At 35.5% G+C, this 106,475-nt stretch overlaps 4 protein-coding genes across 5 annotated transcripts; 3 read left to right on the top strand and 1 right to left on the bottom strand.

The window, feature by feature from the left end:
* Positions 1-7,995: 7,995 nt before the first annotated feature.
* Positions 7,996-20,605, top strand: LOC100377145 (HUWE1-associated protein modifying stress responses-like). The gene is made up of 4 exons (XM_002740380.3): positions 7,996-8,330; positions 8,500-8,583; positions 15,966-16,247; positions 20,050-20,605. Exons 1-4 carry the CDS (start codon positions 8,135-8,137, stop codon positions 20,265-20,267), a joined length of 780 nt encoding a protein of 259 aa, XP_002740426.1. The 5' UTR covers positions 7,996-8,134; the 3' UTR covers positions 20,268-20,605.
* A 5,064-nt stretch (positions 20,606-25,669) lies between these two features.
* On the bottom strand, positions 25,670-44,075 carry LOC100376994 (splicing factor U2AF 50 kDa subunit-like). 2 transcript variants are annotated; one of them, XM_085502231.1, is made up of 12 exons: positions 43,909-44,075; positions 41,388-41,541; positions 33,299-33,414; positions 32,600-32,736; positions 31,901-32,017; positions 30,857-30,995; positions 30,525-30,604; positions 27,895-28,017; positions 27,705-27,794; positions 27,296-27,431; positions 26,626-26,729; positions 25,670-26,366 (listed from the first exon to the last, which is right to left on the bottom strand). In XM_085502231.1, exons 1-12 carry the CDS (start codon positions 43,952-43,954, stop codon positions 26,235-26,237), a joined length of 1,374 nt encoding a protein of 457 aa, XP_085358357.1. In that variant the 5' UTR covers positions 43,955-44,075; the 3' UTR covers positions 25,670-26,234. The 2 variants fall into 2 exon arrangements, with proteins under 2 accessions (XP_085358357.1, XP_006823727.1); XM_006823664.3 differs by having other exon boundaries at positions 32,600-32,742; positions 43,909-44,074.
* A 39-nt stretch (positions 44,076-44,114) lies between these two features.
* On the top strand, positions 44,115-77,393 carry LOC100378340 (exportin-6-like). Its single transcript, XM_006823663.3, has 25 exons — positions 44,115-44,262; positions 49,032-49,125; positions 50,054-50,166; positions 50,665-50,862; positions 51,365-51,524; positions 51,897-52,043; positions 53,146-53,599; positions 53,759-53,885; positions 54,264-54,373; positions 54,634-54,742; positions 58,245-58,337; positions 58,517-58,589; positions 61,095-61,254; positions 62,859-62,951; positions 63,145-63,295; positions 65,370-65,516; positions 65,919-66,105; positions 66,349-66,504; positions 66,644-66,758; positions 66,887-66,946; positions 68,837-68,948; positions 69,136-69,291; positions 73,291-73,389; positions 74,034-74,264; positions 75,299-77,393. Exons 1-25 carry the CDS (start codon positions 44,260-44,262, stop codon positions 75,398-75,400), a joined length of 3,450 nt encoding a protein of 1,149 aa, XP_006823726.1. The 5' UTR covers positions 44,115-44,259; the 3' UTR covers positions 75,401-77,393.
* Positions 77,394-87,494: 10,101 nt separating this feature from the next.
* On the top strand, positions 87,495-91,490 carry LOC102806308 (L-xylulose reductase-like). The gene is made up of 8 exons (XM_085502908.1): positions 87,495-87,618; positions 88,519-88,616; positions 88,820-88,974; positions 89,613-89,655; positions 89,836-89,935; positions 90,128-90,192; positions 90,609-90,726; positions 90,873-91,490. The coding sequence occupies exons 1-8, from the start codon at positions 87,567-87,569 to the stop codon at positions 90,980-90,982; spliced, it is 741 nt and encodes a 246-aa protein (XP_085359034.1). The 5' UTR covers positions 87,495-87,566; the 3' UTR covers positions 90,983-91,490.
* The last annotated feature ends 14,985 nt before the right edge of the window (positions 91,491-106,475 follow it).

Below are 106,475 nucleotides of genomic sequence, written 5' to 3'. Positions count from 1 at the left end.
GCCACGCCTGATATTTTTTATTTTAACTTCTAGATTGGAGACATTGTCAAGCTAATTTATTTGATTCAGAATTTATGAATGTCCTAAACATGATTGCTTCCAAATTCCAAAACCGCCTTCATCGTAGATTGTGTATCCTAGCTATAGTGAGATGTGGGCCTGCTGGCGCGATGACTGGGGTATTTCGACACTAATATCACTTGGCTGTTGCATGCGCGTGTTCCAACATGTTTACTAGCTGACCAAACTAATGTAGTACATTCTAATTATGTGAAAAAAACAAACTGCAATTTTTACAAACTTACAGAAAACAGATTCCTGTCAAGCTCATTTGAGGGATGATTTTATTCTGGAAGCATCGATTAAAAAAATATTTCTGAATCATTCTTGCTGTAAGAATTAATGTGAGCTATTACAATTTCAGTTTGAACTATTTGGAGTTGTATACATTTTCTCACCTCTACATTAAGTGCCAACATCCAAAATGCAGAAATGATGGTTGTTTGTTGAATGACTCAAATTGAAGTTTTCAAACTATTTTATAACTGGCTTAGGGATGTTTAGCACCAGAACTTAAGCACTTATGGAGATAATTTGATTCAAAGTATACATATATATATATATATTTTATTCTGGACAATATCAGTACATGCGGATTTCCATTATTTTAATTTATTAATCTGGAATCATATTCAGTGAAATTGTTTTTTGATGTAAGGGTATTAAAAATTGAAATTTATTTGTTATCTTTTGTTTTTTTAATTTGATTTTCTGGCATTGCATTTTTGAGTACTTCTGACATTTTTTTTAATTACTGTAAAATACTGTATTTTAGCCGGAATTAATTTTCGCTGAAAAGCATTTTTGGTGCTTTGTATGGAATTTATTTTCACTGATTTTTGACAAGTTGAATGTAAAATATAGGAAAAAAGGTATATTCACAGGATTTTATTTTCACTGAATCATTTCTTCAGCGAAAATTAATTCCAAAATTAAATCTACAGTACTTTTTAATTAACTTTTATATTTTAATTGCTTCCACATTTATCATATACTGCCTATGCAATAATATCAGTTCAAAAATCATTAATGAAGCTCAAATTAATACTGCTGGATGTCTCTGGAGGAACTCGTCAAATTGTTGCAAGACTTGTCGCTTTGCTGTCCAATATTTTTTGTTTGTCATTTAGATAAACTCCAGGGTTCCCACTATGCTGCCATAGCACACAGATTTGTATGAAAGTAACAATTAGAATGTTGAGTGCTTGATTTGTCCTCCACATATGTCTTCATAATTCTAAGTCTTATATTTAGTTTTGGTCTTGTATTTAGTTTTAGTCATTCGGTCTTATTTTTATTCAAGTTCTGATTATTTTAAGATAGCCACTGAAAGTATGATGTGACATCACTACTAATTACAATGCTCAAAGAAATACCTAGGTTATGAAAAGTTTTATCCATCTTCAAAATTACTGTAAAACGTGTCTTTTCAGCCTGAACTTTTTTTAGCTAATCTGTAGTTTCACTAATTCCAGATGTAGCTAATTTAAAATATATTCTCACAATGAGATTGTTGACACTAGCTAAATTAAGATAGTTAATTTATGCATTTTGCCAAATTCTGTACCGGTAAAATGGCATGTATCTATTTCAATGTGTGTACGATTGGTTAATTTTAATCCTAATCATTTTACATAAGCTGACGTATATGTCATTGTCAACAGATTTGACATGCATTATTGTTTATAGTACCCAAAGAGCTGTGGTTCCTAATGTGGTTAATAAATAAATTTATATTGTTTACAAATTTTAAACATTTGCACAGTCTAGCCATATTAAGTTCACTAAGATGTGCTGCCAATATATATTACAATAAATTTCTTTTCATGTTTACAACAATTGTCAATATATAAAATGTATACAGTCTTTATAATTGGATTTATTGCCTGAAAATGAAAAAAAATGAATATTTTAATGAGTTTATATTATCCGAGACAATATATTGCACACTGTATAATGTTCAGATTTAATTTTTGTTTTTTTATGAAATGTTTTAGTATTCAGTTTAATTGCAGTTTTGTGAATAATATCAATTGATTCTGCAAAAATTACATAAATTGAGGCTGTACAATTATTTATCAACATGTTGTAGGATGTGTTCAGTTGCAATGACCACTCACCATCAACAGTGTTTATAATAACAGAATGATTCCATCAGCAGAAGAAATGTTCAATTCCAGGAACATTATGATTGTCTATTGGTTTTCTTTCATTTCACTCACAATTTTGTAAATTTGAATGTTTATCAACAAGCATGAATTGTAAGTTGGATTAATTTTATTTTCTCACTGAATTAAAAAGACATTGCAAAATTAATACATTATTTGTTTAAATAAAAACAGTAGTGACCCCCCCAAGGGATTGAGGGTTCAACACAAAGGTTATCGATATTATTGATATATACTATTCCTATCAACAAGCATAATCTCATTAAATTGTGGGTCTATGCCCATTTACTTTATTTTGATCTCTTTCACTCTGTACAGATGCCATTCTGTCGTGGATTGAACCCTTAGTTTACATAGTTATTGTCTTTTCATTCACTTGAAGTTTATTCAGTCCATGTTAGGTTAATAAGTTTAATGTTTTATTTTCTGTTATTGGATTATAATCATGTGATCAATCAATATGAATGATAGGAATTATTCATGTTACAAAATTTGTCCATTAAAAATGAAGTATTTGATAAACATCTTAAAATTTATTTGGTTAACCATTAATCAATGGTTAAAAGTTCTGCCTCAAGAGACAGACACTGTCTATAATTGTTCTTTTGAAAACACTTTAGGTATTTTATTGGCATGTAACATTCAAGTGATCAATTATTTTGTATTACTTGTGGGGGTTGACACAATTATTTATAACAAGAGTGTATGTTGGTGTTTAGATATGAATTGAAATACTGTGGAGGACTTTATTTTCGCTGGAATTAATTTTCGCTGAAAAGACTTTTTGGGCATTTTGTATGGAATCTATTTTCACTGATTTTTTATGAGTTTAATAGGAAAAAAAGTATATTCGCTGGATTTTATTTTCACGGAATCATCCCTTCAGCGAAAATAGCGAAAATAGCGAAAATAAAGTATTGTACAGTAGACAAACTTGCATTTCTGGAAATTACCTAATTGCAAATACATGTTGTAAGTGATTCTGTGAAAGATCTGGTTAGTGTTCATCTGAGGACCGTTTCTACTTGCATCTTTGTTTACTCGCAAAGCGTCTACGAGTATTACGTGATTTTCTAGTTTTCGGTAAAATTCGTGCTCATTCTTATTTACACAATCAAACACTCCCAGGTTTTCATTTTGTGATGCCATTGCTTAAAATTTGTTCTGTTGATGTATGCACTCAGGAGTTAATGAAATCTGATGTACATAGACATCAAAGTTGCATACCCATACTTTATAAATCATTGATTTGTAGTGCAATTTATTTCAATTTATATTTCATAATTTTCATGCAAGCAGTATTTTCAATTGATAGCATTTTTGCTTTCTGTTCAGTGAAAAAAAAAGTAAAAATACTTTTACACTATTTCTTTAACTTGAGAAATGCATGTGCATTGTCTCGTTTCAGTTCACATTCATTCAATGTATTGTAGCTCTCCAATACACGGGTTCGTGGGGGGGGGGGGATATTTACATCAAGCTTGTGGACGATGTTAAAAAACATGAAAAGCAAATCATTTCTCCCGAGAAATCATCAAGAATGTATAAGAATTGTCTTTTGGGCAAAAATCTATTGCCACCTTGTTATGCTGGTAAAAAGTGGGGAGACAATAAAAGTTCACACACCTCTAAAGTGAAAGAAAAGCATGTTTGTAATTGTGTCAAGTATTAGAGGTCATAACCTGTAAGATAGAGTTCAGCAGAGAGATGGGTGTGATAACTTAAACAATTGTGTTTGGGAGGCATGATTGTTGACCCGTGTACTGTCGGCAGGTCTTTTTTAGTCACTTAAAATAGGATTGTGTTTTCGGCACAAATAACATAGTAGCACCACAGGTTGTCTCGGTTTCCTTTTTACTTTTATTTAATTGTCATTTATTTGTGTGATCATTTTCGCAACCTTCCAATACTTGAGGTGTTAACATTTTTTGGTGAGTTGTATGAATGAGCCTATTGGCAGGATACAGTACAAAGTATGTGGTTCCCTAAAAATTTAGTGTTTTATAATTTCAATTACACATGTGGAATATTTCCTCAGGATCTTGTATTCTATAACTGCCTTGAGTGATAATTTTCTTCTCATTTTCACCTTCTACAATATATCTTCCACCTATTATACCAAATAAAACATTTCATCAGAAATATAATTCAACTGACATGATTAGTTTTACATTGCTTATGTATCGTAAGCATAAGGGATATTATATGTATATTTTATTGGATGTTTAATGACATAATGGGCTCCACTGTCTGTCAGTTGAAATTTTTGTAATTGAGTAAATAAAGTTGGTTTTATTTAAAAATAATTGTGTAACCACTTTTCATTATTTTTCATAGCTTGTCATTTTCTGAAGCCATTTCTAGGAAAATCAGTATTTTATGACAATATCTAAGTGATAAGTGAGTTGCATCATGGGAGTACTGCCATGTTTTATAATGAGTCAACATGACATTACAAAGTCGAAAATCAAATATTATTTGAATGGTACAAAAAAAATAGTTTAATGTATTTAAACTTTCCCCATCTCTAACTTGCCTCACAAGGAGAAACCTTGTTGAGCCTTCAATATGTATTGCAATCCAATATTACTTTTTTTAGATACTGATTAAGTTTGATCAAACATCTTGACAACTATTAACATACTTGAACATTATATCCGATGTAGACATGAATACGATCGCGGTATCCATGGTTACATTGGAATACTCTAGATCACCCGCAATGTTTTTTTCAGTGAATTTAATAGTCATCAACTTAGTTCCTGTTTCGTGGGTGTGTCAGTTGAATTGTCGTGTGTTGCGCCACCATTGACTACTGAAAACACAACACAATCGTCGTCAGAGGGCGCAACACATGAATTAATTGCTCAGTACTGCGATTTACAATCGTTTTCACTAAACATTGGACAATCAGATTGTGGTAAATGTTGATACATCAGAGCAAGTACCTAATGAAATTGCCACTGATTTTATCACTACTAATCAAAACATAACTGTAGCATAAACATTTTTGATACAATGTATAACTGTCTGTACTCAACTCATTTACATAAAATGTTACGTTTGTGTGTGTCCCAGTAGTGTGTCCAGACACCCAGAGCATATAACGCGGGAAAGTCGGGAGTACATGTAATTTGGTGACAAAATGCAGTCTCATAATTCGACACACAATTTAGTGTACGACAGAAAATTGTTGAACTTTACTTAAATTGGCCTTCGTGTAGTCAATTTGCACAACAAACTAGGGTGTCAAAAAGTACTACGAATAATATATGCACTAAACTTATTACTAGCGGTGATGTTTCAGCTGGGAAGCACGGACGAAAACATGGTAACAGAACATGCTTGACTGGCAATATTTTACAGCATATTGAATTTTATAAACTGCGATAGCCTAGTATTAATCGGCGTGAAATTTAAAAAACAAAATGTCTTGCGCAAACAATAAAAGAGAGAATGGCGCCTTGGATTCGGACAGGTATACATTGTATCAAACATGTTTAGGCTACAGTTATAATGTTTTGATTAGTAGTGATAAAATCAGTGGCAATTTTATTAGGTACTTGCTCTGATGTATCAACATTTACCACAATCTGATCGTCCAATGTTTAGTGAAAACGATTGTAAAACTTTTCTAATATGACCAATACGACCTAATGCATTAGAGGCTGATTTACAGACATTTGAAAATTGTTTATGGGAACAAGCAAAACTATCCATGTGAAACCCGAGATTCCTCACGAGATCAGACAAATTGATTTCATCAGAACCGATGCAAAGGCATGATTAACGCCCATGCATGAACCTTACCGTATTTTGAGTATATGTGTATCACTTCAGTTTTCCTGTCGTTCAAAACCAACCTGTTTGACACCATCCACTCATTTTCGAATTTCATCAATGCACGCCTCAATCACAGGTCAAAAAATCAGCGTTTTAACACGTGATATATAAGTATGTATCATCGGCATACATCATGAAATTCAACAAATGTTCTACCGAGAGGTTACGTACCGAGCTCTGTAAATGCACCCTGAAGGCGACATGCGCCTAATCAAAGTTGCGCCGTTGGTGTCAGTATTTGTTTGAAGATCTTTGAACTATTTTTTTACGTCAGATTTGAGCCAACATTCTTCAAAAGTTTTAATAATGATTTGATTTTTAATACGTTTCATTATATATACCTTAACAACAATATGCTTTTAATATGTCAGAATTATTTTCGTTATATTATTATTATTATTATTTATATACATTACTGTTTTGCACCACGTAATGCAGTATGTCGTGTGCAAACGAACACCCCCCTAACCAATGTCCGACGTTCGAAAACGTAACTCTATATAGATAAATTTGGATGTACATGTATTTGTTAGGTGACCCACCTTCATTTTTTCCTATACTTTAATCGTAAACGGACACAGACGAGCTTTTCTGTGAATTGCAAGTCTGGAATCTATTGGCTGTATTATCACCAACAACGAAGTCCAAATTTAGATTTCATTTCAAGGTATCTTGTTTTTATACATTTTTGTTTTTTAGCAATGTCGTTGAAACATAGATTACTACTTGTCGATACAGTGATAGCAAAACCTGCACATGAAATTCTTGGATTTGTATCTCCGATATTTCTAATTTCAAGTTGCTGGCGTCATCTTCGTGTGGTAAATCATTGGTAATCGGAGTGAGTGGCAATGGTTACAGATAATATTACAATCGTTTTCACTAAACATTGGACAATCAGATTGTGGTAAATGTTGATACATCAGAGCAAGTATCTAATGAAATTGCCACTGATTTTATCACTACTAATCAAAACATAATTGTAGCATAAACATGTTTGATACAATGTATAACTGTCTGTACTCAACTCATTTACATAAAATGTTACGTTTGTGTGTGTCCCAGTAGTGTGTCCAGACACCCAGAGCATATAACGCGGGAAAGTCGGGAGTACATGTAATTTGGTGACAAAATGCAGTCTCATAATTCGACACACAATTTAGTGTACGACAGAAAATTGTTGAACTTTACTTAAATTGGCTGTCGTGTAGTCAATTTGCACAACAAACTAGGGTGTCAAAAAGTACTACGAATAATATATGCACTAAACTTATTACTAGCGGTGATGTTTCAGCTGGGAAGCACGGACGAAAACATGGTAACAGAACATGCTTGACTGGCAATATTTTACAGCATATTGAATTTTATAAATGGCGACAGCCTAGTATTAATCGGCGTGAAATTTAAAAAACAAAATGTCTTGCGCAAACAATAAAAGAGAGAATGGCGCCTTGGATTCGGACAGGTATACATTGTATCAAAAATGTTTAGGCTACAGTTATGATGTTTTGATTAGTAGTGATAAAATCAGTGGCAATTTCATTAGGTACTTGCTCTGATGTATCAACATTTACCACAATCTGATCGTCCAATGTTTAGTGAAAACGATTGTAAAAGTATACACTAATACTATACAATAATAATATTAAACTTGGAAGTAATAAAAGCAAACTAATCTACAAAAACAGAATATTAATGGGAAAAAAAATAAATAGAATTTTTTTTATTTATTTGGAACGTAACAATGAAATCTTGAGTAAAGTCCAAAAATAACAAAACAAAACATTCAGAACAACAAAAACTTGCAGTATCAAGAAAATGATGTACAGTTAAAGGGCCCTAACGCCATCTTAACATTTGTGAGTGTGTTAGATGATCAAACCTGCGCATGCGCTCCTTTGCATAGTCTGTTTTCCCCATAATGCATTCTGTTTTCAATATCGCCCAGTGACTTTACAACGTTCTACAGATAAGTGTCGTCTATATTCCGTCAAATTGCGCTATTTCATAACATTTGTTGGATTTTAGGTTGTACAACAAAGAGATAAGGACTCTTACCTGAAATGTCTGATCAAAAAGATCGACAAGACGATTCTGTTGGTGATTTATGGGTGTCGAATTGGGAACAACAATGCTTGGAACAACTCGAAAACGAAGCGAATTATGACGAGCGTTTGTTAGCAGACCGGGAAGATTCCACCCAAAAATTATGGCTTTCCTTTCAAAATTCGGCGACGGCGGTCGCCCAGTTATATAAAGGTAACTTCATGATATAATTCGTGTTCTTGTATGTTTTCGAACCAATAGTATTTTGCTTATGCCGTATTTCCCGATAAGCGTCAACCATTTTCTTTCAAGTGAATTATCTCTTTCTGTGACGATGCATTCACATGAAAACGATATAAACGCTAAATTTCTCCTGTTACAGATCGCGCATCTTGCCAGCACTGTACGCCGGCAGTGTGGATCTCTTTTCAAAATGCTGCGACAGCAGTCACACAGCTCTATAAAGGTCAGTAAAATCACTCCCCTGTGTCTTCGAAGTGTTATTGTAATTTGTATTGGGCGAATAACTCGTTTCGTCCTGTTGAATGATGCAGATTTGTTGTCGATTATGATGGTATTTGAAAAGGACAATACAATATTTATTTGGTCACAAGTGTTGAATGTTGTTTGGCCTTCAAAATTACATATAACAAATAACTTGATTGACATTAAGACTCTTAAATAGCTAGTTTGAATAAATATTGAATTAAATTAAAAAACAAGTTTTTGTCTATGGAGATAATTATGATATTTTTCTAACAGGCTCCTTGTTGAACAAGTTATAGTCTTCTGTCTTTTCAAATAATTTCACCAAACTACAATATTTAACACTTTGTCAGAAGCAAGGGACATTTGCCTTTGTTGGGATGACAAGAGAAAATTGCTGATCTGCGAGTTGGTCCAGTGTTAAGTTGAAAAGTGTGGACAGGAAGTGTTGCACAAGAGCCTTATGACCTTTAGTTGTATGACAAGGCTAGAAATTAACATATTGGGTTTTATCAGATTACATGTACATGAAGTGATGCATAATAGTCCTAACAGTGAAGACAAATAAATAAATGTCATTTTATTTCACAATTTGTCACTAATGTAGGCATAATTTTATTTTCTATTTAGGAAGTTTTTAAATCTTCAGTATATACAAGTTTGGCCACTACTATTAATGTTAGGTATATATAGCTCTAATCTACGAATTACTAATACTATATTAGACTACTTTTGTCTAATATTTTAAAGATATAAACTCGACACCTTTTGTTTCTTCATGGTACTATTTTCTATGTAGTCTTCATTGTAAGATGTTTGATTTCTAGACACTTCAACCCATATGTGACATCTCAACCCACCGCACCTACGCAACCCCATCTCAATGTGGGGGACGCAAACCTCTATCTAGTTCAACGTTGATCAACATCTGTTGATTCGAAACATCGGCCACATCCTGATCAAACCGACCGATCCTTAAACGCAATCCAGTGCGGGTGCTGGACATCTCGACCCAAAAAAATCTTGACCCATTTTTCATCGGACAACTCGACCCAGGACCCCTAGACATCTCGACCCACCTATTTCAGACGACCCGCCGCCTTATATATATTATTGCTGTACAAAATGAAAAATTACGTACCGAGGAAATGTATTCTTGCCGTGTCGATATGTGTCACATCGATGTTACGTTATATACCCACCGCGTTAAATGGTAGAACCAAAGATGGCGGTTGATTTGCGTTTAAGGTTCGGTTCGATCATGTTCCCTGTTTTCAATGTTTCGAATCAATAAATGTCGTTCATTCAAACACAGCATTCATATACAGCACGATACGTAATATCGCGAGAATTTTAAGTTATCAAAGAGCAACATTGTCAACGTTGAACTAGATAGACGTTCGCGTCGCCACACTTAGATAGGGTCGGGTCGATGCGGTGGGTCGAGATGCCCAGGGTGTCTGGGTCGAGATGTCCAATTTGGGTCAAAGTGTCTTGGGTCGAGATGTCTAGAAGTCTCTCCAGTGCAATGAATCAATCCAAAAATGACAACATTTTCAGGGGTTGTGTGCTTTGAAATGAACAACAAAAGTAGCAAAAAATAATAATAATTTAGTGAAACAAACACTGTCGTCTGCAAGCACTGGGGAAAAGAACGTTATTGAGATCAGGTCGAGTCATCCGAAATAGGTGGGGGTCGAGATGACTAGGGGTACTGGTAGCTGTGGAATCATAGCCCTATGTTGCCGACCGCATAATTTACACGACTGACTCTGGCCGGCCCATAGGGCTATGGAGCCTTGTGCGTGCGTGAATACCGGTTAAAATCCACATGCCAAATTTGGTCGTCGCGAAAATCACATTTTAAGCCTTTCGAAAGTACTCACTATGTTTATTTACTTCCAAACAATGACCAGAATCTATTTGCACTGTAAAATGATGAAGGTGGTCATAAAAAATTTACTTTATTTACCGTACACAGTCGGAGAAAAATAACAAGACGAAAGACGCCATTTTGGATTCCAGTGTTCATAGCAAATTACGCGAGACCTATAGTTTTCGAAATCAGTAGATAAATTGCGTTATGCAGCTAGTTTCTATTATTAAACAAAAATCATACAATTATAAATACTGTATGAGATTGCTTTCTTGGAACAATGAGAATAACATTTCATAAAAGCAATAAATAATTTAAATAAACATGAGTGAATGTAGAAAATGTGTATAAACATATACACCAACTTAGGGGTCCCCATGTTTGCTTTCTAAAACTTTGAGCCTATCACTGGAGTCAATCTGACAATGGATACCTTATCAATTAAAAGATAAGCAAAAAAAGTAATAAATACATAATTGCAGGGGAATAATTGCGGCAGTTTTGCCAACTGGTTATGGGAAGAGTGAGTGTTTTATTCTTCCACCACTCACAGTTGTGCACCACTGTATCACATGACTGCCGAACGAGATTAAATTTATTCTGCACTAGGGAGTGTGGGATGTTAATGGCTGCCGTTTTCTAGTAATTTGCTTGGTTTCCGCGGTAATTATTTGAAAATATCACAAATTATTGCTTATTTATAAACACAAATTGCAAACAAAAGTTTGTATGTTATTCATCCAGTGATCAATTCACAATAAAGGTACGTCACACCTTCGTAATTGAAAGCAAAAGTGATTTAATTTACGTATGCCAGATTTCTGTTTTTAAACTGTGATAGATCCCGTAGCTCTATGTTAGACGTACAACAACAAAATTAAAAAGAAGACGTCCAAATGAAATTGATAGGGCGAAATTCGATTGTAGGTCGCAATAAAGAGCTATGGAACCGCAGCTAGGGATACTGGGTTGTCTAATGAAAAACTGGTGGATTTTTTTGGGCCAAGATGTCCAGAATGCAGATATTTGGTTTTTGACTCCCATGTGCGAAGCACAAAATGGGAGTCTTTGCAGTTAGTGTGTCTGTATGTGTGTATGTGTGTGTGTATGTGTGTCCGACTGTTCCACTGCTATCTCAAGAACCATACATCGGTTTTTGATGAAACTTGGTGCATAGATGCTCTGGGCCAATGCGCAGATTTGATTAGGTTTTGGTAAAAATCCATGCTCGTTAATTACCTAATTTGCATGATAATTAGCTAATTTTTTAGCTGTTCTATGACTGTTCCACTGATATCTAAAGAACCACTCATTGGATTTTGATGAAACTTGGTACATAGATGCTCTGAACATATGCGCAGATTTGATTAATTTTTGGTAAAAATCCGTGCATATTAATTACCTAATTTACATGATAATTAGCTATTTTTTAGTGGTTCCATGACTGTTCCACTGATATCTAAACAACCAACCACTCATTGGATTTTGATGAAACTTGGTACATAGATGCTCTGAACTAATGCTAGGTTTTGATTAGTTTTTGGTAATAATCCGTGGATACTAATTACCTAATTTGCATAATGATTAGTCAATTTTCGGTTTTTCCACTGATATCTCAAGTACTAATCATCACATTTCAAATGAAACTTGGTACATAGATGTCATACGACACTGCACAGACCTGATAGTTTTTATGGTAATATCAGTACATATTAATTATCTAATTTGCATAATTAATTAATTTTCAGCATTTGATATAAGTAGTTAGCATTACATTTCAATGAAACTTGGTACTTACATACTCAAGGACTATGCAGAGATTGATTGTTTTCGATAAATATTTGTGCATATTAATCACCTAATTTGCATAATTAGTTAATTTTCAGCTTTTCCATGGGTATCTCAAGTACTAATCATCGCATTTCAATGAAACTTGGTACATAGATCCTTTAGGACTATGCAGAGACCTGATTAGTTTTAGGGTAAATAATTGTGCATATTAATTACCTAATTTGCATAATTAATTTTCAGCTTTTCTACTGATATCTAAAGTACTAATCATTTACATTTCAATGAATCTAGAATTATGCAGACCCAATTAGTTTCCGGTAAATATTTGTGCATATTAATCACCTAATTTGCATAATTAACCAACTTTCACACTGATATCTCAGGTACTATACATCACATATCAATGAATGTACATGGATGCTGTAGGACAATAGACAGACCTGAATAATTGTGGGTTACAATCTGTACATATTATTAATTACCTAATTTGCATAATTAACCAATTTTAAGCTTTCACACTGATATCTAAAATACCGTAAAAACTCCAAAATTTCGACCGGTTTTAAATAATTGGCGTTAGAAATGTGACATGTTTTTAGAGTCGTGGCCGAGTTGTAACTCAAAATCTAAACAAAGTCATCAATCAGTGAGTATTATGACAAGCAAAACAAAACATCAAGACGCGCAGAAGAGGTCAGCACAAAACTAATAGGTCAAAAGACAAAGCTGTCTCGCACTACCTAGGAAAACTTGCGAATGTTCGAAGTACAGGTACCCATTGGACAAAAGATACATGGAAGTTTAGCAAACTATCTCCCCGACCCAGTGCAATGTATCCGGTTAGAATCAAAGCTCACGTGTCCCTTATTTGAGGGACCAAATTCTGCCGTAAATTCGCCCTTGGATTAAAAAATAAAATGGGATTTAAGAAAATAAAATGGGACTTTTAAGGTGTATTTTGGCGTCATTTTTCGGACATTTCAATCAATCCTGCCGGCTAAAATAGAGTCTAAGTTTTACCGTAGTCATTGACATCTGTCTATTCAAGAGTACACGTGTATGATTTTTATCGTGACTAGCGTGAGCGGGTAAGCTTCCTTTCGAGAATGAGCTGTTATCACTGTGAACAATGTTAAATTATTCTTCAGATGACCAGTTTATTTTTTAAAAACAACTAATTTTTTTATTTAAAAAAAAATCATGCCGTTTTCGCATCAAAATCCAAGCCAAAATATCGTACTACAACATCAATCTCTTCGCATTGCGTTCAATAACATTAACATATTTAAATAAGCTATGGTAATTTGAACACGTTGGCATCATCCAGCTTTTTGATTGGTTAATTAGCGATTTGACCTATTTGACCTAAGAGAACATGGCGGATATCCTACAGCATCAAACGTTTATACGAGACCGGAATCATTCGCTTACGATGAAACTTAGTTGACTTTTATTTGTATTTCATAACCATTCAACAAATTTATTTTGTGTACATTATTATAATTACTACTGAGTACAGTAATAATCAACAATTCAGAAATGCAGCATGCCGAGATTTTTGTGTTCGTTTTTATTTGAAACTTCGTTTATTTAGAATATATTTTCGTTACCAATAAAATAAAAATCTCTCAGTCAATCAGAAACCCGGATTCATGCCTTCGAGGAAGGTCCCGTTTGAACGCTCACATCGGTTTTTTTTTTCGTTGGGGGAAAACTAAAACTGGTCGCAATTTTCGAATAAGAATGAGTCGGCAATTTTTAGTGGAGTTGAAAATTTGGAGGTAAATAAAACACCGAAACCCGGCAAATAAATAGCCAATCGAATTTTTAGAGGGGTCGAAATTTTGGAGTTTTCACGGTACTAATTATTCCATTTCAATGAAACTTAGTACAAAGATGCTCTAGGACAATGTACAAACCTAATTAGTTTGGGGTAAAAATCTGTTCATATTAATTCCCTAATAAGCATAATAATTCATAATTTTTTGGTTCTAATCACATTTCAATTAAACTTGGAGACATAGATTTTCTGTTACATTGCGCAGACCTCATTAGTTTTACACTCAAATCTGGTCATATTAATTTTCTGATTTGCATAATTAGTTTTCAGCTAAGTAATTTCGAATTATATTTAATGTGTCTCCAATACTCTCAGCACATGGGAGTTCTTTCTAAGCTTTCTTTGATTGTTATTATGTAATGTCCCAAAATGCCAAGACAATGTCCCCCACAAAAAATAGCAGAAAATATTTGTTAATTTGCATAGTACTATAATATGTTAATCACCTTTATTATATTCATTGTTATGCTCAATTAGCCCTATTGTTTATCAAAAATAGAGTTGCAAACCCCTACTCTCAAATTCCCTTGGATGATTTAAATGTGAAAATTGTGGATTGAACAACCTTTTACTACACAACTACACTGTAGTGCAGTGCACACATTATTTTATATGCACACACAACAAGGAAGTGATAATTAATGGCTACCGGTAATCACTAAGTAAAAAGGAGCTAATCTAACCATAGACTATAGGGTCTGATGATCGTTGCCTATGTTTGCTCAGTGAATACGACAGGTTTTGTTGTGCGACGACTGTTGGTAATACTTTATTTAGCTTCATTGCGTCAATATGACAGCAGCAGTGTATACAGCTTCTGTTGTAAACCTAGTTGACCTTTAAAATAACTGGAAAATAAAAGCAAACTTCCTCACTAATTCATAGATAACTCTGATTTGACCTGATTTAACTAACACAGACTCGATCCATAACTCTAATTCTCACCTTGCCCCTCCATTGCCCCTTCCTCATTTTATTTTAGTTGTATATTCTTCTCTTCAGGACACATGTACTAGTAGTTGTCTGGAGTTGGGGCTGTAGTGTTAGGGTTCAGATTTAGGCTAGGGGTGAGTAGCCCTTAAGGAACTTTTTTCACTTCAGTCTGGTAAAAGCTCATGACTTAGTAAACATATTGTTAGCTTATCCATCTTGTTATTTAGAGATGACTAGCATTTGATTGTGACAGAGTGTAGGGTAGTATTTGAATAGTATGTCTTCTGCTTTAGTTAAAACCAAAGTAGTTGGCGAATTTGCTGCATGAAACTTGCTGTATGTAATTTAGCATTGGCATTGACATTTTTATATACTTTGCTAACTCAAAAGTAATGTTGCTAGGTTTACTTTCCATTTTTGTACACCTTTTCTTACCTTGAGACTTACAGTTTACTCAAGCTAATTATAAATTGTAGTTCAGATGCTTTCATTTTTATTCTGTAACTTACTGTGTTCTGCACAATGCATTATTTGCATTGATGTCCAAGATGAGATAAAACTTGTGCCTTTTAAATTTGATACAAACATTATACATTGTTGAGATACATGTACATAATGATCTGTTTTGTGTTCCGTATCTGTACATGAACAATGACATATAAAATTCAGTTTAGAAACAAAAAAATCATAAATAGCATATACTGTTTAATTTCTGACCATACATTACGATTTTGAAAGAGTCATTTAATACATTTAATTTCTTTTGATTCTAAACCGGACAATTATTCATTCTAAATTATTAACTATGCTTTTGGTCCATAATACTTTATTTTTGGCATGAATAACATGTCCCCTAATTCCAACGGGACCTATGTTATTAACAATCACTTGTTAAAACTAAATTGTATGTTCATTTTCACAGATTGCTTCGAATTGCAAAGAAGGGGAATAGATTTAGCAATCCAAACTGGTCAGCAGAGAAGAACAAGGGACATGGTCACATGGGCTAAAAAAAGAAGACGACATGTTCGTCGAGATGACTTGTTAGGTTTTCTTTGTGGTAAAACAGTTCCACCAAGAACACGACCCACAGCGTTACGAAGTTATGATCGTAGTTCTCCTAGACACTTCAGTCCTGCTAGTGATGGATTATTATCTCCAGATACTGAGATGCAACCCTTTAGAGAGGCATTAGCTTTACATGGTAAGTCTCCTATCTTATTTGCTCGATACACTGCCCATTCACGATTTTATAAAAAAAATCTAGTGGAGATTTAATTTCAATGTGCTGTTAGAGTCCAACTGACTGTTTTCATGGCCACTGCTGTGTTCTCCACAATGGGTTTTAGGTAGGCAGCCAGCCCATCAAGTGTTACCATCGCCTAGTTATGGTTAACACCAGCCCACCAGCGTATTTCCGGCGTATATCAGAAATTTCAACAGTTTGTGACGAGAGAGAATACTGTTGGCAATATTGATATGTTGCAGTCCCTGTATTTAGGCTATAATAAATTAAAATAGTGTTAAAAAAATTGTGCTAAAGAATGAAGTCTATCCTCCAAAAAATCACCCAGGAAACAGGGTATTGGATGATTACATATTTAACTGGCATCATTACCACAAAATCTTTCTTCAGACTATCTTGGGACAAGCTCAGAGGGCTATTTTGGATATTGATAAATGGTTATTTATTTCTTGAAATGTTGGAGGGCTGACACTGAAATACTAGCATTTTTACCTTGCCTGTACCATCAAAGATGGAAGGGAAAGGTATATTAAGGGAAAGATTTTGTCCGGCGTTGTCGTCGTTGTCGTCATCGTTAATAATTGTTATTGTGTGCATGATAACTTTACTAATTCTATTCCAAACTTCATCAAACTTGGTCACCTTGTTCATCAGTATAAAGTCTTCCCTGAGTTTGAACAACAGATGTCCTGTATGAAAATATCATGCAAAAATTGAGAAAAACTGATAAAATATTTCGACTGTTTCTACTTGACTGATCACTGGTGATACACATCAAAGGTCACTGATCTCAGTGGAAATATGCATTGTTGTATGTGTTCAATGAAGCAAATGATTTATCTTGTAATAATATCCTTGGTAATGTATCTCAGAATCCCTTACTCGGTTTCAAAACCAACTCATGGAGAGATTGCACAGTCTGATACACATTTGCAAACCTATCAATAAATCTTTACAGAAAACAAGATGTCAGAAAATCAATATAGGCACTCCTATGAACTGGGTGCCAAACTTTGATCAAGATCTGAAGCTAATAGAAAATCTGTTTAGTTCAAAGTTATCAAATCAAAAACAATACATAAAAAATACATAAAAAGCAAAACATTTCATCCACATTTTAAAAAGAAAATTGTTCTAAAATATATGTATTCTGTATTTGACAAACAGTTCATTCGACAAATGAAAACTCACAGGAATATGTTTCAGCTATTAGAACAGAATGATAGTTTTTATAATACTAGTTTAAAAACTCACTTCAAACAAAGATTGCAGTGTTTGAAGATGTAGGTTCTCAGGAGGCAACAGTACTGTTGACTTCTCCCTCCACTGGACACCAACTAACTATTGAAAGCAGAGCTTGCAACATGATAGCTATTCATAAAGGGTGTTTTTTTTTTTTACTTTTCATATAATACAGTAGTCACACAATGAGGCAGTTCATATTTGTCTCAGTGAATCATTAATTTTTGACAGACACCTGTACAAAATACTTGGACAAAAGCCAGCTAAGATTTTCTGTTATCTTGCATGTTTTATGAATCTATTCACATCTAAATGCAGCACTTTTTTTTTTGCAATGAGGCATGTTTTTATACTAAAATATCTGAATTACCGTATTTGTCTTCAATTAGGCGCCACTTTGTTACACTTTCATGTCATGGTGGCGCTTATTTGTGGTTAAATTTGAGCAACTTTGTTTCAAATGGCGCTTATTTCAAGCACTTCAAGTTCTAGTACCGGTAACTGTGTTACAAGCCATTGTTTTTGCTCCATTCTGGTGATAGATTATTGACAATATTTTACATTACAGTCTGACGCTTAGTCACTGTAGCCTTTATTTTAAATACTGAGTAAATGACCCATTTTCAGACAGTTTAGAAAGTTATACAAAAATTATCATTCTTTAGAAAACATTCACAGTTTGCCGTACAATCAACAGAAAAATAAAACAAACACAAATTCAACGCTTAGTAGTCAATGATCACAGTAGCAAAATCCGGTCATGCTGCATTCCACGGTTACGATTATTACTCAGTAGTAGTTATAATAACGTACAAAAAATAAAATGCAAGTAAAATTCAACTTAATTTCATCGTAAGCGAATGATTCTGGTCGCATGTAAACGCTCGGCGCGATTCGATGTCTGCCATGCTTCCTGTCTAGGACTTGACCTGGAACGCGTTTTTTGACCTGATAGGTCAAGTCGTTAATTAACCAATCAAAATGCTGGATGATGCCAACGTGATCAAATTACCATAGCTCATTTAAATAATGTATGAACGCAATGCGGAAGTGATTTGCCGATGTTTGCGATATTTTGGCTTTGATTTTGGTGGGAAAAACAGCATGATTTTTTTTTCAAATCAAGAAATTAGTTATTTTTGAAAAGTAAACTGAGCATTTAAAGAATAATTTAACACTGTTTACTGTGACAACAGCGCATTTGAAACAGAACATTTTCGCATTGTTTTAATTTCGTTTTTATGGACTTACTGCGAAATTAAAAACCACGCTGATATTTTCTACAGTAGACTAAAAAGACATGTTTCAAGAGATTATAGACCGATTTCTTAAAAATTGTTAGAAACAAAACCAATTTTTTTTTACATAAAAGCCATTCGTACAGTAACAGTGAGGGACTTCCGCGGTCGCGTCCATCGCTACGAACCGGTAACCGGTAGTCGATCCGCCGGCGCCCAATTCACGATCATTACGTGCCAAAATTTCAACTTTGTCTGGCGCTTAATTGAGGTGTAAAATACAAAGTTTTTGTGGCACTGGCGCCTAATTGAAGGTGGCGCTTAACTGAAGACAAATACGGTACTTTGAATAAAGCTGGAAATTATGTCCCTTAAAATAATTAAACAAATAAGGCACCAATGTTTTTGTAAGATATTTACATCTTTAAAGGACATTCGGTAGACTGATTCCCCACTGTTAGTTCAACCCCAAAACTTTTTTTGTATTAAAAATTAATTATGACAATGTATATTTATATTGAAACAAACTATGTTAAAGGGAATTATATTATATAACAAAGGGCAAGGTCACCAGAGTTCAACTATGTTTCATGAAAATAGCTGCAACAATTGTACACAATCCTTAATTTCCTGCTTCCTAATAGCTTTTTGGTGTGCTGGTAATTTGCATACCACATGTCAACAGTAAAAAAAATGGCTGCCGTAAGGAAATATCCATTTCAGTCAGCCTTCTTAGTGATTTATTTTTCCACACCTAACACTCAGGTTAATTGTGTTTTGCTAAACATTCCGTTTTTTATCAGTATGTGAATATAGGCGATTATGAAAATGTTTTGATATACCTGTAAACTTAGTTTATGTCTTATCGTTGACGTTGACCGGTGGTGCTTAGTCATTATTGCCAGGAATTCCGGCCTAGTGTGTTGTCATGTCTGTTTGTTTTCAACTTTTGCACGCAACACAAACCAAGCTGTCAGTGCTGTCTTTTTTTTTTAGTTCGGTGAATATGCATAACAGGTTGACAATAAAAGTTGAAATTGAATCAGTCAAGGTGGGATGTCTTCAGGCAAGAGTATTGAGTAAATCAAAATAGCAAACATACCACCCTAAAATGCTTTTGAGAGAACACTGCATCCAACATGGTTAAGGCAGTTTAGCTATTTTGAATGATTTGTCATCTCGCAAATAATTCACACATACCAGTAACTCCACATTTTCAAAATAATAACTTTATGATTTGCAATTTCTAATAATTACATTTTCTTTGTGTTTTTGTATAGGTTTGAATGGTGCAATGGCAAACATTAGTGTAGATAGTACTTCTACATCTACAAATGCTCAGGGCAATGTACACTTTGGAAGGCGGCGCCATGGTGGTTTTCCAGATATTAACCCAGAAGAACTGTTTAATGTATCGGACACTAGAAAAAGAAACTCTGTTGTATCTTCAGACGTTCTAATGGACTCTCCACCCCATAAACGTAGCAGATTCTTATAGTAAAACAATCAGGCTCTTACCTCAACATGGTATTACATACTTGGGAATTGGACATTTTGTTTTTGTTTATTTTTGAAAAGTATAATGTGCCAACAGAAGAGAAGGCATTCATTCATTCACTCACAAGAAGCCATTCTATATATATTGTCTCAATAGCTTGCCAAGATTTTGCTTTTTCTTGGATAGTCTGACTGTAATGTATGCTGTTACATTTGTATGTTAGATGGGAAAAAGAGGGCTTCTAAAAGAAACCTCTTATACTGGGCTTTTTGCTAGCACAACTAAATCGATTGCTTATAATATTATTAAATGTAATAAATTTTCTGTTTAAAGTTTCATATTTTCTGGTTTTATTCACACTGTTTCAACACATTTACCACCTGTGTGCCCAACTACAAAGACTCTTCTGGGATATTAAATCCGACTCAACATTAAATGTTGAGGCTCTCTGCAGACAAATATTTCATCTCGTACAGAACTTTATATTCCAGAAAAGTTGGAAGGCTTTATCTGTTTTCAAACCCACTGTCCCAAACCATGTATAGATATGTATTTTGTTGAAATTCTCGTCCAGTTAAACATTTTGCACAAAATTCAGAGTGAGAACGGTACAGTACAGTATGCTTTAAAAATCGAGTGAATGTGTGCAAGTGTTTGTGGTGATTGTTCTTGTGAAATTTTCATGCTGAAATAAAAGTATCCCCGGTAAATAGGACGTATACACAAAATCTACATAATGATTTACTTGTGAATATTTATGATTTAATGAGGATAATCTGACATTGATTTCTAGATAGCTCTATTTGTTGGATCCTCTGTTTTATGAGCTTAGTTTTCAAACCCAAACTTTGTGGTTTCTTAACACAATAAAACATTGTCAGTTTGTTCCATAAATACCTAAAGAATCAAACATTGCTATGAGACTTAGTATAAAGATTATCTTGGACAATGCACAGACCTGATTAGTTTTGGGTTGAAATCCATTCATAATGAGATATTATTAACACATCTAATTAACATGCATTAATAATAGTGACTTAAAACTTGCAGATATGCATGAGCAACCAATGCTATAATGAAGGCCTTGAACAAGATATCTGGTCATGTTACCTCATGACTAAATTGCTAAGTAGACTAACATTCACTCATGAATTCGATACATGGTTTAGAATAGGAACATCTGGAGTGTTTTGGGGTCCAGTAAAGCAATGCACAATGTTACGGCAAGTGAAAAGTTGAATTTATACAGTTACTTGTATGTTGTAAAAGTTCGGGAAATAGTTAACCTTTATCATAATGGCATGGCAACACTTAGTGGATGCATTGTTGGCTATTTTCATAAAATTGTTATGGTATCACGACTAACAGCTTGTCTGAATGTATATTTTTAGGCTCCATTGTAATCAAGAATGACAGAGTAAAGCTGTTCATATACCAATAAGTGATTGTCGTCATTTCTATTTTAGACTTCTTGAAAACTACCAGTTCAATTTTTTTTGATACTTGGTATGTTCATTACATGGCGATATCTTCAATTTTTCATTTTTTGGCGAATATTTTTGTAATTTTTGATAAAAAATATTTTCAATTTCTTCTTGAAAACTACCAGCCTATATTGCTTTCATACTTAATATGTAGGTACCTTGCGTGGACCTCTGTCAGATTTGTTCTTTTCGTGGTGATATCTTCAATTCTCCATTTTTGGCAAATATTTTTGTAACTTTTGGTTAACATTGATATTTTCAAATTCTTCTTGAACACTACCAACCTGATAGCTTTGATATTTAAGGTGTACATTATTTTTGTGAACAATTTGTTTGATAAAGTTCACATGTTCTCAACCAAACTACCATTTTGTTGGTTAATCACATTTAGTCTTATGGGTGTGCATTGCTACCACAATAGGACAGCAGAGCTATTTCAATGGTCAGGACGCTTGTTTTTTTTTTATAAAATGGTTTCTTTATGGGAAATGTCTAATAGTTTTGTGGATATTTTGTTATTTCTGCATTTGAGAGTAACCATTGGAAACTTTTGTGGGTGGTTTTTGAAAAAAACATACTGCACAGAGAAAATTTTAAAACAAATTTTACAGGAATATATCACGTATAACCCAAAAATAGTTGGAGGAAAAAAAATAATATAATTGACAGCAAAATCCCACAAAAAAAATAATAATTTGCACCCCCCCCCAACGAGATTTCTAATGGTGAACACCACTATCTACTGGAAGATAGTTTCAAGAACTTCAAGTTCACGAGTGAATAATCAACCCACTGAGTTTTGTTACGACATAATTTTATTAGTCAGGTACCTGCATCAGGAATAAAAACTTGCATAAATGCACATACATGCATTACAAGACTAAAACCTGATGTAAGAAATAAAAATAAAGGCAAATAAAACTGACAAAATAGAAGGAAAATGGCATTTACTCAGATAAAAAACAAATCATTGAGTTTGATTTGATTCATAACTAAGTTTAAACAACATTACAATCAGTATTTGCTGTATTAAAAAACACACATAAACCAAAAATGCATTTAATATATATTGGATCATTAAAAATATTGTTTATTTTGTTCCTAGTCACACCTGTTATTTCATTTGAGCACAAATTGTATTCAGCAATACTTATATATTTAAAAAGCTGATTTGCTGCTTGTCACCAATTAATTTTTGTTAATTGGCCTTGAGTAATATCAATGAAGTATTTAGAGCTATAATTAGATTTATGAATAATATAGAGATAAGGGTTGGTGACATTTATAAAGAAAAAGAAGATCTCATTGAAATGCCACAATGTGACCTCGAAAATAGCAGGGTTATGCGCATTACCAAAATGCATCGCAGTGTCATATGGACACTCATCAGCAGACTGGGATAGGATTATTTCTGGGAACATAAATGTGCAAGGTTATCAGACATGTAATTCTATTCAAGAAGGTAAACACAGGCAGTAAAAATATGCAATGACTTTGGATAAACAACCAAAGATGCCCTAACCTTTAGTGTGTCAGCCTTTGACCAGTCAATCATTTGATTTATTTCATTAACGACATTATGTAAAGAAACTGTATACTAGTACATGTAATAGCGTATACGCATACATAAATGATAGATTAGTCTATGGACAGAATAGGTCATATTTTAATAATTCAGCATACAATAAATTGCATTTATTGGTTATGTACTGTTACTATGGTTGTATGTTATGTATCTATTGGAGATAAGACTCATGGCTTACTACAGTTCGTCAGGTAAAATCTATAAATCTCCTTTGACAAATATGCCTAGTCCTAGCATTCTACAGGTAAAAGTGATATCGTTTGAATAAAATACATTTTTCACAAAAATTGAGGGCACTGTACATATACCGGTAACACTTCTGCATTGGGAAACACCGTGAATATCTTTATATTCACTTGAGATGAATTGCCAAAAATAACCTGATTTATTGGTAATTTCCTTACACTGTCAATATTACATTCATTCATTTTGTTTAGGTAATTTATCTAAAAAGAGAGTTGCTCAGTGACATGAACTGAATATGTTGTATACATGTACGATATTATTGATATGAATGGTAAGTTTTCATTGAGTATATTTGTTCATAGCACTCCAGGTATACTCAATTTCCAGTCCATCTTTGGTTCCACTGTACATCGCCTTGCAGTGTGTATGCTGCCCTCAATGGTATTTGATGGAACATTGATTGGGGTGCAGCAACAAATCTAACTTTGTGATGCAAAAATTGAATTCGACTCAAGCTTCCAGGTTAATCAATAATCGGAATCACCACATTTTTACATTCTTTATTTGCATCCACTTGTATTAATGTCAGGGGTGCATTTTTCTATGGTTAAATTTAAGTCATACAATAAAAGTAATTTTAGGTTTGTCTGCTTGTAATAGAGCAAATGCGTTTATATGCCCATGATCACACAAATATTGGATAACAAACATAAAATCAGGGTTAGACTGGGACACTCACTAATTTTGTTGTGAAAAATGTTGGCCACTTCGTATTCGAGTCAATATTAGGCGAATACCTTTTTCATACATTTTACATTCAAATCGGTGAAAATAAATTCCATACGAAACACCCAAAAAAGTCTTTTCAGCGAAAATGCTAGCAAAAATAAAGTGTCTCACAATTATTTTGTGTCTAAATGTGGTGTAATTAATTTGCAGCAACTCGTGCTACTCTTCAGGTGTTGGTGATAGCTTGACAGATTGTGACAACTAAATATTATTGATCTTTTACTATATACCTTCCTTTATCAGTAATCTAAATGATAAAGTCTTATCAATAAAAAGGATGCAAAGTCAACATTTGTACACTTTCATCGCAAGCGATATTGAAGTTGAGTCCACTGTACAAAATATCGATGGAATCACTGAAATTAACAATACACTCTTGCAAGAACAAGAAACGTAGTTAAACTCTGGTGACTTTGCCCTATGTTGTATGATATTATTTCCATTATCATAGTTTGTTTTATTATGAATACTGATGAATTAGGTGACCAAGTTTGGAATAAAATTAGTGAAGTTACTATGCACACAATTATTACCAGACATTTTTTCCTTGCCATCTTTGAATTCTTTCAATAAAATTAGTTCAGTTCATTTAATTTTCAAATTCAGGAGTTGCGAATTTGCTGCCAACAATCTAAGTTGTACTCTCCATGCATAATATTAATATGTAAATTAGTAATTCTCACTTTTTAGCATCAGGCATGTCTGAAATTTGAGCTTGGCTAAGTGTTTTAAACTTTAGAGGTGAATGAGAGTTCAACATGGATTTGAAAATCAGGAGCCAGTACCTATATACAACCCACATTCTAAAAAGGATTTGGTTGTGATAGATGCACAAAGTTGTTTGAATGCATTTGCCATCATGCACGACAAAGCTCTGAAGTCCCCAAACATCAATGGGGCAAAGCAGTTTGTGCATTTATGTCGCCTATTTGTTCAGTTTTCGTGACAAGAGTTGTTGGCAGTGATGTCTGAACACCCACACTTATGGCCAGCATCTTGTAAACTACACTGCATTTTCATGCATTCAATCGTGAATTTAATTATCATAAACCCTTACTTTCCACATTACAGAATTCTTGAGAACTTTTCTGAATCAACTGCATTTCAGTAATACCAGTCAGTATTCCGAGAAATAACCAAAAAAGTTTAAGGATTTTTTACAATAAGAGTTAGTGTTTTTTTAATAGTGTTCCACCACGTTTTAAAAATTTAGAGTCAGTCAGCAGGAATTTGACACAAGGGCGAAATAAATATTCAGAAATTAAGAAATCTGAAAATCTTCAAGACTAAAACTTGAGCACTAACACCATAACATATAGACAGACTTCACCCACTAACTCACATAACACTTGTACACATTGTAATTTATTGAATCACTTTATTTGGAACAAGTGACATCTATTACAATCTACAAAGTCCTTAAAATTTAAAAGTCAATAAACGACTACCTTACATGGGTTAATGATCACATAACCTTAAAAAATCTAGCTTTCAGCCAAAAAGTTTAATTTCTAGTCCTCAGTTTGTGTCCGTGCATACTCACTCTCATAAACCTACAAATATTTCATCAATAAGGGTTACAATTTAAGATGACAGTACTTCCTTGTTCCCAGAGGCGTAATCAAAATTAAGCATTTAAAACAATTCAGGATGATTCTGACAAAATAGTGTTTACAAATAATTGACATTCTCCAATTGCCCAAGACAACCTTGCATGTTATTGAGCCCAAAATTTACTATCCAGCATTTCAGATTTATGTCACGATTTTGTTATACAAGGGAGTGAGATACAGACAAATTTTCGTATTTATGAACACCTGACTAACGTAGAAATCACAATTACAGTGAATGGTAATTATTGAGGATGATGAAAAACCCAATAAATATACAATGAAACAAATAAAACTCATCACAGAAACCACCTCAGAATTCTCTCCTGTGGTATTTGTCTGGGTCACAAAAAGAGGTTACCACAATTCGGTTGTTGAACTTTCGCCCTGCCAAAGCAGTTTGTGCTTTCTGGGATTCCAGTACATTGGTAAATTCAACAAAAATCTGGAAATAAAAGAACAGCACTTGTTAATTCTGCATAGCTTGGTAAGTTGAGATTGTGTACATTAAATCTGACATTTTTGTTTTCATTATTTGAATAGGTGTACAGCTATCAGACAAACGATGGCTAATTTCAAGAAATTCAATGCAACACAAGTAATATTTTATCATAATTCACATCAAGCATTTATGCACATCCTATTTGTATTACATGAACATGTGTACAATTATTAACAACATGCCAGATTGCAATAGTTCTTACCTTTCCACATCCTGGTACTTCAACACCTTCAATGGGTCTTGGAATTTCCAAACTTCTTACTTGGCCATATTTACCACATTCTTGGCGTACATCATCAAGGATTTCTGAAATTAAAAGTTCCGCCAAATGATGAGCACTAATGTTAAGCAGCCTATAACAGACTCGTCTGTACTAGTAAAACAATGTGGCACTACGAGTTTGTTTGGAAATGAATTCACAATATGTACATTGCCAAAAACGTATCTCAGATTCCAACATTAACTTGCTACAATACATTAATAACACAAAGTTATTGAAACAAATTCAAAGCAGATAGAAAATGTGAAGATTTAATCTACAGCAAGTCAGAAATTAAACTAAATTATCTTTCCCAAAAGCATGGGGTATGATTGTTAGAGCTGGTGGACCAAATGACCAAGCTGATGTTAAAGGCTGTGTAAACAGAAGTGAATGATTACAAGTCATAACTGAATATTACTTATCCAAGAACTTGTCAGTTTAAAAAATGATCTGATACAGATTACCAAGAACATAATGCATAATTTTGGCACTTCCCTGATCTTCCCTCATTGATGCACATATATTTGATCCCTAAAAATTCTACATTCTTAATAGATTTACAACAGCAAACATGTTCACCCCCCTAGAGAAACCTAAATATATTTCTTACCTTCATATTCTTCCTCATCCTGCAGCTCATCCGGTGTTACCATATTCATCAGGCACAGCACTTCAGTAGTTGGTCCAACAAGTCCTTGTCCAATATTGACACCGGGAACTTGAATATTCAGCTGCGCTATCATTTGCTGTGAAGGCATTGAACAATTTATAGATTTAACATACATTGTACATCATGGAACTTGTAATGATTGCATGCAGTTATAAAATGTACGCGATTGGACAGATAATGGTTTTGTGATATAACAGGAGGTAAAATAGGGTAACACTGCAACCCTGAGGGTACAAATTTGTGCTGAACACTGGCACACAGCTAGAAAAAGTGAAGTAGGGCAGCTGCTGACCTCTCCATTTACACACCACTCCTCAAAAGGTAAACATTTCAATTTTAAAAGCCTTACCGCTGTTTGTGCATTCTTGGCACCCACGCTTGCTCGTTGTACAATCAGCTTTTTGTCACCTAACTGCATACCATTCAAACCTGCAATTGCCTGCAATATATGATAGTGTCAGAAACCATGCACATGGTATGAAAAAAATCCATCTTGAGTTAACAGTTGATGCAAATGTCAATGCATACAGCCAACTTACCTGGTCTGTGATTTTCTCATCAATATATTCACAGAATGCATAACCTTTGGAAAGAGATGTGGCACTGTCCTTCACTAAATTGAATGCTTTTAATTCACCAAAAGAGGTCAGTAACTCTTTAACCTGAAACCAAATATAAGCACATCTTTAATTTTTAATGGCAACTGTGGCCAAGTTCAGAATATTCTACTTCCAATGAAAGCTATAAATGTTTGGAGAATTCATCTCCTTTCCATGATTAAACTATTTTTTTTTGGAAGTGATATGACATTTATTATTAAGTAAAATGTTTTTACTTACTGTCATTACTGCAATACATTCCACACATCTGTATAAAACAAAGACTGGCTGAGTAAAAGAAATCCACCCATTCTCACACAAATTCATTTGCCTTTCTTTTTAAACACCTTAATCCAAAAATAACATTTTTTTTACAGCCACCACTATTTCTCACTTATTCAAAGCACACATAAACACTCAACTCGCATCAAGGGGAAGAACCCAGCCTAACATTAACAAAATTACCTGCCCAGGTCAGGTCAGTGTTACTGATTTTCCTGGTGTCAAGGTACTACAACCCACCAAGATGTTTAAAATATTGATCAAATTGTACAACCACAAAAATAATTTCACTATTTACGGTAAAAGCCAAGTTAACTGAAGGGAGATTCCTCACTGTTGTGCTGTCTCAAAATAAAAATATTCCACACAATTCAAAAACACAAGACTGCATGCATACAACCAGTGTTCCACATTTTTTCAATTTAGCTGCTGAAATTTGCATTTAACTTTAATTGTTTAGCATTTTGTAAGAATTAATAAAATATAAAGCTGTTGCTTAAACAATCTTACACTAGATGGAACAATGGTGTGTACAGCAATAACAGTTAAATGCGAGATTCAAAAAGGTTAGAAAATTATTCATTGCAACAATGTACTGCTCTCCACAGACAAGTTAATCCAATCCAATTAATTCAACTGCACCCAAATAGAACTATTGCATGTTTTTAAATAATGTATTTTTTTTTTGCAGTCCAGGTTAATAACATGTATAGTACCTTTGCTCCATTACAAGCACTTCTACAATAGAATTATAGACAACTTAAGCACATATGCTACCAACTAATAAAACAAATACAACAACCATCTTCAAAAGTAATTGCACTTCATGGGTACTGTAACTACTGGTCACTGCATATCAGACAACTCAAGTAGCAACCAATAATTATGTGCCTATGTAACACAAATAATTTAAGTGTGCACGGAAATTATGCAGTTTAAACAAGGAATCCTTTACAAGAGGGCAGATACCCATACCACATATGCTCTTTGGTCGTGTACGCAACAAATGACAATAGTGTCTGTTATGATGTTTTAGCATACAATAAATGCAATTTCAGGTTTATGTCTGCTTCTATTAGTTGCACTTTTAAATGAATTGACAGCAGTCTATGGAAAGCAGTCATCACAATTAAAGCAATTTGATTAAAATTGAAACTACACTAATAATTCATGAAATTTGTGGTTACAGCATATATGAGATTAATTTTGGATTTTCTGACGAAAATCCTGATATTCAAAAGCGTTAAAAATTGAGACAGCACAACAGAAAAAAAACATCTTACAGCACAGCACAGCACACCAAATCAGATTCATGAATTGCACAAAAGATGTACATAAAACACTACTGTCATTTTCATGCATTCTAAAAATTTAACACTCGAACATACATATATACACACACACACACACACACACACACATGTCGAACACGCACTCCTGAAGAACCAGACATTTAGTCCACTTGGTAGATCAGTTGAACTGGCAGGGCTTTCTAATGGCATCATATAACAAACCCAATCTTCCACGTCATAAATCAGTGCTGATTGTAACTTGCCTGATATCACCAACAGTGGTTGTAGAGTCAAGTAGAACATTCACAACAATTTTAGGACAAGCTGGGATAGACTATTTTATCCCGGACCCCTTTGCTAGGGAATAAAATGAGTGGAGAGAAGCAAAAGGAAATGGGAAAAACATAACGTAAGTATTGTTTTTTGACAAATTAAGTTTTAAATGTCACAAATTTACACAATGCTTTTTTTAGAAGTTTTATTTTCGGTGATATAAACTAGAAACTAGCATACACAAGAAATGCGTCTTAACCTTAGATACGAAAAAAATCCAAAAGAGATTCACAAAGAAAATTTAAATGACCACTCTTGTTAGGCTGAAACCCAAATTTTTAAGAAAAACACAGGAGACCTAAAAAATAAAAACACCTGAAAACAAGTGGGGCGAGAAAGATGCGCTGAAACATAAAGGGGGGAAAATGCTGTGGGGAGAAAAAGCCTGAAACAAACCTGCTAAAGCAAAAACCCGGACAATCTGAAAAACACTGCTGTAAAAGAATTCTCTTTCTTCAGTGGATGCTATTACCAAGCCCTACCATTCAAAACCTAAATATGCCTTGTAAAAACAAAGACAACATTCACAAACAAGCATTCATACCTGTACAATAGGGAGGGGGGAAGAGGACTCAGCTTTCTGCGGGGTGCAGTGTCTGAAACTGAAACAGACATGAAGAACAGTTAAATAGCAAGCAACAATCATGTTGCATATACACATACCTGATCTTCATTGAGGTAGTTTGGCAACCCACCAATGAATATTTTATGGGGGGAATCCGGTACAACCGTTGATACAACACCTGTTGGAGAGAATAGATAATCTTAGATGAATCAAGCATTTGGAAGATTAAAAAAAAATGTGTCAAAATTGTGCTTTTTTCCCATTTTAATGATATATTTGATAATTTTGCATGATATTTACAGTTTCCAACAACATTCAATTAGAATCTCAATAAGAACAAGCAATAAACGCGCATGAATTTAGCTCAAACTTTATACAGATAATATCATTCCAAAAAATATGATAATTTGACTTGAAATGGGCATATTACCTGGAACATGTACACTAGGCATTTCTGCCATACCAGGAACTGGCTGGTAATCTTTGGGACGCCTTATTTTCAATGATTGCCCTTGGAATAAAATACCATCAAAAGCCATGGCTTGGGTGGTTTCGTCTACTGAACGGAACTATAGATGAAAGTTATGTTGGTTACCATTTAAATGTTTTTACTAATGTTGAGTGTGGCAGAACATATCAAAATCACTGAGTTTCATTGAAATACTATTATTAACTACATTCTTGTCACTGACTAATCATCATTCCCTACCCACTCCCACCCCCACGCACCAAGTAAATTTATTGTTTTCCCCCAAAGCAAATTCATTGTTTCAAAAGTAAGTAGCCTAAACTATACTGCATTGATCATTCACTGTAATCTTTTTACATTATGTGTTTAATACAAACTAAGGGTTGTAACATTATTATACAAAATCAGTTAATATAACTTCTACTGTATAATCAGTGTATATGAATGTTTATAATGCATCACATAAATTGTAAAGCTTTGAGAGGTACACATAGACAAAGTTGGGGCTTCAAAATGTTGCAGCCAAATCAACATTGCAGAAGAGCTACTGCTTATCCTCTATTATCGTAAAATCAGTATTAGAAGCTGCAAATCTAATAGAAGCTGCAAATCTAATAGAAGTTGCACCCATTTTTTTTGAAGAAAAAAAAAAAAAAAAAAAAAAACAATTTCTCATTTGTGTAGATGTTCTAATAGAAACCGCATCCCCTCTGATGCATTGTACCATTTTAATAGAAACCACAACTTCTACAGATTTTATTGTAAAAGGACAGTATCCATGACTTTGACCAAAAGATAAACGAAAGATAGTGAGAAAAGTGTCCATGGTGCAGTGGAAGATACCACTTGCAATATTTTACCTGCTGGTGTGTGAATAAGGACAAAAATTCTCTCAGTAGCACAACATTCATGATATGAACAACTTTATTTACTGGACAAGGTCATGCACACAATCAGACTTTATGTCAGATAATGGATATAAATGAACTACTGAAAAAAGTTTACCTCAAGAAATGCAAAATTCTTGTTTAAATCAATCTGTACTGCTAAAACTGGATTCCCTTGTGCCTGGGTAATACGGAAACTTTTCATTTGCCTGTTGAAGAAATCCATCATGGCTTCCTACAATGGAGTAGATACATTCAAGAATTTAAAAATTTCACAGTGACATTCTTTACACCTGCCAGGGATCCCCTGCTTCATATTTACCAATTAGCCAAAGGCTAAATTTATTGATAAGTGGCTGAACAAAAAATGAATTTGGCAATTTACTTTACGTAATACTTTTATATTGTGCTCCTGAAATTCATGACGACACCGACTTGACCAGTATGGTAGAAATTTTGTTCAACCAGGATTGTTAATATAAAAGGCACAGGGTGTACCACAAGTTATTTGCAATCAAAATCTTCTCAAATGACAAGAATTTGAGGGGATAGTACACAAAAATGATGAATGTAATATGGCCCTGGGAATATTAACATGCAACAAGACGAGTATCGAGTAGGAAAATTCTATTGACAATTATTATAGAACTTGTAGGAACTTTATTTTTGCTCTATTAGAAGCAAATCTTTATTAAAGCATATTTACTGCAAACTGCATCTTTAAAATGAGACTTATTTTTGTCACAGACACGCTATGTATGTGTCTATGCAAGTGCATTCCAATACTGACTAACAATAGTATACAATAGATATGTACCTCAGTAACGCCAAATGGAATATTGCCAACATAAAGCCTCCTGGCTTGTCTCGTCATCTGACTTCCAACAATCGGCATATTCGAGTTGGCAGCAGCCTGAGCCATTTGGTTTTCTAGAGCAGTTTGTGGAATCTGTCCTGCACCTGGAAACAAGACCAAAAATGCTTTAATGGCTAAATGTATGACCCAATAAACAATATGTTGGGATTAAATACTTTATTTTTAATGTTTCACACAGGGGCCCCCACATTATACCTACCCTACTACACATACATTTTATTTATTATATCATGAACTTGTATGCTATTAACTATACTTCATTCAAAATGCTCTAGGTATTGAGAATAATATTTATAATACTCACACAAGACCAGTCAGTATTCACCAGAAGCAATATGAAAAGGAAATTTAAGAAAATTATTGATCTAAATGTTGATGAAGAATTCTTAAAATTGATGCTCTGGTGAATGCGACTGGGCTTGCATGGTTATGGAACAGCAATGACACAAACATGGTGAAATTCAGACAACACAAAATTCCTTTTACATTCAATTTTTCATTTTAATTACTTCATTGTGAGTTTGAAGTGAAAAATGAGCATTTTACTTATTGTGCCTGTAAATTCTTTATTAGGACAATCTCGTACTTTTTAAAAAGAAGGATTTCAGACAGTACACTAATAACAGGTTAATGTCTTACCTTGCATTGCTTTATACTGTAAAGGTGCTATATGTTCAAAACCAGGTGGAGGAATATCCCAATACATGAATGGTTTCTTTCTTTTCGGGCGTGCTGATCTAGATGGTGGTGTACGACTAGTGAAACAAAATTCAACAAGTCATTTCAATGAGAGTCACATTCTCGGGAATCATCATGTCAGAGAAAATGAAGCTAATATGAATTCTTAATTGCCTGCGATCAAAACACATTGCCTGCTGCCCAATTCAATTCATTTCACCTATCTGAAGGTTTTCAGAAGGTAATGCGTTAACCATGAAGATAGGAAGGAGGAACAAGGGCCAGTAATAGAATTTGAAACCGTGTTTCGAGCACTCACAATTGAGCACTAATTATCATTGTATCACTGACTGTTTTCGTGTATTTACAAGTTCTCTTGCATAGTCGCATTTTCAGTGGACATCACCACATGCAACCATAATTCATAAGCAATCAAATTTTAAGGTAAGAGTTCCTTAAGACCACTCACCCACAACTCTAACCCTGCCCCTCCAGTGTCCCACCTCCCTTTAATTGTATATGCCCCTCTTCAATATGGTTATCCAGAGGGGCATATACAATTACAATGGGAGGGCTCAAGTATTACGGTTAGGGTTCAGGCTAAGGCCTTAAAGTGCCTGTGAAATGGCTGCTATTTTCACGCCTAAAATTAACAATTGATACATAAATATTATTAATTTTTATGTTTCTAAGCATGAATTATTTTTTTTAAGTGAAAAAATGTGTTTTAAACTCAGTCTACGGCAACTTTATTTTTGTATATTTTAAAACGAGGCTCCTCATTAGCTTCATTTGCATACAGAAATTCCCCTTGTGACGTCAGAAGGGGAAGTCGCAAGGCAGCTTGCATTGCTGATACATGTAAATAAGGCAAATTTCTTGTGCAGTTTTCTCAGCTTTGACTATATTGTCACTTATGTACTTGTTCGTCGAGGAAGAATGGACCATAATGAACACATGGTATCAATTTTTGTTGGGCTGAGTAAGATGCAAAATATGTCCGTTCTGGTGTAGCTGGTCACCTTGATCGTCACCGACACCGGCGCACGTTTGTACACTGTCGCTGGACAAAATAGAATTTGACGTCGGTATTATCTTGTTATTTAGCAGGTTACTAGGCACGTCACTACACTGTTTTATTTCATCGATCGCCTGAGTAAAACTTTCAAAATTAAAATAAAAGAACATATTTTGACATTCTAAACATTAGACTATAGTGATCACTATCAAATAATTAAAAAAACGACAAATCACAGTTACTAAATAAATGACAACCGCACGGAAATAAATTGACATTTTGTTGAAATAGGTGAACGCGTCGGGTCATGGCGAGGGCAAGTGCGTTAAAAGCGGCGTTTAATTGGATAACAAAAATAATCGAGATCGACACACATACAGATAAATTCAGAGTGGATTCGAGTTAGCGCGATCCATGGCGTGATTGTCATAATTATAACATTGTATTAAAACTTCATTTGGTGGAAACACATCGACCAAGCCCGAATTCTTATTTCATAAATTATTACGCAGATCAAGCTGCAAGCATGGAGGTAAAAAAGAACAGAGGTGTGAATTCGACAATCAACACCAATCACCAAACAATTCAGAAACTTTTAGCCTTCCAAAATGAAAACAGTTAGCAGTGTGTAAGGGCTGTGTAATTTCCTGCGTTTTCGTGTCACTGTCAAAATTATTGCCACCTTTTACTTAACAGGGACTAAATGGTCTCTATAAAACGATAATCAGGATCGCAAAAAAAGTCAACTGATTTGAAACACTTGCCGGGCGTCTCTGTTCTGAAATCCGCCTCGATCATGGGCTGGTCCGGAATCTTTCTTTCAAAAGTGTTGCGCCAGGTTTACGTTGTCGGCGTTTCTCTTTAAACCTAGTCGTTTTTTTATGGACGAGGACAGTTGAACGAATCTAAGGTTAAGTGATGTCGCACCTTCGGATCGATTAGAAACGTGTGAATACATGCACTATGGCTATACGTTTCACTGCAACTGCCCACAACACAACATCTAAAAACTCTCTCTCCCAAAAAAAATAAAATAGACAAAAAAAAAAAAAAGAAGAAAAAACGTAAATGTATATCTTTTAAAAGTATACTGAACGACCAGACCAGTGTTATTACGGCTCAAGGGTATGACTTCCTCTCACATTTTGTCATTTGGTGGCGCACTTTCGACGAGAGTTGGAAATCCGGAAACAGTCTACTGTTTCACGATAGGTGGGCGTGGCTACAACACGAGAAATATCCCAAATTTACTTGGATACGAGTAATCATTTTCAGCAAAAAAATCCCTTTTCAGTGGGACACAGATCTAAAATGGAAAACGTGAGGGTGGGCATTGCACAGGCACTTTAACTCTTTCTATTTAATCGATTCAAGAACATCATTACCCAACTAAAATGCAGAATAGTTACACTGTAATAGAATAGCTTAACCCTTTTCCGATCAAGTCTGTGAAAAACCGCCATCAATATGGGTATGCTAGAATTTACCACTCCAGCTAGCTAACTGGTTAAGTCGTTGAAAAACGGCCTGCTATTTAGGTTGCTCAGACGGTCAAGCCTTTATAATACGTTGTACGGAACCTGATATTTTACACTTACAAAATTATGGAGGGAGAGAATTTGTTTTCGATTCCGTCAAGTCAAATAAATTAACCAAGTAATAAAAAATGTAATTCTATACACTTGTCTGCTCATTTCACTATTTTACCGTCACAAAGCGACGTTTGCGACGACGTAAAAACAACGCCTTGACCACATTGCAAACTGCAGCATTACAACCGTATTTGAACGATACGATTCACGATTATAACGGTAGTAACATATTATGACCAGCTTGGCAAATAGTCCCGGCACTTAGAATGAATAGCATGACGGATTCCAACGACTGAGCTTGGAATGTCGGCAATCACTAACGTAAAATTACCGCGACAGCTGGTGGGAAATATTCAAGTCCATGTGATTTTACCGTCTGAGCTAGCATATGCAATTTTATGTGTATGCAAATTGGAACCAATCCGTCTTCGAAAAAATAACATTTATTTACATAATAAATATTCAAATTGTGGGGAGATGCAGTCTTGTGGACATCTGGTCGTTCAGTATAAATATGGCCGAAGAAATAAAGCCCAGACTCGCTGTGTGCCTCCTTTCTGACACGTACGTTAATATGCCGTTCTATACAAATAGGAAGTGTTTTATGAAGGCAAGAATGAAACTGAAGAAAACGCGTCAATTGTGCAGTGGCACGGGGAGTGATAAGTTTGACATTGACATGACAGATTTTTCACCAGCAAAACGTGGAAAAAGAAAGAAATCCAAAGCAAAGGAAACATTTGACGTCGGTGAGTTACCAGCCAAACGTACCACGGACACCAGTGATAATAGTCCACTCAAGAAAAGGCATAAAAAGAATAAGAACAAACGCAAGTCGGAGACTGTCTCCTCTGTCAATGAACATGCGATTACAGAAGAAAGCCATTTGAAGGACTGCAGGGGCAAACTAGGGGGCAAACCAGGAGGCAAACTTAAATCGAAGACGAACTGTAAAGTGTTTGAATCGCCAGCTGCCGACAAAGCAGATGCTGAAGAAACGGAAGTTGGTCATGCTGAAATACAACGTGCCGTCGAAGACGTGATACAATTTTTGCAAGACAATGTTTGCGATTTGGAACAGTCGACATCTGCTGCCAACGCAGAAAAGCAGGGGCCTGAACATATCGACCCAGCGAGTACGCAACAAAACGTCGATGTCACCAAAGAAATGGTACAAGAAAATGTATGTGATGCAGAAAAACAACACTTGCGAGTTTCCCCGAAAAACAAATTATTAAAAAACGTGTTGTGTATGCACACGCATCGCCAATGGACACGCGTGAGGATGAACTTGTATTGGACGAAAAAACGGGTGAGCTACGACACAAAATACCACATGACTTCATAGTTGCAAATGACGATACAGATTCAGAAATCGATGAAGATCGTGCTGAAAATGACAATTTTTTAGAGCAACTTTACCCACCTGTACTCGATAGCGACATTGAAATTGAATCCGACAAAGAAATTGGTGCTAGATTCGATTATGTTGCCTCCAGCACTGGTGAATGGAGAATGGCCACGGAGGAAGACGGCGATATATTTACTATTCCAGTTTTTGAACATGAACCTGGACCAACTTTCGAACTGCCTTCATATGCTCGTGAGGTGGAATATTTCTACAAATTTATCCCACCAGAACTGATAGAACTGGCTTCCATCAAGACTAATAAATACGCCAAATATCATCAAAAATGCATTGCAAAAAAATTAAATGCCCGCTGGCATAATACAAATCTCAGTAAAATGCAAGCATTCTTTGGTGTGATGATATGTATGGGTGTTGATCACAAATCGGCAATCGACGATTATTGGTCGAGTGACCCCTTTCTGCATAATATGGGAATTGCATCAGTAATGACACGGGCCAGATTTCAAATGCTAATGCATTATTTTCATTTAGCTGATCCAGTAAATGACCCACGACAGGATCCTGACATTGAACGTCGTCGTCAACGATCAGAGGCCGACCCGTTGTATAAAATCAACCCGTGGATGAAACCCGTACTTGAAAATTGTCGGTGATACTACCAGATGGGACAGAAAATTTTGATTGATGAGGGTATGATTAGATTCAAGGGACGGTCCAAGTTTAAGCAGAGATTGCCCCACAAACCCGACCGTGATGGCTTCAAAATATGGCAGGTGTGCGACTCGACAACGTTTTACATTGCAAACTTTGAACCATATTTGGGGGTGAAATATAAAACTACAATTGAGGGGAGAAAGAAAGAAACTGGGACAATCAAGAAGACAACACACCGGTTGCTACAGCCCTTCACAGAAAAAAAACATTCTTTTCTGTGATTCGCTTTTTACGTCAGTTAACACAGCCCTTGAATTACAAGACAAGAAAGTGTACATGGTCGGTAGTTTTAGCAGACGAAATCGGAAAACCATGCCGCCGCAATTAATTCCTGAGGGGAAAAGCAAGAAGCTGAAATTGAAAATTGGTGAAATGAAAGCAGCAACTAGACCGGACGACACTATCAATATTACTGCATACCAGGATGAGAGCGCGCAAATATTGATTTTAAATGCAGTCTATCCCCCACTGGCTATGTCGGCAGAAGCAGTAGATGACGAGAGACACGTGCCTGTATCGTTACAATGTTACAGACATCACATGGGTGGCGTGGATCATTCTAACCAAAGGCGAAAATACTATCACATGGCAGTGTTCTCCCCAGGCCTTTCAAGCACTGCGGGCCCGCGTCGCTTAGACAAACAGCCGCGTCGCTTTTGTTTCGCCCGCGATCCATGAAATCCTGCCCGCGATGCTTATTCACGTTGTATTGTTTACAAGTGTCAGCCTCGTCTAGCACATCTTTAAAACAATAACATGTATTGATCGAAAGGTAATCCCGCCTTTGTACATAGTTAGCCTTACAAAAACAGTGATAAAAACGGAAGTCTACAAGAAGTTACCAAGTCTATCAAGGGTGCGGAGCTGGCAAACCCCAAAATACTAGGGTAGTAATAATTTGCCCATTGCGTCGGGATGGTCTATCCCGAGTTGCTGCACTGCGATTAATTGCGTTTTTACTACTTCATCGCCAGTGACACTAATTACCAAGAATTAAAAAAAACAAGTGAAATTAAGTCGCATCGGAAAAAAAACTGTAAATAAATCGAAGTAAAAATTATTCAACTGCAGACGAGACGGACGAGGAAAAAACGAACCCTGACCTCTAGAAATACCTCATTTATAGTGCGTCATTACCGAGGAACGCCACCCTAAGGCGACGTAACGCATGTAGTGACATCAAAACCGATGCATGCTGGGTTACAACGGAGATTTTAATTGAGGTAACAAAGATGGCGGCGCAGAGTGCATGTTTTTCCGCGATGTTTAAAAACAACATTTCGTTGGCGATTTTGATGTAATTTTTAAGTTAATCATCAATGAATCGTTTTAATTAAGCAAACATTCTAAGTTTGTGTATTTTTAAACAAAAAAGTCAGGGACCGATGATCGCAACAGCAGCGGTGAATACCCGTTCAACGCAATGCCGTCAGCTGACAATGTTACGGTGATCGTAGCGTTACACAAATAATAGATAGATCAATGAAAAATCGCTGACTTTAGTTTTGAAATGCCGTTGTAGAAAAAAAATGTCATTATTGATTTATTAATTTCTTCATACAGATTTTACAAATTTAACAAACAAATTCCCCCCCCCCCCCAATATATTTACTGACTGGCTATAAGTATTTCCATTTCTTTCCTGTTCTATTTCAAACTTTATTTGACTCGATGCACACATAAAACACAATGAATGTAAATGATAAAAAATATATGAGATATGTATCTCTTCTTTATTTCAGTTATAATGTTTGTTGGGGAAACTAATTATTATGCAAACAAAATTATGCAAATAAGATGTATTGTTATGTAAATTAGCCGCGATGCTTGGCTTAGAGTCTGGGGAGAACACTGCATGGGCAGAAAAAACAATCGTTGGAGGATCTACATGGCCTGTTACCTCATAGATGTTGCATTGGTCAATGCTTATGAATGTTTCAAGGCATTGAATCGCACGACTAAAGTAACGCACAAATTCTTCAATATCCGCACAGGTAAACAACTGATTGGTGGACACTCGAGTAGAATTCAAAAATCCATAATCCATTTATTCGTAGTGAAAACATGCACAAAATATGCACACTATCCGGGCGTCAAAAATCGTGTAAGCAGTGCAGCAAGGACGGGAGAAAAACAGCTAGTGGCCGATTATCAGAAACATCGAAAGGATGCCAAATTTTTAAAGTTCACCTTCATGCGGACGAATGTTTCGCTGCTTTTCATCACAACATGGCACTGAGGGGAAAATGCACCGTGGTAACACAAACACGAAGTACGGAAGAGCAGCCCTCGACATCAGGCAGACGCATGGGAGCAGCCCGCCGGGGTGGACGACTAAGAAAGGCGTACAACAAATAAATTTGGGACTTATTACAGCGTCACGAACTGTACAATAGTTTGAGTTGGTGAAAATACGTTATCGTTAATTTAGTTTCATGCTCACTTGGTATTTATACGTTTTAATGTCAAGATAATTCATCGGGTCTAGTCGGTGGAAATACGTTTCTGCGCGAGTATATATACACGCCTAATCCCTGCAGTTACGTTCGCTAGTTCGTTTTATTTCATGTCGTTAAATATACGTTGAAATATTTAGTTAGTTAATCGGGTCATGTCGGTGAATATACGTTGCCGTGTGAAGGTAACCCCGATCAAGTCGTTGCAGTTACGTTCTCGTTCGTTTTAGTCTCAGTTTGAGTCGTTAAATACAAGTTGTAAGTGTGGACTTACTCGTACGGTCAAGTCGGTTAATATACGTTAGAGCTTGAATATAACATCAGTTAAGTCACGGAAAGTACATTGTAATTATGCTACACATGTAGTTCAAGTCGTTGAATATACGTTGCAATTTGAAATGTACGCTGACGGGTCGAGTACGTCAAACACGTTTTCCCGCGTACATGTCCCAAATATCCCCATACTCGCGCGTTTTTTTTCTTCTTACTTCGAACTTGCATTCATGTAGTGACCTTGTACTTGCTTGTAATGTGTTTTCAATTAAGCAATATTTATTTCAATGTTTAACACGTGTTTATTGAGACTGTACAAAGGGCAAAACATCGTTACTTAACGATAGTAAAAAATGTGTATTGAAATAAAACTGATTTTTTTTATACGAGAAATTGTTGTCCATGGTGGTAATGAAGTGTGTATGCGAACAGATTGCAAAAAATGTGAAAACTGAGGTCGATACAGTCTGTTAACTATGGCCTATTTTTGCAAAAATGTCTGGCAGGATAGCATGCACAGATGCTGGCTACTGGAGTGCATTGAATCATGACCGTTTTTCACCGACTTAACCTGATAGCATGAAACTCCCCTGACCGGAAAAGGGTTAATAAGAAAGTAAGCTACCTTCTCTTGCGCCTATCTCTGCTACGGCTTCGCCTACGTCTATCTCTATCATGGCTTCTGCTCTTGCTTCTCCTCCTGTCCCTACTACGGCTTCTACTACGACTCCTGCGACGATCTCTGCTCCTGCTACGACGTCGTCTACGCTCACTTCTATCTGAGGGATAAAAAATTAAGAAAATTCAAAAATTTATTATTAATTTATATATTCCACTAATTACAATACAGTATGGTTCAAAAGTGCAGAAAAAAATGACACTACTATAACTCTAGTTAAAGTTAACTTATTATATTCAAGGTTATTTTTGTTCACTCGATTGCTTTGGTAAAAAAACAGATCCGCCATGATGTTTGTGACACATTAATTGACCGGCATGTGTCCTTTGACTCTATGGGTCAAGAAAGCCATTAAAGAATGCTGCATGGTAATGCCAGTAGAATCCAAAGTTTTCCGAATGATAGTGATCATAAAATTTACATTGCAGAAGTAAGGCGATGTCATAGCATGATGTGTTGGTATGGATTTCAGACGAAAACTGCATAATGGTTTTCGAAAGAGGTGATTAGCAATTTTTAAAAGGTAAAAGAAGTCTTGAAAAGAGTTTTTACAAGATTCGCGATGATAAAAGTTCAAATATATTTTACCCAATCACACAATAATCACGTTTTTTCTTGAGTAGCGTAAACTGATCTTGAACTCCGCTTTGCCCATATTATATTGGGGTGGAATTGATTTTGAAAGAATTTTAGTTTTCAAGCTAAAGACTGCGTCGATCGTCAAAGTATTTACTTACGAACAAAGAGGTGCTAATTTTACAACATTGACTTGTATTGTTTATAAGCTGCTACCACACCGTGCGACTATGTTTACAAATTATAATCTACCACAGACAGGATGCGTGTCGGTCGGTACATAATTATAATAACAATCTGACAATAGTCCTGGTCGGAAGCATTTTCGTGGTGGTCGCTAATTTTGAGTGCTGGTCGGGGTTGACCAGTGTGGCAAGATTCGTGATAGCTACGGATATCGTATTTATTTTCGTAATACAGTTCACCAGATGAACAATGAAAAAAGTACTGTGGAGATCTTGCTAATCACCGTGGCGGCTTGAGACCACAGTGGCAGGCAGGGAAAGCAGTGTGGCGGCCCCCCAAACAAATTGAATGCTGGGGAGAACACTGTAGTGTAAACTAACAGTGTGTAAACTACGCTTCGATGATAACCTGTTAACATGAAATGTGGTAAATACTTCATGCCATATTCAGTTTACCTGAATATCTGTTTCTTGTTTCCACACACATCATTTTGAACTATGCGCCTCAAACGTTTTTTGTTTCTTCTAAAGCATTCCAAAATGCGCTTGTATTTGACCTTGTCTCAAATCACCCCCATTTTAGCTCAGTATTTAAAAAAAAAAAAAAAACGCCTCGCCGCCTCATTTTAATATTTCCTAGAAACGAGAAAGAGACATTGACATTGATAATTCCCTTCTGCATTGCGTTACCAGAATTTCAGAAGATTTGTGTCGGTAGAACAGCATTCCGATTGGTTAATAACAGACTTGATCTATTAGGTCAATTAGGACGTTGTTGCAGGTCAAACCTTGTAAGAAAACATGGCGAAAAATGCTTTGCATACAGAGTTTGCGTACAATCGAACACATGTTGAAATCAATGAAAACGCAACTAATTTTGTAATTTTATTTTTCCCAGATGACGTAATATTCCAGTAAATCTGTCACATGGTGAACTAAAACTGTCATTTGCACTCGTTCGAGGGGGGCGCTCGGGCCACCCACTCAAGCGATTAATAGAGTCGAGTGTCCTGTGTGTATACGATAATGTTATCAAAGTTATTCAACATAAATGCATTATGCTAGTCACATATTGTACAATATTTGCAAGCCTAATTATTGTTTTTCTTGATGGCATTTGACATCATTTTATCCAACTAAAAGACATTGCAAAGACAAACAAATACCAGTTTCTGGTAGCTACATACTTATGATTGTTATTCATCCTGAAAATGTGTGTAATGAATAATATAATTTTTGAAATATTTTAAATCATATCACTTACACGCGTAGCTTATGGAGTTTTTTTGATAAACATTAGTTGTGTACTAGTGGTTCTTTTTTTTAATATCAGATTATTATTTCAAATATTAGACTTATACTAACAGCAACATTCAGAACAGACGCATTAATATGCAAATGTCGCTACAGCGTCGAACGACAAATACATGTATGGTTTCTTCAGAATTTACAATCCACAATTTTTGTTATGGATATATATTGCAAGATAAAATGAGTATTATTTTGAATCAAATATCTGCTGTTGATGCCTGTTGAACTGTTCAGGATACGTTTTGAAAAACTGTAATTTTAGTAACGCGTAAAGCACGTTGCTTTTGACTTTTATAGCTTTGTTTCTTTTAAATTATTTTAAAGTGTTAACTCGCAGAGTTATTTTCACGAAATATTGCGATACAAACAGATACACCCACAGGGTACAATATTACCTTTGTCGTCAGGCTTCTCAACATCCATGCTGCCGAATCCGGTCATTTCATGAAAGCTCAAACGCAATAAATATACAAGCACAGGTTTCTTGGTCGGCAGCAAAACTGAAAATCAAAATGGTAGATTCTACAGATTACCCGTCGTTCTTTGCAAATCGGTCTATCCCATAGTTCTTAGCGAGAATAATAGTTATCACTTCCGGTTGTACAAGGTGGAGTTGCAAAAAGCACATGTGACTTTCGACCGGTGAAGGATTCACGAATTTATCTTCGATGCCGTTCAAAGTGGAGTAGCTGGTACCAATGAGTCATTGAGACGCATTTGTGGGGACAACTTCGTCCGCTACAACGATGGTAAGTTGGGAAAGTAAAAATTATCGATGGCTTCAGATCAAACATGGAAGTGTGAGAATCGTATACGAACTTATTTTTATTTATTTATTTATTTATTAACACACAACATCCCTCGGAGGGGATGAAAAGGGTTACAAATCAGATATTAGTAAAAGAAAAATAACCACATAAAGAGTAAGGGAACAAAAAGGCATAAAAAAAAAAAAAAGATAATAAGTTGAATACAAGGAATGTATTACTGGCTTAGTTTATGTAGGTGCTGCTGTCTTGTATTAAAACAGTTTTTTAAATATTGCGCTAAAGGAATTGACATTTTCTCGTCACTTAGTAATGATATGAATTTATTTTCATTACTAAATTTGTCAAAATTTGGTATACGTTTATTAGCTACAATGTAAAGTTTTGATCTTATTTCATTGTAATGAGGACAATTTGTGACAAAATGTTGTTCATCTTCAACATGGTCATTGTCGCACATATTGCAGACTCTGTCTTTAAAATCCAATCCTGTATGCCGGCCTGTTTCAATTTTCAGACAGTGGTTGCCAAGTCTAAATTTTGTTAAGGATTTGCGAAGTTCACTGTTTTTCATAATTGTTAAGTAGTTTTCTTGTTCTATTTTGGTTTTAAAAAGTTTGTAGGTTCTTAGTTTATTTTTAGAATTTGATTTTTTCCTATTGTCATTATTTATTTCATTTTTCCACTCAGTTGTAAACTCTTCTTTTAATTTCTCATCAATTGTTTTTAATTTTGATAATGAGATAATATTTGTTTCATTTAAAAGATAAGAATGGTTAATATTATTTAATATCAGATCAAGTTTTTTAAACCATTTACTTTTAATAATTTTATTGACATAGTATGCTTCTTGAAGTAGAGTATTTGTGGAATTTGCAATACGATTGGCATATTTTATCATTTGTTTCTTAATAAAAGAGTCAAGAGGTAATTTTCCCAATTCACTATATATTGCCATGATTGGTGTATTTTTTGAGATACCAAGAATGTACCGATAGTATGTAAGCTGAACATCCTCTACAATTGATTTTGTAGAGCTTTCTTCTCCCCAAATGTCACTCCCATACACAATAACTGGTCTGATAAGTTTATCAAATAGTGACAGTAGTATGGACATGTCCAGATTACCAGATCCAATTTTGGTCTTTAATGAGAATAAGGCTTTTATTCCTTTTCTTTTTAGGTTTTTCATTGCATCTTTAAATTTACCATTTGGACTCATAGTTAAGCCAAGATAATTGAAATCTTTAACTATATTGATTTCTTTTCCTTCATAAAAGAATATTTCCTTGTTAAGGAGTCTGTTACACTTATTGAATATCATTATTTTTGTTTTATCTGTGTTGACAGACAACTGCCATTGAACAGATGATAGATTACACGTTTAATTAAATATATATATCTAAACAATACTATTATACTACCCTATAATAAAAGTATGTTATATTTATGTCGATATTTATTATATCGTAACTCGATTTATGTCGTTTGTGTTCATGCAAGGACTGTGGTTCATAAATGTATTTTGACAGATCACGTCGTATACTATATATGTTCATTGTTCTCAGATGGATTCTGTGATCGTAATATACATCATGGCCTTATATGTATATGAACATAATAAGTAACATCTAAATAGTTCCATGTCGTACTGATTATGCACCATTCAATTGAAAGCCTGGTTCCCCCAGGGCCAAATATGACGGGACATAGTATAATTTAGTGGGGCTTATGCGAACATAAACGTTCCAGGATGTTGAGAGTGTACACTTGGTTGGATCTAAGCTGGGGCAGTATACTATACAAAATCCTGTAAATTGAGTGACTTTACCTTAGGACTGCATTGAATTGAAAACCTGATCTTTCGTGCTGTGATATGTTGGTATCAGTATAAAATTTCCAGAATTACTGTACAATTCCTGGGAGCACCTGGTGCATTTCTGGGAGCACCTAGTGCATCCCGGGAAGTAAATTTGGACCCAAAAGTGACATGTAAGTGGTGAAAATGGTTAGAAACATTAAATACACAGTGTGCAGCAAAAACATATAAGTGTAGATGATCGTTGACACAAATGGTGGCCATCGTTGTGGTTACCCATCAGTCATTTGAACGTACCTCCTGGTCTATTGACAGACTTACATTTCAACAAAAACAGTTATATACACACCATTAACTTACCTATCTGTACTAAGAAAGTATTTGTTAGGAAAGAAAAATACAATTGTATGTTAAGTGTAATTTTTATTACTACTAGTATACTAATTCACAGTTGTCTACATAGGTCATCTTCTTGTTACTTTGTCTTCATAGAAAATTAGACTCAAAATTTAACAGGTACACATTTTACAATCACACACATATAGGCCCGAATTTACTCTCAAGGAGGTACCAGACATGTGGTCCCGAGATTTGTTTGGTAGCCTCCTCAGATCTGGAGATCCCCATACTGATGGAGAGGGTTTAGTTAACCATTGCATTATTGCATGCCAATCCATTCTGAATGACTCAACTCATGGTTGTGACATGCAACATTCAATGATTGAAATATGTCATCATGGTGCCATTGCAAAAGGCTAGACAAGCCAGGCCATCCAAACGTCATTTTTCTCTTCCTGCTTCAACAACAAAGGGTTTGTCAAAAGTGAATTTATTTGGTCTGTCATACATCACAAATATGATTTCTATTTTGACTGTGAAGCTATTTCCTTATGACGTTGTCTGTAAATAGTTTCATGATGTTAAACAGGTACTACAGTCAACCAAATGTTTAAACAGCATTCTGAAATATCTTTCCAACATATCTTTCCAATGACATATTAGTATTTTGCATAACAACAGACCATGTTTTTTTATTATTATAAGGAATAAAATTGATACCACTCCAAGACCCGTTGGATTCGTTTTTTCTCTCATTATAATGTACTGCCAAACAGAGTTCTTTTTGAGTCGGCGACAATTTTAGTATTTAAAAATTTAGTCAACAAGAAATGGGTTATGGTAATAAAGATTGAAAAACTGAAATCAGAATGGACTAAAATAGTCGCGTGTATACACGATCGTTTTTGCCACAATGTTGTTAGATGTTATTAGTCGTTGTATTCTGTTGAACCAGGTGGCTATGCCACATTGTTATTTTTCCAGATTAAAATTGAATAAATGCACTTTCAGAAATAAAAATGGAATACAAAAGACAAATTGAGAGAGATCAGACAGTGGAGATTGTTTTCTGTCAGTAGTACCTGACACAGCTGAAGTGAATCCAATTTAATCGAATTAATACCTTCCTTCTAATGGATTAATAGGTTGTCTATGGAAGAGGGAAACAAAATATAATCGAATGCAATAAATTATTAGTTAGAAATAATATTTATTAGTAGATATTCCCATAGACTGGCACAGCTGTGGTGATTTTTTTTTTCTGTTAAATATAATAATAATAAAACATAGTTTTTTTGTGAAATTTTGGGGTGATTACAGGGGATTTCGCGTTAACACTTCCATTTCGCGAAATTTGTATTTAATTTAAATTTTAAAAAGAAATAAATCGCTTGGACTGTACCGGTCTTATATTCTCACTATACATACTTTGTAATTATTTTATTGAATATTACTTGATATACATTTTCTCGATCTACCATAGTCAGTGTATAAATCCTAATTCTCACCCTGAACTTTTTTTTTTTTAAATCTACCATTTATGTTGAAAAAAATATTGAAATAAGCTGAATAATTTTGTTGTCATTTGTTGATGTTGTCTTGTATTTCACCCAATCTTTATAATCATGATTGGCGTGTCAAGTTTTTTGTTCGGAAAAGTCTGATGACAGCTATGGATTAGTTGGGTGACAGCCAGCTGATGCATCAGGTCTGGCAGTTGCATAATAAGGGTGACTGAATGGCTGAAAAAATAGTTTTAGTTGTTCATGCAATTAATGCAACTCATTAATGACTAGTAACTACCTCAAAAAAATAAAATAAAAGCATTATTTTTTTCCGCTGGTATTTAATTTTAATATTCTGATATTTTTTCATATTCCCTGCATTTTGAATTCTCAAATTTTCCAGCAAAACAATAAATTCTATCGACCAGATCTATGAATAAGTGATAACCTTTCTATCACATGACCAACTCCTAGTGTCAAAACTTCAGAAAAATCATGAATTTATGGAACTTTGCTTACAAGTCTTATGCTAATCAGTAGACGCACATTTGCAGTTACACATTTGGGTTTCAAAACCGACAGAAATATTAACCTTCTTAAGGATATTTTTCAAAACAAACTTTCAGTCTTTGTTAATATGAGTTATTGTCCTTGCATCGCGTTAGTAATTGTTGTTATCTAGTTTAAAATTCTCATATCGCAGGGATAAAAACAGCATCTATGAAAGATTGGATTTTCTCCACGTGCTGTCCAAAAACACTCAGATTAATGATGTTTATTGTGCATATCGTCATGTTTAATGAGAAATATCAGTCACAGATATTTCACACTGATATTTCACACTAGTCCTCTGTCAAATTTGGTACATTCATTACACTTCATGGGACCTTGATGACATCATTTTGTTTTTCAAATCAGATTCAAAATGTTTCTGAACAACAACAGTCTAATATGGAGTATGATTCAAGACTAGAATTGTGACATCCATTTTCCTTTTATGTCCTCAAGTTTCCGTTTCGTCAAATTCAATAATGAAACTAAATGTTTTTGAATTTTATAAAGATGACTTTTTCTTCTTTTTTTTGTAGGCTTCCGAAGATGACAGTAATCTAAGATCATTGGAAGCATTGATGTCTGAATTCTTTGCAAGTAGTACAACCAATGAAAGGAAGCGACAAATCGGTAAAACATTAGTTTTTTTAAATATTTGTAGTACTGTAAAGTCTGTATTAGAAGCCGCGGCTTCTATTAAAATGATACAATGCAATAGAGGAGATGCGGTTTCTATTTGAGCATCTACACATATGAGAAATGATGATTTTTTGATTCTCAATTATTCAAAAAGATTGTGTGCGACTTCTATTATGGATGCGGCTTCTAATACAGCTTTTAAGGTACCCTATGTGTGTTCATCGATGTTCAATCATTACCTTTCTAGTTTAGTTTAGTTGATATTTGATTATTAGTACAAGTCTTGGCATGACTCTGATTATGATTTCATCCAAGTCGTTTCCACCAGACCAGGTGCTTCATTCCATGTATACTGTAAAACACTTTGAAATATCTACGTCTATTTTAGCGAATTTGATTCAATGAATGAATTAACAGAATCCTAATTAAGCTAGAGTATCAACAATTTTGTGAGAATATACTTTCCTGAATTATTATAGTTTTGGCTTATACCTAATGGCTTAGTAAAAGCATCAAAGACATTAAGGTCAGGGACAAGTAGTAATTAGGGATACCCTTACCTAGTGATAATATAGGTACGTTAACACTGACATTGCTGTTATAAGCTAAAAAACGATCATTTATCTCAGTCTTCTGTTCTTTTGTTTTATTATGAACCCGGCAATAGAATTTATTATAAAAGTATATTGTCCATACCTGATGGTGTTCTCATTTGCATCTCAGCTTGTTTCTGAATTTCCTAAATAAAGTGATGTAGTGTTGTTGTACAATCACCCAGGGTGACACTGATGTAAGGTGGTGTTGTTAAATCATTGTGGGTATTAAATGCTGATGTTGTTGTTCAATCAGTAATGCTGATGTAAGGTGTGATTGTTCAAATACCTCAGGTAACACTGATTGCATGATTTTCACCTTACAGAAGAGTTACTGAATAATTTCAGCGCACAAAGTGGAGCATGGCGGCATTGTTTCTTTTTCCTGTCGCACACATGTAACGAGTATGTGATGATGTACTGCTTGACCGTTTTTGAGGTGAGTGTCGAGTTTACTTTTTCTAATCATTCACAATTGCTCCATATAGATCTATTTTCAGAAACTCCTAGAAGCGCTATTATGTACTTCTCAGTTTATTACCAGTTATTTTATCATCACACTTTTGACTCTTTCTGGCACTGATTATGATTATTCAACATGGCTGCTGAACATAAATGTGTTATTGGTCCAACCAAAATGAAATACTAGAATTAGGTGCATATAAATTCGGAAATATGCGTACTGGATCATTACAATACGACAAACTTTTGTCATTAAAGTAAATGTACATGTATCTACTGCTACATGTAATACAGTAATCGTACATGTATATTTGTGAACATTAATGTGCCACAGTCATATGCAGCATACATGCGCTGTATACCTCACATTTGACGACTTCACCTTTGAACTGTGTATGTTACCAATTAAAAAAATGTGCACTGTAATCTTTGATGTGACTAAAACTATTCTCATTCTTGTGTGTTGCTAACATAGAACGTCATCAATCGAACATGGATCGGTATACCCATGGAGGACAAGCTTGAAATACGCAACAGTCTTTCTAAATTATTATTAACGCGTCACAAATCAGTGCCTCCTTTTATACGTAATAAGTTGGTCAAAGTATTGGTGGATATTGGACGACTTGATTGGCCGCATTATTACCCAGAATTCTTCACTGAAATATTCCAGGTATGTGTTTGTGGCAGAATTGTTTTCTCTGTAATGTTGGTATCCTATATTTTTGAAATTTTTGTTGCATTTTTTTTTTTATAGTTTCTTTGTTAATTGTTAATTTTGGACCAAAGAAACATAATTGCCAATGCTCATTTTAATAATTATTTAATATTTTTTCCCGTCAGCTCTTATCTAAGTTACCTGTATTTCAGACATTTATGGGCTGATTTCATTTAAAATTCGCTCACACATCATATAATACATATGCAGCACATCCATTTGTCCAAGATGGCAGAATAGCAGCCATATTAGAGCTAAAATTCTTCAAAATCAAGCAATTCTGTCATTCCAGAACTGGACATATTTTATTTAAACTTGGTATATTCATTGAACATATTAGGTCCTTCATGCACTTCATTTTTTTTCAGTTCAGATTAATACAAAACTCTATCAGTAATCACTCATGCCTGCTGACTTCAATCTGAGAGCATTGATGTGTATTTCTTTCATTTTTCAGCTCATACAACAGAATGGAACATCAGCTCTTGGGTTAATCATACTACAGACCACCTCTGAAGAGTTGGCATGTCCACGAGAAGATCTCAGCGTTGCTAGGAAAGAAGAACTGCATTCCTTGTTGCTACAACAAGTACCAACTATACTTAGTTTACTTACAGGTTAGACCAAATACATGTATTTCAATTACTGAGAATATCGGTAACATTTTCACAGAACAAAGAGGTTTATTGAAAAGGTTTAATTGCATAAATAGAAATGAGTGAGATCATCTCTGCATTCAAAAAATAAGCGAGGATCTTAGCTTTTCAGTCTGAGATGAACACCAACCAATTCTTTCTCTGATTCACTTAATTGCATTAGTATAAATGTACGTATGATTTTGTGATTATTGTGCAATTCATGTGACTTCATTTTTGGATCTTTTCATCACATATCATGACAGTTGTATACCCTCATCTCATCAATCTTTAATACAGTGTGCCAAACAATGGCGTGGTCATTATAAATTCAATTTAATTTTTTCTTTGCAGGTGTATTAGAATCTGTTTTAGACAAGCATCGTCATTTGGTAACCACGGCAACACCTCCTCCTTCACCAACGCATGATGATTCCAGTTCTAACAGCCCTACAAGTCAAAAGACGTTTGCTATGTTTAGTACATCACCACTGCAGTCAGGTCAGTATTGTTCTTAAAAACAGATCAATTTTCCTTGACTTTTAAAATATGGTTTTATTTGATGCTGTTTGTTCACAAAACCAAAACTATTTTTTATATGAAAAGGGATCTTGAAAATGTTGAGTAAACTGAGATCATCATAACTCAGTAACATGTAGTGAAAATCTCAAATATAGTTACAAGCTGGGTACCAATTTGAACTGAGTAAGGAATTTGTCAAACTCCAAAAAAATGAAAAAATTAAAGTTTTTAGCTCTGCTGTCGACTTTGTCGAGCGGAGCTTAACATATGAGTGATTGTCCGTCGTCATCAGTCGTTTTGTCCGTGTCAATGTTATACTTTTTCAACTTCTTGAAAACTACAAGCCTGAATGCTTTGATACACGGAATGAGAAATATTTGAAGCGGGCAAGTCAAAATCATTTAAAGTGAATGAAAAGTTAGAGATCGTGAAATTTACATTCTACTATAGAGATTTAAAAGTTGACTTGCTTGGAACCTATTCTAGGGTAAAAAAGTTAACTGGTCTGTCTACCTTGGGTAGACCTCTCTCAGATTTGTTCATTTTGTAATGATATCTTCAATTCTCTAATTTTGGTGAATATTTGTGTAATTTTTGCTAAAAAGTGATATTTTCGACTTCTTGTTAAAAACCACAAGTCCAATTGCTTTGATATTACACATATATATGTAGGTACAACATGTGGTCCTCTCACAGATTTGTTCATTTTGTAATGTTATCTTTAATTCTCTAATTTTGGTGAATTTTTTTGTCATTTTTGCTAAAAAGTGATATTTTCAACTTCTTGTTGAAAACAGCAAGTCCGATTGCTTTGATATTATACATATTGTTTATTGTCTAATAATATCTTCTGTTCTTTAATTGAAATGTGGATTGCTAATAGCGGAGCTATCTCAGCCAACAGGCTGCTAGTTTTTTATGGCTCTGCATAACTTCTGTTTTTCGTTGATTCCTTTGTATGCATCTTCTCTGATATCTGTAGTAGCCACAAAATAATTCATTTTCTAATCGTTAACATACATCACATTTTGACACTAAAAGGACGGACGGATATGATGATTTACATTTTCATTTATTTTAGGGAGTATACTAAGCAGCATGTTTCAGTCGCCTGGCAGCAGTAAACAAAACGTCCAACCATTGCCGCCATTGGATCAGGATAGCGAACAACTAAGTGGACTAGCTTTGAGTTGCTTGAACCATCTCTTCAGCTGGATTCCGTTATCAACAAACATCACTCCAGCATTACTAACTACGATATTCCAGTTTGCGAGTTTCGGTTGTGATATTAACACTGTACAAAACAATCCATCATTGTCACAAGGTCATACAAGTTTCAGTAAAACAGGAAGCTCAAACTTGGGTGTTCTTGCTATGTGTTGTATCAATGAACTTATGTCCAAGAACTGTGTGCCAGCTGAATTTGAGGAATTTCTACTTCGGATGTTTCAGCAGACATTCCAGTTATTGCAGAGATTAACTAAGGACACCACCGCGCAATCTGTTGGAAATAAATTAGCAGAACTAGACGAGAAGTAAGTTTAACTTACCAACCACCAATAGGACTGTTGCTATGGCATGGAGTATCTGAAGTTGGATTTTCATTCATCCTTCCACATTCTCTTGTGCCATATACATATATTTAAATATGACATCCTCATTAATATTCAACTCTCATTTTATTTTATTTTCAGTTATATTGAAAAATTTACAGAATTTTTAAGATTATTTGTTAGTGTGCATCTGAGACGGTTTGAAGGCAATTCACAGTTTCCATTGTTAGAACTTTTAGCGCTGCTCTTCAAATATACTTTTAAACAGGTGAGTACCGGATAATTCCATTTATTAGTTGATATGTTGTTTCTACTTCATGGTTAATCAGGCTTTGTGGTTGTCTTGGTGACAGGCTGCACCCTGAGACGTGATGCAAGGAGAGACTGTTGAATTACAGTCTCAATCAAATCACTTAAAAAATTGTGGCCCAACAAAGATTACCGCTGACTGCTACTGCAAGCACTAAAATAAACTGATCTGATAAACTGTTATCTTGCTATCAGTTTAAAATAATTCCAAAATTGCAGTATTCCTAGGAGCATTGCCGACAATGCTTGTTTATGCCTTCAACCACTGGAAATTAACAGTACTGCAGCTGCATATATTGCCACTATATTTGACTTTCTTTATCTCCCATATGTCTAGCCAAACAATGAAGGCTTCTATGTGTGCTTAGATATATGGATGGTGTTCATAGATTATCTTGTCAATGAAACAAGGTGCCGGACTGCAGAGAGAGAGGAAGTAGTAAACAGGTGAGAATTATGGGTAACTCAATTCATACTTAGATTAAGCTTTTGTGTGAAGACATAAATGTAAATCTGCGTGGTCAAAATGTAGGGTTTACTCAAACATTTTGGCAAATATGAAGACTAAAGAAGCAGAATTTTTAACTGGTTACAAACTTTTAAAATTAATATTGAGAAAAGTATTTGAATAGTTGACTGAATGCATTCATCTCAACTCATCATCGTATGGTATGTTTTACTGAACTTACTGGATGTATTATTTGCAGGTATAAGGATGCCTTGGTCAGTTTGGTTAGTGAACTCATTCATAAACTTCAGTTTCGTTTTAATCAATCACAGTTGGAAGAAATGGACGATGAAACTCTGGATGATGATGTAAGTTATATAATTAATTTGTCATTCAATTTTGATCATAATACACTTTTATTCACTATATTCGCAAGTCAAGGAATAAAACTAATGAAACGGATTGAATAATTACATCAGATTATGTTGCATTCAGTGAATCTATTACACCACTCTTCATTGCATAGCAATACAACACCTGCACCTCGTCACATTAAACCACTCTGCACTGCATCACAGCACTACATTGCATTGATCACAACACTTTGCTTCGCATCACAAACATTGCACCATATTGTAATATACTGCACTGCACCACGTCACAACACACCCTATCACCACACTGCATCGCATCGTAATATATTGCACTACGTCACAACACTGTCCTATCACTGCACCGTCGGCCTCCGTCCGTCTAGGAAGACGATGGGTTGCGCCATGATGTGGTTGAACTTAAGCAGCGTCTGTGGTGGCTGTAGAGCCCAATCCTTGAGTGAAAATCCCTGGCAATGAAAACTGAGTTGTCGAGTGAGCTGATAGATGCTTTACTCCTCAGTCGCTTCTGTCGCTGTCTTTCGTGTCTGTCCTCCTCCGCGCCCTGGATGTCTTTGCTGACTGCTTGTCTCCATGCTGAGAGGTCATCGGCTGTTATCTCCCATGACTGTGTGTCTATGTGAGTAGCCTTGAGGTCTCTTTTACAGACGTCAGAGAACCTCAGGCCTGGCCGACCAACTGGGCGTGTTCCTTCCTCAAGTTGGCCGTACAGCAAGTCCTTTGGAAGACGTCCCTTGTCCATACGGCTAACATGACCCAGCCAGCGCAGTCGTCTTTGGCTCAGCATGGCGAAGATTGATGTTGTCTTGGCCTTGCTGAGAAATTCACGATTGGTGATTTTGTCTTCCCAGGTGATCCCTAATAGTCGACGTAGGCACCTCATGTGGTAGCCGTTTAGTTTAGCCTCCTGATTTGTGTAAGTTTCCCATGTTTCACTACTGTATAGAAGAGTGCTGAGAACACATGCGTGGTAGACTTTCAACTTTGAGCTAAGAGTCAGATTTTTGTTCTCCCAGACTCTCTTTGTCAGCTTGGACACGACTCCTGTGGCTTTTCCAATGCGCGCATTTATCTCTGCATCAAGGGACAAGCTCTGAAAGATGTTTGAGCCCAAGTATCTGAAGTTATCGACCACAGCCAACTGCGAGTCATCGATTTGGATGGAAGGTGGTATTGGAGGGTCCTGTGCCATTACCTCCGTTTTCTTAATGCTGATTGTGAGAGTGAACTTTTTGCAGGCTTTAGAGAAGCGGTCCATAAGTCGTTCAAGACCGTCATGGGTGTGACTCTCAAGAGCAGCATCATCAGTAAACAGCATTTCTCTGAGGAGAGAACACGTGTGATCTTGGACTTGGCCCGAAGCCGAGCCAATTTAAAGAGTTTTCCGTCGTGCCTGGTGTGGATGTAGACACCGTCAGATGAAGAGCCGAAGGCGTAGTACAGAAGGAGAGAGAAGAAGATCCCGAAGAGTGTCGGGGCGAGCATGCATCCTTGCTTAACACCGCTACGAATGTCGAATGGTTCAGATGAATCCCCGTCGAAGCTGACAGTGCCTTTCATGTCTGTATGGAAAGACTTGATGAGACTTAGGAGCTTTGGTGGGCAGCCTATGCACTGAAGAAGACTGAATAAGCCACTGCGACTTACCAGGTCGAAGGCCTTGGTAAGGTCAATGAAGGCCAAGTATAGAGGTTGTCGCTTTTCCCTGCAATTTTCCTGGAGTTGTCTCACAGAGAAGATCATGTCTATGGTGGAGCGACCTGATCTAAAACCACATTGTGATTCTGAAAAAACTTGTTCTGCGAGGGCCTGCAGTCTTGTAAGGATAACACGCGCGAACAACTTGCCTACGATGTTGAGGAGGGATATTTGTTGCAGTCAGAGCGGTCACCTTTGTTCTTGTATAGAGTCACTGTCTTTGAGTTCCTTATATCCTGGGGCACTTCACCTTCTTTTCAACACAAACAGAGTAGCCCATGAAGATGTGGCAGTAGGACTGATTTTCCTTTTTTTATCACCTCTGGGGGAATGGCATCATTTCCTGGTGCTTTACCAATGGCTAATGCATTGATAGCTTTTTCAAGTTCTTCCATGGTGGGTTCAGCATCGAGGTGACTTATGAGTCAAAACTAGTATCTAAAGACGCAATCAACAGTATTCCCGAGTTGGGAGCTCGGGAATACTGTTGATGGCGTCTTCAGATACTTGATTTTCGGTTGAGTAGAGCTCTAGGTAGTGCTCTACCCACCTTTCCATCTGCTTGGAGCGATCGGAGATTGTCTGTCCATCTTTGGACTTGAGGGGAGCTGATTTGTTTGTGACTGGCCCTGTGGCTTGCTTGATTCCTTCATACATGACCCTTATGTTGCCGGATGAAGATGCATTTTCAATTTTATCACATAACTCCAGCCAGTACTTGTTTGCGCATTTCCTTGCCATCTCTTGACTAGCGGCTCTGGCTTTTCTCAGAAGGCTGAGATTTTCCTGTGTTGAATATTGTTTCCATTAGATCATAGCTTGTCTCTTTGCATCAATAAGAGGCTCCATTGTTTGGAGATTTGCTTCAAACCAGTCTCTATTTTGTTTTACCCTCTTTCCGTATGCTTCTATGGCAAATGCATAGATGTTTTCGCTCAGTAGTGACCATCTTGCTTCTGCTGACCGGTTATCATTGATGCCGGGGAGAGTGCTTATAGAAGAGACAAAGTGGTTGGTCCTCTCTATATCCTTTATGTGGGCCGTATTTATCTTGGGCAAACCTTTTGGCTTGGCATGATGCACCTTTTGCAGATTCACCACTACTCTGCTGATGACAACGAAGTGATCTGTGTCACAGTCAGCACTGTGATAACTTCTTGTATTATGCACACTCTGTAAGTTTGCTCTTTTCGTGATAACAAGATCAAGCTGGTGCCAATGATGAGAACGTGGATGCATCCATGAGACTTTATGTCTGTCCCTGTTTGGGAAGTAGGTGTTTGTGATGCACAGCTGTCTGCTACAACACATTTCGAGGAGCATCTGTCCATTTTCACTGCACCACATTATAATATACTGTGCTGCATCACAAGACGCTCTATCACTGCACCACATTATAATATACTGCATTGCATCACAAGACGCTCTATCACTGCACCACATCATAATATACTGCACTGCATCACAAGACGCTCCATCACTGCACCACATCATAATATACTGCACTGCATCACAAGATGCTCTATCACTGTACCACATCATAATATACTGCACTGCATCACAAGACGCTCTATCACTGCACCACATCATAATATACTGCTCCGCATCACAAGACGCTCTATCACTGCACCACATCATAATATACTGCTCCGCATCACAACACTGCCCTATACCGTATCGAAATATACTGCATGCATCACAACACAAGTACTGCACTGAAACATTGTATGTATAAATTTATATCATCTTTAATGTGTCTTTTTATCCTGTCTCATCTCAGTGTGAAACTGAATGGCAGTATTTTCTACGACAATGCATAGAAGTAGTGGCAAGGGTTGCTGAACTCCTCCCAAATGAAGTGTTCAGTTTGATGGTAAAGTATAATTTTTTTCTCACTTTAATTGTCAAATTTGAATTAGAATTAGATTATACATGTATTAAAATATATTAATGATAAGGTCAGGTATAATATAGTTCACTACAGTGTTCACTTAGTCATGAATAAATGTGTAAAACAAGAGATATTTTTACCACCATATTTTATTCTTGCAGTACCCACCATTCCAAGACTATTCTGAAGTATATTTGGGTTTACAGCAATTTGTAACTGGTTCAGACAATGATCGTGAGTAACTAAGCAGTGATTATGAGAAACTTGACAGTAAATGTGAGAAACAGTGAATGCAAGTAACGTGATATAAAACATTGGTAACCCAATAAATATGAGTAACTCATTGAATGTGTGTAACTCAATAATAAATGTGAATATTGTCCAGTTGTGTCTAAAACATGCAAGACAATATCAGTCCCTTGTAGCTCAACATAATTTTCCATCTAATAAAAGATTGCTGGTGACCTCAGGCTGCCTTTTTGTTTTAGACTGATTGGCATTTTGGTTTTTCAATTCCCACGATGTCTGATTGACTGACTCTAGCAATTTACTGAAATACTGTGGAATACTTTATTTTCGCGGGGATTTTATTTTCGCTTATTTCGCGATAGGGAAATTAGCATGAAAATAAAAATACCACGAAGTGTTGTTTTAGCATCTCATGAATAATTAATGAGGCCAGCTTGCCGCCATATTGGATCGTAGTGAATAACAAGCTACGTTTCTACGCACACTCTAAAACGATATACAAGTTATTAAATGACAAAATTAAGTTTTATTTCCTTTACATAAATATTTATACATACAAATACTAGTACAGTAAAAAAAATGGCAATATTAATTCACAATTTCAAAAGTTCGTTCAGTTCCGATGTAGGGCAAATATTCATAGCCAATACTAGTATTTTACACAACTTTCTTAAACAAGTCCCGCCTGTATAAATCCGACAATGTCATGACGACTGGATAAATTTCATAACATTTAATCAACCATTTGGCATGCAATGGTTTCATCAGCGATGTACTGAGATCTACGTGGTTAACGTCAATACCTTTAACGTCTACACTGTTGTCGAGTGACTCGGTAACTTTGTCTGCATACCAAGACTGGAAACAGTTCTTTAATTTGTCTTTGAATTCTTTGTTGACTGCCAAATCTAATGGCTGTAGTCGATCGGTGCAACACGCTGGAATATATACCACATGTATATGGTTTCTTTGCAGTATTTCATGCATCTCTTTAGATCGGTGGGCTCTGTAAACATCGAACAAACACAGAGCTCGTGGATTTTTTTGGAGGCCAATTAGAGTGCGTTGATTTTTGAAGTACGGCACAATTACTTTCTCTGCATACCGAATCATGGAATCTTCATTACTCTAGTGAGAAGTGGTCTGTGTGATATCCCAAGACTCAAGAAAATTTACTTTTGGGTGACAACGTTTCCCAGCATAGATGAGTTGAGGTGGCAGTAAATGTCCTGCTTTACTGATCGCCAACAGTACGGTGATTTGTCGCTTGTCGTCAATGCCATTCACTGTAACTTGCTGACTTCCTCGATCCTCCAAAGTCCATTCTCCGCCAGGAACCAAACTAACACCGGTCTGATCCCAATTAATGATCAACTCATTCGGGATATCATGTTCAGACACCACATTCTTAAATCGTTTGAGGAACGCAAATTTGATATCATCAAAATCACTTGGAAGTTTCTTTACCCCTTTCGTGCCTTTTCTCTTTACAACATTCATTCGCTTCAGAAGTGACTGCCCAGGATTTACTAATGTTTACTGTTCCCCCCTACTGTTGAAGTTTTGTTCTATCGACTTTTTGCACTATTCCTTGTGTTGCAGCCATTATTTATTACCCCACCACTTACACGCACTTTACGAATCCACTGCTGCGCCTTGATATCGAGCTCACGACCGATGAGAAGTGGCTGACCCCGTTGACCCTTCGGTAAAGCTGTGACAATTGAACTCAAATCTTGTTTTTTGTTTCCTTACATAAGAATCTCTCATGCTTTTGACGCTACTCTCAGGAACATTTTTCCAAGATCTTTGCTAAACTTTCGAACAGTCTTCATGACACCATTTTCGAGAGCCGATCACCCAATTTTTGCCCAAACTTCATCAAAATAAAAATTGTAGTCACCACGTTTTCGTTTGCGGGACACAGAAACACTTTGTTCAACAGCGGTGTTAGCAGCTTCGATGGCTTTAGCCTCGACGAGGAATACTTCTTCACGTGGGTCAGGGAGACCGAGACCCGGGGATGACGGTGGATTAACTTGCTTTAAACAATTCGTTATTAGAGACATGGTGTATACAGTACTCGAACGTAAATTAAACTGACAAACTTGATGAAAATCACTGGTTTTTTAAGGTAAAAACCTTTGTTCTTTGGCGTTAATGTGTTCTATTATTAAAACTGGCTTTTGTATCGATGTCTAGACCTAGGAAGGTGTGATTATTTTTGATTCGAACATTAAGTATCTTCTGCTTTCACTAATCAAAATCTGGAGCATTTCCTGCCCAACTGGGCAAGTGTTGATCCTTGAAGTTAATCCCTTGAATTCTCTATTCAACTCCGCGCAAATAAAATCTCGCGAAAGTATTGGGTATCTTGAAAAAGCGAAAATAAAATATTCCACAGTAATTACTTCCATCATTAGAAATTATGCAATCTAGGTAATTTATATTATTACTTTTATTCAAAATTATGATTTTCTTGTTGTACAGAGAGAAGATTGAATATTTCTGTAGAAACTGATTGTCGTCGCCTTCATTGTACATTGCGTGATCTATCATCATTATTGCAAGCATTGGGTCGGCATGCAGATCATTTCATTGCCGATAAGTTTACTGATAGATTACATGATGCCTTGTCACTCATGAATAGGTAAGACACCTTCTTAGCAAACAAACAAACAAACTATTGTACAGGTTATGTTAAGCATCCACATTTCCTCGTTTGAATTATCATGGTGTGATTATGCGAACAATGCTCATTGAGGCAGTTTGGTAATTACAGGATTCTGCCGTAAATTCGCCCATCTGAAAAATGGATGGTGGGCCCTTATTTGGGGTTCAAAATTTCATCAAATATTTTTTGGGGCTTATATTTTTATTGAAAAATCTACCTACGCGAGTTTTCAACGCCGGCAGTTGGACGACCCAAAACGAAAGAAACTATTGTAGAAGCTAATCTAAAATTGTTTCTTGCTGGATTAAAATATAGACCGCACATCTTTCTCCAAAAAAATCATATTAATGAACCTTGTGCGCCAAATACAATTATTTTGTTTCATTTTATTAGTAACGAAAGTATATTCTAAAAGAAGTTTCAAATAAAAATGAACCCAACTGCTACGTTTCACAATTGTTGATTATTACCTAGTAACAGAGGTACATTACTTGGGTTTGTAACTACGGTGACATGATACCAAGATCCCGTCACAATCTCGCTCTCGCATAAACGTTCCAACTCAGCAAAAATGCGAATGCGCATGCCCGAGGAAACTAGGATACTGGGATGTCCAGGTGAATCAAAATAGCTGCCCACGATATGACGGATTACGAGAACTATATTTTCTGTACATTTTCGATGTATCACATTTTTCAATATGATAGTGACAAGAAAAGTTTATTTTTTTCATTACAAACCTTGAACATTGATATGCGTCATGTCAGAAGGTCGTAGCCTCAGTCTCGCTATCTACAAGAAGAGACTTGAATGGGATCTTGACATGATGTCACCATACAGTACTATGCGAGTTGCAAACCCCAAGTAATGTACCTCTGCTAGTAATGATAAAAATAAATTCGTTGAATTGTTATGAAATGCAATTAATTTTCAACTTGTTTCATCGTAAGCGATCGCATTTTCAACGCTCGATGCTGTAGAAACAAATATCCGACATGTTTTGACCTGGGACGGTGTTCTTTGACCTGACAGTAAAATCTCTAATTAACCAATGAAAACGATGGATGATGCCAACGTGCTCAAATTACTATACCTCATTTAAATATGTTAATATTATTAAATGCAGCACGGAAGAGATTTGCTGATGTTGTTGTACGATCTTTTGGCTTGGATTTTGATGGAAAAGCGGCATGATTTGTTTTTAAATAAAAAAAAATGTTTGTTTTCAAAAGATAAACAGAGCATTTGAAGAATAATTCACAGTGATAACAGCTCATTGTCGAAACGAAGCTTACCTATTCACACTAGTCGCAATAAACATCAATACTCTTGACTACGATGAAACTTTTAGGCATTTGGAAAATTTACGGCGAATTTACGGCAGAATCCAGTACGTGTATATTGTTCAAAGGATATTGAATTTGGATGCGATCCAGTACTGCCTAAGTGTATACTTCTTCTTGTTAACTTAAGGACAGTATCCACAAGAAATTTGAACAAGTTCCTAACAGGTTTTTACAAGTATGCCTTTCAACAATAATCGTAGCATACACTTATTTGTATTTTCCTTTGTTTATCAGGTTGTGTCAGTGTTCTGTATATGGTACCAAAATGAGACTGTATGATGTACATACTCCAATACCAACCGTACTGAGACCAGATTTTATTCAAGTGTAAGTCTTATCTGTTCATTTTGGATATTACCTTGTTATTTTTGTCGACTTTGGCTACTGGTGCTACCGGTACATCAGTTATGTTAGCTGAGTTGAACTTGCTAAATATCCTGAGTGAGAAACAGTAACATGTCACCTGAACTTGAAATAAATAATGATATATCTACACATTGTTATTGCTTGTTTTATTCAGTCACGCCCAGGCATTGGCAGCCCTGCAAGCATTTAATCAGTGGGTGGCGCAGTTCTACCTCGAAACACAGCGACATGGAAAAGAGCAAGAGCAGTTTGTTGCCATGGTGACTACAATGGTGGATGCTCTTACACCACTATTAGCCAAGGGAGTAAGTAAAAAGTCACTTTTCAAGATTATTAGATATTATTATAACCTTATTATATGGTTTATTAATGTAAAAAATATTCACATCCTTGTTGTCACACAAAGACAACTGTGTCCTCTCATTTCTATCAATTTCAACCAATATTGATGTTTATGAGGAAACCGGGTTATGTGTTCCCCAAGTATGCAAGCTATTCTAGGGTATAGCGTCTGACTGGAAATTGAATGTTGAGGTTGCATTTTATCACAGGGAGGACTTTACATTATAAAACAGAATACATTAATGGTTTTATGGACCCACTGCCTCAAACCATCTATAGATATATATTTTGGGGAATGCCCGACCATTAGGATCCAAATAGCTCAATGGCCAGAATGTCTGTTACATCGCAGTTGTGCGAGTTGTGAGTTTGAACCCTGTCTTTGTGGTTTCTTTTTAGCACAGTAAAACTTGGTCAGCGTAACTGATGCCACATGTTCTGTATAAAAGTTTTAAAACAATTTATCAGAACAAAAGACATGAAAGTCAGTGTTCTCCCTAGGCCTCTGAAGCGACACGGTACCGTGACGCTTGGACACTCGGCCGTGATGCTTGCCCTTTGTCCGTGACGCTTGGTCACTCGCCCGTGATGCTTATTGCTTTGTTTACAAGTGTCAGTCTCGTCTTGCACGAATTTAAAACAATTACATGTATTGATCGAAAGGTAATCCCGCTTTTGTTAGCCATACAAAGACAGTGATAAAAACGGAAGTCTGCAATAAGTTGCGAAGTCTTTCAAGGATGCAGAGCCGGGGTGCAGAGCCTCCAAATCCAAAAAAAAATACTAGAGTAGCAATAATTTGCCCATTGCACGCAACGGCAACAATGTGACAAAACAAGTCACGGCGTACGTCGGGAAGATCAACCCCAATTTGCTGCTGCCGGTGACATTAATTACCCCAAAATTAAAAAAAAAACAAGTGAAATTAAGTCGCATTGGAAAGAAAAGTGTGAATAATTCAACAGCAGACGAGACGGGTTAAGAAAAAACGAACCCTGACCTCTGGAAATACCCCATTCATAGGATGCCTTAGTAGCGAAGAACGCCGCCCTAAGGCCACATAATGCACGTTGCAACCTTGTGACCGATGCATGCTGCGTTACAGAGGGGCTCTGATCGAGGTAACAAAGATGGCGGCGCAGAGTGCATGTTTTTCCGTGATGTTTAAAAACATCTCGTTGACGATTTTGATGTATTGCCTATGATAATAGTCAATGAACCGTTTTAATTAACAATTTGTGTATTTTACACCAAAAAGTCAGATACCGATGATCGCAATAGCAGCAGTGAATACCCGTCCAACGCAATGCCGTCAGCTGACAATGTTACGGTGATCGTAGCGTTACTCACAAGGTATATAGCAATGAAAAATCGCCGACTATTAGTGCCGAACTGCCATTGTAGAATTTTTTTCTAATTATTGATTTATTTCAACATATTTCGATATCTCGCCGACTTTATAAATTTAACCAAAAGATGTTTTCCCCCGACGTTATATGAACTGACAGTGACATGGGCACTAAAACTTGTACACAATGATCAGTTACATCCATCATGTACATCCATGCATCCATGGATAACATTATATTCACTGACTAGCTATAACACAAGTTTTTCAATTTGTTTTCCTTTTTATGCTGTTCTATTTCAAACTTTATTTGACTTGATACAAAAACATAAAATACAATGCAGTAAAATGATATAAAATTTATCAAATATAAAAATATCTTGTCTTAATTGTATTAATTAATTGTCTTAGTAGATTGACCAAATTGGTTAGGAAAAACTGATTACTAGTATTATGCAAATATAATTATGCAAATTAGATGTATTGTTATGCAAATTGACCGTGATGCTTGACATGAAGTCTGGGGAGAACACTGAAAGTCCAAGGACATTTATTCATAAAAGTCGTAGGAAAATTGATAAGTACAATGAGATTTGAAGTGAGTCAGAATTGGATATAGGATATTTAGTGTAGATAAAGTTTCACAATGAGGTATTGTGCTAATCAGTTATGTCTCCCTTCAAACCTAGGTACCTGATAAAATCGCCATATCAGCAGCTCATCTGTTCCTCTCCATAGCTACCAGTATACGACCGGCATTTCTCATGCAGTTACCAAACGTACAGAAATTATTTAACGATGTCAGTGGAGGCTCACTGAGTACGTTACCCATAGAGGTAAGAATTGTCACTTACTCACTACAATTGCTTTGCTTTCAACTGTCTATTACATTTTCCAAAAGGGTGAAAGTGGTTAAAACAGTCACATTGTTTCATCTGTTCCATATCTGCCCTACCTATTGTATACATTACTCATGGAGGTGAAAATGTTTCTTACAATCGCATTGCTTTCATCTATTCCATATCGACCCAGCCATATACATTTCCCAAAGAGATAAAAATAGTTACTACAACTACATTGTTTGAATCTGTTCCATATTTACTATTGCATATCTATTGCATGTACAGTGAAAATGTAATCCCATATTCAATGGTTATGAGCTGCATGTAATGGACAATTTCAGACTGGATGTATATTTACAATAATCTGGATTATGTTGTTGTTTATTTTTGTCACAGGTGGAACTGCTTGTATACCGGGCATTGTCAAATATACTGATTCTACCATGGCCAAACATTGCAGAGACTGAGCAGCAATGGCCAGCCAGATCAGCCAATCATCTGAACTATATCAAAAGACTGACAGAGCAATTCAGGAATATTCAGAAATTTCCTTTTACTGATGACAAACAACGACAAGAAACTGGTTAGTCACTTTTTGTTTTTATTTGTTGATATATTGAGAGTAATTTTAAAGTCTGCTTTGAATCTGGGGAGTCGTTACCTGCGCATACGGCAGACGGCTGTAGTGTGTCGTTGTTTGCAAACAAGCTACCCTAACCAGGAGTTTTTGCGTTTTAGCAGGCATTGTTATTGTCGCTTAGGATTCAATTCCTGCACATGCACAGGTGACAAGCCTTCTCTGTAAATTGTTTTTTTCTTTTTTTAGCCAAACCGTGTATAAAGAAGACCCTGACCATACTGGTTGATTTAGTTGAGTCTGTGAGCGGTGAGGTGACCAAGACAAAACAGATATGTTATACGTCATTGCAAGACTCAATACAGTTTACAATATCAATATTTCCTATCCATATCAGGCAACCAGGTAAAGTAATGTAGTGTTACGTAATACCATAGTCGACTGACCTTGTCAGTAAGCTCTAATATTGTCAGATTACAATAAATTGTTCTTTAGTAAAATAATTTAGAGTTTATATATCGTATTTTTATCTGATTTATTTTAGATGTGGTTGAAGAGATTTTAAATTTTTTTTTGGCCGTGTTTCAGTCTCTTCGTATTCAGATGGGTGTCTCATTTACAGAACAAGCCATCCAGACATTTATGAATTTGTTCACAAGGTAAGCTAATAAGGGAGAATTTGGGTCCTGTCACAACATTCAGACAATTTTTAGCATTAGTTTGATGAATTTTGTTATTTTTCCATGATTTATTTGTTAATTCTGTTCATACTATTATCTTTTTGCAGGGAGCAGTTGGCAGATACCATTCTGAATGATGGGAGTACTGGCTGCAGAATTGTTGAAAAGTAAGAATGACATAATGCCCCTACCTCTCCTGACATGAATGTACTACTCATAATTATTCATAATGCCAGGTCATGACATATTTGTACTTCAAATGGTACAAACTAATATTATGAAAAGGAAAGGTATCATGTGCCGCATATCTTGTACCAGAATCTATCGTATTTCCCCGAGTATAAGCCCAGGGGCCTGAACATGTAAAATAGAAAAAAATAAGGGGTGGGCTTACTCGAGGACCCCCTCAGAAAAAATAATTTGTTGGTGCGTTTAAAACTGTAACCATCTTCCCAGTCTAAAATATTATCCAAATTTCTTTTTTCGTTTACAGCGCCGGCCTGGGGAATGTTACGTCTTTCTGAGAAAACAAAAATGGGAAACGAGCCGTCATTAATTTTAATGACGCTTTTTACAATAAAGAAACAAATATGAACAATAAACAAAAATGTTATTACAATATGGTTCACATACTGTCTGAATTTACGGTGCAAAAATGGGTTGGGTCTGTTGGAAAATGGTCGAAGGCAAGATTGTACGCAAACTCTCGATACAAAACTATTCGTAATTTGACCTGAACAACTTCCTTTGACCTAACAGGTCACGTCTTTCGTTAACCAATGTAAATGCTCTGTCATACAGTTGAAGTTTTCCGATTATTGACCAAGTATTTTTATCAACGCAATGCGGAAGTGTATTACCACGATGTCAAAATGCGATCTGTTAACACTTATTTCGCCAAAAAACGATGACTTGTTTCTCTACAAGCTGCTGATTCGCAATTTTCGAAAGGTAAATTGAGGGTGAGGGAAGTATTTAAACCTTTCACGGCCGCCAACAAATCCTATCAAAGAATAATTTGCTCGTTCACACCCTATTCACGATAGTTTCAATGGACATGATTATTCGGAAAAGTATAACAATGATAGTGACCAGGTTTCACAACTTGACGATCACATTTTTGCCGTTTGGAAAACTACTACTCAAAAGAAATGTGGATTATTTCAGTATTGCAACATTGAGTAAATAACAGTATAAAAAGCGTGCGAACTATGTACGTTCACTCTGAAATTAATGCAAGTTTTCTCGTAAAACCTGGAACCAAACTACATGATTTTTATGCAATAAAATACACTTTTTACATGCATATTTTAATAAATGTTGTCAACGCCCGATAAAAACACCCTGGGCCTATACTCGGGGATGCCCTCAACTCGTTAAATGTCCAAAAACAGAGGGGTGGCGTTATACTCGGGGAGGGGCTTATACTCAGGGAAGTACGGTAAGTTCAAACTGTTGGAAGAGGACATTTATTGTCCTTTTTATCGTTTCTATCTGTTCATAATTCTTCAATAAACATAAACAAATAATTACGTTTGGAGGTTGCTGAACTAAGACGTTTTTGTGACGTTGTCAGTGGTAACATGATTGTAAAAAAAAAAAAGTGTGAAGCACAACAAAAGTGTGAAGCATAGAAATGAATACAAGACTCACAGATGTTTTATTTCTTACCAATGAGAAACATTGATCATTTGAATTTCGATCAAAATTAACAAAAATTTTGCTTACAAAGGTTCAAAGTCAATAGCATATGAACGTCACCATTTCCTGCTAGGTGTTGAAATGCTAGATAGGAAAATTATCTTTTTTGCCAAAATCATGTCTATATATACCAGTTGCATATGTACACTTAGAAAAGTTGAGCTGTAATGTTGTGTCCTAATTAAATATTCGCATTTGTAATTCTGAGCTGTCTATCAAGTTTTGGTGATCATCACATTTGGTACATATGAAACACTGAAACGACTTTCATTGTCCTTATCATTAAATGTAACTTGTGAAACTACTTTCAATCTGTTCCTATCAATTTTTAAAGTTTTTAATCTCTCTTTGTACAGATTTCTAAGAATTTTACAGATTTTGGTTCAAGAGCCAGGATCAGCAAGTAAAAGGTTTCTACCCAGTATTATAACACTATGTATGGACCAAATATATCCCATAATAGCAGAGGTAAGGCATTATACTTTGCTGATTGGCTTTGATCAGTAGTTATTCAATTCAACAACTAAAATGAATGAGGTTGATATTATTGGTGTATTTGTCTTGCTAAAATATGAACTTTAGAGTTCTATCTCTGGCAATGACTGTTGCTATAACAACTACAGTCTGATACAAACTTCTTAACTTCTCTTTTCAGAGATCTTCACCCGATATCAAGTCTGTATTATTTGAACTACTACATTTACTATTACTCTACAATTGGAGATATTTCTTCAGATCATCTGTATTAGACAGTATGAAGTCTGGGAATGAAACAATGGAGAACCAACCACGGTTTGTGGCTATCATGCAGGTATGAATAGTAATTAGCACTGTGTATGGCATGTCCTGTGTAGTCTGGGGTATTTGAAACTGAAATTGTTAGGCCATCGCTGATTGGCTACTGATTTGAAATTACATTTTTTGGTTTCAAAAACCCCAGGAAAGTGTTCCATGTTTCTTGTGTTATTAGGTGTTTGTATACCGAGGATTTTTCCACACAAAAATGACAAATTAAGCCGAATTTTGTTAGCGATTGGCTTAATATTACCCCAACGGATCGCTTGGCTGTGAAAGATTGGTATTTTTTTTCCTGATTTGTAGGAATCTGAAAAACATGTTTCCTAAACTGTCTCCTTATTTAGTTTCATGCCGTATTCAAGATGGCGGTTCACATATAGTAAATATTGCATTTATTTTATTACCACTTGTGTGCCAGCTGACAATGTTTGAAAAGACTCTAAATTGTCCCACTCATCTGAATTTGAGATTTTCTGATCTGGACCAGTGATGTCGCAGTGTTCTATTTGCCTGGCTTCAGACAGGTTGTTGGTTCAGTCGCCCAATCAACTGTACACTCAATAGTATAAATGAGAGTACTTTCTGACCATACAGTATTTGGTGTGGAAGAAAGACTTATTGATACAATTGTTCTTGCTCTTGGTGTTTTTTAAAGAAATCTGGTATCCATAACTCTAAAGTAGCAGATTTCACAGTCTTTTTGACTCCCGTGTGCAAAGCACAAAAAGGGAGTCTTTGCAGTTAGTGTGTCTGTCTGTCTGTCTTCTGTGTGTGTGTGTCTGTTCCATCGATATCTCAAGAACCAATGTTCGGATTTCAATGAAACTTGGTATATAGCTTGTCTGGGGCAATGCGCAGATTTGATTACCGTAGTTTTTGGTTGACATCCATGCATATTAATGAGCTCATCTGCATAATAATGTGTGAATTTTACACTATTTCTGTTATATCTCAAGAAGCATTAAAACGATTTTCATGTATTTTGGTAAGAATGTTACTAATGATTGGCAGATGCAATTCATTGTTGTATTTTACATTTTAATTAAAATTTAGCATTTTTTAAGTATTTTTGTATTAGTTTTTTTTTAAATTATTCTGCCCAATTGCATGAATACAACTAATAGGAATCGGTGAGTGGACTAATTTGCATAATGATGCGCATGCGTATTCTATTTTTTTTATGACCAGCAATTTATGATGGTGTCAGCCATTTTGTTATTTCCAGTGTGTTGTACAAAAATGAAGCAAGCGCTCGGGAGATGAAATGTATCAGTTTACATTATGAAAAGGTCTAAGAAATTACATGTATGATTTTTTATTATCGTATAAGTAAATAAATAAATAAGTAATTGAACAAATGTATAACCTCAATGATTATGAAACGAATTACTGTGCAAGCTAGTTTACATTCACGTGTGGTGTACAATTACATTCAAGCCACGGAACATTGAACCCTGTGTTAGCCCAGTCAAGAAAATAACGAATGTGAAATTCATCATCGCTAAAACCATGGCAGTGTTGAAGATATGAAAATGGTTGGTAGGTTCAATTTCATGGTAAAATGTTGTGTAAATTCGTTGTACTTGTGAATCCTGATTTATCACCGTATTATTGAACGCGAGAACAAATATGGTGACCTCCAGCATCAATGTAGTTGTATCAAGTCGCTACCGTAAGGAGATATTTCCTTTGTATCGCTTACCAACATTGTATTGTACTTCTTTCCTTTATTTTCCTTTACACATTTGGAAACTTGCATGGTGCACTTTCACCCCCACCTCCCCCAAATTACGAAGCTATCAAGTCGATTAGTAGGTATAGGATGTCTATGTGTGTTGATGACTACTGCGTTGTGTAAGGGCTTCTCGTACGTTAAATGGGGCACATTCCCAGAAAAAATATCTATTTACACAGAGCTGACAAAATTCGCCTACATGTGTGAATATATGTTGGGATTTGGAGAAAAAAACTCGTAAAACATACCGAATTTACCGTGACAGCAGTGATCAATTTTGATGCCGATTGCTGGTGGGCTGATCAGCATGTCGGATTATTTCTGAGAACGTTCTTCGTGTGGGAAATCACAACATTATTAGCACTAAGTTGGCTGGTTTACCTTATTTTGTGTCAGAGTACCCTGTACAAATGACGTGAATCGACATGCGATGATTACCAAAACAATTTGACAATCGGTGTCTCATTTGTTCACTGCCCCTCAACACGGTGATTTGTTACGATCGACGGTGATTTTTTATGAAGGGTATTTTTCCCGGCGGAAATTACGAATTCATTGGCTCTAATATATCCTAGTTTACTTTAGTTGTTTCATCCGATTATTCTGTACATTGATTTTACCTTGCAAAGGAAACAATCGGTGTCTGACTTTGTTATATTTACACTATTGCAACACCTTATGTGGGCCCCCAGCGTGGGCCTCGTGTTTCACTATTTTTTTAATTGAATATTACACGGCACGATATCCCTCAAATCGGAAGGCACATTTATTACTCGAGTTACTGTTCCTATTAAGTTAAGCCATGGAGCAAAAAAGAAAATATGGTTAAGCTGAATACCATGCTTCATGTGGAATGTATAGACCGTGATATCGGCATTAACTACTGGATGCACAGTGGAAACCACTGGAGCAATCTGATTAAAATCTGATGTAGTGTACGGGCTTTAATTATTTTAGCTATGAAGTTATTTTAATTTTCATTACTTTTGTTATTAATGCCCTTTTATTTTATTATTTTACTTTGAAAAATCACAAAATCAAAATCAAAGTAAAATAATAAAATAAAAGGGCATTAATAACAAATATAATAAAAAATAAAATTAAAATAAGTTTATAGCCAAAATAATTAAAGTCCGTACACTACATCAGATTTTAATCAGATTGCCACTGGAGCAACGCCACGCTGACCGGCGTCTCCTGCCTGGTAAAAAAAAAAACATGCGGGACGGGCTGCAGGGTTTTAAACCGTCGTAGATGTTTTTGAAACGAAAATTAGCGAATAGGTTTTGTTTCGAGCCACTTAAAATGTCCTATGTGTATTTTTGGTTGGTACTCATCGCGTGTGACGTGCCCCAGATAGTGTCAATTTATACGCAGTAACAAATGAGACGCGTTGGGGATTACTTTAAATTTTACGTACCGAGAAGTACGTCTGCCGTAAGTTATTAATATTTGTTATGGTACTGAGCTGTACGATGGTTGTAATTTTACCATGTCGATTTTCGGGATATACGAACCAATCGAAAAGATCGTGATGAATTCCTTATTAATATACGTAACTGAAAGTAAATAAATATAATATTTATTGACACACATATTGATATTAAGATAGTGGTTTGAATTTTAGATATTTAGATTGTGATTGTTTGTCAGAAATTTACATAGTTGTTCTTGCTACTTTACGTTTTCCGTGTTAACTAGATTTCTAAAATATTTTTAATTGCCCTATAAGTTTATTTTGGGCATTTATTTGTTTACTATTTCGTTGCATTTCATTTTCCTCAATGTTTTATGAATTATTTCAGTTTTCTTTTTAATGTTTCAATTTTGTGTAGCTATTTTATGCATATTTTTAAGTAGGCTTATTGTAGGTATACGATGTCTATGTGTGTAGATGACTACTGGTGGCTACTTATTTAATAGATTATTCATAATTTGTTTATCATTTTCAAATATTCCCGAATATTACATCATGATCCCTATTCCCTCAGCACACGGGAGTTCTTTCTAAGCTTTCTTTGATTTATCATGGTAGCAGTTTCATTAGCTCGGACGTTCAAATCTGTGTTCAAGTCCTTTGCGAATTTGTCTTGTGAATAAATCAATAGATATAATAATTAAATATTAATTATATAAATGATTAATAAATAAATAATGCATGCTGCAGTCAAGTCTATGTTGGTAATGTTCCAGGTAACACATTGTGTTTAATACAGACCATAAAATATAATTATGCCACAGCCATGCTTTATACACATTTATTTGTCAATGTTATAGGCGTTTGGTCAGTCTTTCCTCCAGCCAGATATAGCAATTTTCAAACAGAATTTGGAAGCCCTGGAGACTCTTAACACCAAATGGAAACTGTATTATAAGGTATGTTAATCTAAATTAAACTGATGATGCATTGCATGATGGGTAAATCAGTCTGAATAAAAGAATTTCAAGTTCTTAGGCTGATACGCTACCCGCCATTTTAATCTGTGGTAGGTGTTTTTATCACTTTTTTTACAAGTTTAATTTCCATTGATGTTTCCTCCTGTGAGATATCTTAGACGCAAAGTATTTCTAAGAATGCCCAGGTTGACAGATTTGAAATCAGTGCAGAGCTGCTTGATTGGCTAACCAACCCTAACACTTAACAGTCAGACCAATCAGAGAGCAGCTTGTGTGTTGACCTATCAAATTCTGCCCAACTGTAGATACCTCTTCATTTTATGATTGAAAGAAACATTTATTGCATGAATATTTCATAAACTATCTTTTCAAGGCAACCTGGGTGATAACAATAAGAAATTCATCATTTTTAAGACAATAATAAAGCTGGTGGTCTTAACAATTTTGCATAGAGCTACAACTTCATGATTAAATAAAATATCCCCCTCCCTCTTGTGCATATAATTTCAATGCTATCATGTATATGGTTGGCTAGCAATTGAACCTGAAACTAGTTGATGAATATCAATATATAGTTACCATGGTTACTGTACTGTACATTTTACATCTTTCTTTCTTCCTAGAAATATTTTCGAGAAGTAATGTTATTCCAGTTTTTGAACGTCCTTCTCCAAGTGTTGGTACACAAATCACATGATCTTCTCCAAGAGGAAATCCTGATTACAGTTTACAACATGGCGTCGGTGGACTTCGATAATTTCTTCAGTAACTTCCTTCTTCAGTTTCTTGCGTCATGTGATGGGCTAGATCATGACCAGAAAGCGGCCTTGAATAGCAAGTTTAGTATGGATAGGGTAAGTACAGAGTAAATCTGTTTAACAGCCTCTTCACTTTTTAGCTCCGCTGTCGAGCGGAGCTTATCATATGAGTGATTGCCCGTCGTCCGTGTCAATGTTTTACTTTTTCGACTTTTGAATGCTTTGATACTTGGTGTATATGTACCTTGGGTACACCTCTCTCAGATTTGTTCATTTCATGATGATATCTTCAATTCTCTAATTTTAGTGAATATTTTTTTAATTTTTTGTAAAAAGTGATATTTTTGACTTCTTGTTGAAAACCGCAAGTCTGATTGCTTTTATATTACATATATAGGTACTACATGTGGACCTCTTTCAAATTTGTTAATTTCGTGGTGATATCTTCAATTATCTAATTTTGATGATTATTTTTGGTGAAAAGTGATATTTTTGAATTCTTGTTGAAAACCGCAAGTCATTTTCTAATGATATCTTCTGTTCTTTAATTGCAATGTGCATTGCTAACAGCGGAGCTATCTTAGCCGACAGGCTGCTTGTTAAGGTATATTTTAAGATCAGTGCGTTACCCTGATGTTTACTGTAAACTAGTCAATTTTTGCAGCTAGCAATTTGTTTTAGTCATTTGAAGGTGGCATTTGTAAAAACTAAATTTCTTGAGAAGTAATATTACTCCTTGCTTGTTGTACCACTTTGAAATTCTCATTGGTACAAACGAATTGTGATTGTTATAATTATAGCTGTAGCGAAATTAATGTGGTTTGTGCTATATTACACAAAAAGTCCAGCGAATTACCATAGCACTCTAAACTCTGTATGTCAATGATTTTCACTCAACATAGATAAAAGGAGACCCAGAAAAAAAAAAATTGTTCTGGTCATTTTTGCGCATCAGTTACAAATTAGAAAAAAAAAATGAAAGGATATAAAATTTTATTTTGTAAAAAAGCAATTGAAAAAAGAAATATTAGAAGAAAAAAAACTTTTTGTCTGTCTAATGAACTATGTAAATGTTTTGTTAAGTTATCAACCTTCAGCGTGTCTAAATTAAACATCTTTTCATTTTCCAGGATTTGCCGTCATTTACACAGAGCTTGCGTCGACTTGTGAATGACCTACGATACTTTCGAATCCAGAATTCAGCTCTACCCGAGGGATCTGTAAAATTGTAACAAATTCACGCTTCTGTAGTCAAGATTTATTCATCAAAGATTTTTTGTCATTATTAATTTATTTTGGTAATATAAGTGATCTTATTCCCTCACAGTCCGACTTTCGTCTGACTAATTTCAAGCCGTTTTATTTTAAATGACAGCTGCGGTATGTGTATATTACATCGTCAATGTCATTTGATAATGTAATCGCATACTTTTAATACAATAATGGTTGTCAGACACAACAGTGCCATAGGCGATTTTCAGTTCACTGCGAGATCTCACGTAATGCATGAAAGCCACAAATCAAACGCCTGTCACAAAAAATGATTTGATTTTGAACCTTAATTTCTTTTTTTTTTGAGATTCAGAGGGGAATGTAGTGTTGAGATACTTGTATTTGACCATCATCAAATGTGTGCAACACATTATCAGGCATGGAAATACTCAAAATATACTTGTTTGTTGATTCCCACGCAATGTCTTCACATTACTGCAATGCTATATATAGCCTTTGTTTGTCCTATTTTTTACGTTCGATTTCATGCTTAAAGCAAGATCTTGCAGTGAAAACGTCTATTTCAAGTTTCAAATAGTCTCTATATGGTTAATTGATTTTACACTGACTGGAATCATGATCATTTGTGCTATTTGACTACAAGCTTATAGTGAGACTACTGGGGAAGCTAAATCGATCTAACTTCCTTGTGACCACTAAATTACTATAATCATAACCTGAAAATCAAGCTGCCCCATTCAACTCTAGGATGTCTGAATGCCAGAATACAGATGAAAAAGTAAAGCAGAGAGGGCATACCTTCTGTCAAAGACATTGGGGAGGCTTATCTGGTGAAGATACAGATTACTCAATTGTTAAAATATTGCTAATTTCATTTGGGTCAATTTATTTTGAAGGTCAAGATGAAAAAAATTGGCGCTATAAACACATAAACCTTCTTATTTTGGGCCCAAAATATATAGATATAGAGGATGGCCATAATCTGCCGTCAGTGTTCAAAGTAGAAATCATACAAAAATTATGTCAAAAACATCCTTTTAGAGAAATATGATAAGTGTTCTGATCTGGATTTACTGAATTGAAACTATATCCTGTGCATGTTCTCTTCATACATCCTGGTACTGGATGGGAGGACTAAATCACTTTCCTTGAAATTTTGTCAATTATTCTCCCCACAAAACAGTGTATAATAGTGGAAATTATGGTTGCAATACCCCAGAGTACCAGGATGTGAAACCTTTTGGGGTCGTGCATAAGTACCAGGATGTGAACCCTTTTGGGGTCGTGCATAAGTACCAGGATGTGAGACCTTTTGGGGTCGTGCATAAATACCAGGATGTGAGACCTTTGGGTCATGCATAAGTACCAGGATGTGAAACCTTTTGGGGTCGTGCATAAGTACCAGGATGTGAGACCTTTTGGGGTCGTGCATAAATACCAGGATCTGAGATCTTTGGGTCATGCATAAGTCCAGGATGTGAAACCTTTTGGGGTCGTGCATAAGTACCAGGATGTGAGACCTTTTGGGGTCATGCATAAGGGGGGTCATGCATAAGGTATATTGTACAATGGTCTCTTCTGGTTAGAACATGGGGCTTATAATTTTCTTTCCTGTCTTTTAGAAAAAGAAAAGGAAGGTTCTGCAAACTTCAAGATTTGACATAATGCTTGCAATATTTAACTCTTCTCTATCTGAAATAATTTGCAATTAAGAACTTATTATTTTGTAGAAGCACAGTCTTGAGAATGATTTTTATTTAGGTCCATGTAAGGACAAACATCATCGTGTGACTTGTACTTCTTTTGTGGAGGTAGTTTTTTTTTTTTAATCATGGCTGCGATTTGTGAACATTGATTTAAAACATGTAAATATGATGAGCCGTGATGTAAAGAAACGTGTCTATTTCTTAGTATTGTATATACTGTGTAGAAAGGTGACTCTTGAAGAAATAAAAAATATATATAATTTTTGTGCATTTGCAATGAAAATAATATGATTGTTTAGATTTCTTATTTCCATATTTATGTACAGCTTGGTAATGTTCCAAGACAACCTACTTCTCCTTCCATGATAAAAGTTTGCCATTTTTCAGGCTGTGGTATTTGGCAACCCAAGAGTCTGCAGCCTGCTATTTGTTCTCTGAAAAGTGAGAATATTTCGTGATCTGGCTGAGAAGCAATTCATGATGTTCAACATGCCCCCAGATTGAATAAGATTCTGGTCATAATGTTGGTTATATTGAAGACCTAAACTTACAAGACTAAGTAGGCTTAGATTATTGCCCTTAGGGAAGAGTGTCCGTACAGGCAGTGATCACATCATTTGTTCATTCAGACAATCAAATGACTTGAATATATTGTTCCTGTCATAGGCAAAAATGTTTATGCTACCAATGAATTACCTGTGCTTACAACACTGACCAATGCACCAAATAAATGGTGCATTCAAACACGTATATTAGATGTTTTGCATTGATACGCTAGAGATAGAATTACCGTACATGACCAATGCTTCAAAAAGAACAGCATGCTGCATTAATTAGATAAATGCTTCCCTGCTCATAACTGCGGCAAACTCTTAGTGGGATAAAAAGAGGATCAGCTTGAAACCAGTTTCCATACAAAGATGTGGTAACATTTTTCTTCGTTCTCACTAACTCCATGGTACCATTGGGAACCAATCAAGACATGTACATTGGCAAATTTGAAAATTTGAAAAAAAAAAGACTTTAGGCACATAGATATTCTCAAAAAAGTCGAATTTCATGACCTGTTACTTAACTACTCAAAAATAAAAAATTAAATTAATTTGGAAAAGATACTGTGCAGATCAAAATTATTTGTCAACCTGATTTTAACAAAATATGACATTTACTCAGAGTTTTGATATAAGGTATTAATAACTACTGTATTCCCTGGCTAGTTCATGAAGAATTTTAAAAGAGTCCAATAGATGGGGACGGAGGTAAAATTGGAACTAAAAATTCATAAATACCATTTTGCGACTTCCAGTTTGTATCATAATGTTTGTAAGTTCATTAATTATATATAACAAGCTGGAAATTCTTTTACACATTGTAAACATTATGCAAATATTCAAATTGGTTTGATTAGTTTGTAAGAAAAACATTTTCAAAATGAACTGTAAATTGATTTTAATGGAATTGATCTTGTGACTGAAACACCAAATATAATGAGGTTACACATTTGTTTTAGGGTTAGGGTTAGCACACAATAGGAGTCTTTATGGTTATTGCTTGTGTCCGTTTCCCTGATATCTCAAGAATCACATATCGAATTTCAACGCAACTTGGTACATAGATGCTCTTGGATAATGCACAGACCTGATTAGTTTTTGGTTGAAATCCGTGCATATTAATTTTGCAAAATAATTAGCTAATTTTAAACCTTGTCCCCTTTTTAGCTCCGCTGTCGACTTTGTCGAGCGGAGCTTATCATATGAGTGATTGTCCCTAGTCGTCGTCCGTCGTCCGTGTCAATGTTTTGCTTTTTCGACTTCTTCTTGAAAACTACAAGCCTGAATGCTTTGATACTTGGTGTATATGTACCTTGGGTAGACCTCTCTCAGATTTGTTCATTTCATGATGATATCTTCAATTCAATTTTTGGTTAATATTTTTGGTAAAAAGTGATATTTTCGACTTCTTGTGAAAAAACGCAAGTCCAATTGCTTTGATATTACATATATAGGTACTACATGTGCTCCTCACTCAGACTTGTTCATTTCATTTTGATATCTTCAATTCTCAAATTTTGATGAATATTTTGTAATTTTTGGTAAAAAGTGATATTTTCGACTTCTTGTTGAAAACCGCAAGTTAGATTGCTTTTATAATACATATATAGGTACTACATGTGGACCACTTATAGATTTGTTCGTTTCATGATGATATCTTCAATTCTCTAATTTTGCTTAATATTTTTGTCATTTTTGGTAAAAATTGAGATGTTCGACTTCTTGTTGAAAACCGCAAATCCGATTGTTTTTATATTACATATATAGGTACTAGATGTGGAACTTTTTCAGATTTGTTAATTTCGTGGTGATATCTTCAATTATCTAATTTTGATGATTATTTTTGTCATTTTGGTGAAAAGTGATATTTTTTAATTCTTGTTGAAAACAGCAAGTCCCATTGCTTTGATGCTATACATATTGTTCATTTTTTTAAAGTGTAACTGAATTGGGACAATTGACTTTCTTTGTGTGCAAAATTTATTTATAAACAACATTATGAAAAAAAACAAGTGAAAAATGTACATAAATTAAATAAACGATCAATAATAATGTTCTGAAACGCCCACGTCCAAATTCTTGGCCGACTCAGAACGAGGCTTCAGCTAGAGAACCTAATTAGCATGCAAGGGTGATTTGTGACGTCACGGGGGGAACTTGTCATCGTTTCACAATGGCTGCTATACGCATGCAATGCTCGGAAAGCGACACGGAATCTATCTTATCATCGTCTGACGAGAGTTATGAGATCGAGGAATATGATGACAACGAGAGATGTCACGATTTTGTTTTACAGTGCCAAGGACAAAGTGGCCCATACAGGTTTGAACCTGCGAGAAAATACGCGATGTGGGTGATCGTGTACCTCCCCAAAATGACCATGACGATTCAGGCACCCGGTTAAGGCACAGGCACAGAGTTTGAACATCGTGACCGAAAATCTTAACGTTGTTATTTTTATTAAACTCCACCTGAACAATGTATCAATAATGTTAGAAAATCTGCACTCTAAAATGTAAATTTGTGTGCGTCCGGTAGGACGCGAATACCTACAACTGCAAGATCGAAACAAATGAAATTGTACTGATAAATGATTCGGGCGTAAATGATACGTACTGATAAATGATTCGAGCACTGCAGATAACGTTATGAGGAGAAGGTCCATTCCAATATTTCCTGGTGTTCTTGACGGCTTTGGTCCACTGATGCCGTAAATTCGAATTATTGTTGTTTCCCTCCCAAGGAGAACACAAGCCGAAGGACCATAAAAGCATAATATTACACGTCTTTGTGTATTTGTCAATTTTGCATATATTTGGTATATATATGTTCGTATATATCTAGAAAAATCTCGTCTTTCGTTAATAATTTCATTTGTTTGAAAGGTCCACCGACCGTGTCCCAATAATTTGTTTGGAATATCGATCCCCGTTGGTTTCTCCAAACGGTCCCGACGTCCGCCATTCAACACAATCTGCATTTATTTATAGCAATTCACCTGGATCATGTTCCGTAATTTGCTGTAAAACCAAATAATGAAACAAGTACTATTTATTATATATTTTTTTACCTCTCGAAACTACAACAGTGCGTAGAGTTATTGCAGTGGAATAGTCGCCTTGAAATCGATGGAACTTCAACTATCCATTTCTCACCTTGAAATAAAAAAAATCGAAGAGCATCGGGGGATATATTATTAACCAGTCTTGCCAATCGCTAGCTTTATTTTATTCGAATCCATACAATTCATGAGTTTTTCGACATTTGTTGGCAACTTCCGCGCTAAAAATGGATGAAAATGTGGGTGTGGTTCTCTCGCAAAGTTCTGTCGATAATACGGACAAATATGGTTCTGTGACCCAGGTCGTACCCCGATCAGGTGACTCTCATCCAATCAATGATGTTGTAACAAAGCATACCATCCAATCTCCGGCGTCGATTCACTAAGTTTTTTTGCGCTGTGACAGGCTTCACAATTATTCACTGAAAAAACATCGGCATATTTTGACCATGGAGCTCTATGTTTTGACAAACGGATGGGATTTGACCTCAGTTCAAAAAAAAGAAAAAAAACAGGGCTGAGATACAAATCAGTTTTGTGAGTTGGGAAATAAGATAAACCAGACTAGGCTGGGGTCGACGATTTTCAGTATCGAAGGACTTCCGTGTGAATCATAATTTTCAAATTGTTCAGCGGCTGGTCACCAAATACGTCCATGCTGATCGTGACTTAATTTTGAAAATTGGATGTCAAATTTTATCAAAGACCGACGCCATCACAACCATCCAATCATAGGTGGGAATGTACGCACTTGTTTTGGAACTTTGTATCAAGATGACTGGCGACAACGCCGACGCACCAGGCAGCGTACGTGGGTTTTGCATGTATTAATAGTCCGGGCATGGGATCGGTTCTCTTACCAGCAAATAAAATGAGTGAAAAAAGGTAATTTTATAACAAGAACAGTTTCATTTCGTATATAGCAAATTTTGTTGTATCCGAACGACGATTGCATCGTGTGATTTAAATTTATCACAATTTTCCTTGCAGCCAATACGACACTCGTCACCTTGCCGATTGTAATTTACTTCACAAAGTTGTTGGTGCCCAATACTCGCAACACTAAAATAATTCAACAAGATATCTTTTTAGTAAAATGTCATTTTACTCTTGATTATTTTATTTTATTATTTTATTCCCCTTACCGCCTTGAATTTCAAATCGATTATATATCGAACTTCTTTACATGTGTTTTCCTTTACTGTGTGCAAATAATGAGGTCATACTCATGTCACAATACTTTGAAGCTGATGCCATGTTGATGCCATGAGACTGCGAACCTGAGGCCACGATGATGCCACAAAATAAGAGAGGCGAACACAGCTTCAATTTTCAATGATGCGATGCTGGGGCGACAATGAAGCCATGCGTAGGCGACAATGATGCCACAAAGGCCAAAGCTTTCGCGAGAACTGTACTGTATGCTGGTTTACTAAACGCTTGCGTATGGAAAATGGTTAACAATCTGGTCTGCTAGCAATCTCCTGCTTTATGGTCCCGTTGGTGGCGCCATTTCGGCAACACTCGTAATGCCGAAAAAACTCGAAGGTGACGGGAGAGGGGGGCGTGGCCCGGTTTTGGAATATCATTGACTGTTTACCCAATTTATATACCATTTTCACTTGATTTTTTTTCATAATGTTGTTTATAAATATTTTTTGCACACAAAAAAGTCAATTGGCCCAATTCAGTTACACTTTAATGATACTTTCTGTTCTTTAACTGAAATGTGCATTGCTAACAGCGGAGCTATCTCAGCCGACTGGCTGCTTGTTCTCAAGAACCATTCAACATTTTAATGAAACATGGTACATGTACCTAGATATCGTCAAAAACATATTTCATTTGTGTATGCAATAAACACAATTTGTGCTTTATGTTATACACCATGTTAACTTCTTATTCAAAATTTTAGTTTTTGTAGTATATTGTACGACGGGACCGGGACGAGAAGCGTGTTATGCCAATGACTTACATTGTAAATGTTCCCACATAATTGTTAAATTTGTGTTTATTAGTTTTAACTGGTTTAAAGATTAGAGTAACAGTAGATTGTGTTCATATTGATGGCATATCTCTCTGTGTTATTGACATGTAAGAGATGGAATGAAGAGTTTAATTGCGTAAACATTGACATTTCCAGTAGAACATGATTTGTAAGAAGCAATTGGAATTATTTGTAAAATTAAAATGCTTATCTGCTGATGTTTGTTTTAATTCGCGAGCGGTGGTGTAATGTTGCATACATAATTTTGTGTCCTCAAATGCAAATTTAGCCAAATACAATTAGAAACTATGTGATACGATAGCATTGGCAATGGTTTATTCTATTGGGAATCATAATCTTTTTCAACTTTCGTGTTTGTTGACATTCAAAACTGCCACTTTCACGAGACCAGGATCATAAAATAAATATCGTTGAAATGACACGACATTATTTCATGTGAGAAATCGTGAGGCGTGAGGTAAATTCCAAACATGCTTCGGACGCTACCCCATTGGTGTTAATGTACAACAGTTAAAGATGAGCAGAAAGTAAATGTCGGGATGGGATAACAGAATACAATGATGTCGTCGACGTCCACCTCGGGGTCCGTACGTCCACCCTGGAAAAATGATAGGAATGTGCAGATAATGACTTTCTACCCTTAAAACGGCAAAATTCGTAAACCTTATACCTGTGCTTCTTTTTCTCTGTTATATCATATACCAGCCGTTCCCGAGAATTAACAATTTTATGGCTTGAGATTGTGGAAGATTATATTGATAATTTCAATAGGTAATGTTCATATTGTAAACCTCTTTCGATACACTTTTGCTGAAATAACAAACATTACATGGGTTATTTTAGGAAATTATTGTTTATTAATTGTGATGATTATTCGATAGTCTGTATGTGGTGTGTTACAATACACTTACTGACTGGCTTCATTTGGGTTACAGCAAATGTTGAGTTGTCAAAAAATAATTCCCACGAGTCCTGTTTGTTGGGCGACTCAAAGATGTATTATTCCAGGATATTATTGCCACTATGACCAGTCAACATGTGTTTACTATTCCCCGACAATTCAGGGTTCTCAGTAGCTATATATAGAATGACCTCAAACAGAACCACTCGTTCGCATTAGTAACCTGCTTGGGACGTGCATAATTGAAACCTACTCATATTTTTTGAGAAACTTGTCTAACATTTTTCAAAAATCACCGTTTTTAAAAGAATTCCATAACACAAAAGAACCCACACCGTTCATAATGTATGATTGTTTAGCCTATGTTCCATCCAACAATTTGAAATGTTGCATAATATATCTGCTTTAGAACCCTGTGGTAAAATGAGCTAAAATACTGACAAAGTGGCCACTATCGACTTAAATATAAGCATAATTTTCTCGAAAAATAGCCTGGTAACCCCCAAACACTAAGTCAAAATACTTGGGATACAATTTAATACGAATGTATTCTGTGTATTTGCATCTATGAGAAGGCGTCTATCTTACCAGACTACCCTTGTGATACACACGCAATCATACATATAGGGATCGGTCAGTTACTTCGGCCTGGGAGGGGGGGGGGGTCGCTAGATTACATTTTACCAGCTTTCAATCTCAGTTGACCCTTCCCTATCAAATAAAAAAAAGTGGGTGACCCGACATTATATTTTAAAACATGCTGACCCCCCCCCGAAAAAAAACAAATAAACATTGATAGTTTTGGCTCAAAATTACAAAATGTATTATATGTGCATTGAAAATATCATGGTTTGCCATAATTGTGACATGATTTTTAGTGTTTGCATTTAATAGACCTTAGGAGAGGAGGGGGAGCATAAAGCCAAAAAACGACTACAGAAAAGGCTGCAGGAAGGAGGGAAATCTATGCTGCTAAAGATAATAAATAAAAGCAAAGCTGTGGAGTAATCACTCGATAAACGCCCTTATAAGATAGGAAAAGAAGATTTGAATCTAGGCGGTTTGAACTCTTTGAAAACTAATTTGGATTGAAAATATCTTTCATACCTAATGCAGGCCCATTTATACCCCCTCCCAATCACCAATCACCAAGATTTAAAGAGGGAAATCACCAATCACCAGGAATTCCAATTACCTATTCACCAATCACCAGGAATTCCAATTACCTATTCACCAATCACCAGGAATTCCAATTACCTATTCACCAATCACCAGGAATTCCAATTACCTATTCACCAATCACCAGGAATTACAATTACCTATTCACCAATCACCAGGAATTCCAATTACCTATTCACCAATCACCAGGAATTGTTGTCGAATATAAAAGCATTTGTTGAAGATATTTGACATTAACTTTGATTGCTGGTCAGACATAGTAGTTAGACATGCATTTCTTAACTGATCTTTCTGTTTGAAACTAACTATCTCCTTGTTTCTAGCTGCTCTCGTCATTACTGTAGTCGTTCCTTTGTGCAACAGTTTCCCTATCTTGCACACACTGCTTCTCTTTGTTCAGCAATTCATACAATTCACTTCTTTCGTGTTATCTTCCTCAGTTTCTGAATCACTAGTTTTCATCACTACTATATTCTAATCTCTGCTCATCAGTTTTCTCAGATGTGTCCTTCTCAACAGCTGACCCATCTGACAAATCATGTCTCTCTCTATCCAATGTTTCACCAATTGGTATCTCCTTCTCGTATAGATTCAGTGGCCTTATACTTTGTGTCTTCTTGCCGGATTGATCTTTGTCTAACAACTTTCCCATTGTCAACAGCCCAATTTCTCATTTTCTCTTGATCCCCTTTTCTCATGGTACAACTGGCAATGGTTGGAGCTTTGAACTGTCTCAAAATGAAACTTGGTTTGTGGCTGGTGGATAAAACGATGACGGACTGGTGAAGTAATAGACTGATCAATTACATGATCTTTCTTTCTTTAATTGTGTTCCCAAATGATCTGGCATACTGATACAAAATAAACAACTAAATTAAGTAAAGATGACGAGAAATAGTTTGTCAAACAAATATAATATCAAATAAAGCTTAGAAAAACTCTTGTGTGCTGAGTAATGAAGACACATTCAAAATTAATTTAAAATTACTTGTACTTGAGATATTGATGGAAAAGCTTAAAACTAATAATGCAAAACAGATAATTAATATGAACAGATTTCAGTGTAAAACTAATAAGGTCTGTGCAATGTAACAGACCACCCATGTAGCAAGTTTCATTTAAATGAGATTAAAATCCAAATAAAATATTATGCTTATCAGGGAATTAATATCAACAGATTTTAACCTAAAACTAATCAGGTTTGTAAATTACATATATAGCAAAATAATGACTTTAACTTAAATTTAGAAATTAGTAAATATAAGGGGAAGGAGATTCATGAGTATGAAACTAATTCTCACATTTAAAATTGTTCTCAAATGAATAATTCAAAATTAGTTCTAATAATATACGTCCATGTATAACAGGGGGAAAACGCTTTGACATGTTTTCCTCATCTACTATACATTATTAAAAGTTGTTTACCTTTTAATATTTCATTGGAGAACTATGACGTAATAAGGAATCAATAAACAATATAATAATTTGGAAAAAAACTATAATTTATCATGTAATAAAGCGTGTTAGCATTAATGACGTACATGAAACCTTAGACACACCAGCAAACCACAGGCGCTCGGAACGTTTCTTGGATAATCGCCAGGAATTAAAAAGCCCTCATAACAGATAACTAAAAAGGTATGAGGGGTCTGCTTATAGACCAGGAATGCTTTACATAGTCTGTGCTTATGACAACAAAGGAAACTTTGATTGTTGCTTAAATTTGTGTTGGATTTTGGTATTTTACAGAGCAAAATCTGCATACTTAAAAGTTTATAAAAAAAATATTTTTTCATCATTTATTTTAATTTATATATCAAATTTAACTTTTTTGATTTGCTGAACAAAAACTGTCACAACTCTTTGTACTAATTGCTGTGTTGTCTTTCCGTCTCCTGTTATAATTGGATAAATCCAGTAAATATCTTATACAGTGGTGACTTCAGACTTTAAATAAAATAATCTGATATCAGCAGCACATGGACTTGGGATGTGTATAAAACTTAAAAGTATAATTGGGGTTCAAGCCGCATTGCATAATCTGTTAGTTATTTTGCAACTTCAACCCCAAAATATTTAGCCTATAACTTGTTTTTCATCAACAACTTTATAGGCAATATAGGTAATAGTTATTATTGAGAACACATTTGTACGATTAACTTTATTATCTTTTGTTCTGAAATAAATGTTTAAAAATACATGCATAAGCGCGTGTGTGAATTCTGGAAAACATGGTGACCCCCTATTCATGATATCAAAAACAGGGTGACCTCCTCTATTCGCAAAATCAAAAAGAGGGTAACCCCCTACTGATCCACCGACCCACCCCAGGTCGAAGTAACTGTCCGAACCCTAAAGCAGTGCACTGAATATTTTATTATTTGCCAATTCATTGTCCTCAACGACGATCATTGGCACGCAGATCGCCGCAAACCAACCGATTTGCGGCGATCTGCGTGTCCATGATCGTCGTTGAGGACAATGTCGGTGCTGAATAGCGCCACCTGTGTTGACACAATGCAACGACGATACAATGCTACGCCATCATGTTAAAATATGTTAATCACATACCACCACCACCACCCGCCGTGCTTCCCTAATGCTTGTTGCTTGGTCATTTGTAGCCTGACAAGTTGGCGTAGGTGGCGCCCTGGACTGCTGCGATCCCCACTGCTGGGGATCGCAGCAGTCCAGGGCGCCACCTACGCCAACTTGTCAGGCTAGGTCATTTGCGGTTGTTATCGATTTCACTCAAAAATATGGAAATCCGGTTTGACGGAAAGAAGGCTCTGGTTACGGGAGCTGGCAAAGGTAAACATTGGTAGCTCTGTGAATGAGTGGTTCATTTGTTGTATACAATGTAGACGTACATGAGCGTTTATAGCCCTGAGTACAGTCCTGTAGGTTGGCCTTCTTCCGCTGATCAATGACCCACAACAGATCAGATCAGGCAATTCGATCAATCTGTGAAAAGTAATCAATATCACAGAAGCCGACGTACCTACATAGAAATTGGTGACGTTACAAAATACATGACCTTCAATCGGGGTCGTTTGTTTGGTATATACGAATTGGTATATACAAATATACAACGGTAATAAATCCTAGCTTGTTATAATAAGCAGAATCATATAGCGGGTCACCCCAAAGGTCACGCATTTTGTTGCAATATGGCCGTGTGATTGAAACTGGGATGCACTCAATTTAACAACTTGTCATGGTAGAAATTAATTAAACGACAGATATTTACTCACAAATACATGGTCACTATTTGTCGAGATTTATGTTGCACGGAATCAGTCATGGATAACATGGCGAGCATTGAGTTAGTTTTGTTCTCCCCGGGGTTAATGAGCTTGTACACCTGGGCTCGTTGACCTTGGACAAGCGATGCCTGCAATGTGATTTGATTGCAGAGTAGGTTTGGAATAAAGCTTGCTTCAGTGGTGGCTTATAAATAAGTCAAAACATTGTGTTACAGACAGCTTCACAGGTTGTCAGCAGACATATTGCAATTGACCAATTGACTGAAACTTGATTCAATCATTCAAGATAAACAGGAAAACGTAGCAGACAAAAAAAAAGAAAAATTATAATCTGTATTTCAAATGAAATTCATTAACACATACGCATAATTTGCATACCTAATTTTAATTTATCAAGTCAAACAGTACTTCATAAGCTTTAATATTGTAATATTTATTATTGTAGGTATTGGTCGTGCCATTGTTAAAATGTTAGTGACATGTGGAGCTAAGGTGTATGCACTAAGTAGAACACAGTCTGATTTGGACAGTCTAAAAGAGGAGGTAAGATATGGTGCGCTTGCTTCATTTTAATATTCACTTGGTGACATATGTTAAGTCGTTTGTACATATATTTCAAAATGCGTGCTAAAATGTCATGTAAACAATGTATTTTACACGCGTTGTGTACGTCGCAATGTGTCCTATATCGAACACGACGCGGCGCGACGACCACCGCCCTTTAATGTAATTTAAACTATATACAGGTAACAGGAATAAATACGATAAAGGTGGACCTTGCAGACTGGGATGCCACGACTAAAGCTGTCGAATCTATTGGTCCGGTTGATCTATTGGTAAATAACGCTGGTATTGTCAGTGCACGGGCATTCGTAGATATAACACAAGAAGAAATAGATGAGTATGTTAAATTGATTGCTCTAAATAAAAATATCACCCTGCATTTAATTAAATGCATGGCAGTTTCAGCATGTACCATGAGATGATATATTACACTAGCTACAATGAGAATCTTAGAAGGCATTATTTTTGTAATACGTGTTGTAGAACTATCCCTGATATTTAGATAAACCCATGGTACGGATTATGCTATAAGTTTAAAAAAAGGTGTGCCGAATCTCCCAAAAACTGTATCACCCAATTGTTGGGTGATATTGTATTTGGACAAAATCCGAGGTTGCTTGCAGACCAACACTGGAGTTTTGCTTTGATATTTGACCACCAATCGAGCTGACTTCCTCATGTCAGTCAATATTTGAAGGATTACACTCCCAGTCGTACACTGACGTATACTTACACTATACTCATTACGTTGATTACAATATTGTAACTCGTTGAAATAATATGCATACTATTGGTTACAATTCAATGTACTGATTGTAGCCAATCATTGATTACATACAGGAAACCATATATTTAGTATAGTTGTCACACTTCTTAAACCAACATTTGTATAACATATCAATGAAGTGAAATGGCGGGCAAATGACCCCATCTCTCCATGGCACATATTCATGATTTACTTATGTCTATTCCCAGAATACTAAATATTAATTTAAAAGCAGCTATGCATGTGGGGCAGGTGAGAATTCAAACTCAAATTGTCAAGTGTTAATTTAACCATTTAAAACATATATATATTGGTAGAAAGTGACGCCTATGAATAAATTAATAACTGTTGCTGAAGTGTTCAGCCCCAAGCGATTGCTGATGTAATTGTGAGCTAGGACACAAAGTTCAACGTGAATAATTGATTTTACAGATTGTGGCTCGTAGTATGATATCAAAAGGAACTGGTGGAAACATAGTCAACGTATCGAGCCAAGCTTCATTGTTGGCTTTCAAAACTTTCGCAGCTTACAGTGAGCCTATTTTGCATTATTATTTTCAATATTATCTACACAATAAATGTGATATTTGTACAAAGTCTTATACATTTGAAATTTTCAAACTCTGCAATTATATTATTAATGTGAAAAGTACAAAATGTAATAACATATATCGATCTCACACTAATGATAAATATAATGAATACAGCAATTCTTCTATTTTAGGTGTTTCAAAAGCTGGACTTGATATGCTCACAAAGACAATGGCACTAGAACTGGCAAGCCATAAAGTAAAGAATGGTTTTGATCATCTGAGAAAAAAATTGTAAAATCAATATTATTTTTTTGACGTTAGACAAATGATTTCTAATGTCACGGCGCAGACAGGTGGCGCAGGATGTTCTCAATGCTTAAAAAATACCAGACTTAAATATATATATGATATTCATGTATTCCTTACTGTTTTGGTTTCCCTGACTATAGACTTTGATATTGTTAGATTATGTTATATCTACTTGATTGATCTACTCGCGAACGAGAGTCATGGCTAACAAATGTCTGCAATAGCAGTTAGTATGGATGGATATACTAGTAATGAAGCGTTTATAAGTGTGTGCCGAAATTCATTATGTTACTTAGCACACCGATGTTTTGCAATAATTTGCAACACTACAAACAATGTAAAGTTAATCATTTTTCATGTCAGATTCGAGTCAATGCAGTGAACCCTACTGTGGTGCTAACAGAATTAGGTAAACGTGCCTGGTCGGATCCTGCCAAGTCAGAAGTTATGATGAATCGTATTCCAATGAATAAGTTTGCAGGTATTTGTCACAATCTTATGTATTATACTCGCAGTCAATTAATTAATTAATTAATTAATTAATTAATTAATTAGTTAAGTAAATTTATTTATTTGTATTATGTTGTGTTGTAAAATGAGCGAATGATTTTCTTTCTTTTTCAACAGAGGTGAAAGATGTTGTCAATGCTGTTATTTATCTTTTGAGTGACAAAGCTGACATGATTACTGGCAGTTGTTTACCAATTGAAGGTGGATTCGTTACAGCGGGAGTTTGAAAAGTCATACAACCTGAACATGATTATAGTTTTAAATTTTCTGCCAAAACCCACATAGATCCAATTACAGAAATTGTTGAATTGAATTTAGATTGTTCATGTGTTGCATTTTGCATGTACACTATTGATATTTTATTGCCGTCTCATACTGCGTACCATGGCTTGTTTATTGTATTCCCTGTTATTAATAGAACAAGAAATATGTCAAAATCGTTCAGTTCTCCAAGAAGCCTTCTCGGTATGTTTGGGCTTTCTTGATGTGACACCAATAGTAGAAACGTTACTTCAACTCATTGACCATTCGACGATGGCGATCCCGTCTAACAATAACATGAAAACATACTGAATAAGCTAGGTTATTGTCCACCACATGACCAGCTACAATAAACTAAAACACCAGTTCCCGGCAATGCCTTTGTACCAGTATTCATTTGAATCGACATTTATGCAAATATAGCTGCTGCTGATAATAATAATAATAATAAAACATGTTGTTCCAAAAAAATAAGTTATACGTTCCTACACTAAAATGACATTGTGGATTTTCTTAATGACAATATATTTTTTGAGTTTGGAAGATTTTTCAACAATATATCGGCATTCCCATGGGAACAAATTGATCACAGATGTATTCCTTTATTAGTTTGCAGCTGAATCTCTACAGGAATTAGTTAAAGGTAAATAGTACAAAGCCAAATCCTTTAAGTTCACAATCAGATATAGTGGTAATGTGAATTCCATCAAGAATCCTAAATTAATAAATATTATTCCTATGGTATACTTTCACTTAAAGCTTAGATAAACATGAACACTAAATCTGATTCTTCTGCTTCAAACTGTGCCTTGAATTTGAATCTAAGAGCCGGTTTTCTGCCGGGGGGGGGGGTCACTCAATATTAAAACCTTACACCATGTGCGTTCTTGCTAAAACATAATAGGCCCCTAGGACTGGCAACACATTGGCAATCCATACCCCCTTTTGTGGACGCAATGGAAATTTAGTACCCCCTAGAGAAGACATATTGAAGAAAAAACACCCCCTATTTCAGGCATATATTGAGAACATCCTACCCCCTATTGCGAGGATTCTCTGCCGTTTTTTCCACTCAAGTGGAGTGAGATCAACTCAAACAAGTTACTGTGTATGCAACTCGTGTTGGTTTCATTCGTTGTTTGACGAAGAAAGATGAGAACTATTGACATGAGTGTGAATTTATTTATTTATTTATTTTTGACATTTAAATTTGTACATGTGTTCATTTCATCATTTCAAAATATAATTTGATATAGGTATAGGGGAAAGAAAATAGCTGCATCTAATCTAGTCGTTCAAAAAAAATTGAATAAATAAATTATAGGGCGAAAAGTTACTGTACATCATACTATTAATTTGTAATGAATAAACATATATATGATAGAAATATATATATATATATATATATATATATATATATATATATATATATATATATATATATATATATATATATACACACACACATAATAATAATAAAAACTTGGATGTATAAACAGAACAAAATATATCAGGAGAAGTTAAAAACTGGAAACAAACACTAAATATGTACACTCACACATATTACAGTCATTTATTTGATAGATTTATCAGGGGATAATTCTTCTCTTCTGAGGTTCTCCACACTTGTCAGGGGGGAATCTCGTCCCTGTTTCTATATCTCGCCCCCTTGAGGTACGGGATCGGGAAAATCACTTAAACTTTACAGTCAAATAGACGCAGACAACAAAATACGTTTCACAGCGCCCTGGGGAAAAGTCCCCAAGACTATCGCAAGGCTGACCCAAGACTGCCTCTAGACTGCGTCAAGACTCTCCCCAGCACTCTCTAGGACTGCGTCTGTCGTGGTGTTCTCGCCAAGACCAACTACAAACTCTTTATTCACTTTCAAAACCTTGACCAATTACAACGCAGTTAAAAGACTCTAAGGCGTAACCTTCAATCATAAAGCCAATCACACTAGATAGGAAATGAATCTAATCTACATAATCTCTTCTATAATCCATGACATCAATAAGAAATCTTTTCACAATTCTATCAGTATATTTACCTTTCAGTCGTGTATTAACACCCTAAAATATTTGCTGAAAACAACTGGATTTTAATTCGTAAACGGTTCGTTTCGCTATCACGTGGCGAAACAAGGGTCTTACAGGTACAATAATCACAACAATCGGACGAAACTTGAGCAGTATTTTTACCTTTCAGTCGTGTATAAAACTTCATAAAACAATTATCTATAATTAGCGAAACGAACTATTCACTAATTAAAATCCCGTTATTTTCGATAAATGTTTCATGGTGATTTAAATACACGACTGAAAGGTAAATATACTGTTGTGACAGTGTCAGACCCTTGTTTCGCTGATTACAGAATTTCGATTATCTGCATTTAGCGAAACGAGCCATATGCGTATTAAATATTATTATTTTCGGAAAATATTTTGGAAATATTGTGCGTATTAAACCCATTTTCACTGAATACAGTTAAATTTTTATTATGTGTGTTATCCCATTTTGTTTCGTTCCGTTTTGTTTCATTTTTTCGATTACAATAAGCCTCCATATGCTCGTGTTGGAAGTGGCAGGAAAGTCCCGGATGGAAAGTTCAGGCGGACGTTTGCAGCCTGGTCGGGGATATGGGCCCGCCAATTCGGGGCCTGGGACGGTGTATGGAAGTGGTTGTTGCAAGAGAGGGCCTACAACGGGCGCAGCAACCCTGTGAGTTTATTTCTGGGGGCCTATTGCAGACATTAACATTTTAAAAAGGGCCTATTTGCTTCCCGCGCAGGCCCGCTTTAGAAGGTGAAAAACACCCCGCTTTCCCGCTAAATTTGGAACGCACATGGGGTAGTAACAGCATATAGAGTGACCCCCCGGGGTTTTTTGTCATACTATATGACTACATGGGGAAGTTTATTTCGTCAGTTTTCCACAGCTTTACAGCAATATTACCCTTTTTCTTACCAATGAAATATATATTTACCGCTATGCCCGGGCTTGTAGTACATACTTGTATGCAAACATTTCGAATCAGGTTTTTGTAGAAATTGACTAGCCTTATCATTCAAAGTTTTTTTTTGATAGATACAATTGTGGTTTTGGACTTGATTAAATACAATAATACTGTCACGCAGTGAGCTCAGATGGAATCAATGTTATTTGTTTGATGTAAACATCAGGTTTTGAACAACCGCCATTTGCTTATGACTTTTAAAGTATATGGCGGGTGCCATATTAGGCAAATAAAATTATGCAAATATAAGCCATCTCCCCCGAAAAAAATGAAAGATAAGGTATTTATCTGAAACACGTGTTAGTAACCTATAAAAAATAAGGCACATTACGTGATATACCAAACGAAATGTATTTAAATAATGGTTTCAAATCTATAAATCATTGAACGATCGGAGAAGTGTAATTTTGTGCAGAAAAGTAGTCTGAAAACAGTTTTAAAATTGGGCAGAGTTAGTTGTGATAGGTATTTTTGATGTTTCGAAACCTTTCACTTAGGTAACCGGGATTCGGATGTTCTCCACGTTGGACTCACAAAAAACACATAGAAGCTCAATTCGTGTCACCTTCGATTCTCCGACTGCCTCGTGTACCCTCTTCGAGACAGCTTTAAATCACTTTATTAACTTGTCAACCACTAGCCAATTACAATAGAATATAAGAGACTTTGAGGCGTTGCCTCTAAACAAACAGCCAATCAAACGAAAGTTTTACACATCATAACACAATTGATTAATCGTCACTATATTAAGAAAATCACTATCATAGTGTCAACGTCAGTTTATATTTATGGGCGCTTGCAATAACATTCCACAGTTGACATCAATATACATCATTAGTTCTGGACTAAGACCAAGATACCGCATAAGCTTGAAATCGCAAACTCATGAGAACGTGTCGACGGATCCCAACCAGTCCTGCCATCTGGCCTCATCATTTAATCTTTATCAGTGGATGTCATGGCAACCACCATTAAGCAGAAATATAATCATGACATAGTTCTTATTATTGTTCTATTGATATTCATAATAATCGCTCCAGTTTATTTTATAAATTATATGAGCACCCCGCATACACTTCTATTTCTACTCCAGCCTCTTGTTTATCTTATAATTTAAACTTAGCATACGCATAATTGTATATGTCATTTCCCCCACATATGCTAAATAACAATGAATGTATCAAAGTGTTAGCCCCATATCTTTAACATATTTAAAATATTTAACATGGAAATATGTTATGTTAGTTCAAGGTTTTATATTAATAGTATAAACAATTTAGGACTAATTTGACATTCATCACAAACACATATTCTATAATTGCACAATGCACAGTTGTACATGTAGATCCTGAGATTAAGGTGACTACATGTACGTCATTTTTCAATTTAACAATTACCCCATCTGCAACTTGTTAATGTTATCATATATTTCCTACTTTAAGTTGTGTCTGAAAATTAGGAAATCAAGATTGACCGGGTTGTTTATTACACTCACTTAATATTATTACGAATACAAGTGGAAATTTTAGAATATAATTTGATTCCTGGAAAGTTCATGAAGGCTTTAAAAAAAGTCAAATAGATGGGGACAGGGGTAAAATTGGAACTCAAAATTCATAAATACCATTTCGCCACTTCAAGTTTGTATCTCAAAGTTCATTAATTCCAGTTCTACTTATTGAATCAAAGCAACATACAATGTATGTGTATGTGTTATTAATTATAACAAGTTGGGAGTTTTTTTTACACATTGTAAACTTTATGCAAATAATTAAGTTGTGAGGAATTGGTTTGATTAGTTTGTAAGAAAAACATTTTCAAAATGAACTGTGAAGCGATTTTAATAAGTTGTGTGACTGAAATACCTAGAATAAATAGGTTACACAGTAGCATTAACGAAGTAAATAACTTTTATTTTATTTTTTAAAGTTTTGGTAATTGCGAATGCCAAACGATAGTTAAAAATATAGCGAATCATAAGTATTTAGCAAAAAACATAAAACAAATACAAAATAATTTTAAAAAATAGTAAACGTAAAATAAAATACACGCCGTACAATACATCAGATTGTTCAAGAGTAAGCATGTCCTACAGTATAAATCAAGCCCTAAGCATATAATTGTCTTAGATATTTATGAACACAAATTTGGAATATTTACTACCTACCTAAATCATTGCACTGCTACGAAACATTTGTTGTACTCCCCTGTGCAAAGTACACAATGGACTTTGCGATTATTGCTTTTGTGTGTGTCCACTGATATCTGAAAAACCAAGAATCAGGTTTAAATGAAACACATAGATGCTCTTGGATAATGCGCAGACCTGATTAGTTTTTGGTTAATATTTACATGTATGCATATTAATTATCTAATTTACATATTTAATTAGTCAATTTTAAACATTTTCACTTGTTTCTCATGTATTTTTGAACATACATGTATTTCAATTAAACTTAGTACATATTAAATGCATGAACATTTCCACCATTCAGAAGTTGTGTCAAATAAAACTTTAAACTTTACATGTTAAATTATTATTCAAATATTATTTAATTATTTAGTTTTTGTAATATACCATACGGCAGGGCCTGGGACGGGAACAGTGTTATGTCAATTACTTACATTGTAAATATTCCCACATAATTGTTAAATTCGTGTTTGTTTATTTTGACTGGTTTAGAGATTAGAGTAACCGTAGATTGTTTCCATATTGATGGCATATCTCTCTGTGTTATTGACATGTAAGAGATGGAATGAAGAGTTTAATTACGTAAACATTTACATTTCCAGTAGGACATGATTTGTAAGAAGCCATCGAAGATGACACAGATAAGACTTGAATGTTGTAACTGTTATCAGAGGTCGGTATGTGGTCCTGTGGGGGGGGGGGATTGTGAATGACTTATTGTTGAATATTATTGCCAATATTGGCGAGTTAGCTATTGGAGGTGTTTGTAAAATCAAAATGTATAATTTTGTGTCCTCAAATGCAATTTAGCCAAATACAATTAGAAACTATGTGATAAGATAGCATTGGCAATGATTTATTCTATTGGGAATCAAGATCATTTTCAACTTTCGTGTTTGTTGATATTCAAAACTGACACTTTCACGAGACCAGGACGCATCCCATTGGTGTTAATATACAATGTATGTTAAAGATGAGTAGAGAGTAAATGTCGGGATGGGATAACAGAATAAAATGATGTCGTCGACGTCCACCCCGGAAATATGACAGGGATGTGTCAATAATGACCTCCTACCCCCAAAACGGCAAAATTCGTAAACGTATACCTGTTTCAATTTTTTTTAAATGTATAACCCTTCTCAGACTATGCTTCTAGGAAATTATTATTTATTAATTGTGATGATTATTCGATAGTCTGTATGTGATGATTATTCGATAGTCTGTAATTGTGATGATTATTCGATAGTCTGTAATTGTGATGATTATTCGACAGTCTGTAATTGTGATGATTATTCGATAGTCTGTAATTGTGATGATTATTCGATAGTCTGTAATTGTGATGATTATTCGATAGTCTGTAATTGTGATGATTATTCGATAGTCTGTAATTGTGATGATTATTCGATAGTCTGTATGTGATGATTATTCGATAGTCTGTAATTGTGGTGATTATTCGATAGTCTATATGTGATGATTATTCGATAGTCTGTAATTGTGATGATTATTCGATAGTCTGTAATTGTGATGATTATTCGATAGTCTGTAATTGTGATGATTATTCGATAGTCTGTAATTGTGATGATTATTCGATAGTCTGTATGTGATGATTATTCGATAGTCTGTAATTGTGGTGATTATTCGATAGTCTGTATGTGGTGATTATTCGATAGTCTGTAATTGTGATGATTATTCGATAGTCTGTAATTGTGATGATTATTCGATAGTCTGTAATTGAGATGATTATTCGATAGTCTGTAATTGTGATGATTATTCGATAGTCTGTAATTGTGATGATTATTCGATAGTCTGTAATTGTGATGATTATTCGATAGTCTGTAATTGTGATGATTATTCGATAGTCTGTAATTGTGATGATTATTCGATAGTCTGTAATTGTGATGATTATTCGATAGTCTGTAATTGTGATGATTATTCGATAGTCTGTAATTGTGATGATTATTCGATAGTCTGTAATTGTGATGATTATTCGATAGTCTGTAATTGTGATGATTATTCGATAGTCTGTAATTGTGATGATTATTCGATAGTCTGTAATTGTGATGATTATTCGATAGTCTGTAATTGTGATGATTATTCGATAGTCTGTAATTGTGATGATTATTCGATAGTCTGTAATTGTGATGATTATTCGATAGTCTGTAATTGTGATGATTATTCGATAGTCTGTAATTGTGATGATTATTCGATAGTCTGCAATTGTGATGATTATTCGATAGTCTGTAATTGTGATGATTATTCGATAGTCTGTAATTGTGATGATTATTCGATAGTCTGTAATTGTGATGATTATTCGATAGTCTGTAATTGTGATGATTATTCGATAGTCTGTAATTGTGATGATTATTCGATAGTCTGTATGTGATGATTATTCGATAGTCTGTATGTGATGATTATTCGATAGTCTGTAATTGTGATGATTATTCGATAGTCTGTAATTGTGATGATTATTCGATAGTCTGTAATTGTGATGATTATTCGATAGTCTGTAATTGTGATGATTATTCGATAGTCTGTAATTGTGATGATTATTCGATAGTCTGTATGTGATGATTATTCGATAGTCTGTATGTGGTGTGTTACAAAACACTTACTGACTGGCTTCATTTGGGTTACAGCAAATGTTGAGTTGTCAAAAAATAATTCCCACGAGTCCTGATTTGTTGGGCGACTCAAAGATGTATTATTCCAGGATAGTATTGCCACTATGACAAGTCAACATGTGTTTATTATTCCCTGACAATTCAGGGTATTCAGTAGCTATATATAGAATGACCTCAAACAGAACCACTCGTTCGCATTAGTAACCTGCTTGGGACGTGCATAATTGAAACCTACTCATAATTTTTTGAGAAACTTGTTCAAAAATCATTTTTAAAATAATTCCATGACACAAAAGAACCCACACCGTTCATAATGTATGATTGTTTAGCCTATGTCCCATCCAACAATTTGAAATATTGCATAATGTATCCGCTTTAGAATTATGTGGTAAAAGAGCTAAAACAAAGTGGCCATTATCCATTTAAATATAAGCATAATTTTCTGGAAAAACAGCCTGGTGACGCCAAACACTAAGTCAAAATACTTGGGATACAATTTAATACGAATGTATTCTGTGTATTCGCATCTATGAGAAGGCGTCTATCTTACCAGACGACCTTTGTGATACACACGCAACTTCGGCCTTGGGGGGGGGGGGCGGCAGATTCCATTTTACCAGCTGTTAATCTCAGTTGACCCACCCCTATCAAATAAAAAAGGGGGTGACCACCCCAACATCACATTTTAAAACATGCTGATCCCCCTGAAAAACAAAGAAACATTAATAGTTTTGGCTCAAAATTACAAAATGTATTATATGTGCATTGAAAATATCATGGTTTGCCATAATTTTGACATGATTTTTAGTGTTTGCATTTAATAGACCTTAGGAGAGGAGGGGAGCATAAAGCCAAAAAACGACTACAGAAAAGGCTGCAGGAAGGAGGGAAATCTATGCTGCTAAAGATAGTAAATAAAAGCAAAGCTGTGGAGTAATCACTTGATAAACGTCCTTATAAGATAGGAAAAGAAGATTTGAATCTAGGCGGTTTGAACTCTTTGAAAACTAATTTGGATTGAAAATATCTTTCATACCTAATGCAGGCCCATTTATACCCTCTCCCAATCACCAATCACCAAGATTTAAAGAGGGAAATCACCAATCACCAGGAATTCCAATTACCTATTCACCAATCACCAGGAATTGTTGTTGATTATAAAAGCATTTGTTGAAGATATTTGACATTAACTTTGATTGCTGGTCAGACATAGTAGTTAGACATGCATTTCTTAACTGATCTTTCTGTTTGAAACTAACTATCTCCTTGTTTCTAGCTGCTCTCGTCATTACTGTAGTCGCTCCTTTGTGCAACAGTTTCCCTATCTTGCACACACTGCTTCTCTTTGTTCAGCAATTCATACAATTCACTTCTTTCGTGTTATCTTTCTCAGTTTCTGAATCACTAGTTTTCATCACTACTATATTCTTCTCTCTGCTCATCAGTTTTCTCAGATGTGCCCTTCTCAACACCTGACCCGTCTAACTAATCATGTCTCTCTCTATCCAATGTTTCACCAATTGGTATCTTCTTGCTGGATTGATCTTTGTCTAACAACTTTCCCATTGTCAACAGCCCAATTTCTCATTTTCTCTTGATCCTCTTTTCTCATGGTACAACTGGTAATGGTTGGAGTATTGAACTGTCTCAAAATGAAACTTGGTTTATGGCTGGTGGATAAAACGATGACGGACTGGTGAAGTAATAGACTGATCAATTACATGTTCTTTCTTTCTTTAATTGTGTTCCCAAATGATCTGGCATACTGATACAAAATAAACAACTAAATTAAGTAAAGATGACGAGAAATAGTTTGTCAAATAAATATAATATCAAAGAAAGCTTAGAAAAGCTATTGTGTGCTGAGTAATGGAGACACATTAAAAATTAATTCAAAATTACTTGTACTTGAGATATTGATGGAAAAGCTTAAAACTAATAATGCAAAACAGATAAATGAACAGATTTCAGTGTAAAACTAATAAGGTCTGTGAAATGTAACAGACCAGCCATGTAGCAAGTTTCATTTAAATGAGATTAAAACCAAAATAAAATATTATGCTTATCAGGGAATTAATATCAACAGATTTTAACCTAAAACTAATCAGGTTTGTAAAATGCATATATAGCCAAATAATGACTTTAACTTAAATTTAGAAATTAGTAAATATGGGGGGAAGGGGGTTCATGAGTATGAAACTAATTTGCACATTAAAAATTGTTCTCAAATGAATAATTCAAAATTAATTCTAATAATATACGTCCCTGTAGAACAGGGGGAAAACGCTTTGAAATTTTTTCCTTATCTACTATACATTATTAAAAGTTGTGAACCTTTTAATATTCCATTGGAAAACTATGACGTAATAAGGGATCAATAAACAATATAACAATTTGAAAGAAAACTATAATTTATCATGTAATAAAGCGTGTTAGCATTAATGACGTACATGAAACCTTAAGTATTTCCTAGACACACCAGCAAACCACAGGCGCTCGGAACGTTTCTTGGATAATAAAAAAAGGACCTAAAGTAGGGTCGGCATAGTTAGTCAGTCGCCGGTACATTCGCCTACCAGTCATATAATAACAAGACGGCGCCAACGAAGTTCGAAAGCCAACTGTTTAGTCAAAACCCAGGCAGTTAGCCAATTCGCTCGCGAGTTTGCAAATTGACTGCCCCAATACTTCGGAGACTTGCTGTAATCATTATAGAACAGTAGATTTGATTGGCAAAAGATCACCATACATTTCGAAACGACCAGGAGAATTGACCAATGGGAACTCTCTTATAATACAAGTACACGAGTGTATAAAAACACTCAGGTGTACCGATTTTAAACTATTGGTGGCGCAATTCAGCGTACAATACAGAGAACGGGGAAGTCAAAGAACGCATAACGGGAAATTAAAAGTTGCGAGAACGTATCACCGGGAATTCATTACACCCAATAATGAAGAACGAGAAATTAGCTGAGAACGAATCACCATGAATTAAAAATCCCAAGAACGCATCACCAGGAATTAAAAAGCCCTCATAACAGATAACTAAAAAGGTATGAGGGGTCTGCTTATAGACCAGGAATGCTTTACATAGTCTGTGCTTATGAAAACAAAGGAAACTGTAATTATTATAAACAACTACTTGGGGTTAATAAATACACAGCGAATAGTGCATGTTGGGGTGAAATTGGAGCATTTCCATTGATAACTGAAGTGAAAATCTATATGATTAAGTTCTGGTCCAGTGTCACAGACAAGTCACAAAATAATTATACAAAGATAGCGTTAAGCGATCAGACTTTGTCAAAAGCACAATGGGAAACATCAGTCAAAAATATCTTGAAAGATCACAACTACCATATCAAAATATTAAGGAAATTAGCAGCACTATTAAACAACAATACATAACATACTGGAGAGAGAATAACAAAACTGAGAACATACATTAAATTAAGATGAATTACAATCTGGATTATTACATTAATGTTTTGGATAATAATCAAAGAATATCAATGACTAGATTCAGGACAAGTAGTCACAATCTAGCCATTGAAAAAGGCAGACATACCAATCCGAAAACCCCACTAGAAAAATAAATTTGTAAACAATGCCCATTACAGGAAGTTGAAGACGAATTACACTTACTTTTAGTTTGCCCACGATATCAAACAGATAGAAATGATTTTATTTCCAATATTTTATTCCCCAAAGAAATCATTACCAACCTGCAAAAATTCACATATTTAATGAAAAGTAATGAAAGAAATATAATAACACTTTTAGGGGAATTTTTACATAAATTATTCATTTTAAGAAATGAGCTTTCTCTGGATATAATACCTTGACTCTTTTTTTCTTTTTTTTTTACGTTATCATACTTTGATATTATTTTAATCACATATATTTATTGCTGTAAACCAATAGAACATTTGTACTTCTAAGGATGCAATAAAGTTATTACCAAACGCTTCAGCGTGGTATTGTTTTCAGGGGTGGGTGATACCAAGGTGGGAAATGGATGCACATATGGGGTTAATTCCTTGAATTGCAATATAGAGGGTTCAGGCTGAAATACAATATATAGTGTTTTCATGTTTCGTCTGATATTTCTGTGGTATTCTGCTGCTGTAAGTAATGCACGATTTGTTCCGAAATTCAGTATATTGTGTGTATTCCAGAGTTATTCGTTTTTTGCTGAAAACACCCTTTTTTTTTAGTGGCAGAGTCGAATAGTCTCACTCCCACTGGGAAATCTGCATTGTTGCTTGAATGTGAGTTAATTAAACACATTTTCCAGACCGGCGAAAGAGTATACAACAGCCAATTTTAACAGCCTGTCACATGATTTTACTCTGAATGTCAACATGAAAAGAGGCTAGTCCATTTTACGCAGGAGTAATTGGGAGTAGAATATGTGAGGGATAGTATCAACAGAGATGTGTATAGTGAAAAGTAATATCTATCCTTCATTTGCATCTCTGAGCATTTCTGTTTTAGTATATTGGTTTGAAAATGTTGAACTTGCATGATTTGCAATGTGTTTTTTTAATGGGACTCCCCTATTGATCGAATCCCGGGTTTGAACGAGAACGGCACACCACGTGATTCGTTTGAATACAATGCTGATGGCAAACATGCGGTGTTACTGCAGTACTCCACTGACAGGATGACTTACTAGTACTGCATGCTACAACTTCGCTTGTGATGTTGCTTGTTAGCCATAGATTACATGAATCTTGATTACCAGTCAAATGTTGCTCATTTGATGTTGGTAATCTTTATTTGGAACTGAGTAACTTCCTGGTACTTCGTACTATGATAAAAATCAGTCAACATACATCAAGTTCTCTCAATCGTAGTATTCCATGTGATGTACACCTAATATGCCAAAAATGTTGCTGAACGATTTGAACTGATTAAAAATAGCAGACGAAAATTTGTTTACAAAATAAAAATACTTCGGTTGCCAATGAAAACCGGTAAAAAATAAACAATATGTTTTCGGCTGTTATCATGGAAGGGACATGAACGTGAAGCTAACGTCTGTTTATAACTAAAACCGGGCACCTTATACGAGGTTCGCAAAATAACATGGCAGTCATTAGAAGTCACTTTATTTTATTGTTAGGACGTATTCAGCCGTTAAATGTATTATTTCCAACCGTGTTGCGATAGTATTTTCTAGATTGGAGGCAGCATTTACATTTTATTCAAAGTTCAAAGCTGCGTTGGTGATTACGTTGACAGTGGTAACAATGTCGGCGCCGGTGATTTCTTACCAGTGCGCAACGTAGCCAAAATAAAAGGCATGATCATTTGGGCACTGCTACATATTACAAGACTTTGGCTGTTGCCATGGTAGCGGTGGGTCAGAATTGTTTTTCCAATTAGATGGTACGACCTGCCTGTCAAGTATGAACAAAATCAGCCAAGCCAAAAAAAATCACAGAAGAGTTAAAAAGCCATTTCTGCTGAACAGTTACTCTAACTTCGGAGTCAACTTTCTCATTAATGAAAAAATATATCAAAAATTCAAACAGTAACTTTTTGCCCACACTCAAGCCGAGTATGCACTCAAGCTCAGCTATGTCTGAGGTGTTGTATCACAGGGAGTTGGACAAACTTATGTATTTTATTAAATTATTGAATAATAAAATGTTATATAACTTTTCTTTTACCTCCCTCCCCTTCCTGGTATCTATTTCAAGTATTTTTGTCAGGTTCAAATCGTTCTCCAGCATTTTTGGCATGTTAGATGTATATCACATATAATACTATGATTGGGAGAACTTAATGTTTGTTGACTACCTGGAATCTGAGTTTTATAAATCTTGAAGGGCTCTCGGAAGATCCACCCGCTGCCTGGACCCGCAGTAAAATCTCCGATTAATATGGAGCCGCAACCATCAACATCGATATACCGTGAGGTTTCTGCTGGCGACGTTGCGGCGTTACTCAGTTCCAAATAAAGATTACCAACGCCAAATTAGCAAAATTTAACCGGTAACCAAGAGTCAGTCTATCCACGACAAGCAAGTAACATCACAAACGAGGTTGTAGTGTGCAGCTCACGAGTCACCGATTTCAACGAAAGTCATTCCGTCAGTGGAGTACCGCAGTTGCACGGCATGTTTGCCAATGCACAGATCTGTGGAGGAACTTTTAACTTCAACATCAACCGTGTATCGTAGTCACCCAGTTTAAGTTCTGGTTCTGTCGTGGTCCCAACTAAAGGGCGACAGTCGTCGTGTCGCGTCCTGTTCGATATGGGACTCATAGCGACGTATACAACGCGTGTAAAATACATTGTTTATTTACATGAAATTCGAACGCGCGCTGCGCTACGACCACCGCGCTTAAACATCCACGAGTTATTTATTCGGACAATGACTTAAATTAGACGTCTGATTATTTTATTTTCACACGTACAGCAACACGCGTTCTACATTGACAAACGTTGCTAGGTCGCAGCACTGTCTTGGAGCATATTAATGGGCAATTCGGTTCCCCGATCTAAATTTCTATCCCGGTTTGTTGCACGTTCTTTTTTTAATATGAAATAATCAAATATGGGACATATGTATAATAACAGAACCCCACACCCTCCCCGTGGCTTCGCTCGTGAAAGTACGGCAGCAGGATACACCGCATCACTCGTGAAAATAACTTCCATACGCAATGAAAGCCACAGGGAGGGTATCTGTCATAATACTTCATTATCACTGAAAACATTTTTCCCCTGAAATAAATTCCAGTGAATATGCCATTTCCCTCATACTCTATTGAGACACAACGCAGTGAAAATTGGATTCACATGTAATGCTTGAAAACATGTCAGCAAAAATAAATTAAGTGAAATTCTACGTGACTTCATAATAGTTGGAAATGAACACATTACACCCGACCCTACCACTACATGTACAATGTAAACTACACCCCAAAACATCCCTTCACCCACAGTTACTACCGTGTTTCACCAGTGTATTCTATTTGACGTCAGGAGAAATTGAAATAAACAAATTAATTATAATTTCAGCCTCTAGTTGACCACTGATTAAATAAACTACCTCGTCTTTATGTCAACTTGCAGTTATTCGTTACCTACATCAGTGACTTCAAAATATATGTTTCAATCCCAGGAATTTCACTCGCTGTTAATTGCATGGGAGTGCCAGTCTTTAATGAATTTCTATTGTCATGTCAATTTCTTACGATTACTCGGAACATTAAGCTGTAACCACATACCGCCTAGGTGCTGTAATTAAATCCTGGTGTAAGCACCATATGAACTATGAACAATGCATGTGAAGCCAGCTGTGGGGTATATTCAATATTATAGATTTCTCATTGTTTGGTAACTATTTGCTGCAAATGCAACAAAAATCAATATAAAAAATATTACCCACACAGTATTCTACAGGTTACTTGTTATTATTATAGAACAGTAGATTTGATTGGCGAAAGATCACCATACACTTCGAAGAATTGACCAATGGGAAGAACTCTCTCATACTACAAGTACACGAGTGTATAAATATTGTTAACCGCGTTTCGCAGTATAGCGGGTAACTATTGTCTGTGCGAGATGGCAAACAGACGGGTATGGTATGTGGGGACATGTGACAAGG

This window comes from Saccoglossus kowalevskii, chromosome 8 (assembly GCF_978046115.1).
Source record: "Saccoglossus kowalevskii chromosome 8, keSacKowa6.1, whole genome shotgun sequence".
Classification (NCBI taxonomy): Eukaryota; Metazoa; Hemichordata; class Enteropneusta; family Harrimaniidae; genus Saccoglossus; species Saccoglossus kowalevskii.
Note: the sequence above shows the minus strand (reverse complement) of the source record. Positions and strands in the feature narration are given on the sequence as shown.

What these genes read in the sequence shown, in the direction of transcription:
- LOC100377145 (XM_002740380.3), top strand. Translation starts at nt 8,135, where the DNA reads ATGTCTGATCAAAAAGATCGACAAGACGATTCTGTTGGTGATTTATGG. An exon ending in AGTCACACAGCTCTATAAAG is followed by an intron (nt 8,584 to 15,965) that starts GTCAGTAAAATC and finishes TCATTTTCACAG; the next exon opens with ATTGCTTCGAATTGCAAAGA. An exon ending in AGAGGCATTAGCTTTACATG is followed by an intron (nt 16,248 to 20,049) that starts GTAAGTCTCCTA and finishes GTTTTTGTATAG; the next exon opens with GTTTGAATGGTGCAATGGCA.
- LOC100376994 (XM_006823664.3), bottom strand. Translation starts at nt 43,954, where the DNA reads ATGACCGGATTCGGCAGCATGGATGTTGAGAAGCCTGACGACAAAG. An exon ending in ATGAGAAAATCACAGACCAG is followed by an intron (nt 27,795 to 27,894) that starts GTAAGTTGGCTG and finishes CATATATTGCAG; the next exon opens with GCAATTGCAGGTTTGAATGG. An exon ending in AAGTACCAGGATGTGGAAAG is followed by an intron (nt 26,367 to 26,625) that starts GTAAGAACTATT and finishes TTTTATTTCCAG; the next exon opens with ATTTTTGTTGAATTTACCAA.
- LOC100378340 (XM_006823663.3), top strand. An exon ending in ATGAAACTCTGGATGATGAT is followed by an intron (nt 54,743 to 58,244) that starts GTAAGTTATATA and finishes GTCTCATCTCAG; the next exon opens with TGTGAAACTGAATGGCAGTA. An exon ending in TATCCATATCAGGCAACCAG is followed by an intron (nt 66,505 to 66,643) that starts GTAAAGTAATGT and finishes GATTTATTTTAG; the next exon opens with ATGTGGTTGAAGAGATTTTA.
- LOC102806308 (XM_085502908.1), top strand. Translation starts at nt 87,567, where the DNA reads ATGGAAATCCGGTTTGACGGAAAGAAGGCTCTGGTTACGGGAGCTGGC. An exon ending in CAGCTATGCATGTGGGGCAG is followed by an intron (nt 89,656 to 89,835) that starts GTGAGAATTCAA and finishes TTGATTTTACAG; the next exon opens with ATTGTGGCTCGTAGTATGAT. An exon ending in CAAAACTTTCGCAGCTTACA is followed by an intron (nt 89,936 to 90,127) that starts GTGAGCCTATTT and finishes CTTCTATTTTAG; the next exon opens with GTGTTTCAAAAGCTGGACTT.